At 43.4% G+C, this 124,606-nt stretch overlaps 2 protein-coding genes across 2 annotated transcripts in view; both read left to right on the top strand.

Moving 5' to 3' along the window:
- LOC129835653 (type II inositol 3,4-bisphosphate 4-phosphatase-like) overlaps window positions 1-2,898 on the top strand; it is a 63,244-nt gene extending 60,346 nt beyond the window's left edge. Inside the window, exon 21 of the mRNA XM_055901374.1 lies at window positions 2,280-2,898. Coding sequence (XP_055757349.1) covers window positions 2,280-2,478 — 199 coding nt within the window. The 3' untranslated portion in view covers window positions 2,479-2,898. The remainder of the gene's footprint in view (window positions 1-2,279) is intronic.
- Window positions 2,899-21,232: 18,334 nt separating this feature from the next.
- rnf150b (ring finger protein 150b) lies at window positions 21,233-116,617 on the top strand. Its single transcript, XM_055901244.1, has 6 exons — window positions 21,233-22,061; window positions 96,907-97,157; window positions 103,412-103,566; window positions 104,908-105,004; window positions 106,523-106,745; window positions 112,994-116,617. Exons 1-6 carry the CDS (start codon window positions 21,608-21,610, stop codon window positions 113,116-113,118), a joined length of 1,305 nt encoding a protein of 434 aa, XP_055757219.1. The 5' UTR covers window positions 21,233-21,607; the 3' UTR covers window positions 113,119-116,617.
- Window positions 116,618-124,606: the final 7,989 nt, after the last annotated feature.

Raw genomic sequence — 124,606 nt, 5'->3', positions numbered from 1 at the left:
TCCCCTCCCCCCTCATCTTCTCTCCTCCCCCTTCTCCACCTCAGCCCTCCTCCCCATCCTCCTCTCCTCCCCCTCCTCTCGTCCCGCCTCCTCTTCTCCTCTCCAACCCTCCTCTTTTCCACCTCAACCCTCCTCTCCTCGTCCCCCTTCCACTTCTCCTCCCCTTCTCCTCGTCTCTTCTCCTCAACCCTCCTCTCCTCCCTTCTCCCCCCCTCCTTTCCTCCCTTCTCCTCCCCCCTCCTCTCTTCTCCTCTCCTCCTCCCCTCCCTCTCCCACTTCTCCTCTCTTCTCCTCAACCCTCCTCTCCTCCCTTCTCCCGCCCCTCCTTTCCTCCCTTCTCCTCCCCCCTCCTCTCCTCTCCTTTCCATTTGTAGTTTCTGTCAGGTTCTTTCAGACCAATCTGCTTTACTGACTGGCTTTCTGTTTTAGTTTCTCTACATTTAACCTCTCTTCTCCTCTCCTTCTCATCTGCTCCCTCTTCTTCTCTCCTTCTTATCTTCTCTCCTTCTTATCTTCTCTCCTTTTATCTGCTCCCTCTTCTTCTCTCTTTCTCATCTGCTCCCTCTTCTTCTCTCCTTCGTATCTGCTCCCTCTTCTTCTCTCCTTCTTATCCGCTCCCTCTTCTTCTCTTCTTCTCATCTGCTCCCTCTTCTTCTCTCCTTCTCATCTGCTCCCTCTTCTTCTCATCTGCTCCCTCTTCTTCTCTCCTTCTCATCTGCTCCCTCTTCTTCTCTCCTTCTTATCTGCTCCCTCTTCTTCTCTCCTTCTTATCTGCTCCCTCTTCTTCTCTCCTTCTCATCTGCTCTCTCTTCTTCTCATCTCCTCCCTCTTCTTCTCTTCTTCTCATCTGCTCCCTCTATTTCTCTTCTTCTCATCTGCTCCCTCTTCTTCTCTCCTTCTCATCTGCTCTCTCTTCTTCTCATCTGCTCCCTCTTCTTCTCTCCTTCTCATCTGCTCCCTCTTCTTCTCTCCTTCTCATCTGCTCCCTCTTCTTCTCATCTGCTCCCTCTTCTTCTCATCTGCTCCCTCTTCTTCTCTCCTTCTTATCTGCTCCCTCTTCTTCTCTCCTTCTCATCTGCTCCCTCTTCTTCTCTCCTTCTCATCTGCTCCCTCTTCTTCTCATCTGCTCCCTCTTCTTCTCATCTGCTCCCTCTTCTTCTCTCCTTCTTATCTGCTCCCTCTTCTTCTCTCCTTCTCATCTGCTCCCTCTTCTTCTCTCCTTCTCATCTGCTCCCTCTTCTTCTCTCCTTCTCATCTGCTCCCTCTTCTTCTCTTCTTCTCATCTGCTCCCTCTTCTTCTCTCCTTCTCATCTGCTCCCTCTTCTTCTCTCCTTCTCATCTGCTCCCTCTTCTTCTCTCCTTCTTATCTGCTCCCTCTTCTTCTCTTCTTCTCATCTGCTCCCTCTTCTCTCTCCTTCTTATCTGCTCCCTCTTCTTCTCTCCTTCTCATCTGCTCCCTCTTCTTCTCATCTGCTCCCTCTTCTTCTCATCTGCTCCCTCTTCTTCTCTCCTTCTCATCTGCTCTCTCTTCTTCTCATCTGCTCCCTCTTCTTCTCTCCTTCTTATCTGCTCCCTCTTCTTCTCTCCTTCTCATCTGCTCTCTCTTCTTCTCATCTGCTCCCTCTTCTTCTCATCTGCTCCCTCTTCTTCTCTCCTTCTCATCTGCTCCCTCTTCTTCTCTCCTTCTCATCTGCTCCCTCTTCTTCTCTCCTTCTCATCTGCTCCCTCTTCTTCTCTCCTTCTCATCTGCTCCCTCTTCTTCTCTCTTTCTCATCTGCTCTCTCTTCTTCTCTCTTTCTCATCTGCTCTCTCTTCTTCTCTCTTTCTCATCTGCTCCCTCTTCTTCTCTCTTTCTCATCTGCTCCCTCTTCTTCTCTCCTTCTCATCTGCTCCCTCTTCTTCTCTTCTTCTCTCCTTCTTATCTGCTCCCTCTTCTTCTCATCTGCTCCCTCTTCTTCTCATCTGCTCCCTCTTCTTCTCATCTGCTCCCTCTTCTTCTCTCCTTCTCATCTGCTCCCTCTTCTTCTCTCCTTATCTGCTCCCTCTTCTTCTCATCTGCTCCCTCTTCTTCTCTCCTTCTCATCTGCTCCCTCTTCTTCTCTCCTTATCTGCTCCCTCTTCTTCGCTGCTTCTTATCTGCTCCTTCTTCTTCTCCCCTTCCTTTTTCTGCTCCCTCTCCATCCTACTTCTCTTATCCTCTCTCTTGTTGCTTTAAAAAAAAATTTGATTTTACTTTTCTTGCTTTCTCTTTCTTCTCCGCCCCACTTCCCCTCCCCCAGCTCTCGTCTCCAGCAGGGCCAGATAGTGGGTTGTTGGGACCCAGAGAGAGGAGCTGGGTCGTGGTCTGGGTTTAGGGGGGAACAGAAGACTCCAGCAGCACCTGGCAGACACTTCTACCCAGTAGCTCTTCTCCTGATCACCTCACATCTGCTAGTGGTCTGGCTCATACTGAGTATGGTAGTTGTAACTGGGAAATAGCAATAAAATACTGACTATGGTAGTTGTAACTGGGAAATAGCAATACAATACTGACTATGGTAGTTGTAACTGGGAAATAGCAATACAATACTGACTATGGTAGTTGTAACTGGGAAATAGCAATACAATACTGACTATGGTAGTTGTAACTGGGAAATAGCAATAAAATACTGACTATGGTAGTTGTAACTGGGAAATAGCAATAAAATACTAACTATGGTAGTTCTTTAAAAAAAAAAGTCAGTTAATTAAGAACAAATTGTTATTTCCAATGACGGCCTACCGGGGAACAGTGGGTTAACTGCCTTGTTCAGGGGAACAGTGGGTTAACTGCCTTGTTCAGGGGCAGAACGACTTGTCAGCTCGATCCAGGAACCTTCCGGTTACTGGCCCAACACTCTAACCACGAGGCTACCAGCCGGTTCTAATGGCGCAATGCCAATGAAATACAACTATTGTAATACCAATAAATACATATACAATGGTACCACTTACAGAGTTCTGCTTTTTCTGCTTTCTACTCTCTCTCTCTCTCTCTTGGTTCTGCTTTCTACTCTCTCTCTCTCTCTCTTGGTTCTCTCTGCTTTCTACTCTCTCTCTCTTGGTTCTGCTTTCTACTCTCTCTCTCTTGGTTCTGTTTTCTACTCTCTCTCTTGGTTCTGCTTTCTACTCTCTCTCTCTTGGTTCTGCTTTCTACTCTCTCTCTCTCTCTCTTGGTTCTCTCTGCTTTCTACTCTCTCTCTCTCTCTTGGTTCTGTTTTCTACTCTCTCTCTCTCTCTCTTGGTTCTGTTTTCTACTCTCTCTCTCTCTCTCTTGGTTCTGCTTTCTACTCTCTCTCTCTCTCTCTTGGTTCTGTTTTCTACTCTCTCTCTCTCTCTCTTGGTTCTGTTTTCTACTCTCTCTCTCTCTCTCTTGGTTCTGTTTTCTACTCTCTCTATCTCTCTTGGTTCTGTTTTCTACTCTCTCTCTCTCTCTCTTGGTTCTGTTTTCTACTCTCTCTCTCTCTCTCTTGGTTCTCTCTGCTTTCTACTCTCTCTCTCTCTCTTGGTTCTGTTTTCTACTCTCTCTCTCTCTCTCTTGGTTCTGTTTTCTACTCTCTCTCTCTTGGTTCTGCTTTCTACTCTCTCTCTCTTGGTTCTGCTTTCTACTCTCTCTCTCTCTTGGTTCTGCTTTCTACTCTCTCTCTCTTGGTTCTGTTTTCTACTCTCTCTCTCTCTCTCTTGGTTCTGTTTTCTACTCTCTCTCTCTCTCTCTTGGTTCTCTCTGCTTTCTACTCTCTCTCTCTCTCTTGGTTCTGTTTTCTACTCTCTCTCTCTCTCTCTTGGTTCTGTTTTCTACTCTCTCTCTCTCTCTCTCTCTCTTGGTTCTGTTTTCTACTCTCTCTCTCTCTCTCTTGGTTCTGTTTTCTACTCTCTCTCTCTCTCTCTCTTGGTTCTCTCTGCTTTCTACTCTCTCTCTCTTGGTTCTGTTTTCTACTCTCTCTCTTGGTTCTGTTTTCTACTCTCTCTCTCTCTCTCTTGGTTCTGTTTTCTACTCTCTCTCTCTCTCTCTTGGTTCTGTTTTCTACTCTCTCTCTCTCTCTCTCTTGGTTCTGTTTTCTACTCTCTCTCTCTCTCTCTTGGTTCTGTTTTCTACTCTCTCTCTCGGTTCTGTTTTCTACTCTCTCTATCTCTCTTGGTTCTGTTTTCTACTCTCTCTCTCTCTCTCTTGGTTCTGTTTTCTACTCTCTCTCTCTCTCTCTTGGTTCTCTCTGCTTTCTACTCTCTCTCTCTCTCTTGGTTCTGTTTTCTACTCTCTCTCTCTCTCTCTTGGTTCTGTTTTCTACTCTCTCTCTCTTGGTTCTGCTTTCTACTCTCTCTCTCTTGGTTCTGCTTTCTACTCTCTCTCTCTTGGTTCTGCTTTCTACTCTCTCTCTCTTGGTTCTGCTTTCTACTCTCTCTCTCTTGGTTCTGTTTTTTACTCTCTCTCTCTCTCTCTTGGTTCTGTTTTCTACTCTCTCTCTCTCTCTCTTGGTTCTCTCTGCTTTCTACTCTCTCTCTCTCTCTTGGTTCTGTTTTCTACTCTCTCTCTCTCTCTCTTGGTTCTGTTTTCTACTCTCTCTCTCTCTCTCTTGGTTCTGCTTTCTACTCTCTCTCTCTCTCTCTTGGTTCTGCTTTCTACTCTCTCTCTCTCTCTCTTGGTTCTGTTTTCTACTCTCTCTCTCTCTCTCTCTTGGTTCTCTCTGCTTTCTACTCTCTCTCTCTTGGTTCTGTTTTCTACTCTCTCTCTTGGTTCTGTTTTCTACTCTCTCTCTCTCTCTCTTGGTTCTGTTTTCTACTCTCTCTCTCTCTCTCTTGGTTCTGCTTTCTACTCTCTCTCTCTCTCTCTCTCTCTTGGTTCTCTCTGCTTTCTACTCTCTCTCTCTTGGTTCTGTTTTCTACTCTCTCTCTCTCTCTCTTGGTTCTCTCTGCTTTCTACTCTCTCTCTCTCTCTTGGTTCTGTTTTCTACTCTCTCTCTCTTGGTTCTGTTTTCTACTCTCTCTATCTCTCTCTCTTGGTTCTCTCTGCTTTCTACCCTCTCTCTCTTGGTTCTGCTTTCTACTCTCTCTCTCTCTCTTGGTTCTGTTTTCTACTCTCTCTCTCTTGGTTCTGTTTTCTACTCTCTCTCTCTCTCTCTTGGTTATCTCTGCTTTCTACTCTCTCTCTCTTGGTTCTGCTTTCTACTCTCTCTCTCTCTCTCTTGGTTCTCTCTGCTTTCTACTCTCTCTCTCTTGGTTCTCTCTGCTTTCTACTCTCTCTCTCTTGGTTCTGCTTTCTACTCTCTCTCTCTCTCTCTCTCTCTCTCTCTCTCTCTGTGGCTGTGTACATGTAAGTGTGATTGTGTACATGTATGTGTGACTGTGTACATGTATGTGTGACTGTGTACATGTATGTGTGATTGCATGGTCTTCTACTTTCATCCCCCCCCCCCCCCCCTCCAGACAGTGATGCACATCAACTATTGAAAGTCTTTGTGTTTCATCCCCTGAAATCCATTGTTCCGGTTCATTCATCCTGTCGTGTGCGTGCGTTGCGTCTCTAGGGAGGGCTGTAGGATGGAGAACGTTGAGAAGAACATCAGAAGCAGGAAGTATGCTTTCAACAGCATCCAGCTGAAGGCCTTCCCCAAACCCTACCGCCCTCCGGAGGGCACCTACGGGAAAGCAGACACTTAGGAGGAGGACGAGAGAGAAGGGTGGAATGAATGAGGGATGAATGAAGAACGGATGGACGGAGAACAATAGAGGGATAGAAGGATGAAGAGACTGGAAAGTAGACACTTAGGATAACATGGAGGGAAGTGTTGTGTTTTTTTCCCAAGAATGTATGTTTAATTCTGTAAATATTGAATTTGACAAAATAATGAAAACATTTTTAAAAGCTCAAGTGTTTTCCACACGTTTTCCCACAACATGAAGTCATTTCGATAGTAGCCTCTACTATCTCTAGTTGGGAGGAAGTCCATATTATGGTGCAACAACACATCAGACCACTAGATGGCGCTGTTCATGTAGCTCAGCGGCTGAAACTGTCTCCTTCCAGCAGGTGGCGTTTTGTCATTGTCACAATGAGAGTGGAATATTGTCAAACAAAACATTGAATGGCTTATTTGTCAAGTGATGTTTAATTTGATCGAATAGAAGTTTCGTAATGCTTAAGTTGTTATGAAATGTACTGATTATAAGTAGGACACGTGACATCCCGGCAACTTTGAGGGGGGAAAAAAACACTTTTATAACAGAGTTGTTTTGAAATATTATTTTTATATATATTATTATTATTATATATAGCCTCATATTCATGGCATGAGGCTGCTAGTACAGCATCTCTCTGGAAAGATGAGATTCTCACGATTATCACTCTCTCCATTTTTGCTTGACCTCACAAATATCACGGGACTCGTCTGAAGGTATATCTGGTACCGGGCCGGAAAAATGAATGGAAGTGAATGGGGCAGAGGATATCTACAGTGCCTTCGGAAAGAATTCAGACCCCTTCACTTTTTCCACATTTTGTTACGTTACAGACTTATTCTAAAATTGATTAAATACAACAAAAAAATCCTCAGTAATCTACACACAATACCCCATAATGACAAAACAAAAACAAAATTTGTAGAAATGTATGCAAATGTATTAAAAATATAAACGGAAATATCACATTTACATAAATATTCCGACCCTTTACTCAGTACTTTGTTGAAGCACCTTTGGCAGCGATTACAGCCTTGAGTCTTCTTGGGTATGACGCTACAAGCTTGGCACACCTGTATTTGGGGAGTTTCTCCCGTTCTTCTCTGCAGATCCTCTCAAGCTCTGTCAGGTTGGATGGGGAGCATCACTGCACAGCTATTTTCAGGTTTCTCCAGAGATGTTCGATTGGGTTCAAGTCCGGGCTCTGTCTGGGCCACTCAAGGACATTCAGAGACTTGTCCCGAAGCCACTCCTGCGTTGTCTTGGCTGTGTGCTTAGGTTCGTTGTCCTGTTGGAAGGTGAACCTTCGCCCCAGTCTGAGGTCCTGAGAGCTCTGGAGCAGGTTATCATCAAGGATCTCTCTCTGTACTTCCCCACAGCATGATGCTGCCACCACCATGCTTCAATGTATAGATGGTGCCAGGTTTCATCCAGACATGACGCTTGGCATTCAGGCCAAAGAGTTCAATCTTGGTTTCATCAGACCAGAGAATCTTGTTTTCATGGTCTGAGTCCTTTAGGTGCCTTTTGGGAAACTCCCAGCGGGCTGTCATGTGCCTTTTACTGAGGAGTGGCTTCCGTCTGGTCACTCTACCATAAAGGCCTGATTGGTGGAGTGCTGCAGAGATGGTTGTCCTTCTGGAAGGTTCTCCCATCTCCACAGAGGAACTCTGGAGCTCTGTCAGTAACCATCAGGTTCCCCCGATTGCTCAGTTTGGCCGGGCGGCCAGCTCTAGGAAGAGTCTTGGTGGTTCCAAACTTCTTCCATTTAAGAATAATGGAGACCACTGTGTTCTTGGGGACCTTCAATGCTGCAGAAATGTTTTGGTACCCTTCCCCAGATCTCGGAGCTCTACGGACAATTCCTTCGACCTCATGGGTTAGATTTTGCTCTGACATGCTCGGTCAACTGTGGGACCTTATATAGACAGGTGTGTGCCTTTCCAAATCATGTCCAATCAATTTAATTTACTCTAATCAAGTTGTTGAAACATCTCAAGTATGATCAATGGAAACAGGATGCACCTGAGCTCAATTTCGAATTTTCATCGCAAAGAGTCTGAATACTTATGTAAATAAGATATTTCTGTTTTTTTTATTTTGAATAAATTTGCACCATTTTTTTTTGAATGTTTTTAATATTTTACAAATGCATTGTATGTGTAGCCCACGTGTAAAAAAAGTCTATAAAATAATGAATGAATGAATAAAAATAATAAATAATAAAATAATATTTAAAAATGTCTAATAAAAGTCTACACCCCCTTGAACTTTTTTCACATTTTGTTGCAAAGTGGGAAATAGATCAGATGTATTTATTTAGAATAGATTTCATTAGTAATGTTTTTGATCTACACCGAAAATACTCTAAAATGTCAAAGTGAACAGAAAATTCTACAAATTGTTACAAATTAATAAAAATGTGACTAAAATATCATTGTTACATAAGTCACCCCCCTTTTTGTTTAAATGAGTCCAGAAGTAAAATAAGTTATGTAATCAGGGGTTGCCATGACAACCTCTTCCTCTGTCGTCGCCCCCCCCCCCCACCCACACACACACACACACACATACATCTGTAAGGTCCCTCAGTCCAAGTATTGAATTTCAAGCACAGATTCAACTACAAAGACCAGGGAGTTCTTTTTTCAAAAGCCTCATAAAAGAAGGGCAGTGATTGGTAGATGGGTAACAATAACAAATCAGTCATTGAATATCTCTTTTAAGCGTGGTGATGTATTAAACCACCCGGACATAGCAAAGATGCAGTCGCCCTGCGGTCATCCTTGAGTTGCAGCACAGGAAGGGAACTGCTTAGGGATGTCTCCATGAGGGCACAGGAAGGGAACTGCTTAGGGATGTCTCCATGAGGGCACAGGAAGGGAACTGCTTAGGGATGTCTCCATGAGGGCATTGGAAGGGAACTGCTTAGGGATGTCTCCATGAGGGCACAGGAAGGGAACTGCTTAGGGATGTCTCCATGAGGGCACAGGAAGGGAACTGCTTAGGGATGTCTCCATGAGGGCATTGGAAGGGAACTGCTTAGGGATGTCTCCATGAGGGCACAGGAAGGGAACTGCTTAGGGATGTCTCCATGAGGGCACAGGAAGGGAACTGCTTAGGGATGTCTCCATGAGGGCACAGGAAGGGAACTGCTTAGGGATGTCTCCATGAGGGCATTGGAAGGGAACTGCTTAGGGATGTCTCCATGAGGGCATTGGAAGGGAACTGCTTAGGGATGTCTCCATGAGGGCACAGGAAGGGAACTGCTTAGGGATGTCTCCATGAGGGCACAGGAAGGGAACTGCTTAGGGATGTCTCCATGAGGGCACTGGAAGGGAACTGCTTAGGGATGTCTCCATGAGGGCACAGGAAGGGAACTGCTTAGGGATGTCTCCATGAGGGCATTGGAAGGGAACTGCTTAGGGATGTCTCCATGAGGGCATTGGAAGGGAACTGCTTAGGGATGTCTCCATGAGGGCACAGGAAGGGAACTGCTTAGGGATGTCTCCATGAGGGCATTGGAAGGGAACTGCTTAGGGATGTCTCCATGAGGGCATTGGAAGGGAACTGCTTAGGGATGTCTCCATGAGGGCACAGGAAGGGAACTGCTTAGGGATGTCTCCATGAGGGCACAGGAAGGGAACTGCTTAGGGATGTCTCCATGAGGGCACAGGAAGGGAACTGCTTAGGGATGTCTCCATGAGGGCATTGGAAGGGAACTGCTTAGGGATGTCTCCATGAGGGCATTGGAAGGGAACTGCTTAGGGATGTCTCCATGAGGGCATTGGAAGGGAACTGCTTAGGGATGTCTCCATGAGGGCATTGGAAGGGAACTGCTTAGGGATGTCTCCATGAGGGCATTGGAAGGGAACTGCTTAGGGATGTCTCCATGAGGGCATTGGAAGGGAACTGCTTAGGGATGTCTCCATGAGGGCATTGGAAGGGAACTGCTTAGGGATGTCTCCATGAGGGCATTGGAAGGGAACTGCTTAGGGATGTCTCCATGAGGGCACTGGTGATTTTAGAACAGCCATTGAGTCAATTAAAACAGTTAGAGTTAAATGGCTGTACTGGGAGAAAACTGAGGATGGATCAACAACATTGTAGTGACTCCACAATACTAACCTAAATGACAGAGTGAAAATAATACAATTATACAGAAGGAACATATTCCAACACATGCGTCTGTATGCAACAAGGCACTAAAGTAATATTGAAAAAATAAAACTGCAAAGAAATTGACTTTTTGGCATAAATACAAAGCTGTCTGTTTGGGACAAATCCAACACATCACTGAGTAGCTGCCTCTTTATTTTCAAGTATGGCGGTGGCTGCATCATGTTATGGGTATGCTGGGGAGTTTTTCAGGATGAAAAGAGATGGGATGGAGCTGAGCACAGGCAAAATCCCCCAAAAAACTGCTTCAGTCTGCTTTGCACCAGACACTGGGAGGGGGAGGGGACGAATACTTCTCTAAGCAAGGTATATTACGGTTTTATTTTTCATTCATCTTTTATTTATTTTTATGTTAGAATTTTTGACAATGACAATTAAATTCTATTTTAATTCCACTTTGTCACACCATAAAATGTTAAGAAATCCAAAGTGTAGACTTTCTATATGGAATGTTACTGTTTCCCTGTCCAGACAGCATCAGATACATGGTCTACACATACTGAGACAGAGAGGAGCTGTTTCACTGTCCAGACAGCATCAGATACATGGTCTACACATACTGAGACAGAGAGGAGCTGTTTCACTGTCCAGACAGCATCAGATACATGGTCTACACATACTGAGACAGAGAGGTGCTGTTTCACTGTCCAGACAGCATCAGATACATGGACTACACATACTGAGACAGAGAGGAGCTGTTTCACTGTCCAGACAGCATCAGATACATGGTCTACACATACTGAGACAGAGAGGAGCTGTTTCACTGTCCAGACAGCATCAGATACATGGACTACACATACTGAGACAGAGAGGTGCTGTTTCACTGTCCAGACAGCATCAGATACATGGTCTACACACACTGAGACAGCATCAGATACATGGTCTACACATACTGAGACAGAGAGGTGCTGTTTCACTGTCCAGACAGCATCAGATACATGGACTACACATACTGAGACAGAGAGGTGCTGTTTCACTGTCCAGACAGCATCAGATACATGGTCTACACATACTGAGACAGCATCAGATACATGGACTACACATACTGAGACAGAGAGGAGCTGTTTCACTGTCCAGACAGCATCAGATACATGGTCTACACATACTGAGACAGAGAGGTGCTGTTCAAATCAAATCAAACGTTTTTGTCACATGCGACGAATACAGCAGGTGTAGGTAGACCTTACAGTGAAATGCTGACTTACAAGCCCCTAACCAACAATGCAGTTTAAAGAAAAACAAGTGTTAAGTATTTAAAAAAAATATATATATATAATTAAAGAGCAGCAGTAAAATAACAAGCGAGGCTATATACAGGGGGTACCGGTACAGAGTCAATGTGGAGGCTATATACAGGGGGTACCGGTACAGAGTCAATGTGGAGGCTATATACAGGGGTACCGGTACAGAGTCAATGTGGAGGCTATATACAGGGGGAACTGGTACAGAGTCAATGTGGAGGCTATATACAGGGGTACCGGTACAGAGTCAATGTGGAGGCTATATACAGGGGGTACCGGTACAGAGTCAATGTGGAGGCTATATACAGGGTGTTACGGTACAGAGTCAATGTGGAGGCTATATACAGGGGGTACCGGTACAGAGTCAATGTGGAGACTATATACAGGGGTACCGGTACAGAGTCAATGTGGAGGCTATATACAGGGTGTTACGGTACAGAGTCAATGTGGAGGCTATATACAGGGTGTTACGGTACAGAGTCAATGTAGAGGCTATATACAGGGGGTACTGGTACAGAGTCAATGTGGAGGCTATATACAGGGTGTTACGGTACAGAGTCAATGTGGAGGCTATATACAGGGGGTACCGGTACAGAGTCAATGTGGAGGCTATATACAGGGGGTACCGGTACAGAGTCAATGTGGAGGCTATATACAGGGGGTACCGGTACAGAGTCAATGTGGAGACTATATACAGGGGGTACCGGTACAGAGTCAATGTGGAGGCTATATACAGGGGGTACCGGTACAGAGTCAATGTGGAGGCTATATACAGGGGGTACCGGTACAGAGTCAATGTGGAGGCTATATACAGGGGGTACCGGTACAGAGTCAATGTGGAGGCTTTATACAGGGTGTTACGGTACAGAGTCAATGTGGAGGCTATATACAGGGGGTACCGGTACAGAGTCAATGTGGAGGCTATATACAGGGGGTACCGGTACAGAGTCAATGTGGAGGCTATATACAGGGGGTACCGGTACAGAGTCAATGTGGAGGCTATATACAGGGGGAACTGGTACAGAGTCAATGTGGAGGCTATATACAGGGGTACCGGTACAGAGTCAATGTGGAGGCTATATACAGGGGGTACCGGTACAGAGTCAATGTGGAGGCTATATACAGGGTGTTACGGTACAGAGTCAATGTGGAGGCTATATACAGGGTATTACGGTACAGAGTCAATGTGGAGGCTATATACAGGGTGTTACGGTACGGAGTCAATGTGGAGGCTATATACAGGGGGAACCGGTACAGAGTCAATGTGGAGGCTTTATACAGGGTGTTACGGTACAGAGTCAATGTGGAGACTATATACAGGGGGTACCGGTACAGAGTCAATGTGGAGGCTATATACAGGGGGTACCGGTACAGAGTCAATGTGGAGGCTATATACAGGGGGTACCGGTACAGAGTCAATGTGGAGGCTATATACAGGGGGTACCGGTACAGAGTCAATGTGGAGGCTTTATACAGGGTGTTACGGTACAGAGTCAATGTGGAGGCTATATACAGGGGGTACCGGTACAGAGTCAATGTGGAGGCTATATACAGGGGGTACCGGTACAGAGTCAATGTGGAGGCTATATACAGGGGGTACCGGTACAGAGTCAATGTGGAGGCTATATACAGGGGGAACTGGTACAGAGTCAATGTGGAGACTATATACAGGTGGTACCGGTACAGAGTCAATGTGGAGGCTATATACAGGGGGTACCGGTACAGAGTCAATGTGGAGGCTATATACAGGGGGTACCGGTACAGAGTCAATGTGGAGGCTATATACAGGGGGTACCGGTACAGAGTCAATGTGGAGGCTTTATACAGGGTGTTACGGTACAGAGTCAATGTGGAGGCTATATACAGGGGGTACCGGTACAGAGTCAATGTGGAGGCTATATACAGGGGGTACCGGTACAGAGTCAATGTGGAGGCTATATACAGGGGGTACCGGTACAGAGTCAATGTGGAGGCTATATACAGGGGGAACTGGTACAGAGTCAATGTGGAGGCTATATACAGGGGTACCGGTACAGAGTCAATGTGGAGGCTATATACAGGGGGTACCGGTACAGAGTCAATGTGGAGGCTATATACAGGGTGTTACGGTACAGAGTCAATGTGGAGGCTATATACAGGGTATTACGGTACAGAGTCAATGTGGAGGCTATATACAGGGTGTTACGGTACGGAGTCAATGTGGAGGCTATATACAGGGGGAACCGGTACAGAGTCAATGTGGAGGCTTTATACAGGGTGTTACGGTACAGAGTCAATGTGGAGACTATATACAGGGGGTACCGGTACAGAGTCAATGTGGAGGCTATATACAGGGGGTACCGGTACAGAGTCAATGTGGAGGCTATATACAGGGGGTACCGGTACAGAGTCAATGTGGAGGCTATATACAGGGGGTACCGGTACAGAGTCAATGTGGAGGCTTTATACAGGGTGTTACGGTACAGAGTCAATGTGGAGGCTATATACAGGGGGTACCGGTACAGAGTCAATGTGGAGGCTATATACAGGGGGTACCGGTACAGAGTCAATGTGGAGGCTATATACAGGGGGTACCGGTACAGAGTCAATGTGGAGGCTATATACAGGGGGAACTGGTACAGAGTCAATGTGGAGGCTATATACAGGGGTACCGGTACAGAGTCAATGTGGAGGCTATATACAGGGGGTACCGGTACAGAGTCAATGTGGAGGCTATATACAGGGTGTTACGGTACAGAGTCAATGTGGAGGCTATATACAGGGTATTACGGTACAGAGTCAATGTGGAGGCTATATACAGGGTGTTACGGTACGGAGTCAATGTGGAGGCTATATACAGGGTGTTACGGTACAGAGTCAATGTGGAGGCTATATACAGGGTGTTACGGTACAGAGTCAATGTGGAGACTATATACAGGGTGTTACGGTACAGAGTCAAGGTGGAGGCTATATACAGGGTGTTACGGTACAGAGTCAATGTGGAGGCTATATACAGGGTGTTACGGTACAGAGTCAATGTGGAGGCTATATACAGGGTGTTACGGTACAGAGTCAATGTGGAGGCTATATACAGGGTGTTACGGTACAGAGTCAATGTGGAGGCTATATACAGGGTGTTACGGTACAGAGTCAATGTGGAGGCTATATACAGGGTGTTACGGTACAGAGTCAATGTGGAGGCTATATACAGGGGGTACCGGTACAGAGTCAGTGTGGAGGCTATATACAGGGTGTTACGGTACAGAGTCAATGTGGAGGCTATATACAGGGGGTACCGGTACAGAGTCAGTGTGGAGGCTATATACAGGGGGTACCGGTACAGAGTCAATGTGGAGGCTATATACAGGGGGTACCGGTACAGAGTCAATGTGGAGGCTATATACAGGGGGTACCGGTACAGAGTCAATGTGGAGGCTATATACAGGGGGTACCGGTACAGAGTCAATGTGGAGGCTATATACAGGGGGTACCGGTACAGAGTCAATGTGGAGGCTATATACAGGGGGAACCGGTACAGAGTCAATGTGGAGGCTATATACAGGGGGTACCGGTACAGAGTCAATGTGGAGGCTATATACAGGGGGTACCGGTACAGAGTCAATGTGGAGGCTATATACAGGGGGTACCGGTACAGAGTCAATGTGGAGGCTATATACAGGGGGTACCGGTATAGAGTCAATGTGGAGGCTATATACAGGGGGTACCGGTACAGAGTCAATGTGGAGGCTATATACAGGGGGTACCGGTACAGAGTCAATGTGGAGGCTATATACAGGGGGTACCGGTACAGAGTCAATGTGGAGGCTATATACAGGGGGTACCGGTACAGAGTCAATGTGGAGGCTATATACAGGGGGTACCGGTACAGAGTCAATGTGGAGGCTATATACAGGGTGTTACGGTACAGAGTCAATGTGGAGGCTATATACAGGGGGTACCGGTACAGAGTCAATGTGGAGGCTATATACAGTGGGTACCGGTACAGAGTCAATGTGGAGGCTATATACAGGGGGTACCGGTACAGAGTCAATGTGGAGGCTATATACAGGGTGTTACGGTACAGAGTCAATGTGGAGGCTAAATACAGGGTGTTACAGTACAGTCAATGTGGAGGATATATACAGGGTGTTACGGTACAGAGTCAATGTGGAGGCTATATACAGGGTGCTACGGTACAGAGTCAATGTGGAGGCTATACAGGGGGTACCGGTACAGAGTCAATGTGGAATCTATATACAGGGGGTACCGGTAAAGAGTCAATGTGGAGGCTATATACAGGGTGTTACGGTACAGAGTCAATGTGGAGGCTATATACAGGGGGTACCGGTACAGAGTCAATGTGGAGGCTATATACAGGGGGAACCGGTACAGAGTCAATGTGGAGGCTATATACAGGGGGTACCGGTACAGAGTCAATGTGGAGGCTATATACAGGGGGTACCGGTACAGAGTCAATGTGGAGGCTATATACAGGGGGTACCGGTACAGAGTCAATGTGGAGGCTATATACAGGGGGTACCGGTACAGAGTCAATGTGGAGACTATATACAGGGGGTACCGGTACAGAGTCAATGTGGAGGCTTTATACAGGGTGTTACGGTACAGAGTCAATGTGGAGGCTATATACAGGGGGTACTGGTACAGAGTCAATGTGGAGGCTATATACAGGGGGTACCGGTACAGAGTCAATGTGGAGGCTATATACAGGGGGTACCGGTACAGAGTCAATGTGGAGGCTATATACAGGGGGTACCGGTACAGAGTCAATGTGGAGGCTATATACAGGGGGTACCGGTACAGAGTCAATGTGGAGGCTATATACAGGGGGAACTGGTACAGAGTCAATGTGGAGGCTATATACAGGGGTACCGGTACAGAGTCAATGTGGAGGCTATATACAGGGGGTACCGGTACAGAGTCAATGTGGAGGCTATATACAGGGTGTTACGGTACAGAGTCAATGTGGAGGCTATATACAGGGGGTACCGGTACAGAGTCAATGTGGAGGCTATATACAGGGGGTACCGGTACAGAGTCAATGTGGAGGCTATATACAGGGGGTACCGGTACAGAGTCAATGTGGAGGCTATATACAGGGTGTTACGGTACAGAGTCAATGTGGAGGCTAAATACAGGGTGTTACAGTACAGTCAATGTGGAGGATATATACAGGGTGTTACGGTACAGAGTCAATGTGGAGGCTATATACAGGGTGTTACGGTACAGAGTCAATGTGGAGGCTATACATGGGGTACCGGTACAGAGTCAATGTGGAGTCTATATACAGGGGGTACCGGTAAAGAGTCAATGTGGAGGCTTTATACAGGGTGTTACGGTACAGAGTCAATGTGGAGGCTATATACAGGGGGTACCGGTACAGAGTCAATGTGGAGGCTATATACAGGGGGAACCGGTACAGAGTCAATGTGGAGGCTATATACAGGGGGTACCGGTACAGAGTCAATGTGGAGGCTATATACAGGGGGTACCGGTACAGAGTCAATGTGGAGGCTATATACAGGGGGTACCGGTACAGAGTCAATGTGGAGGCTATATACAGGGGGTACCGGTACAGAGTCAATGTGGAGACTATATACAGGGGGTACCGGTACAGAGTCAATGTGGAGGCTATATACAGGGGGTACCGGTACAGAGTCAATGTGGAGGCTTTATACAGAGTGTTACGGTACAGAGTCAATGTGGAGGCTATATACAGTGGGTACTGGTACAGAGTCAATGTGGAGGCTATATACAGGGGGTACCGGTACAGAGTCAATGTGGAGGCTATATACAGGGGGTACCGGTACAGAGTCAATGTGGAGGCTATATACAGGGTGTTACGGTACAGAGTCAATGTGGAGGCTATATACAGGGTGTACCGGTACAGAGTCAATGTGGAGGCTATATACAGGGTGTATCGGTACAGAGTCAATGTGGAGGCTATATACAGGGGGTACCGGTACAGAGTCAATGTGGAGGCTATATACAGGGGGTACCGGTACAGAGTCAAGGTGGAGGCTATATACAGGGGGTACCGGTACAGAGTCAATGTGGAGGCTATATACAGGGGGTACCGGTACAGAGTCAATGTGGAGGCTATATACAGGGGGTACTGGTACAGAGTCAATGTGGAGGCTATATACAGGGGGTACCGGTACAGAGTCAAGGTGGAGGCTATATACAGGGGTACCAGTACAGAGTCAATGTGGGGGGGCACCGGTTAGTCAAGGTAATTGAGGTAATATGTACATGTAGGTAGAGTTAAAGTGACTATGTGTAGATTATAAACAGAGAGTAGCAGCAGTTTAAAAGAGTCTGGGCAGCCATTTGATTAGCTGTTTAGGAGTCTTACGGCTTGAGGGGGTAGAAGCTGTTTAGAAGCCTCTTGAACCGAAGACTTGGCGCTCCGGTACCGCTTGCCGTGCGGTAGCAGAGAGAACAGTCTATGACTGGGGTGGACCTCGGATGCTTTCTCCAGTGAGATACAGTCGTTTCAGCCATTTTGTAAATTGAAGGAAAGTTGGCGGGTGCACAGTGCCGGTATTATTCTGGATGAACGTGCGCTAAATGAACCTACATTTTGAATGGACTTTTTGACAATCAGATAAAAACATCATGACTGGTTGTTTGTTTATTTATTTATTTTATTTCACCTTTATTTAATCAGGTAGGCCAGTTGAGAACAAGTTCTCATTTACAACTGCCACCTGGCCAAGATAAAGCAAAGCAGTGCGACACAAACAACAACACAGAGTTACACATGGAATAAAACAAACATACAGTCAATAATACAGTACAAAAGTCTATGTACAGTGTGTGCAAATGAGGTGAGATAAAGACAATAAATAGGCCATGGTGGCGAAGTAATTACAATATAGCAATTAAACACTGGAATGATAGATGTGTAGAAGATGAATGTGCAAGTAGAGATACTGGGGTGCAAAGGAGCAAGATAAATAAATAAATAAATACAGTATGGGGATGAGGTAGATATATGGGCTGTTTACAGATGGGCTATGTACAGGTACAGTGATCTGTGAGCTGCTCTTACAGCTGGTGCTTAAAGCTAGTGAGGGAGATATGAGTCTCCAGCTTCAGTGATTTTTGCAATTCGTTCCAGTCATTGGCAGCAGAGAACTGGAAGGAAAGGCGACTGAAGTAGGAATTGGCTTTGGGGGTGACCAGTGAGATATACCTGTTGGAGCGCGTGCTACGAGTGGGTGCTGCTATGGTGACCAGTGAGCTGAGATAAGGCGGGGCTTTACCTAGCAGAGACTTGTAGATAACCTGGAGCCAGTGGGTTTGGCGAGAGTATGAAGCGAGGGCCAACCAACGAGAGCGTACAGGTCACAATGGTGGGTAGTGTATGGGGCTTTGGTGACAAAACGGATGGCACTGTGATAGACTGCATCCAATTTATTGAGTAGGGTATTGGAGGCTATTTTATAGATGACATCGCCAAAGTCGAGGATCGGTAGGATGGTCAGTTTTACAAGGGTATGTTTGGCAGCATGAGTGAAGGAGGCTTTGTTGCGAAATAGGAAGCCGATTCTAGATTTAATTTTGGATTGGAGATGCTTAATGTGAGTCTGGAAGGAGAGTTTACAGTCTAACCAGACATCTAGGTATTTATAGGGTAGTGAGGTCGGCAGAACGCATCACCCGGGGCAAACTACCTGCCCTCCAGGACACCTACACCACCCGATGTCACAGGAAGGCCATAAAGATCATCAAGGACAACAACCACCCAAGCCACTGCCTGTTCACCCCGCTATCATCCAGAAGGCGAGGTCAGTACAGGTGCATCCAAGCAGGGACCGAGAGACTGAAAAACAGCTTCTATCTCAAGGCCATCAGACTGTTAAACAGCCACCACTAACATTTAGCGGCCGCTGCCAACATACTGACTCAGCTCCAGCCACTTTAAAAATGGGAATTGATGGAAATTATGTAAAAATGTACCACTAGCCACTTTAAACAATGCCACTTAATATAATGTTTACATACCCTACATTACACATCTCTTATGTATATGTATATACTGTACTCTATATCATCTACTGCATCTTGCCATCTTATGTAATACATGGACCACTAGCCACTTTAAACTATGCCACTTTATGTTTACATACCCTACAGTACTCATCTCTTAGGTATATACCGTACTCTATACCATGTACTGCACCATTGCCTATGCCGTTCTGTACCATCACTCATTCATATATCTCTATGTACATATTCTTTATCCCTTTACACTTGCGTGTATAAGGTAGTAGTTGTGGAATTGTTAGGTTAGATTACTCGTTGGTTATTACTGCATTGTCGTAACTAGAAGCACAAGCATTTCGCTACACTCCCTTTAACATCTGCTAACCATGTGTATGTGACTAATAAAATTTGATTTATGATTTGATTTGATTTATAGTTGTCCACATATTCTAAGTCAGAACCGTCCAGAGTAGTGATGCTGGACAGGCAGGCAGGTGCAGGCAGCGATCGGTTGAATAGCATGCATTTAGTTTTACTTGCGTTTAAGAGCAGTTGGAGGCCACGGAAGGAGCATTGTATGGCATTGAAGCTCGTCTGGAGGTCAGTTAACACAGTGTCCAAAGAAGGGCCAGAAGTATACAGAATGGTGTTGTCTGCGTAGAGGTGTATCAGAGACTCACCAGCAGCTATGCCAATTGTGCGTTGCCCCACGGACCTCCCGGTTGCGGCCGGCTGCAACAGAGCCTGGGCGCGAACCCAGCCCAGCCTGGGCGCGAATCCAGAGACTCTGGTGGCGCAGCTAGCACTGCGATGCAGTGCCCTAGACCACTGCGCCACCCGGGAGATCATCAAAAGGTCATACATTTTTTACAGTTATATATTACGTGTCTTTACCAGGGACGTCTCTCTAGACAATCTTTTCTCCAACTAAATATTCACAATGTTTGCGAGTTCTAGTTTGTTAATCCATTGTGACAGAAAAATGACATATTTTACCTGGTTTGTTTGATATTAATAGTTTACCAAATAGGACATTTCTGCTCTGTTTAATTCTGTGTTTCTGTAAAAAGACGGTTTCCACTTTAGTTCCCTGCAGCTGATCTGGGCGTAGGGTCACCGGAGATGGCTTGAGCTGACAAATGCGTTAAAGACTGCATTACATAGACAAGAATGTGTTTTTACTAGAGATAGTTTAGGAGTAGAACAATCCCTCATTGTCTCAAAATCATCCTTTCATCTGGGAAACTAAGCCAGGGTGGGGTTAAGACAACGACCCACGTGCAGATAACGACAGGATGAACCCAGAGTGGCTTATGATGCTCCTTGGTCTGCACGAGGGGGGGTTGAACCAACCATGACTGAGCATTGTTAGTGTCAGCTATATATAGTACTCTGCATTTGTGTAAAGGTTAGGTGACTCAGTCCAACTCTCAAGGGGGGAGTTCTGTCATGTTCTGTCTTCGCTCATGTTCCCAGCATGCCTGTAAAATCAATTTCGCAGGATGAGACACCCCCATGTCCCTGTAGGTTAACCCAATACTTCATCGCCAGCTGCTGTCTCCTAATCTGCAATGGCATTTCCCCCATCTCCACCTGCAGTGCAGCCACCGGGGCCGTCCTGAAACGCCCCACTACATGAGTCCACAGACATGTTGTTTTAGGCAGCACTAAAAAGGCAGGGCAGGGCTCATGATTGGAGTATTCATCGCGGTGTGTAATGCAGTGTAGCCTAGTTTGTTTTACATCATTCCAGTAGGACAAAAGACTCAGGGCTGAGACAAAATCATTCCCAGCATGCCTGTAAAACCCCGAAAGCTCGGGTCTAGTGACGTCAATGGTACTATAAATGCCATTATTTGTTATTGAGGATGGGCCTGTTTTTACACAATGTAAAGATAATGTTGTATTATATTATAGGAGTACACATACCAAAAACATTTTTTACGTTGACCATTTAGGCTTAAATTTTTATTTTATTTTACAAATGACATTTTAGAAATACTTTAAATTATTCATTGTGTGATAACTAGTAAAAATATATCGATAATTGTGCACATTTTCCATAATTTTCGCCCTAATTATTAATTTACGAAGTATACAGGAAGGGACTTTTATTCTGAAAGTTGACAAAATGGACAGAGAAACACTTCCTGGACCCGTTAAACGTTTATAAATCCAAACAAAATTTTAATGTCTTTGCAGAGTGTCATCACGGTCGCTAGTTACCGTTTCGTCGCGGTTGCTGGGAACAATCTATTTTTCTTTTGTTTTGTTGATTTGAAGTTTTAAAAATGGAAATGTGTTTTTTTTCTCTCGGCTATCTGCAACCCTACATTAACTAGCTAGTAGAGGAGGTGTTGGTCCCCCGGTTTGTGTTTACAAAGAGAGAGAGACCGGGGGGAGGAGGATGAAAAACAAGCCGTTCGTTATGGAGTAACGAGCTAACAGTATCTAGTTTTCGGTGTGGACGGTACTACAGACAGAGATCACATTAAACCCAGCTAGTTATGGCCATGTCGTTGATGCAGGCCTGCCGCACTTTAGCTCAATCTACATGGCTCCTGTCGTTTTGTTTCGTTCACCTCCTCTGTTTGGACGTTACCGTCGCCGAGAGAGAGGAATGGTACACCGCCTTCGTTAATATCACCTACATAGACCCGGTCACCTCTGAAGTCCGGACGGAGAAAGCAGAATACGGTCGATACGGGGAACACTCGCTTAAACGCGACGCAAAAGGAGTCGTGGTACTTCCTTCTCTCTCCCAGGATAGACAAGCCTGTGATCCCGGTACCCGGTTCGCTGTTCCGGTCCAGGGCAATGCGTGGATAGCCCTGATTGCCAGGGGAAACTGCACATTTAAAGACAAGATACGACACGCAGCGAGCCAAAACGCCACGGCCATCGTTATATTCAACGTTGGATCCAGCAACTCCAATGATACAATCACAATGCCACATTCAGGTATTGGCTAGCTTGGCAGATCGTCATATGATTTATCGGGTCACAGGGTGGAGTTGTTATACATAGATTAATTACTTGTTTACTGCGGTCATCCAGGCCGTAGGTGTTATGTCTATCTTGTAAGTAATGTAGCTGCTAGATATGTATAATTATGTCGAACCAGGACCCAGACTGGATCCCGAACTTTAATTGTTCTGATTTCCAGAGATAACAGATCCTTGATTCAGGTGTTGGGTCAGTCTGCGCTTAGAAACGTGGGTGTATTTACATACACTAGAGTTGCTTTCAATTGTATTGAGTTGCACACAAAAAAAACAGTCTACGGAAAGCCAGAAGTTAAATACAATTACGTTTCAACTTACTGTGCCGGTGGACACACACACACACACACACACACACACACACACACACGCACACACGCACGCACGCACGCACACGCACACACACACACACACACACCCAGAGCAGCCCTCCTAACACAAGTCATGTCTACAGGTCTACAGACACCCAGCATCCTCTCCTCTCTACAGACACAAAGCACCCTCTCCTCTCTACAGACACAAAGCACCCTCTCCTCTCTACAGACACCCAGCATCCTCTCCTCTCTACAGACACAAAGCACCCTCTCCTCTCTACAGACACAAAGCACCCTCTCCTCTCTACAGACACACAGCACCCTCTCCTCTCTACAGACAGACACACAGCACCCTCTCCTCTCTACAGACACACAGCACCCTCTCCTCTCTACAGACAGACACACAGCATCCTCTCCTCTCTACAGACACACAGCACCCTCTCCTCTCTACAGACACAAAGCACCCTCTCCTCTCTACAGACACAAAGCACCCTCTCCTCTCTACAGACACAAAGCACCCTCTCCTCTCTACAGACACAAAGCACCCTCTCCTCTCTACAGACACACAGCACCCTCTCTACAGACAGACACACAGCACCCTCTCCTCTCTACAGACACAAAGCACCCTCTCCTCTCTACAGACACACAGCATCCTCTCCTCTCTACAGACAGACACACAGCACCCTCTCCTCTCTACAGACACACAGCACCCTCTCCTCTCTACAGACAGACACACAGCATCCTCTCCTCTCTACAGACACACAGCACCCTCTCCTCTCTACAGACACAAAGCACCTTCTCCTCTCTACAGACACACAGCACCCTCTCCTCTCTACAGACACACAGCACCCTCTCCTCTCTACAGACACACAGCACCCTCTCCTCTCTACAGACACACACAGCACCCTCTCCTCTCTACAGACAGACAGCACCCTCTCCTCTCTACAGACACAAAGCACCCTCTCCTCTCTACAGACACACAGCATCCTCTCTACAGACACACAGCATCCTCTCTACAGACACACAGCATCCTCTCTACAGACACACAGCACCCTCTCCTCTCTACAGACAGACACACAGCACCCTCTCCTCTCTACAGACAGACACACAGCACCCTCTCCTCTCTACAGACAGACACACAGCACCCTCTCCTCTCTACAGACACACAGCACCCTCTCCTCTCTACAGACACACAGCACCCTCTCCTCTCTACAGACACACAGCACCCTCTCCTCTCTACAGACACACAGCATCCTCTCCTCTCTACAGACACACAGCACCCTCTCCTCTCTACAGACACACAGCACCCTCTCCTCTCTACAGACACACAGCACCCTCTCCTCTCTACAGACACACAGCACCCTCTCCTCTCTACAGACAGACACACAGCACCCTCTCCTCTCTACAGACACACAGCATCCTCTCCTCTCTACAGACACACAGCATCCTCTCCTCTCTACAGACACACAGCACCCTCTCCTCTCTACAGACACACAGCACCCTCTCCTCTCTACAGACAGACACACAGCACCCTCTCCTCTCTACAGACACACAGCACCCTCTCCTCTCTACAGACACACAGCACCCTCTCCTCTCTACAGACAGACACACAGCACCCTCTCCTCTCTACAGACACACAGCATCCTCTCCTCTCTACAGACACACAGCATCCTCTCCTCTCTACAGACACACAGCACCCTCTCCTCTCTACAGACACAAAGCACCCTCTCCTCTCTACAGACACACAGCATCCTCTCCTCTCTACAGACACACAGCATCCTCTCCTCTCTACAGACACACAGCACCCTCTCTACAGACACACAGCACCCTCTCCTCTCTACAGACACACACAGCACCCTCTCCTCTCTACAGACACACACAGCACCCTCTCCTCTCTACAGACACACACAGCAACCTCTCCTCTCTACAGACAGACACAGCACCCTCTCCTCTCTACAGACACACACAGCACCCTCTCCTCTCTACAGACACACACAGCACCCTCTCCTCTCTACAGACACACACAGCACCCTCTCCTCTCTACAGACACACACAGCACCCTCTCCTCTCTACAGACACACACAGCACCCTCTCCTCTCTACAGACAGACACACAGCAACCTCTCCTCTCTACAGACAGACACACAGCACCCTCTCCTCTCTACAGACAGACACACAGCACCCTCTCCTCTCTACAGACAGACACACAGCACCCTCTCCTCTCTACAGACAGACAGGGGGGAGTATAGCATGCCGTGTGGGTGTCTGTCAGGGGGTAGAGAGACACCAACCATGCAGTTCAATGGAGTACAGGCTTTACTGAATGACAGCAGACTAAATCAAATATGGACGTTTGTTGAATGGTTTTGGGGGTAGGTCTCGTCTCCGAGGAATGCTCCTCAGAGTCCTATGCTGGGGAACGGGGTTCCGATGACGGGCATTCAGGTTATTATTATTATTATGTCGGTGGTGGGGAGGTGAAAGGTCATTGGAAGAAGACTGTTGCAGCCAAACATAAAGTGACAGACAAGGGATGAGTTATGCCCATTGGTTGACAGAAAGGGGAGTGATTATTGCATAATTGAGCCCATAGGTTAATCAGCGAGCGTTCTGGAATGTCCTCCGTGTGCCATGCTCATAGGCTGAACTTACCTGGTGAAGGGCGTTCTGCATGCTTGCTAATGGTAAAGAGGAGGAGAGACTTGACACTATTCTGATGAGGTAACATTCTAACCTCTACCCTATAAATACCAGCTATGTTGATGAGGTGACATTCTGCCCTATAAATACCAGCTATGCTGATGAGGTGACATTCTACCCTATAAATACCAGCTATGCTGATGAGGGAACATTCTAACCTCTACCCTATAAATACCAGCTATGTTGATGTGACATTCTACCCTATAAATACCAGCTATGCTGATGTGACATTCTACCCTATAAATACCAGCTATGTTGAAGTGACATTATACCCTATAATTACCAGCTATGCTGATGTGACATTCTACCCTCTAAATACCAGCTATGTTGATGATGTGACATTCTAACCTCTACCCTATAAATACCAGCTATGCTGATGAGGAGACATTCTACCCTATAAATACCAGCTATGTTGATGAGGTGACATTCTACCCTATAAATACCTGCTATGTTGATGAGGTGACATTCTAACCTATAAATACCAGCTATGCTGATGAGGTGACATTCTACCCTATAAATACCAGCTATGCTGATGAGGTGACATTCTACCCTATAAATACCAGCTATGCTGATGAGGTAACATTCTACCCTATAAATACCAGCTATGCTGATGAGGTGACATTCTACCCTCTACCCTATAAATACCAGCTATGTTGATGAGGTGACATTCTACCCTATAAATACCAGCTATGCTGATGAGGTGACATTCTACCCTATAAATACCAGCTATGCTGATGAGGTGACATTCTACCCTATAAATACCAGCTATGTTGAAGTGACATTCTAACCTATAAATACCAGCTATGCTGATGAGGTGACATTCTACCCTATAAATACCAGCTATGTTGATGTGACATTCTACCCTCTAAATACCAGCTATGTTGATGAGGTAACATTCTACCCTATAAATACCAGCTATGCTGATGAGGTGACATTCTACCCTATAAATACCAGCTATGTTGAAGTGACATTCTAACCTATAAATACCAGCTATGCTGATGAGGTGACATTCTACCCTCTACCCTATAAATACCAGCTATGCTGATGAGGTGACATTCTAACCTATAAATACCAGCTATGCTGATGAGGTGACATTCTACCCTATAAATACCAGCTATGCTGATGAGGTGACATTCTACCCTATAAATACCAGCTATGCTGATGAGGTGACATTCTAACCTATAAATACCAGCTATGCTGATGAGGTGACATTCTAACCTATAAATACCAGCTATGCTGATGTGACATTCTACCCTATAAATACCAGCTATGCTGATGAGGTGACATTCTACCCTCTACCCTATAAATACCAGCTATGCTGATGAGGTGACATTCTACCCTATAAATACCAGCTATGCTGATGAGGTAACATTCTAACCTATAAATACCAGCTATGTTGATGAGACATTCTACCCTCTACCCTATAAATACCAGCTATGTTGATGAGACATTCTACCCTATAAATACCAGCTATGCTGATGAGATGACATTCTACCCTATAAATACCAGCTATGCTGATGAGGTGACATTCTACCCTATCAATACCAGCTATGCTGATGAGGTGACATTCTACCCTATAAATACCAGCTATGCTGATGAGGTGACATTCTACCCTCTACCCTATAAATACCAGCTATGCTGATGAGGTGACATTCTACCCTATAAATACCAGCTATGCTGATGAGGTGACATTCTACCCTATAAATACCAGCTATGCTGATGAGGTGACATTCTACCCTATAAATACCAGCTATGTTGATGATGTGACATTCTACCCTCTACCCTATAAATACCAGCTATGTTGATGAGGAGACATTCTACCCTATAAATACCAGCTATGCTGATGAGATGACATTCTACCCTATAAATACCAGCTATGCTGATGAGGTGACATTCTACCCTATAAATACCAGCTATGCTGATGAGATGACATTCTACCCTATAAATACCAGCTATGTTGATGAGGTGACATTCTACCCTATAAATACCAGCTATGTTGATGATGTGACATTCTACCCTATAAATACCAGCTATGTTGATGAGGTGACATTCTACCCTATAAATACCAGCTATGTTGATGAGGTGACATTCTACCCTCTACCCTATAAATACCAGCTATGTTGATGAGGTGACATTCTACCCTATAAATACCAGCTATGCTGATGAGGTGACATTCTACCCTATAAATACCAGCTATGTTGATGAGGTGACATTCTACCCTATAAATACCAGCTATGTTGATGAGGTGACATTCTACCCTATAAATACCAGCTATGCTGATGAGGTGACATTCTACCCTATAAATACCAGCTATGTTGATGATGTGACATTCTACCCTATAAATACCAGCTATGTTGATGAGGTGACATTCTACCCTATAAATACCAGCTATGCTGATGAGGTAACATTCTAACCTATAAATACCAGCTATGCTGATGAGGTGACATTCTACCCTATAAATACCAGCTATGCTGATGAGGTGACATTCTAACCTATAAATACCAGCTATGCTGATGAGGTGTCATTCTACCCTCTACCCTATAAATACCAGCTATGCTGATGACTTTACATTCTACCCTCTACCCTATAAATACCAGCTATGCTGATGAGGTAACATTCTACCCTATAAATACCAGCTATGCTGATGAGGTAACATTCTACCCTATAAATACCAGCTATGCTGATGAGGTAACATTCTAACCTATAAATACCAGCTATGCTGATGAGGTGACAATCTACCCTCTACCCTATAAATACCAGCTATGTTGATGAGGAGACATTCTACCCTATAAATACCAGCTATGCTGATGAGATGACATTCTACCCTATAAATACCAGCTATGCTGATGAGGTGACATTCTACCCTATAAATACCAGCTATGCTGATGAGGTGACATTCTACCCTATAAATACCAGCTATGCTGATGAGATGTCATTCTACCCTATAAATACCAGCTATGCTGATGAGCCGACATTCTACCCTATAAATACCAGCTATGCTGATGAGGTGACATTCTACCCTATAAATACCAGCTATGCTGATGAGGTGACATTCTAACCTATAAATACCAGCTATGCTGATGAGGTGTCATTCTACCCTCTACCCTATAAATACCAGCTATGCTGATGACTTTACATTCTACCCTCTACCCTATAAATACCAGCTATGCTGATGAGGTGACATTCTACCCTATAAATACCAGCTATGCTGATGAGGTGACATTCTACCCTATAAATACCAGCTATGCTGATGAGGTGACATTCTACCCTATAAATACCAGCTATGTTGATGATGTGACATTCTACCCTCTACCCTATAAATACCAGCTATGTTGATGAGGTGACATTCTAACCTATAAATACCAGCTATGATGATGAGGTGACATTCTACCCTATAAATACCAGCTATGCTGATGAGGTGACATTCTACCCTATAAATACCAGCTATGCTGATGAGGTGACATTCTAACCTATAAATACCAGCTATGCTGATGAGGTGACATTCTACCCTATAAATACCAGCTATGTTGATGTGACATTCTACCCTATAAATACCAGCTATGCTGATGAGGTGACATTCTACCCTATAAATACCAGCTATGTTGATGTGACATTCTACCCTATAAATACCAGCTATGCTGAGGTGACATTCTACCCTATAAATACCAGCTATGTTGAAGTGACATTCTAACCTATAAATACCAGCTATGCTGATGAGGTGACATTCTACCCTCTACCCTATAAATACCAGCTATGCTGATGAGGTGACATTCTAACCTATAAATACCAGCTATGCTGATGAGGTGACATTCTACCCTATAAATACCAGCTATGCTGATGAGGTGACATTCTACCCTATAAATACCAGCTATGCTGATGAGGTGACATTCTAACCTATAAATACCAGCTATGCTGATGAGGTGACATTCTAACCTATAAATACCAGCTATGCTGATGTGACATTCTACCCTATAAATACCAGCTATGCTGATGAGGTGACATTCTACCCTCTACCCTATAAATACCAGCTATGCTGATGAGGTGACATTCTACCCTATAAATACCAGCTATGCTGATGAGGTAACATTCTAACCTATAAATACCAGCTATGTTGATGAGACATTCTACCCTCTACCCTATAAATACCAGCTATGTTGATGAGACATTCTACCCTATAAATACCAGCTATGCTGATGAGATGACATTCTACCCTATAAATACCAGCTATGCTGATGAGGTGACATTCTACCCTATAAATACCAGCTATGTTGATGATGTGACATTCTACCCTATAAATACCAGCTATGCTGATGAGGTGACATTCTACCCTATCAATACCAGCTATGCTGATGAGGTGACATTCTACCCTATAAATACCAGCTATGCTGATGAGGTGACATTCTACCCTCTACCCTATAAATACCAGCTATGCTGATGAGGTGACATTCTACCCTATAAATACCAGCTATGCTGATGAGGTGACATTCTACCCTATAAATACCAGCTATGCTGATGAGGTGACATTCTACCCTATAAATACCAGCTATGTTGATGATGTGACATTCTACCCTCTACCCTATAAATACCAGCTATGTTGATGAGGAGACATTCTACCCTATAAATACCAGCTATGCTGATGAGATGACATTCTACCCTATAAATACCAGCTATGCTGATGAGGTGACATTCTACCCTATAAATACCAGCTATGCTGATGAGATGACATTCTACCCTATAAATACCAGCTATGTTGATGAGGTGACATTCTACCCTATAAATACCAGCTATGTTGATGATGTGACATTCTACCCTATAAATACCAGCTATGTTGATGAGGTGACATTCTACCCTATAAATACCAGCTATGTTGATGAGGTGACATTCTACCCTCTACCCTATAAATACCAGCTATGTTGATGAGGTGACATTCTACCCTATAAATACCAGCTATGCTGATGAGGTGACATTCTACCCTATAAATACCAGCTATGTTGATGAGGTGACATTCTACCCTATAAATACCAGCTATGTTGATGAGGTGACATTCTACCCTATAAATACCAGCTATGCTGATGAGGTGACATTCTACCCTATAAATACCAGCTATGCTGATGAGGTGACATTCTACCCTATAAATACCAGCTATGTTGATGATGTGACATTCTACCCTATAAATACCAGCTATGTTGATGAGGTGACATTCTACCCTATAAATACCAGCTATGCTGATGAGGTAACATTCTAACCTATCAATACCAGCTATGCTGATGAGGTGACATTCTACCCTATAAATACCAGCTATGCTGATGAGGTGACATTCTACCCTCTACCCTATAAATACCAGCTATGCTGATGAGGTGACATTCTACCCTATAAATACCAGCTATGCTGATGAGGTGACATTCTACCCTATAAATACCAGCTATGCTGATGAGGTGACATTCTACCCTATAAATACCAGCTATGTTGATGAGGTGACATTCTACCCTCTACCCTATAAATACCAGCTATGTTGATGAGGAGACATTCTACCCTATAAATACCAGCTATGCTGATGAGATGACATTCTACCCTATAAATACCAGCTATGCTGATGAGGTGACATTCTACCCTATAAATACCAGCTATGCTGATGAGATGACATTCTACCCTATAAATACCAGCTATGTTGATGAGGTGACATTCTACCCTATAAATACCAGCTATGTTGATGATGTGACATTCTACCCTATAAATACCAGCTATGTTGATGAGGTGACATTCTACCCTATAAATACCAGCTATGTTGATGAGGTGACATTCTACCCTCTACCCTATAAATACCAGCTATGTTGATGAGGTGACATTCTACCCTATAAATACCAGCTATGCTGATGAGGTGACATTCTACCCTATAAATACCAGCTATGTTGATGAGGTGACATTCTACCCTATAAATACCAGCTATGTTGATGAGGTGACATTCTACCCTATAAATACCAGCTATGCTGATGAGGTGACATTCTACCCTATAAATACCAGCTATGTTGATGATGTGACATTCTACCCTATAAATACCAGCTATGTTGATGAGGTGACATTCTACCCTATAAATACCAGCTATGCTGATGAGGTAACATTCTAACCTATAAATACCAGCTATGCTGATGAGGTGACATTCTACCCTATAAATACCAGCTATGCTGATGAGGTGACATTCTAACCTATAAATACCAGCTATGCTGATGAGGTGTCATTCTACCCTCTACCCTATAAATACCAGCTATGCTGATGACTTTACATTCTACCCTCTACCCTATAAATACCAGCTATGCTGATGAGGTAACATTCTACCCTATAAATACCAGCTATGCTGATGAGGTAACATTCTACCCTATAAATACCAGCTATGCTGATGAGGTAACATTCTAACCTATAAATACCAGCTATGCTGATGAGGTGACAATCTACCCTCTACCCTATAAATACCAGCTATGTTGATGAGGAGACATTCTACCCTATAAATACCAGCTATGCTGATGAGATGACATTCTACCCTATAAATACCAGCTATGCTGATGAGGTGACATTCTACCCTATAAATACCAGCTATGCTGATGAGGTGACATTCTACCCTATAAATACCAGCTATGCTGATGAGATGTCATTCTACCCTATAAATACCAGCTATGCTGATGAGCCGACATTCTACCCTATAAATACCAGCTATGCTGATGAGGTGACATTCTACCCTATAAATACCAGCTATGCTGATGAGGTGACATTCTAACCTATAAATACCAGCTATGCTGATGAGGTGTCATTCTACCCTCTACCCTATAAATACCAGCTATGCTGATGACTTACATTCTACCCTCTACCCTATAAATACCAGCTATGCTGATGAGGTGACATTCTACCCTATAAATACCAGCTATGCTGATGAGGTGACATTCTACCCTATAAATACCAGCTATGCTGATGAGGTGACATTCTACCCTATAAATACCAGCTATGTTGATGATGTGACATTCTACCCTCTACCCTATAAATACCAGCTATGTTGATGAGGTGACATTCTAACCTATAAATACCAGCTATGATGATGAGGTGACATTCTACCCTATAAATACCAGCTATGCTGATGAGGTGACATTCTACCCTATAAATACCAGCTATGCTGATGAGGTGACATTCTAACCTATAAATACCAGCTATGCTGATGAGGTGACATTCTACCCTATAAATACCAGCTATGTTGATGTGACATTCTACCCTATAAATACCAGCTATGCTGATGAGGTGACATTCTACCCTATAAATACCAGCTATGTTGATGTGACATTCTACCCTATAAATACCAGCTATGCTGAGGTGACATTCTACCCTATAAATACCAGCTATGTTGATGAGGTGACATTCTACCCTATAAATACCAGCTATGCTGATGAGGTGACATTCTACCCTCTACCCTATAAATACCAGCTATGCTGATGAGGTGACATTCTACCCTATAAATACCAGCTATGCTGATGAGGTGACATTCTACCCTATAAATACCAGCTATGCTGATGAGGTGACATTCTACCCTATAAATACCAGCTATGCTGATGAGGTGACATTCTACCCTATAAATACCAGCTATGCTGATGAGGTGACATTCTAACCTATAAATACCAGCTATGCTGATGAGGTGACATTCTACCCTATAAATACCAGCTATGCTGATGAGGTGACATTCTACCCTCTACCCTATAAATACCAGCTATGCTGATGAGGTGACATTCTACCCTATAAATACCAGCTATGCTGATGAGGTAACATTCTAACCTATAAATACCAGCTATGTTGATGAGACATTCTACCCTCTACCCTATAAATACCAGCTATGTTGATGAGACATTCTACCCTATAAATACCAGCTATGCTGATGAGATGACATTCTACCCTATAAATACCAGCTATGTTGATGAGGTGACATTCTACCCTATAAATACCAGCTATGTTGATGAGGTGACATTCTACCCTCTACCCTATAAATACCAGCTATGTTGATGAGGTGACATTCTACCCTATAAATACCAGCTATGCTGATGAGGTGACATTCTACCCTATAAATACCAGCTATGTTGATGAGGTGACATTCTACCCTATAAATACCAGCTATGTTGATGAGGTGACATTCTACCCTATAAATACCAGCTATGCTGATGAGGTGACATTCTACCCTATAAATACCAGCTATGTTGATGATGTGACATTCTACCCTATAAATACCAGCTATGTTGATGAGGTGACATTCTACCCTATAAATACCAGCTATGCTGATGAGGTAACATTCTAACCTATAAATACCAGCTATGCTGATGAGGTGACATTCTACCCTATAAATACCAGCTATGCTGATGAGGTGACATTCTAACCTATAAATACCAGCTATGCTGATGAGGTGTCATTCTACCCTCTACCCTATAAATACCAGCTATGCTGATGACTTTACATTCTACCCTCTACCCTATAAATACCAGCTATGCTGATGAGGTAACATTCTACCCTATAAATACCAGCTATGCTGATGAGGTAACATTCTACCCTATAAATACCAGCTATGCTGATGAGGTAACATTCTAACCTATAAATACCAGCTATGCTGATGAGGTGACAATCTACCCTCTACCCTATAAATACCAGCTATGTTGATGAGGAGACATTCTACCCTATAAATACCAGCTATGCTGATGAGATGACATTCTACCCTATAAATACCAGCTATGCTGATGAGGTGACATTCTACCCTATAAATACCAGCTATGCTGATGAGGTGACATTCTACCCTATAAATACCAGCTATGCTGATGAGATGTCATTCTACCCTATAAATACCAGCTATGCTGATGAGCCGACATTCTACCCTATAAATACCAGCTATGCTGATGAGGTGACATTCTACCCTATAAATACCAGCTATGCTGATGAGGTGACATTCTAACCTATAAATACCAGCTATGCTGATGAGGTGTCATTCTACCCTCTACCCTATAAATACCAGCTATGCTGATGACTTTACATTCTACCCTCTACCCTATAAATACCAGCTATGCTGATGAGGTGACATTCTACCCTATAAATACCAGCTATGCTGATGAGGTGACATTCTACCCTATAAATACCAGCTATGCTGATGAGGTGACATTCTACCCTATAAATACCAGCTATGTTGATGATGTGACATTCTACCCTCTACCCTATAAATACCAGCTATGTTGATGAGGTGACATTCTAACCTATAAATACCAGCTATGATGATGAGGTGACATTCTACCCTATAAATACCAGCTATGCTGATGAGGTGACATTCTACCCTATAAATACCAGCTATGCTGATGAGGTGACATTCTAACCTATAAATACCAGCTATGCTGATGAGGTGACATTCTACCCTATAAATACCAGCTATGTTGATGTGACATTCTACCCTATAAATACCAGCTATGCTGATGAGGTGACATTCTACCCTATAAATACCAGCTATGTTGATGTGACATTCTACCCTATAAATACCAGCTATGCTGAGGTGACATTCTACCCTATAAATACCAGCTATGTTGAAGTGACATTCTAACCTATAAATACCAGCTATGCTGATGAGGTGACATTCTACCCTCTACCCTATAAATACCAGCTATGCTGATGAGGTGACATTCTAACCTATAAATACCAGCTATGCTGATGAGGTGACATTCTACCCTATAAATACCAGCTATGCTGATGAGGTGACATTCTACCCTATAAATACCAGCTATGCTGATGAGGTGACATTCTAACCTATAAATACCAGCTATGCTGATGAGGTGACATTCTAACCTATAAATACCAGCTATGCTGATGTGACATTCTACCCTATAAATACCAGCTATGCTGATGAGGTGACATTCTACCCTCTACCCTATAAATACCAGCTATGCTGATGAGGTGACATTCTACCCTATAAATACCAGCTATGCTGATGAGGTAACATTCTAACCTATAAATACCAGCTATGTTGATGAGACATTCTACCCTCTACCCTATAAATACCAGCTATGTTGATGAGACATTCTACCCTATAAATACCAGCTATGCTGATGAGATGACATTCTACCCTATAAATACCAGCTATGCTGATGAGGTGACATTCTACCCTATAAATACCAGCTATGTTGATGATGTGACATTCTACCCTATAAATACCAGCTATGCTGATGAGGTGACATTCTACCCTATAAATACCAGCTATGCTGATGAGGTGACATTCTACCCTATAAATACCAGCTATGCTGATGAGGTGACATTCTACCCTCTACCCTATAAATACCAGCTATGCTGATGAGGTGACATTCTACCCTATAAATACCAGCTATGCTGATGAGGTGACATTCTACCCTATAAATACCAGCTATGCTGATGAGGTGACATTCTACCCTATAAATACCAGCTATGTTGATGATGTGACATTCTACCCTCTACCCTATAAATACCAGCTATGTTGATGAGGAGACATTCTACCCTATAAATACCAGCTATGCTGATGAGATGACATTCTACCCTATAAATACCAGCTATGCTGATGAGGTGACATTCTACCCTATAAATACCAGCTATGCTGATGAGATGACATTCTACCCTATAAATACCAGCTATGTTGATGAGGTGACATTCTACCCTATAAATACCAGCTATGTTGATGAGGTGACATTCTACCCTATAAATACCAGCTATGTTGATGAGGTGACATTCTACCCTATAAATACCAGCTATGTTGATGAGGTGACATTCTACCCTCTACCCTATAAATACCAGCTATGTTGATGAGGTGACATTCTACCCTATAAATACCAGCTATGCTGATGAGGTGACATTCTACCCTATAAATACCAGCTATGTTGATGAGGTGACATTCTACCCTATAAATACCAGCTATGTTGATGAGGTGACATTCTACCCTATAAATACCAGCTATGCTGATGAGGTGACATTCTACCCTATAAATACCAGCTATGCTGATGAGGTGACATTCTACCCTATAAATACCAGCTATGTTGATGATGTGACATTCTACCCTATAAATACCAGCTATGTTGATGAGGTGACATTCTACCCTATAAATACCAGCTATGCTGATGAGGTAACATTCTAACCTATAAATACCAGCTATGCTGATGAGGTGACATTCTACCCTATAAATACCAGCTATGCTGATGAGGTGACATTCTAACCTATAAATACCAGCTATGCTGATGAGGTGTCATTCTACCCTCTACCCTATAAATACCAGCTATGCTGATGACTTTACATTCTACCCTCTACCCTATAAATACCAGCTATGCTGATGAGGTAACATTCTACCCTATAAATACCAGCTATGCTGATGAGGTAACATTCTACCCTATAAATACCAGCTATGCTGATGAGGTAACATTCTAACCTATAAATACCAGCTATGCTGATGAGGTGACAATCTACCCTCTACCCTATAAATACCAGCTATGTTGATGAGGAGACATTCTACCCTATAAATACCAGCTATGCTGATGAGATGACATTCTACCCTATAAATACCAGCTATGCTGATGAGGTGACATTCTACCCTATAAATACCAGCTATGCTGATGAGGTGACATTCTACCCTATAAATACCAGCTATGCTGATGAGGTGTCATTCTACCCTATAAATACCAGCTATGCTGATGAGCCGACATTCTACCCTATAAATACCAGCTATGCTGATGAGGTGACATTCTACCCTCTACCCTATAAATACCAGCTATGCTGATGAGGTGACATTCTACCCTATAAATACCAGCTATGCTGATGAGGTGACATTCTACCCTATAAATACCAGCTATGCTGATGAGATGACATTCTACCCTATAAATACCAGCTATGTTGATGATGTGACATTCTACCCTCTACCCTATAAATACCAGCTATGTTGATGAGGTGACATTCTAACCTATAAATACCAGCTATGATGATGAGGTGACATTCTACCCTATAAATACCAGCTATGCTGATGAGGTGACATTCTACCCTATAAATACCAGCTATGCTGATGAGGTGACATTCTAACCTATAAATACCAGCTATGCTGATGAGGTGACAATCTACCCTATAAATACCAGCTATGCTGATGTGACATTCTACCCTATAAATACCAGCTATGCTGATGAGTTTACATTCTACCCTATAAATACCAGCTATGCTGATGAGGTGACATTCTACCCTATAAATACCAGCTATGTTGATGAGGTGACATTCTACCCTATAAATACCAGCTATGCTGATGAGATGACATTCTACCCTCTACCCTATAAATACCAGCTATGTTGATGAGGAGACAATCTACCCTATAAATACCAGCTATGCTGATGAGATGACATTCTACCCTATAAATACCAGCTATGCTGATGAGGTGACATTCTACCCTATAAATACCAGCTATGCTGATGAGGTGACATTCTACCCTATAAATACCAGCTATGCTGATGAGGTGACATTCTACCCTATAAATACCAGCTATGTTGATGATGTGACATTCTACCCTCTACCCTATAAATACCAGCTATGTTGATGAGGTGACATTCTAACCTATAAATACCAGCTATGATGATGAGGTGACATTCTACCCTATAAATACCAGCTATGCTGATGAGGTGACATTCTACCCTATAAATACCAGCTATGCTGATGAGGTGACATTCTAACCTATAAATACCAGCTATGCTGATGAGGTGACATTCTACCCTATAAATACCAGCTATGCTGATGTGACATTCTACCCTATAAATACCAGCTATGCTGATGAGTTTACATTCTACCCTATAAATACCAGCTATGCTGATGAGGTGACATTCTACCCTATAAATACCAGCTATGTTGATGAGGTGACATTCTACCCTATAAATACCAGTTATGTTGATGAGGTGACATTCTACCCTATAAATACCAGCTATGTTGATGAGGTGACATTCTACCCTATAAATACCAGCTATGCTGATGAGATGACATTCTACCCTATAAATACCAGCTATGCTGATGAGGTGACATTCTACCCTATAAATACCAGCTATGCTGATGAGATGACATTCTACCCTCTACCCTATAAATACCAGCTATGTTGATGAGGTGACATTCTACCCTATAAATACCAGCTATGCTGATGAGATGACATTCTACCCTATAAATACCAGCTATGTTGATGAGGTGACATTCTACCCTATAAATACCAGCTATGTTGATGAGGTGACATTCTACCCTATAAATACCAGCTATGTTGATGAGGTGACATTCTACCCTATAAATACCAGCTATGTTGATGAGGTGACATTCTACCCTCTACCCTATAAATACCAGCTATGTTGATGAGGTGACATTCTACCCTATAAATACCAGCTATGCTGATGAGGTGACATTCTACCCTATAAATACCAGCTATGCTGATGAGGTGACATTCTACCCTATAAATACCAGCTATGCTGATGAGGTGACATTCTACCCTATAAATACCAGCTATGTTGATGAGGTGACATTCTACCCTATAAATACCAGCTATGCTGATGAGGTGACATTCTACCCTATAAATACCAGCTATGCTGATGAGGTGACATTCTAACCTATAAATACCAGCTATGCTGATGAGGTGACATTCTAACCTATAAATACCAGCTATGCTGATGAGGTGACATTCTAACCTATAAATACCAGCTATGCTGATGAGGTGACATTCTACCCTATAAATACCAGCTATGCTGATGAGGTGACATTCTACCCTATAAATACCAGCTATGCTGATGAGGTGACATTCTACCCTATAAATACCAGCTATGCTGATGAGGTGACATTCTACCCTCTACCCTATAAATACCAGCTATGCTGATGAGGTGACATTCTACCCTATAAATACCAGCTATGTTGATGATGTGACATTCTACCCTATAAATACCAGCTATGTTGATGAGGTGACATTCTACCCTATAAATACCAGCTATGCTGATGAGGTGACATTCTAACCTATAAATACCAGCTATGCTGATGAGGTGACATTCTACCCTATAAATACCAGCTATGCTGATGAGGTGACATTCTACCCTATAAATACCAGCTATGCTGATGAGGTGACATTCTACCCTATAAATACCAGCTATGCTGATGAGGTGACATTCTACCCTATAAATACCAGCTATGTTGATGAGGTGACATTCTACCCTCTACCCTATAAATACCAGCTATGTTGATGAGGTGACATTCTAACCTATAAATACCAGCTATGATGATGAGGTGACATTCTACCCTATAAATACCAGCTATGCTGATGAGGTGACATTCTACCCTATAAATACCAGCTATGCTGATGAGGTGACATTCTAACCTATAAATACCAGCTATGCTGATGAGGTGACATTCTACCCTATAAATACCAGCTATGCTGATGTGACATTCTACCCTATAAATACCAGCTATACTGATGAGTTTACATTCTACCCTATAAATACCAGCTATGCTGATGAGGTGACATTCTACCCTATAAATACCAGCTATGTTGATGAGGTGACATTCTACCCTATAAATACCAGCTATGCTGATGAGGTGACATTCTACCCTCTACCCTATAAATACCAGCTATGTTGATGAGGAGACATTCTACCCTATAAATACCAGCTATGCTGATGAGGTGACATTCTACCCTCTACCCTATAAATACCAGCTATGCTGATGAGGTGACATTCTACCCTATAAATACCAGCTATGCTGATGAGATGACATTCTACCCTATAAATACCAGCTATGTTGATGAGGTGACATTCTACCCTATAAATACCAGCTATGTTGATGAGTTGACATTCTACCCTATAAATACCAGCTATGTTGATGAGGTGACATTCTACCCTATAAATACCAGCTATGTTGATGAGGTGACATTCTACCCTATAAATACCAGCTATGTTGATGAGGTGACATTCTAACCTCTACCCTATAAATACCAGCTATGCTGATGAGGTGACATTCTACCCTATAAATACCAGCTATGCTGATGAGGTGACATTCTACCCTATAAATACCAGCTATGCTGATGAGGTGACATTCTAACCTATAAATACCAGCTATGCTGATGAGGTGACATTCTAACCTATAAATACCAGCTATGCTGATGAGGTGACATTCTAACCTATAAATACCAGCTATACTGATGAGGTGACATTCTACCCTCTACCCTATAAATACCAGCTATGCTGATGAGGTGACATTCTACCCTATAAATACCAGCTATGATGATGAGGTGACATTCTACCCTATAAATACCAGCTATGCTGATGAGGTAACATTCTAACCTATAAATACCAGCTATGCTGATGAGGTGACATTCTACCCTATAAATACCAGCTATGCTGATGAGGTGACATTCTAACCTATAAATACCAGCTATGCTGATGAGGTGTCATTCTACCCTCTACCCTATAAATACCAGCTATGCTGATGACTTTACATTCTACCCTCTACCCTATAAATACCAGCTATGCTGATGAGGTAACATTCTAACCTATAAATACCAGCTATGCTGATGAGGTAACATTCTAACCTATAAATACCAGCTATGCTGATAAGGTGACAATCTACCCTCTACCCTATAAATACCAGCTATGTTGATGAGGAGACATTCTACCCTATAAATACCAGCTATGCTGATGAGATGACATTCTACCCTATAAATACCAGCTATGCTGATGAGGTGACATTCTACCCTATGAATACCAGCTATGTTGATGATGTGACATTCTACCCTATAAATACCAGCTATGTTGATGATGTGACATTCTACCCTATAAATACCAGCTATGCTGATGAGGTGACATTCTACCCTATAAATACCAGCTATGCTGATGAGGTGACATTCTACCCTATAAATACCAGCTATGCTGATGAGGTGACATTCTACCCTATAAATACCAGCTATGCTGATGAGGTGACATTCTACCCTATAAATACCAGCTATGTTGATGAGGTGACATTCTACCCTATAAATACCAGCTATGCTGATGAGGTGACATTCTACTCTCTACCCTATAAATACCAGCTATGCTGATGAGGTGACATTCTACCCTATAAATACCAGCTATGCTGATGAGATGACATTCTACCCTATAAATACCAGCTATGCTGATGAGGTGACATTCTACCCTATAAATACCAGCTATGCTGATGAGGTGACATTCTACCCTCTACCCTATAAATACCAGCTATGCTGATGAGGTGACATTCTACCCTATAAATACCAGCTATGCTGATGAGATGACATTCTACCCTATAAATACCAGCTATGTTGATGAGGTGACATTCTACCCTATAAATACCAGCTATGTTGATGAGGTGACATTCTACCCTATAAATACCAGCTATGCTGATGAGGTGACATTCTACTCTCTACCCTATAAATACCAGCTATGCTGATGAGGAGACATTCTACCCTATAAATACCAGCTATGCTGATGAGATGACATTCTACCCTATAAATACCAGCTATGCTGATGAGGTGACATTCTACCCTATAAATACCAGCTATGCTGATGAGGTGACATTCTACCCTCTACCCTATAAATACCAGCTATGCTGATGAGGTGACATTCTACCCTATAAATACCAGCTATGCTGATGAGATGACATTCTACCCTATAAATACCAGCTATGCTGATGAGGTGACATTCTACCCTATAAATACCAGCTATGTTGATGAGGTGACATTCTACCCTATAAATACCAGCTATGTTGATGAGGTGACATTCTACCCTATAAATACCAGCTATGTTGATGAGGTGACATTCTACCCTATAAATACCAGCTATGTTGATGAGGTGACATTCTACCCTCTACCCTATAAATACCAGCTATGTTTATGAGATGACATTCTACCCTATAAATACCAGCTATGTTGATGAGGTGACATTCTACCCTATAAATACCAGCTATGCTGATGAAGTGACATTCTACCCTATAAATACCAGCTATGCTGATGAGGTGACATTCTACCCTATAAATACCAGCTATGCTGATGAGGTGACATTCTACCCTATAAATACCAGCTATGTTGATGAGGTGACATTCTACCCTATAAATACCAGCTATGTTGATGAGGTGACATTCTAACCTCTACCCTATAAATACCAGCTATGCTGATGAGGTGACATTCTACCCTATAAATACCAGCTATGCTGATGAGGTGACATTCTAACCTATAAATACCAGCTATGCTGATGAGGTGACATTCTAACCTATAAATACCAGCTATGCTGATGAGGTGACATTCTAACCTATAAATACCAGCTATGCTGATGAGGTGACATTCTACCCTATAAATACCAGCTATGCTGATGAGGTGACATTCTACCCTCTACCCTATAAATACCAGCTATGCTGATGAGGTGACATTCTACCCTATAAATACCAGCTATGTTGATGATGTGACATTCTACCCTATAAATACCAGCTATGCTGATGAGGTGACATTCTACCCTATAAATACCAGCTATGCTGATGAGGTGACATTCTAACCTATAAATACCAGCTATGCTGATGAGGTGACATTCTACCCTATAAATACCAGCTATGCTGATGAGGTAACATTCTAACCTATAAATACCAGCTATGCTGATGAGGTGACATTCTACCCTATAAATACCAGCTATGCTGATGAGGTGACATTCTAACCTATAAATACCAGCTATGCTGATGAGGTGTCATTCTACCCTCTACCCTATAAATACCAGCTATGCTGATGACTTTACATTCTACCCTCTACCCTATAAATACCAGCTATGCTGATGAGGTAACATTCTACCCTATAAATACCAGCTATGCTGATGAGGTAACATTCTACCCTATAAATACCAGCTATGTTTATGAGGTGACATTCTAACCTCTACCCTATAAATACCAGCTATGCTGATGAGGTAACATTCTACCCTATAAATACCAGCTATGCTGATGAGGTGACATTCTACCCTATAAATACCAGCTATGCTGATGAGGTGACATTCTACCCTATAAATACCAGCTATGCTGATGTGACATTCTACCCTCTACCCTATAAATACCAGCTATGCTGATGAGGTGACATTCTACCCTATAAATACCAGCTATGCTGATGAGATGACATTCTACCCTATAAATACCAGCTATGCTGATGAGGTGACATTCTACCCTATAAATACCAGCTATGTTGATGAGGTGACATTCTACCCTATAAATACCAGCTATGTTGATGAGGTGACATTCTACCCTATAAATACCAGCTATGTTGATGAGGTGACATTCTACCATATGAATACCAGCTATGCTGATGAGGTGACATTCTACCCTATAAATACCAGCTATGCTGATGAGGTGACATTCTACCCTCTACCCTATAAATACCAGCTATGCTGATGAGGTGACATTCTACCCTCTACCCTATAAATACCAGCTATGTTGATGAGGTGACATTCTACCCTATAAATACCAGCTATGCTGATGAGGTGACATTCTACCCTATAAATACCAGCTATGCTGATGAGGTGACATTCTACCCTATAAATACCAGCTATGCTGATGTGACATTCTACCCTATAAATACCAGCTATGTTGATGAGGTGACATTCTACCCTATAAATACCAGCTATGTTGATGAGGTGACATTCTAACCTCTACCCTATTAATACCAGCTATGCTGATGAGGTGACATTCTACCCTATAAATACCAGCTATGCTGATGAGATGACATTCTACCCTATAAATACCAGCTATGCTGATGAGGTGACATTCTACCCTATAAATACCAGCTATGTTGATGATGTGACATTCTACCCTATAAATACCAGCTATGCTGATGAGGTGACATTCTACCCTATAAATACCAGCTATGCTGATGAGGTGACATTCTACCCTATAAATACCAGCTATGCTGATGAGGTGACATTCTACCCTCTACCCTATAAATACCAGCTATGCTGATGAGGTGACATTCTACCCTATAAATACCAGCTATGCTGATGAGGTGACATTCTACCCTATAAATACCAGCTATGCTGATGAGGTGACATTCTACCCTATAAATACCAGCTATGTTGATGTGACATTCTACCCTCTACCCTATAAATACCAGCTATGTTGATGAGGTGACATTCTAACCTATAAATACCAGCTATGATGATGAGGTGACATTCTACCCTATAAATACCAGCTATGCTGATGAGGTGACATTCTAACCTATAAATACCAGCTATGATGATGAGGTGACATTCTACCCTATAAATACCAGCTATGCTGATGAGGTGACATTCTACCCTATAAATACCAGCTATGCTGATGTGACATTCTACCCTATAAATACCAGCTATGCTGATGAGTTTACATTCTACCCTATAAATACCAGCTATGCTGATGAGGTGACATTCTACCCTATAAATACCAGCTATGTTGATGAGGTGACATTCTACCCTATAAATACCAGCTATGCTGATGAGGTGACATTCTACTCTCTACCCTATAAATACCAGCTATGTTGATGAGGAGACATTCTACCCTATAAATACCAGCTATGCTGATGAGATGACATTCTACCCTATAAATACCAGCTATGCTGATGAGGTGACATTCTACCCTATAAATACCAGCTATGCTGATGAGGTGACATTCTACCCTCTACCCTATAAATACCAGCTATGCTGATGAGGTAACATTCTACCCTATAAATACCAGCTATGCTGATGAGATGACATTCTACCCTATAAATACCAGCTATGTTGATGAGGTGACATTCTACCCTATAAATACCAGCTATGTTGATGAGGTGACATTCTACCCTATAAATACCAGCTATGTTGATGAGGTGACATTCTACCCTCTACCCTATAAATACCAGCTATGTTGATGAGATGACATTCTACCCTATAAATACCAGCTATGTTGATGAGGTGACATTCTACCCTATAAATACCAGCTATGCTGATGAAGTGACATTCTACCCTATAAATACCAGCTATGCTGATGAGGTGACATTCTACCCTATAAATACCAGCTATGTTGATGAGGTGACATTCTACCCTATAAATACCAGCTATGTTGATGAGGTGACATTCTAACCTCTACCCTATAAATACCAGCTATGCTGATGAGGTGACATTCTACCCTATAAATTCCAGCTATGCTGATGAGGTGACATTCTAACCTATAAATACCAGCTATGCTGATGAGGTGACATTCTAACCTATAAATACCAGCTATGCTGATGAGGTGACATTCTAACCTATAAATACCAGCTATGCTGATGAGGTGACATTCTACCCTATAAATACCAGCTATGCTGATGAGGTGACATTCTACCCTATAAATACCAGCTATGCTGATGAGGTGACATTCTAACCTATAAATACCAGCTATACTGATGAGGTGACATTCTACCCTATAAATACCAGCTATGCTGATGAGGTGACATTCTACCCTATAAATACCAGCTATGCTGATGAGGTGACATTCTACCCTATAAATACCAGCTATGTTGATGAGGTGACATTCTACCCTATAAATACCAGCTATGTTGATGAGGTGACATTCTACCCTATAAATACCAGCTATGTTGATGAGGTGACATTCTACCCTATAAATACCAGCTATGTTGATGAGGTGACATTCTACCATATGAATACCAGCTATGCTGATGAGGTGACATTCTACCCTATAAATACCAGCTATGCTGATGAGGTGACATTCTACCCTCTACCCTATAAATACCAGCTATGCTGATGAGGTGACATTCTACCCTCTACCCTATAAATACCAGCTATGTTGATGAGGTGACATTCTACCCTATAAATACCAGCTATGCTGATGAGGTGACATTCTACCCTATAAATACCAGCTATGCTGATGAGGTGACATTCTACCCTATAAATACCAGCTATGCTGATGTGACATTCTACCCTATAAATACCAGCTATGTTGATGAGGTGACATTCTACCCTATAAATACCAGCTATGTTGATGAGGTGACATTCTAACCTCTACCCTATTAATACCAGCTATGCTGATGAGGTGACATTCTACCCTATAAATACCAGCTATGCTGATGAGATGACATTCTACCCTATAAATACCAGCTATGCTGATGAGGTGACATTCTACCCTATAAATACCAGCTATGTTGATGATGTGACATTCTACCCTATAAATACCAGCTATGCTGATGAGGTGACATTGTACCCTATAAATACCAGCTATGCTGATGAGGTGACATTCTACCCTATAAATACCAGCTATGCTGATGAGGTGACATTCTACCCTCTACCCTATAAATACCAGCTATGCTGATGAGGTGACATTCTACCCTATAAATACCAGCTATGCTGATGAGGTGACATTCTACCCTATAAATACCAGCTATGCTGATGAGGTGACATTCTACCCTATAAATACCAGCTATGTTGATGTGACATTCTACCCTCTACCCTATAAATACCAGCTATGTTGATGAGGTGACATTCTAACCTATAAATACCAGCTATGATGATGAGGTGACATTCTACCCTATAAATACCAGCTATGCTGATGAGGTGACATTCTAACCTATAAATACCAGCTATGATGATGAGGTGACATTCTACCCTATAAATACCAGCTATGCTGATGAGGTGACATTCTACCCTATAAATACCAGCTATGCTGATGAGGTGACATTCTACCCTATAAATACCAGCTATGCTGATGTGACATTCTACCCTATAAATACCAGCTATGCTGATGAGTTTACATTCTACCCTATAAATACCAGCTATGCTGATGAGGTGACATTCTACCCTATAAATACCAGCTATGTTGATGAGGTGACATTCTACCCTATAAATACCAGCTATGCTGATGAGGTGACATTCTACTCTCTACCCTATAAATACCAGCTATGTTGATGAGGAGACATTCTACCCTATAAATACCAGCTATGCTGATGAGATGACATTCTACCCTATAAATACCAGCTATGCTGATGTGACATTCTACCCTATAAATACCAGCTATGCTGATGAGGTGACATTCTACCCTCTACCCTATAAATACCAGCTATGCTGATGAGGTAACATTCTACCCTATAAATACCAGCTATGCTGATGAGATGACATTCTACCCTATAAATACCAGCTATGTTGATGAGGTGACATTCTACCCTATAAATACCAGCTATGTTGATGAGGTGACATTCTACCCTATAAATACCAGCTATGTTGATGAGGTGACATTCTACCCTCTACCCTATAAATACCAGCTATGTTGATGAGATGACATTCTACCCTATAAATACCAGCTATGTTGATGAGGTGACATTCTACCCTATAAATACCAGCTATGCTGATGAGGTGACATTCTACTCTCTACCCTATAAATACCAGCTATGTTGATGAGGAGACATTCTACCCTATAAATACCAGCTATGCTGATGAGATGACATTCTACCCTATAAATACCAGCTATGCTGATGAGGTGACATTCTACCCTATAAATACCAGCTATGCTGATGAGGTGACATTCTACCCTCTACCCTATAAATACCAGCTATGCTGATGAGGTAACATTCTACCCTATAAATACCAGCTATGCTGATGAGATGACATTCTACCCTATAAATACCAGCTATGTTGATGAGGTGACATTCTACCCTATAAATACCAGCTATGTTGATGAGGTGACATTCTACCCTATAAATACCAGCTATGTTGATGAGATGACATTCTACCCTATAAATACCAGCTATGTTGATGAGGTGACATTCTACCCTATAAATACCAGCTATGCTGATGAAGTGACATTCTACCCTATAAATACCAGCTATGCTGATGAGGTGACATTCTACCCTATAAATACCAGCTATGTTGATGAGGTGACATTCTACCCTATAAATACCAGCTATGTTGATGAGGTGACATTCTAACCTCTACCCTATAAATACCAGCTATGCTGATGAGGTGACATTCTACCCTATAAATTCCAGCTATGCTGATGAGGTGACATTCTAACCTATAAATACCAGCTATGCTGATGAGGTGACATTCTAACCTATAAATACCAGCTATGCTGATGAGGTGACATTCTAACCTATAAATACCAGCTATGCTGATGAGGTGACATTCTACCCTATAAATACCAGCTATGCTGATGAGGTGACATTCTACCCTATAAATACCAGCTATGCTGATGAGGTGACATTCTAACCTATAAATACCAGCTATACTGATGAGGTGACATTCTACCCTATAAATACCAGCTATGCTGATGAGGTGACATTCTACCCTATAAATACCAGCTATGCTGATGAGGTGACATTCTACCCTATAAATACCAGCTATGTTGATGAGGTGACATTCTACCCTATAAATACCAGCTATGTTGATGAGGTGACATTCTACCCTCTACCCTATAAATACCAGCTATGCTGATGAGGTGACATTCTACCCTATAAATACCAGCTATGTTGATGATGTGACATTCTACCCTATAAATACCAGCTATGTTGATGATGTGACATTCTACCCTATAAATACCAGCTATGTTGATGAGGTGACATTCTACCCTATAAATACCAGCTATGCTGATGAGGTGACATTCTAACCTATAAATACCAGCTATACTGATGAGGTGACATTCTACCCTATAAATACCAGCTATGCTGATGAGGTAACATTCTAACCTATAAATACCAGCTATGCTGATGAGGTGACATTCTACCCTATAAATACCAGCTATGCTGATGAGGTGACATTCTAACCTATAAATACCAGCTATGCTGATGAGGTGTCATTCTACCCTCTACCCTATAAATACCAGCTATGCTGATGACTTTACATTCTACCCTCTACCCTATAAATACCAGCTATGCTGATGAGGTAACATTCTACCCTATAAATACCAGCTATGCTGATGAGGTAACATTCTACCCTATAAATACCAGCTATGCTGATGAGGTGACATTCTACCCTCTACCCTATAAATACCAGCTATGCTGATGAGGTGACATTCTACCCTATAAATACCAGCTATGTTGATGAGGTGACATTCTACCCTCTACCCTATAAATACCAGCTATGTTGATGAGATGACATTCTACCCTATAAATACCAGCTATGTTGATGAGGTGACATTCTACCCTATAAATACCAGCTATGCTGATGAGGTGACATTCTACTCTCTACCCTATAAATACCAGCTATGTTGATGAGGAGACATTCTACCCTATAAATACCAGCTATGCTGATGAGATGACATTCTACCCTATAAATACCAGCTATGCTGATGAGGTGACATTCTACCCTATAAATACCAGCTATGCTGATGAGGTGACATTCTACCCTCTACCCTATAAATACCAGCTATGCTGATGAGGTAACATTCTACCCTATAAATACCAGCTATGCTGATGAGATGACATTCTACCCTATAAATACCAGCTATGTTGATGAGGTGACATTCTACCCTATAAATACCAGCTATGTTGATGAGGTGACATTCTACCCTATAAATACCAGCTATGTTGATGAGGTGACATTCTACCCTCTACCCTATAAATACCAGCTATGTTGATGAGGTGACATTCTACCCTATAAATACCAGCTATGTTGATGAGGTGACATTCTACCCTATAAATACCAGCTATGCTGATGAGGTGACATTCTACCCTATAAATACCAGCTATGCTGATGAGGTGACATTCTACCCTATAAATACCAGCTATGTTGATGAGGTGACATTCTACCCTATAAATACCAGCTATGTTGATGAGGTGACATTCTAACCTCTACCCTATAAATACCAGCTATGCTGATGAGGTGACATTCTACCCTATAAATTCCAGCTATGCTGATGAGGTGACATTCTAACCTATAAATACCAGCTATGCTGATGAGGTGACATTCTAACCTATAAATACCAGCTATGCTGATGAGGTGACATTCTACCCTATAAATACCAGCTATGCTGATGAGGTGACATTCTACCCTATAAATACCAGCTATGCTGATGAGGTGACATTCTACCCTATAAATACCAGCTATGCTGATGAGGTGACATTCTAACCTATAAATACCAGCTATACTGATGAGGTGACATTCTACCCTATAAATACCAGCTATGCTGATGAGGTGACATTCTACCCTATAAATACCAGCTATGCTGATGAGGTGACATTCTACCCTATAAATACCAGCTATGTTGATGAGGTGACATTCTACCCTATAAATACCAGCTATGTTGATGAGGTGACATTCTACCCTATAAATACCAGCTATGTTGATGAGGTGACATTCTACCCTATAAATACCAGCTATGTTGATGAGGTGACATTCTACCATATGAATACCAGCTATGCTGATGAGGTGACATTCTACCCTATAAATACCAGCTATGCTGATGAGGTGACATTCTACCCTCTACCCTATAAATACCAGCTATGCTGATGAGGTGACATTCTACCCTCTACCCTATAAATACCAGCTATGTTGATGAGGTGACATTCTACCCTATAAATACCAGCTATGCTGATGAGGTGACATTCTACCCTATAAATACCAGCTATGCTGATGAGGTGACATTCTACCCTATAAATACCAGCTATGCTGATGTGACATTCTACCCTATAAATACCAGCTATGTTGATGAGGTGACATTCTACCCTATAAATACCAGCTATGTTGATGAGGTGACATTCTAACCTCTACCCTATTAATACCAGCTATGCTGATGAGGTGACATTCTACCCTATAAATACCAGCTATGCTGATGAGATGACATTCTACCCTATAAATACCAGCTATGCTGATGAGGTGACATTCTACCCTATAAATACCAGCTATGTTGATGATGTGACATTCTACCCTATAAATACCAGCTATGCTGATGAGGTGACATTGTACCCTATAAATACCAGCTATGCTGATGAGGTGACATTCTACCCTATAAATACCAGCTATGCTGATGAGGTGACATTCTACCCTCTACCCTATAAATACCAGCTATGCTGATGAGGTGACATTCTACCCTATAAATACCAGCTATGCTGATGAGGTGACATTCTACCCTATAAATACCAGCTATGCTGATGAGGTGACATTCTACCCTATAAATACCAGCTATGTTGATGGTGACATTCTACCCTCTACCCTATAAATACCAGCTATGTTGATGAGGTGACATTCTAACCTATAAATACCAGCTATGATGATGAGGTGACATTCTACCCTATAAATACCAGCTATGCTGATGAGGTGACATTCTAACCTATAAATACCAGCTATGATGATGAGGTGACATTCTACCCTATAAATACCAGCTATGCTGATGAGGTGACATTCTACCCTATAAATACCAGCTATGCTGATGTGACATTCTACCCTATAAATACCAGCTATGCTGATGAGTTTACATTCTACCCTATAAATACCAGCTATGCTGATGAGGTGACATTCTACCCTATAAATACCAGCTATGCTGATGAGGTGACATTCTACTCTCTACCCTATAAATACCAGCTATGTTGATGAGGAGACATTCTACCCTATAAATACCAGCTATGCTGATGAGATGACATTCTACCCTATAAATACCAGCTATGCTGATGAGGTGACATTCTACCCTATAAATACCAGCTATGCTGATGAGGTGACATTCTACCCTCTACCCTATAAATACCAGCTATGCTGATGAGGTAACATTCTACCCTATAAATACCAGCTATGCTGATGAGATGACATTCTACCCTATAAATACCAGCTATGTTGATGAGGTGACATTCTACCCTATAAATACCAGCTATGTTGATGAGGTGACATTCTACCCTATAAATACCAGCTATGTTGATGAGGTGACATTCTACCCTCTACCCTATAAATACCAGCTATGTTGATGAGATGACATTCTACCCTATAAATACCAGCTATGTTGATGAGGTGACATTCTACCCTATAAATACCAGCTATGCTGATGAGGTGACATTCTACTCTCTACCCTATAAATACCAGCTATGTTGATGAGGAGACATTCTACCCTATAAATACCAGCTATGCTGATGAGATGACATTCTACCCTATAAATACCAGCTATGCTGATGAGGTGACATTCTACCCTATAAATACCAGCTATGCTGATGAGGTGACATTCTACCCTCTACCCTATAAATACCAGCTATGCTGATGAGGTAACATTCTACCCTATAAATACCAGCTATGCTGATGAGATGACATTCTACCCTATAAATACCAGCTATGTTGATGAGGTGACATTCTACCCTATAAATACCAGCTATGTTGATGAGGTGACATTCTACCCTATAAATACCAGCTATGTTGATGAGGTGACATTCTACCCTCTACCCTATAAATACCAGCTATGTTGATGAGATGACATTCTACCCTATAAATACCAGCTATGTTGATGAGGTGACATTCTACCCTATAAATACCAGCTATGCTGATGAAGTGACATTCTACCCTATAAATACCAGCTATGCTGATGAGGTGACATTCTACCCTATAAATACCAGCTATGTTGATGAGGTGACATTCTACCCTATAAATACCAGCTATGTTGATGAGGTGACATTCTAACCTCTACCCTATAAATACCAGCTATGCTGATGAGGTGACATTCTACCCTATAAATTCCAGCTATGCTGATGAGGTGACATTCTAACCTATAAATACCAGCTATGCTGATGAGGTGACATTCTAACCTATAAATACCAGCTATGCTGATGAGGTGACATTCTAACCTATAAATACCAGCTATGCTGATGAGGTGACATTCTACCCTATAAATACCAGCTATGCTGATGAGGTGACATTCTACCCTATAAATACCAGCTATGCTGATGAGGTGACATTCTAACCTATAAATACCAGCTATACTGATGAGGTGACATTCTACCCTATAAATACCAGCTATGCTGATGAGGTGACATTCTACCCTATAAATACCAGCTATGCTGATGAGGTGACATTCTACCCTATAAATACCAGCTATGTTGATGAGGTGACATTCTACCCTATAAATACCAGCTATGTTGATGAGGTGACATTCTACCCTCTACCCTATAAATACCAGCTATGCTGATGAGGTGACATTCTACCCTATAAATACCAGCTATGTTGATGATGTGACATTCTACCCTATAAATACCAGCTATGTTGATGATGTGACATTCTACCCTATAAATACCAGCTATGTTGATGAGGTGACATTCTACCCTATAAATACCAGCTATGCTGATGAGGTGACATTCTAACCTATAAATACCAGCTATACTGATGAGGTGACATTCTACCCTATAAATACCAGCTATGCTGATGAGGTAACATTCTAACCTATAAATACCAGCTATGCTGATGAGGTGACATTCTACCCTATAAATACCAGCTATGCTGATGAGGTGACATTCTAACCTATAAATACCAGCTATGCTGATGAGGTGTCATTCTACCCTCTACCCTATAAATACCAGCTATGCTGATGACTTTACATTCTACCCTCTACCCTATAAATACCAGCTATGCTGATGAGGTAACATTCTACCCTATAAATACCAGCTATGCTGATGAGGTAACATTCTACCCTATAAATACCAGCTATGCTGATGAGGTGACATTCTACCCTATAAATACCAGCTATGCTGATGAGGTGACATTCTACCCTATAAATACCAGCTATGCTGATGAGGTGACATTCTACCCTATAAATACCAGCTATGCTGATGAGGTGACATTCTACCCTATAAATACCAGCTATGCTGATGAGGTAACATTCTAACCTATAAATACCAGCTATGTTGATGAGGTGACATTCTACCCTATAAATACCAGCTATGCTGATGAGGTGACATTCTACCCTCTACCCTATAAATACCAGCTATGCTGATGAGGTGACATTCTACCCTATAAATACCAGCTATGCTGATGAGATGACATTCTACCCTATAAATACCAGCTATGCTGATGAGGTGACATTCTACCCTATAAATACCAGTTATGCTGATGAGGTGACATTCTACCCTATAAATACCAGCTATGTTGATGAGGTGACATTCTAACCTATAAATACCAGCTATGCTGATGAGGTGACATTCTACCCTCTACCCTATAAATACCAGCTATGCTGATGAGTTGACATTCTACCCTCTACCCTATAAATACCAGCTATGTTTATGAGGTGACATTCTAACCTCTACCCTATAAATACCAGCTATGCTGATGAGGTAACATTCTACCCTATAAATACCAGCTTTGCTGATGAGGTGACATTCTACCCTATAAATACCAGCTATGCTGATGAGGTGACATTCTACCCTATAAATACCAGCTATGTTGAAGTGACATTCTACCCTATAAATACCAGCTATGCTGATGAGGTGACATTCTACCCTATAAATACCAGCTATGCTGATGAGGTGACATTCTACCCTATAAATACCAGCTATGCTGATGAGGTGACATTCTACCCTATAAATACCAGCTATGTTGATGAGGTGACATTCTACCCTATAAATACCAGCTATGTTGATGAGGTGACATTCTACCCTATAAATACCAGCTATGGTGATGACTTTACATTCTACCCTCTACCCTATAAATACCAGCTATGCTGATGTGGTAACATTCTACCCTCTAAATACCAGCTATGTTAATGAGGTAACTTTCTACCCTATAAATACCAGCTATGTTGATGAGGTGACATTCTAACCTCTACCCTATAAATACCAGCTATGCTGATGAGTTAACATTCTACCCTATAAATACCAGCTATGCTGATGAGGTGACATTCTACCCTATAAATACCAGCTATGCTGATGTGACATTCTACCCTATAAATACCAGCTATGCTGATGAGTTTACATTCTACCCTATAAATACCAGCTATGCTGATGAGGTGACATTCTACCCTCTACCCTATAAATACCAGCTATGTTGATGAGATGACATTCTACCCTATAAATACCAGCTATGTTGATGAGGTGACAATCTACCCTATAAATACCAGCTATGTTGATGAGGTGACATTCTACCCTATAAATACCAGCTATGCTGATGAAGTGACATTCTACCCTATAAATACCAGCTATGCTGATGAGGTGACATTCTACCCTATAAATACCAGCTATGCTGATGAGGTGACATTCTACCCTATAAATACCAGCTATGTTGATGAGGTGACATTCTACCCTATAAATACCAGCTATGTTGATGAGGTGACATTCTAACCTCTACCCTATAAATACCAGCTATGCTGATGAGGTGACATTCTAACCTATAAATACCAGCTATGCTGATGAGGTGACATTCTAACCTATAAATACCAGCTATGTTGATGAGATGACATTCTACCCTATAAATACCAGCTATGTTGATGAGGTGACAATCTACCCTATAAATACCAGCTATGTTGATGAGGTGACATTCTACCCTATAAATACCAGCTATGCTGATGAAGTGACATTCTACCCTATAAATACCAGCTATGCTGATGAGGTGACATTCTACCCTATAAATACCAGCTATGCTGATGAGGTGACATTCTACCCTATAAATACCAGCTATGTTGATGAGGTGACATTCTACCCTATAAATACCAGCTATGTTGATGAGGTGACATTCTAACCTCTACCCTATAAATACCAGCTATGCTGATGAGGTGACATTCTAACCTATAAATACCAGCTATGCTGATGAGGTGACATTCTAACCTATAAATACCAGCTATGCTGATGTGACATTCTACCCTATAAATACCAGCTATGCTGATGAGTTTACATTCTACCCTATAAATACCAGCTATGCTGATGAGGTGACATTCTACCCTCTACCCTATAAATACCAGCTATGTTGATGAGATGACATTCTACCCTATAAATACCAGCTATGTTGATGAGGTGACAATCTACCCTATAAATACCAGCTATGCTGATGAAGTGACATTCTACCCTATAAATACCAGCTATGCTGATGAGGTGACATTCTACCCTATAAATACCAGCTATGCTGATGAGGTGACATTCTACCCTATAAATACCAGCTATGTTGATGAGGTGACATTCTACCCTATAAATACCAGCTATGTTGATGAGGTGACATTCTAACCTCTACCCTATAAATACCAGCTATGCTGATGAGGTGACATTCTAACCTATAAATACCAGCTATGCTGATGAGGTGACATTCTAACCTATAAATACCAGCTATGCTGATGAGGTGACATTCTAACCTATAAATACCAGCTATGCTGATGAGGTGACATTCTACCCTATAAATACCAGCTATGCTGATGAGGTGACATTCTACCCTATAAATACCAGCTATGCTGATGAGGTGACATTCTACCCTATAAATACCAGCTATGTTGATGATGTGACATTCTACCCTATAAATACCAGCTATGCTGATGAGGTGACATTCTACCCTATAAATACCAGCTATGCTGATGAGGTGACATTCTACCCTATAAAACCAGCTATGTTGATGATGTGACATTCTACCCTATAAATACCAGCTATGTTGATGAGGTGACATTCTACCCTATAAATACCAGCTATGCTGATGAGGTGACATTCTAACCTATAAATACCAGCTATGCTGATGAGGTGACATTCTACCCTATAAATACCAGCTATGCTGATGAGCTAACATTCTAACCTATAAATACCAGCTATGTTTATGAGGTGACATTCTAACCTCTACCCTATAAATACCAGCTATGCTGATGAGGTAACATTCTACCCTATAAATACCAGCTATGCCGATGAGGTAACATTCTACCCTATAAATACCAGCTATGTTTATGAGGTGACATTCTAACCTCTACCCTATAAATACCAGCTATGCTGATGAGGTAACATTCTACCCTATAAATACCAGCTATGCTGATGAGGTGACATTCTACCCTATAAATACCAGCTATGCTGATGAGGTGACATTCTACCCTATAAATACCAGCTATGCTGATGAGGTGACATTCTACCCTATAAATACCAGCTATGCTGATGAGGTGACATTCTACCCTATAAATACCAGCTATGCTGATGAGGTGACATTCTAACCTATAAATACCAGCTATGTTGATGAGGTGACATTCTACCCTATAAATACCAGCTATGCTGATGAGGTGACATTCTACCCTCTACCCTATAAATACCAGCTATGCTGATGAGGTGACATTCTACCCTATAAATACCAGCTATGCTGATGAGGTGACATTCTACCCTATAAATACCAGCTATGCTGATGAGGTGACAATCTACCCTATAAATACCAGCTATGCTGATGAGGTGACATTCTACCCTATAAATACCAGCTATGCTGATGAGATGACATTCTACCCTATAAATACCAGCTATGCTGATGAGGTGACATTCTACCCTATAAATACCAGCTATGTTGATGAGGTGACATTCTACCCTATAAATACCAGCTATGTTGATGAGGTGACATTCTACCCTATAAATACCAGCTATGTTGATGAGGTGACATTCTACCATATGAATACCAGCTATGCTGATGAGGTGACATTTTAACCTATAAATACCAGCTATGCTGATGAGGTGACATTCTACCCTCTACCCTATAAATACCAGCTATGCTGATGAGGTGACATTCTAACCTATAAATACCAGCTATGCTGATGAGGTGACATTCTAACCTATAAATACCAGCTATGCTGATGAGGTGACATTCTAACCTATAAATACCAGCTATGCTGATGAGGTGACATTCTACCCTATAAATACCAGCTATGCTGATGAGGTGACATTCTACCCTCTACCCTATAAATACCAGCTATGCTGATGAGGTGACATTCTACCCTATAAATACCAGCTATGTTGATGATGTGACATTCTACCCTATAAATACCAGCTATGCTGATGAGGTAACAATCTACCCTATAAATACCAGCTATGTTGATGAGGTGACATTCTAACCTCTACCCTCTAAATACCAGCTATGTTGATGAGGTGACATTCTACCCTATAAATACCAGCTATGTTGATGAGGTGACATTCTACCCTATAAATACCAGCTATGTTGAAGTGACATTCTACCCTATAAATACCAGCTATGCTGATGAGGTGACATTCTACCCTATAAATACCAGCTATGCTGATGAGGTGACATTCTACCCTATAAATACCAGCTATGCTGATGAGGTGACATTCTACCCTATAAATACCAGCTATGTTGATGATGTGACATCTACCCTATAAATACCAGCTATGTTGATGAGGTGACATTCTACCCTATAAATACCAGCTATGCTGATGAGGTGACATTCTAACCTATAAATACCAGCTATGCTGATGAGGTGACATTCTACCCTATAAATACCAGCTATGCTGATGAGGTAACATTCTAACCTATAAATACCAGCTATGCTGATGAGGTGACATTCTACCCTATAAATACCAGCTATGCTGATGAGGTGACATTCTAACCTATAAATACCAGCTATGCTGATGAGGTGTCATTCTACCCTATACCCTATAAATACCAGCTATGCTGATGACTTTACATTCTACCCTTTACCCTATAAATACCAGCTATGCTGATGAGGTAACATTCTACCCTCTAAATACCAGCTATGTTAATGAGGTAACATTCTACCCTATAAATACCAGCTATGTTGATGAGGTGACATTCTAACCTCTACCCTATAAATACCAGCTATGCTGATGAGGTAACATTCTACCCTATAAATACCAGCTATGCTGATGAGGTGACATTCTACCCTATAAATACCAGCTTTGCTGATGAGGTGACATTCTACCCTATAAATACCAGCTATGCTGATGAGGTGACATTCTACCCTATAAATACCAGCTATGCTGATGAGGTGACATTCTACCCTCTACCCTATAAATACCTGCTATGTTGATGAGGTGATATTCTAACCTATAAAAACCAGCTATGATGATGAGGTGACATTCTACCCTATAAATACCAGCTATGCTGATGAGGTGACATTCTACCCTATAAATACCAGCTATGTTCATGAGGTGACATTCTACCCTATAAATACCAGCTATGCTGATGAGGTGACATTCTACCCTATAAATACCAGCTTTGATGATGAGGTGACATTCTACCCTCTACCCTATAAATACCAGCTATGCTGATGAGGTGACATTCTACCCTATAAATAACAGCTATGCTGATGAGGTAACATTCTACCCTATAAATACCAGCTATGTTGATGAGGTGACATTCTACCCTCTACCCTATAAATACCAGCTATGCTGATGAGGTGACATTCTACCCTATAAATACCAGCTATGTTGATGAGGTAACATTCTACCCTCTACCCTATAAATACCAGCTATGCTGATGAGGTGACATTCTACCCTATAAATACCAGCTATGTTGATGAGGTAACATTCTACCCTCTACCCTATAAATACCAGCTATGCTGATGAGGTGACATTCTACCCTATAAATACCAGCTATGCTGATGAGGTAACATTCTACCCTATAAATACCAGCTATGTTGATGAGGTGACATTCTACCCTCTACCCTATAAATACCAGCTATGCTGATGAGGTGACATTCTACCCTATAAATACCAGCTATGTTGATGAGGTAACATTCTACCCTCTACCCTATAAATACCAGCTATGCTGATGAGGTGACATTCTACCCTATAAGTACCAGCTATGCTGATGAGGTAACATTCTACCCTATAAATACTAGCTATGCTGATGAGGTGACATTCTACCCTATAAATACCAGCTATGTTGATGAGGTGACATTCTACCCTATAAATACCAGCTATGTTGATGAGGTGACATTCTAACCTCTACCCTATAAATACCAGCTATGCTGATGAGGTGACATTCTAACCTATAAATACCAGCTATGCTGATGAGGTGACATTCTAACCTATAAATACCAGCTATGCTGATGAGGTGACATTCTACCCTATAAATACCAGCTATGCTGATGAGGTGACATTCTACCCTATAAATACCAGCTATGCTGATGAGGTGACATTCTACCCTATAAATACCAGCTATGCTGATGAGGTGACATTCTACCCTATAAATACCAGCTATGTTGATGATGTGACATTCTACCCTATAAATACCAGCTATGCTGATGAGGTGACATTCTACCCTATAAATACCAGCTATGCTGATGAGGTGACATTCTACCCTATAAATACCAGCTATGTTGATGATGTGACATTCTACCCTATAAATACCAGCTATGTTGATGAGGTGACATTCTACCCTATAAATACCAGCTATGCTGATGAGGTGACATTCTAACCTATAAATACCAGCTATGCTGATGAGGTGACATTCTACCCTATAAATACCAGCTATGCTGATGAGCTAACATTCTAACCTATAAATACCAGCTATGTTTATGAGGTGACATTCTAACCTCTACCCTATAAATACCAGCTATGCTGATGAGGTAACATTCTACCCTATAAATACCAGCTATGCCGATGAGGTAACATTCTACCCTATAAATACCAGCTATGTTTATGAGGTGACATTCTAACCTCTACCCTATAAATACCAGCTATGCTGATGAGGTAACATTCTACCCTATAAATACCAGCTATGCTGATGAGGTGACATTCTACCCTATAAATACCAGCTATGCTGATGAGGTGACATTCTACCCTATAAATACCAGCTATGCTGATGAGGTGACATTCTACCCTATAAATACCAGCTATGCTGATGAGGTGACATTCTACCCTATAAATACCAGCTATGCTGATGAGGTGACATTCTAACCTATAAATACCAGCTATGTTGATGAGGTGACATTCTACCCTATAAATACCAGCTATGCTGATGAGGTGACATTCTACCCTCTACCCTATAAATACCAGCTATGCTGATGAGGTGACATTCTACCCTATAAATACCAGCTATGCTGATGAGGTGACATTCTACCCTATAAATACCAGCTATGCTGATGAGGTGACATTCTACCCTATAAATACCAGCTATGCTGATGAGGTGACATTCTACCCTATAAATACCAGCTATGCTGATGAGATGACATTCTACCCTATAAATACCAGCTATGCTGATGAGGTGACATTCTACCCTATAAATACCAGCTATGTTGATGAGGTGACATTCTACCCTATAAATACCAGCTATGTTGATGAGGTGACATTCTACCCTATAAATACCAGCTATGTTGATGAGGTGACATTCTACCATATGAATACCAGCTATGCTGATGAGGTGACATTTTAACCTATAAATACCAGCTATGCTGATGAGGTGACATTCTACCCTCTACCCTATAAATACCAGCTATGCTGATGAGGTGACATTCTAACCTATAAATACCAGCTATGCTGATGAGGTGACATTCTAACCTATAAATACCAGCTATGCTGATGAGGTGACATTCTAACCTATAAATACCAGCTATGCTGATGAGGTGACATTCTACCCTATAAATACCAGCTATGCTGATGAGGTGACATTCTACCCTCTACCCTATAAATACCAGCTATGCTGATGAGGTGACATTCTACCCTATAAATACCAGCTATGTTGATGATGTGACATTCTACCCTATAAATACCAGCTATGCTGATGAGGTAACAATCTACCCTATAAATACCAGCTATGTTGATGAGGTGACATTCTAACCTCTACCCTCTAAATACCAGCTATGTTGATGAGGTGACATTCTACCCTATAAATACCAGCTATGTTGATGAGGTGACATTCTACCCTATAAATACCAGCTATGTTGAAGTGACATTCTACCCTATAAATACCAGCTATGCTGATGAGGTGACATTCTACCCTATAAATACCAGCTATGCTGATGAGGTGACATTCTACCCTATAAATACCAGCTATGCTGATGAGGTGACATTCTACCCTATAAATACCAGCTATGTTGATGATGTGACATCTACCCTATAAATACCAGCTATGTTGATGAGGTGACATTCTACCCTATAAATACCAGCTATGCTGATGAGGTGACATTCTAACCTATAAATACCAGCTATGCTGATGAGGTGACATTCTACCCTATAAATACCAGCTATGCTGATGAGGTAACATTCTAACCTATAAATACCAGCTATGCTGATGAGGTGACATTCTACCCTATAAATACCAGCTATGCTGATGAGGTGACATTCTAACCTATAAATACCAGCTATGCTGATGAGGTGTCATTCTACCCTATACCCTATAAATACCAGCTATGCTGATGACTTTACATTCTACCCTTTACCCTATAAATACCAGCTATGCTGATGAGGTAACATTCTACCCTCTAAATACCAGCTATGTTAATGAGGTAACATTCTACCCTATAAATACCAGCTATGTTGATGAGGTGACATTCTAACCTCTACCCTATAAATACCAGCTATGCTGATGAGGTAACATTCTACCCTATAAATACCAGCTATGCTGATGAGGTGACATTCTACCCTATAAATACCAGCTTTGCTGATGAGGTGACATTCTACCCTATAAATACCAGCTATGCTGATGAGGTGACATTCTACCCTATAAATACCAGCTATGCTGATGAGGTGACATTCTACCCTCTACCCTATAAATACCTGCTATGTTGATGAGGTGATATTCTAACCTATAAAAACCAGCTATGATGATGAGGTGACATTCTACCCTATAAATACCAGCTATGCTGATGAGGTGACATTCTACCCTATAAATACCAGCTATGTTCATGAGGTGACATTCTACCCTATAAATACCAGCTATGCTGATGAGGTGACATTCTACCCTATAAATACCAGCTTTGATGATGAGGTGACATTCTACCCTCTACCCTATAAATACCAGCTATGCTGATGAGGTGACATTCTACCCTATAAATAACAGCTATGTTGATGAGGTGACATTCTACCCTCTACCCTATAAATACCAGCTATGCTGATGAGGTGACATTCTACCCTATAAATACCAGCTATGTTGATGAGGTAACATTCTACCCTCTACCCTATAAATACCAGCTATGCTGATGAGGTGACATTCTACCCTATAAATACCAGCTATGCTGATGAGGTAACATTCTACCCTATAAATACCAGCTATGTTGATGAGGTGACATTCTACCCTCTACCCTATAAATACCAGCTATGCTGATGAGGTGACATTCTACCCTATAAATACCAGCTATGTTGATGAGGTAACATTCTACCCTCTACCCTATAAATACCAGCTATGCTGATGAGGTGACATTCTACCCTATAAGTACCAGCTATGCTGATGAGGTAACATTCTACCCTATAAATACTAGCTATGCTGATGAGTTGACATTCTACCCTATAAATACCAGCTATGTTGATGAGGTAACATTCTACCCTATAAATACCAGCTATGCTGATGAGGTGACATTCTACCCTATAAATACCAGCTATGCTGATGAGGTGACATTCTACCCTATAAATACCAGCTATGCTGATGAGGTGACATTCTAACCTATAAATACCAGCTATGTTGATGAGGTGACATTCTACCCTATAAATACCAGCTATGCTGATGAGGTAACATTCTAACCTATAAATACCAGCTATGTTGATGAGGTGACATTCTACCCTATAAATACCAGCTATGCTGATGAGGTGACATTCTACCCTCTACCCTATAAATACCAGCTATGTTGATGAGGTGACAATCTACCCTATAAATACCAGCTATGCTGATGAGGTGACATTCTACCCTATAAATACCAGCTATGCTGATGAGGTGACATTCTACCCTATAAATACCAGCTATGCTGATGAGGTGACATTCTACCCTATAAATACCAGCTATGTTGATGAGGTGACATTCTACCCTATAAATACCAGCTATGTTGATGAGGTGACATTCTAACCTCTACCCTATAAATACCAGCTATGCTGATGAGGTGACATTCTAACCTATAAATACCAGCTATGCTGATGAGGTGACATTCTAACCTATAAATACCAGCTATGCTGATGAGGTGACATTCTAACCTATAAATACCAGCTATGCTGATGAGGTGACATTCTACCCTATAAATACCAGCTATGCTGATGAGGTGACATTCTACCCTCTACCCTATAAATACCAGCTATGCTGATGAGGTGACATTCTACCCTATAAATACCAGCTATGTTGATGATGTGACATTCTACCCTATAAATACCAGCTATGCTGATGAGGTAACAATCTACCCTATAAATACCAGCTATGTTGATGAGGTGACATTCTAACCTCTACCCTATAAATACCAGCTATGTTGATGAGGTAACATTCTACCCTATAAATACCAGCTATGCTGATGAGGTGACATTCTACCCTATAAATACCAGCTATGTTGATGAGGTGACATTCTACCCTATAAATACCAGCTATGTTGATGAGGTGACATTCTACCCTATAAATACCAGCTATGCTGATGAGGTGACATTCTACCCTATAAATACCAGCTATGCTGATGAGGTGACATTCTACCCTATAAATACCAGCTATGCTGATGAGGTGACATTCTACCCTATAAATACCAGCTATGTTGATGATGTGACATCTACCCTATAAATACCAGCTATGTTGATGAGGTGACATTCTACCCTATAAATACCAGCTATGCTGATGAGGTGACATTCTAACCTATAAATACCAGCTATGCTGATGAGGTGACATTCTGCCCTATAAATACCAGCTATGCTGATGAGGTAACATTCTAACCTATAAATACCAGCTATGCTGATGAGGTGACATTCTACCCTATAAATACCAGCTATGCTGATGAGGTGACATTCTAACCTATAAATACCAGCTATGCTGATGAGGTGTCATTCTACCCTATACCCTATAAATACCAGCTATGCTGATGACTTTACATTCTACCCTCTACCATATAAATACCAGCTATGCTGATGAGGTAACATTCTACCCTCTAAATACCAGCTATGTTAATGAGGTAACATTCTACCCTATAAATACCAGCTATGTTGATGAGGTGACATTCTAACCTCTACCCTATAAATACCAGCTATGCTGATGAGGTAACATTCTACCCTATAAATACCAGCTATGCTGATGAGGTAACATTCTACCCTATAAATACCAGCTATGCTGATGAGGTGACATTCTACCCTATAAATACCAGCTATGCTGATGAGGTGACATTCTACCCTATAAATACCAGCTATGCTGATGAGGTGACATTCTACCCTATAAATACCAGCTATGCTGATGAGGTGACATTCTACCCTCTACCATATAAATACCTGCTATGTTGATGAGGTGATATTCTAACCTATAAAAACCAGCTATGATGATGAGGTGACATTCTACCCTATAAATACCAGCTATGCTGATGAGGTGACATTCTACCCTATAAATACCAGCTTTGATGATGAGGTGACATTCTACCCTCTACCCTATAAATACCAGCTATGCTGATGAGGTGACATTCTACCCTATAAATAACAGCTATGTTGATGAGGTGACATTCTACCCTCTACCCTATAAATACCAGCTATGCTGATGAGGTGACATTCTACCCTATAAATACCAGCTATGTTGATGAGGTAACATTCTACCCTCTACCCTATAAATACCAGCTATGCTGATGAGGTGACATTCTACCCTATAAATACCAGCTATGTTGATGAGGTAACATTCTACCCTCTACCCTATAAATACCAGCTATGCTGATGAGGTGACATTCTACCCTATAAGTACCAGCTATGCTGATGAGGTAACATTCTACCCTATAAATACTAGCTATGCTGATGAGGTGACATTCTACCCTATAAATACCAGCTATGTTGATGAGGTAACATTCTACCCTATAAATACCAGCTATGCTGATGAGGTGACATTCTACCCTATAAATACCAGCTATGCTGATGAGGTGACATTCTACCCTATAAATACCAGCTATGCTGATGAGGTGACATTCTAACCTATAAATACCAGCTATGCTGATGAGGTGACATTCTACCCTATAAATACCAGCTATGCTGATGAGGTGACATTCTACCCTCTACCCTATAAATACCAGCTATGCTGATGAGGTGACATTCTACCCTATAAATACCAGCTATGTTGATGATGTGACATTCTACCCTATAAATACCAGCTATGCTGATGAGGTAACAATCTACCCTATAAATACCAGCTATGTTGATGAGGTGACATTCTAACCTCTACCCTATAAATACCAGCTATGTTGATGAGGTAACATTCTACCCTATAAATACCAGCTATGCTGATGAGGTGACATTCTACCCTATAAATACCAGCTATGCTGATGAGGTGACATTCTAACCTATAAATACCAGCTATGCTGATGAGGTGACATTCTACCCTATAAATACCAGCTATGCTGATGAGGTGACATTCTACCCTCTACCCTATAAATACCAGCTATGCTGATGAGGTGACATTCTACCCTATAAATACCAGCTATGTTGATGAGGTGACATTCTACCCTATAAATACCAGCTATGTTGAAGTGACATTCTACCCTATAAATACCAGCTATGCTGATGAGGTGACATTCTACCCTATAAATACCAGCTATGCTGATGAGGTGACATTCTACCCTATAAATACCAGCTATGCTGATGAGGTGACATTCTACCCTATAAATACCAGCTATGTTGATGATGTGACATTCTACCCTATAAATACCAGCTATGTTGATGAGGTGACATTCTACCCTATAAATACCAGCTATGCTGATGAGGTGACATTCTAACCTATAAATACCAGCTATGCTGATGAGGTGACATTCTACCCTATAAATACCAGCTATGCTGATGAGGTAACATTCTAACCTATAAATACCAGCTATGCTGATGAGGTGACATTCTACCCTATAAATACCAGCTATGCTGATGAGGTGACATTCTAACCTATAAATACCAGCTATGCTGATGAGGTGTCATTCTACCCTCTACCCTATAAATACCAGCTATGCTGATGACTTTACATTCTACCCTCTACCCTATAAATACCAGCTATGCTGATGAGGTAACATTCTAACCTATAAATACCAGCTATGCTGATGAGGTGACATTCTACCCTATAAATACCAGCTATGCTGATGAGGTGTCATTCTACCCTCTACCCTATAAATACCAGCTATGCTGATGACTTTACATTCTACCCTCTACCCTATAAATACCAGCTATGCTGATGAGGTGACATTCTACCCTCTACCCTATAAATACCAGCTATGTTGATGATGTGACATTCTACCCTATAAATACCAGCTATGTTGATGAGGTGACATTCTACCCTATAAATACCAGCTATGCTGATGAGGTGACATTCTACCCTATAATTACCAGCTATGCTGATGAGGTGACATTCTACCCTATAAATACCAGCTATGCTGATGAGGTGACATTCTACCCTATAAATACCAGCTATGCTGATGAGGTGACATTCTAACCTATAAATACCAGCTATGCTGATGAGGTGACATTCTAACCTATAAATACCAGCTATGCTGATGAGGTGACATTCTAACCTATAAATACCAGCTATGCTGATGAGGTGACATTCTACCCTATAAATACCAGCTATGCTGATGAGGTGACATTCTACCCTCTACCCTATAAATACCAGCTATGCTGATGAGGTGACATTCTACCCTATAAATACCAGCTATGTTGATGATGTGACATTCTACCCTATAAATACCAGCTATGCTGATGAGGTAACAATCTACCCTATAAATACCAGCTATGTTGATGAGGTGACATTCTAACCTCTACCCTATAAATACCAGCTATGTTGATGAGGTAACATTCTACCCTATAAATACCAGCTATGCTGATGAGGTAACATTCTACCCTATAAATACCAGCTATGCTGATGAGGTAACATTCTACCCTCTAAATACCAGCTATGTTAATGAGGTAACATTCTACCCTATAAATACCAGCTATGTTGATGAGGTGACATTCTAACCTCTACCCTATAAATACCAGCTATGCTGATGAGGTAACATTCTACCCTATAAATACCAGCTATGCTGATGAGGTGACATTCTACCCTATAAATACCAGCTATGCTGATGAGGTGACATTCTACCCTATAAATACCAGCTATGCTGATGAGGTGACATTCTACCCTCTACCCTATAAATACCTGCTATGTTGATGAGGTGATATTCTAACCTATAAAAACCAGCTATGATGATGAGGTGACATTCTACCCTATAAATACCAGCTATGCTGATGAGGTGACAATTCTACCCTATAAATACCAGCTATGTTCATGAGGTGACATTCTACCCTATAAATACCAGCTATGCTGATGAGGTGACATTCTACCCTATAAATACCAGCTATGCTGATGAGGTAACAATCTACCCTATAAATACCAGCTATGCTGATGAAGTGACACTCTACCCTCTACCCTATAAATACCAGCTATGCTGAGGTGACATTCTACCCTATAAATACCAGCTTTGATGATGAGGTGACATTCTACCCTCTACCCTATAAATACCAGCTATGCTGATGAGGTGACATTCTACCCTATAAATACCAGCTATGTTGATGAGGTGACATTCTACCCTCTACCCTATAAATACCAGCTATGCTGATGAGGTGACATTCTACCCTATAAATACCAGCTATGTTGATGAGGTAACATTCTACCCTCTACCCTATAAATACCAGCTATGCTGATGAGGTGACATTCTACCCTATAAATACCAGCTATGCTGATGAGGTAACATTCTACCCTATAAATACCAGCTATGTTGATGAGGTGACATTCTACCCTCTACCCTATAAATACCAGCTATGCTGATGAGGTGACATTCTACCCTATAAATACCAGCTATGTTGATGAGGTAACATTCTACCCTCTACCCTATAAATACCAGCTATGCTGATGAGGTGACATTCTACCCTATAAGTACCAGCTATGCTGATGAGGTAACATTCTACCCTATAAATACTATTTATGCTGATGAGGTGACATTCTACCCTATAAATACCAGCTATGTTGATGAGGTAACATTCTACCCTATAAATACCAGCTATGCTGATGAGGTGACATTCTACCCTATAAATACCAGCTATGCTGATGAGGTGACATTCTACCCTATAAATACCAGCTATGCTGATGAGGTGACATTCTAACCTATAAATACCAACTATGCTGATGAGGTGACATTCTAATCTATAAATACCAGCTATGCTGATGAGGTGACATTCTAACCTATAAATACCAGCTATGCTGATGAGGTGACATTCTACCCTATAAATACCATCTATGCTGATGAGGTGACATTCTACCCTCTACCCTATAAATACCAGCTATGCTGATGAGGTGACATTCTACCCTATAAATACCAGCTATGTTGATGATGTGACATTCTACCCTATAAATACCAGCTATGCTGATGAGGTAACAATCTACCCTGTAAATACCAGCTATGTTGATGAGGTGACATTCTAACCTCTACCCTATAAATACCAGCTATGTTGATGAGGTGACATTCTACCCTATAAATACCAGCTATGTTGAAGTGACATTCTACCCTATAAATACCAGCTATGCTGATGAGGTGACATTCTACCCTATAAATACCAGCTATGCTGATGAGGTGACATTCTACCCTATAAATACCAGCTATGCTGATGAGGTGACATTCTACCCTATAAATACCAGCTATGTTGATGATGTGACATTCTACCCTATAAATACCAGCTATGTTGATGAGGTGACATTCTACCCTATAAATACCAGCTATGCTGATGAGGTGACATTCTAACCTATAAATACCAGCTATGCTGATGTGACATTCTACCCTATAAATACCAGCTATGCTGATGAGGTAACATTCTAACCTATAAATACCAGCTATGCTGATGAGGTGACATTCTACCCTATAAATACCAGCTATGCTGATGAGGTGACATTCTAACCTATAAATACCAGCTATGCTGATGAGGTGTCATTCTACCCTCTACCCTATAAATACCAGCTATGCTGATGAGGTAACATTCTAACCTATAAATACCAGCTATGCTGATGAGGTAACATTCTACCCTCTACCCTATAAATACCAGCTATGCTGATGAGGTGACATTCTCCCCTCTACCCTATAAATACCAGCTATGTTGATGAGGTGACATTCTACCCTATAAATACCAGCTATGCTGATGAGGTGACATTCTACCCTATAAATACCAGCTATGCTGATGAGGTGACATTCTACCCTATAAATACCAGCTATGCTGATGAGGTGACATTCTACCCTATAAATACCAGCTATGTTGATGAGGTGACATTCTACCCTATAAATACCAGCTATGTTGATGAGGTGACATTCTAACCTCTACCCTATAAATACCAGCTATGCTGATGAGGTGACATTCTACCCTATAAATACCAGCTATGCTGATGAGGTGACATTCTAACCTATAAATACCAGCTATGCTGATGAGGTGACATTCTAACCTATAAATACCAGCTATGCTGATGAGGTGACATTCTAACCTATAAATACCAGCTATGCTGATGAGGTGACATTCTACCCTATAAATACCAGCTATGCTGATGAGGTGACATTCTACCCTCTACCCTATAAATACCAGCTATGCTGATGAGGTGACATTCTACCCTATAAATACCAGCTATGTTGATGATGTGACATTCTACCCTATAAATACCAGCTATGCTGATGAGGTAACAATCTACCCTATAAATACCAGCTATGTTGATGAGGTGACATTCTAACCTCTACCCTATAAATACCAGCTATGTTGATGAGGTAACATTCTACCCTATAAATACCAGCTATGCTGATGAGGTAACATTCTACCCTATAAATACCAGCTATGTTGATGAGGTGACATTCTACCCTATAAATACCAGCTATGCTGATGAGGTGACATTCTACCCTATAAATACCAGCTATGCTGATGAGGTGACATTCTACCCTCTACCCTATAAATACCAGCTATGCTGATGAGGTGACATTCTACCCTATAAATACCAGCTATGCTGATGAGGTGACATTCTACCCTATAAATACCAGCTATGCTGATGAGGTGACATTCTACCCTATAAATACCAGCTATGCTGATGAGGTGACATTCTACCCTCTACCCTATAAATACCTGCTATGTTGATGAGGTGATATTCTAACCTATAAAAACCAGCTATGATGATGAGGTGACATTCTACCCTATAAATACCAGCTATGCTGATGAGGTGACAATTCTACCCTATAAATACCAGCTATGTTCATGAGGTGACATTCTACCCTATAAATACCAGCTATGCTGATGAGGTGACATTCTACCCTATAAATACCAGCTATGCTGATGAGGTAACAATCTACCCTATAAATACCAGCTATGCTGATGAAGTGACACTCTACCCTCTACCCTATAAATACCAGCTATGCTGAGGTGACATTCTACCCTATAAATACCAGCTTTGATGATGAGGTGACATTCTACCCTCTACCCTATAAATACCAGCTATGCTGATGAGGTGACATTCTACCCTATAAATACCAGCTATGTTGATGAGGTGACATTCTACCCTCTACCCTATAAATACCAGCTATGCTGATGAGGTGACATTCTACCCTATAAATACCAGCTATGTTGATGAGGTAACATTCTACCCTCTACCCTATAAATACCAGCTATGCTGATGAGGTGACATTCTACCCTATAAATACCAGCTATGCTGATGAGGTAACATTCTACCCTATAAATACCAGCTATGTTGATGAGGTGACATTCTACCCTCTACCCTATAAATACCAGCTATGCTGATGAGGTGACATTCTACCCTATAAATACCAGCTATGTTGATGAGGTAACATTCTACCCTCTACCCTATAAATACCAGCTATGCTGATGAGGTGACATTCTACCCTATAAGTACCAGCTATGCTGATGAGGTAACATTCTACCCTATAAATACTATTTATGCTGATGAGGTGACATTCTACCCTATAAATACCAGCTATGTTGATGAGGTAACATTCTACCCTATAAATACCAGCTATGCTGATGAGGTGACATTCTACCCTATAAATACCAGCTATGCTGATGAGGTGACATTCTACCCTATAAATACCAGCTATGCTGATGAGGTGACATTCTAACCTATAAATACCAACTATGCTGATGAGGTGACATTCTAATCTATAAATACCAGCTATGCTGATGAGGTGACATTCTAACCTATAAATACCAGCTATGCTGATGAGGTGACATTCTACCCTATAAATACCAGCTATGCTGATGAGGTGACATTCTACCCTCTACCCTATAAATACCAGCTATGCTGATGAGGTGACATTCTACCCTATAAATACCAGCTATGTTGATGATGTGACATTCTACCCTATAAATACCAGCTATGCTGATGAGGTAACAATCTACCCTGTAAATACCAGCTATGTTGATGAGGTGACATTCTAACCTCTACCCTATAAATACCAGCTATGTTGATGAGGTGACATTCTACCCTATAAATACCAGCTATGTTGAAGTGACATTCTACCCTATAAATACCAGCTATGCTGATGAGGTGACATTCTACCCTATAAATACCAGCTATGCTGATGAGGTGACATTCTACCCTATAAATACCAGCTATGCTGATGAGGTGACATTCTACCCTATAAATACCAGCTATGTTGATGATGTGACATTCTACCCTATAAATACCAGCTATGTTGATGAGGTGACATTCTACCCTATAAATACCAGCTATGCTGATGAGGTGACATTCTAACCTATAAATACCAGCTATGCTGATGTGACATTCTACCCTATAAATACCAGCTATGCTGATGAGGTAACATTCTAACCTATAAATACCAGCTATGCTGATGAGGTGACATTCTACCCTATAAATACCAGCTATGCTGATGAGGTGACATTCTAACCTATAAATACCAGCTATGCTGATGAGGTGTCATTCTACCCTCTACCCTATAAATACCAGCTATGCTGATGAGGTAACATTCTAACCTATAAATACCAGCTATGCTGATGAGGTAACATTCTACCCTCTACCCTATAAATACCAGCTATGCTGATGAGGTGACATTCTCCCCTCTACCCTATAAATACCAGCTATGTTGATGAGGTGACATTCTACCCTATAAATACCAGCTATGCTGATGAGGTGACATTCTACCCTATAAATACCAGCTATGCTGATGAGGTGACATTCTACCCTATAAATACCAGCTATGCTGATGAGGTGACATTCTACCCTATAAATACCAGCTATGTTGATGAGGTGACATTCTACCCTATAAATACCAGCTATGTTGATGAGGTGACATTCTAACCTCTACCCTATAAATACCAGCTATGCTGATGAGGTGACATTCTACCCTATAAATACCAGCTATGCTGATGAGGTGACATTCTAACCTATAAATACCAGCTATGCTGATGAGGTGACATTCTAACCTATAAATACCAGCTATGCTGATGAGGTGACATTCTAACCTATAAATACCAGCTATGCTGATGAGGTGACATTCTACCCTATAAATACCAGCTATGCTGATGAGGTGACATTCTACCCTCTACCCTATAAATACCAGCTATGCTGATGAGGTGACATTCTACCCTATAAATACCAGCTATGTTGATGATGTGACATTCTACCCTATAAATACCAGCTATGCTGATGAGGTAACAATCTACCCTATAAATACCAGCTATGTTGATGAGGTGACATTCTAACCTCTACCCTATAAATACCAGCTATGTTGATGAGGTAACATTCTACCCTATAAATACCAGCTATGCTGATGAGGTAACATTCTACCCTATAAATACCAGCTATGTTGATGAGGTGACATTCTACCCTATAAATACCAGCTATGTTGATGAGGTGACATTCTACCCTATAAATACCAGCTATGTTGAAGTGACATTCTACCCTATAAATACCAGCTATGCTGATGAGGTGACATTCTACCCTATAAATACCAGCTATGCTGATGAGGTGACATTCTACCCTATAAATACCAGCTATGCTGATGAGGTGACATTCTACCCTATAAATACCAGCTATGTTGATGATGTGACATTCTACCCTATAAATACCAGCTATGTTGATGAGGTGACATTCTACCCTATAAATACCAGCTATGCTGATGAGGTGACATTCTAACCTATAAATACCAGCTATGCTGATGAGGTGACATTCTACCCTATAAATACCAGCTATGCTGATGAGGTAACATTCTAACCTATAAATACCAGCTATGCTGATGAGGTGACATTCTACCCTATAAATACCAGCTATGCTGATGAGGTGACATTCTAACCTATAAATACCAGCTATGCTGATGAGGTGTCATTCTACCCTCTACCCTATAAATACCAGCTATGCTGATGAGGTAACATTCTACCCTATAAATACCAGCTATGCTGATGAGGTGACATTCTACCCTATAAATACCAGCTATGTTGATGAGGTGACATTCTACCCTATAAATACCAGCTATGTTGATGAGGTGACATTCTAACCTCTACCCTATAAATACCTGCTATGCTGATGAGGTGACATTCTACCCTATAAATACCAGCTATGCTGATGAGGTGACATTCTAACCTATAAATACCAGCTATGCTGATGAGGTGACATTCTAACCTATAAATACCAGCTATGCTGATGAGGTGACATTCTAACCTATAAATACCAGCTATGCTGATGAGGTGACATTCTACCCTATAAATACCAGCTATGCTGATGAGGTGACATTCTACCCTCTACCCTATAAATACCAGCTATGCTGATGAGGTGACATTCTACCCTATAAATACCAGCTATGTTGATGATGTGACATTCTACCCTATAAATACCAGCTATGCTGATGAGGTAACAATCTACCCTATAAATACCAGCTATGTTGATGAGGTGACATTCTAACCTCTACCCTATAAATACCAGCTATGTTGATGAGGTAACATTCTACCCTATAAATACCAGCTATGCTGATGAGGTAACATTCTACCCTATAAATACCAGCTATGTTGATGAGGTGACATTCTACGCTATAAATACCAGCTATGTTGATGAGGTGACATTCTACCCTATAAATACCAGCTATGTTGAAGTGACATTCTACCCTATAAATACCAGCTATGCTGATGAGGTGACATTCTACCCTATAAATACCAGCTATGCTGATGAGGTGACATTCTACCCTATAAATACCAGCTATGCTGATGAGGTGACATTCTACCCTATAAATACCAGCTATGTTGATGATGTGACATTCTACCCTATAAATACCAGCTATGTTGATGAGGTGACATTCTACCCTATAAATACCAGCTATGCTGATGAGGTGACATTCTAACCTATAAATACCAGCTATGCTGATGAGGTGACATTCTACCCTATAAATACCAGCTATGCTGATGAGGTAACATTCTAACCTATAAATACCAGCTATGCTGATGAGGTGACATTCTACCCTATAAATACCAGCTATGCTGATGAGGTGACATTCTAACCTATAAATACCAGCTATGCTGATGAGGTGTCATTCTACCCTCTACCCTATAAATACCAGCTATGCTGATGAGGTAACATTCTACCCTCTAAATACCAGCTATGTTAATGAGGTAACATTCTACCCTATAAATATCAGCTATGTTGATGAGGTGACATTCTAACCTCTACCCTATAAATACCAGCTATGCTGATGAGGTAACATTCTACCCTATAAATACCAGCTATGCTGATGAGGTGACATTCTACCCTATAAATACCAGCTATGCTGATGAGGTGACATTCTACCCTATAAATACCAGCTATGCTGATGAGGTGACATTCTACCCTATAAATACCAGCTATGCTGATGAGGTGACATTCTACCCTATAAATACCAGCTATGTTGATGAGGTGACATTCTACCCTATAAATACCAGCTATGCTGAGGTGACATTCTACCCTATAAATACCAGCTTTGATGATGAGGTGACATTCTACCCTCTACCCTATAAATACCAGCTATGCTGATGAGGTGACATTCTACCCTGTAAATACCAGCTATGTTGATGAGGTAACATTCTACCCTCTACCCTATAAATACCAGCTATGCTGATGAGGTGACATTCTACCCTATAAATACCAGCTATGCTGATGAGGTAACATTCTACCCTATAAATACCAGCTATGTTGATGAGGTGACATTCTACCCTCTACCCTATAAATACCAGCTATGCTGATGAGGTGACATTCTACCCTATAAATACCAGCTATGCTGATGAGGTGACATTCTACCCTATAAATACCAGCTATGCTGATGAGGTGACATTCTACCCTATAAGTACCAGCTATGCTGATGAGGTAACATTCTACCCTATAAATACTAGCTATGCTGATGAGGTGACATCTACCCTATAAATACCAGCTATGTTGATGAGGTAACATTCTACCCTATAAATACCAGCTATGCTGATGAGGTGACATTCTACCCTATAAATACCAGCTATGCTGATGAGGTGACATTCTACCCTATAAATACCAGCTATGCTGATGAGGTGACATTCTACCCTATAAATACCAACTATGCTGATGAGGTGACATTCTAATCTATAAATACCAGCTATGCTGATGAGGTGAAATTCTAACCTATAAATACCAGCTATGCTGATGAGGTGACATTCTACCCTATAAATACCAGCTATGCTGATGAGGTGACATTCTACCCTCTACCCTATAAATACCAGCTATGCTGATGAGGTGACATTCTACCCTATAAATACCAGCTATGTTGATGATGTGACATTCTACCCTATAAATACCAGCTATGCTGATGAGGTAACAATCTACCCTATAAATACCAGCTATGTTGATGAGGTGACATTCTAACCTCTACCCTATAAATACCAGCTATGTTGATGAGGTAACATTCTACCCTATAAATACCAGCTATGCTGATGAGGTAACATTCTACCCTATAAATACCAGCTATGTTGATGAGGTGACATTCTACCCTATAAATACCAGCTATGTTGAAGTGACATTCTACCCTATAAATACCAGCTATGCTGATGAGGTGACATTCTACCCTATAAATACCAGCTATGCTGATGAGGTGACATTCTACCCTATAAATACCACCTATGCTGATGAGGTGACATTCTACCCTATAAATACCAGCTATGTTGATGATGTGACATTCTACCCTATAAATACCAGCTATGTTGATGAGGTGACATTCTACCCTATAAATACCAGCTATGCTGATGAGGTGACATTCTACCCTGTAAATACCAGCTATGTTGATGAGGTAACATTCTACCCTCTACCCTATAAATACCAGCTATGCTGATGAGGTGACATTCTACCCTATAAATACCAGCTATGCTGATGAGGTAACATTCTACCCTATAAATACCAGCTATGTTGATGAGGTGACATTCTACCCTCTACCCTATAAATACCAGCTATGCTGATGAGGTGACATTCTACCCTATAAATACCAGCTATGCTGATGAGGTGACATTCTACCCTATAAATACCAGCTATGCTGATGAGGTGACATTCTACCCTATAAGTACCAGCTATGCTGATGAGGTAACATTCTACCCTATAAATACTAGCTATGCTGATGAGGTGACATCTACCCTATAAATACCAGCTATGTTGATGAGGTAACATTCTACCCTATAAATACCAGCTATGCTGATGAGGTGACATTCTACCCTATAAATACCAGCTATGCTGATGAGGTGACATTCTACCCTATAAATACCAGCTATGCTGATGAGGTGACATTCTACCCTATAAATACCAACTATGCTGATGAGGTGACATTCTAATCTATAAATACCAGCTATGCTGATGAGGTGAAATTCTAACCTATAAATACCAGCTATGCTGATGAGGTGACATTCTACCCTATAAATACCAGCTATGCTGATGAGGTGACATTCTACCCTCTACCCTATAAATACCAGCTATGCTGATGAGGTGACATTCTACCCTATAAATACCAGCTATGTTGATGATGTGACATTCTACCCTATAAATACCAGCTATGCTGATGAGGTAACAATCTACCCTATAAATACCAGCTATGTTGATGAGGTGACATTCTAACCTCTACCCTATAAATACCAGCTATGTTGATGAGGTAACATTCTACCCTATAAATACCAGCTATGCTGATGAGGTAACATTCTACCCTATAAATACCAGCTATGTTGATGAGGTGACATTCTACCCTATAAATACCAGCTATGTTGAAGTGACATTCTACCCTATAAATACCAGCTATGCTGATGAGGTGACATTCTACCCTATAAATACCAGCTATGCTGATGAGGTGACATTCTACCCTATAAATACCACCTATGCTGATGAGGTGACATTCTACCCTATAAATACCAGCTATGTTGATGATGTGACATTCTACCCTATAAATACCAGCTATGTTGATGAGGTGACATTCTACCCTATAAATACCAGCTATGCTGATGAGGTGACATTCTAACCTATAAATACCAGCTATGCTGATGAGGTGACATTCTACCCTATAAATACCAGCTATGCTGATGAGGTAACATTCTAACCTATAAATACCAGCTATGCTGAGGTGACATTCTACCCTATAAATACCAGCTATGCTGATGAGGTGACATTCTACCCTATAAATACCAGCTATGCTGATGAGGTGACATTCTACCCTATAAATACCAGCTATGTTGATGATGTGACATTCTACCCTATAAATACCAGCTATGTTGATGAGGTGACATTCTACCCTATAAATACCAGCTATGCTGATGAGGTGACATTCTAACCTATAAATACCAGCCATGCTGATGAGGTGACATTCTACCCTATAAATACCAGCTATGCTGATGAGGTGACATTCTACCCTATAAATACCAGCTATGTTGATGAGGTGACATTCTACCCTCTACCCTTTAAATACCAGCTATGCTGATGAGGTAACATTCTACCCTATAAATACCAGCTATGCTGATGAGGTGACATTCTACCCTATAAATACCAGCTATGCTGATGTGGTGATATTCTAACCTATAAATACCAGCAATGCTGATGAGGTGACATTCTACCCTATAAATACCAGCTATGTTGATGATGTGACATTCTAACCTATAAATACCAGCTATGCTGATGAGGTGACATTCTACCCTTTAAATACCAGCTATGTTGATGAGGTGACATTCTACCCTATAAATACCAGCTGTGATGATGTGACATTCTACCCTATAAATACCAGCTATGCTGATGAGGTGACATTCTACCCTCTACCCTATAAATACCAGCTATGCTATGGTGACATTCTAACCTATAAATACCAGCTATGCTGATGAGGTGACATTCTACCCTATAAATACCAGCTATGATGAGGTGACATTCTACCCTATAAATACCAGCTATGCTGATGAGGTGACATTCTACCCTATAAATACCAGCTATGCTGATGAGGTGACATTCTACCCTATAAATACCAGCTATGCTGATGAGGTGACATTCTAACCTCTACCCTATAAATACCAGCTATGCTGATGAGGTAACATTCTACCCTATAAATACCAGCTATGCTGATGGGGTGACATTCTACCCTCTACCCTATAAATACCAGCTATGCTGATGAGGTGACATTCTAACCTATAAATACCAGCTATGTTGATGAGGTAACATTCTACCCTATAAATACCATTTATGCTGATGATGTGACATTATACCCTATAAATACCAGCTATGCTGTTGAGGTAACAATCTACCCTATAAATACCAGCTATGTTGATGAGGTGACATTCTAACCTCTACCCTATAAATACCAGCTATGTTGATGAGGTAACATTCTACCCTATAAATACCAGCTATGCTGATGAGGTAACATTCTACCCTATAAATACCAGCTATGTTGATGAGGTGACATCCTACCCTATAAATACCAGCTATGTTGATGAGGTGACATTCTACCCTATAAATACCAGCTATGCTGATGAGGTGACATTCTACCCTATAAATACCAGCTATGCTGATGAGGTGACATTCTACCCTATAAATACCAGCTATGCTGATGAGGTGACATTCTACCCTATAAATACCAGCTATGTTGATGATGTGACATTCTACCCTATAAATACCAGCTATGCTGATGAGGTGACATTCTAACCTATAAATACCAGCTATGCTGATGAGGTGACATTCTACCCTATAAATACCAGCTATGCTGATGAGGTAACATTCTAACCTATAAATACCAGCTATGCTGATGAGGTGACATTCTACCCTATAAATACCAGCTATGCTGATGAGGTGACATTCTACCCTATAAATACCAGCTATGCTGATGAGGTGACATTCTACCCTCTACCCTATAAATACCTGCTATGTTGATGAGGTGATATTCTAACCTATAAAAACCAGCTATGATGATGAGGTGACATTCTACCCTATAAATACCAGCTATGCTGATGAGGTGACATTCTACCCTATAAATACCAGCTTTGATGATGAGGTGACATTCTACCCTCTACCCTATAAATACCAGCTATGCTGATGAGGTGACATTCTACCCTATAAATAACAGCTATGTTGATGAGGTGACATTCTACCCTCTACCCTATAAATACCAGCTATGCTGATGAGGTGACATTCTACCCTATAAATACCAGCTATGTTGATGAGGTAACATTCTACCCTCTACCCTATAAATACCAGCTATGCTGATGAGGTGACATTCTACCCTATAAGTACCAGCTATGCTGATGAGGTAACATTCTACCCTATAAATACTAGCTATGCTGATGAGGTGACATTCTACCCTATAAATACCAGCTATGTTGATGAGGTAACATTCTACCCTATAAATACCAGCTATGCTGATGAGGTAACATTCTACCCTATAAATACCAGCTATGCTGATGAGGTGACATTCTACCCTATAAATACCAGCTATGCTGATGAGGTGACATTCTACCCTCTACCCTATAAATACCAGCTATGCTGATGAGGTGACATTCTACCCTATAAATACCAGCTATGTTGATGAGGTGACATTCTACCCTATAAATACCAGCTATGTTGAAGTGACATTCTACCCTATAAATACCAGCTATGCTGATGAGGTGACATTCTACCCTATAAATACCAGCTATGCTGATGAGGTGACATTCTACCCTATAAATACCAGCTATGCTGATGAGGTGACATTCTACCCTATAAATACCAGCTATGTTGATGATGTGACATTCTACCCTATAAATACCAGCTATGTTGATGAGGTGACATTCTACCCTATAAATACCAGCTATGCTCATGAGGTGACATTCTAACCTATAAATACCAGCTATGCTGATGAGGTGACATTCTACCCTATAAATACCAGCTATGCTGATGAGGTAACATTCTAACCTATAAATACCAGCTATGCTGATGAGGTGACATTCTACCCTAAAAATACCAGCTATGCTGATGAGGTGACATTCTAACCTATAAATACCAGCTATGCTGATGAGGTAACATTCTACCCTATAAATACTAGCTATGCTGATGAGGTGACATTCTACCCTATAAATACCAGCTATGTTGATGAGGTGACATTCTAACCTATAAATACCAGCTATGCTGATGTGTCATTCTACCCTCTACCCTATAAATACCAGCTATGCTGATGACTTTACATTCTACCCTCTACCCTATAAATACCAGCTATGCTGATGAGGTAACATTCTAACCTATAAATACCAGCTATGCTGATTAGGTGACATTCTACCCTATAAATACCAGCTATGCTGATGAGGTGACATTCTAACCTATAAATACCAGCTATGCTGATGTGTCATTCTACCCTCTACCCTATAAATACCAGCTATGCTGATGACTTTACATTCTACCCTCTACCCTATAAATACCAGCTATGCTGATGAGGTGACATTCTACCCTCTACCCTATAAATACCAGCTATGTTGATGAGGTGACATTCTACCCTATAAATACCAGCTATGCTGATGAGGTGACATTCTACCCTATAAATACCAGCTATGCTGATGAGGTGACATTCTACCCTATAAATACCAGCTATGCTGATGAGGTGACATTCTACCCTATAAATACCAGCTATGTTGATGAGGTGACATTCTACCCTATAAATACCAGCTATGTTGATGAGGTGACATTCTAACCTCTACCCTATAAATACCAGCTATGCTGATGAGGTGACATTCTACCCTATAAATACCAGCTATGCTGATGAGGTGACATTCTAACCTATAAATACCAGCTATGCTGATGAGGTGACATTCTAACCTATAAATACCAGCTATGCTGATGAGGTGACATTCTAACCTATAAATACCAGCTATGCTGATGAGGTGACATTCTACCCTATAAATACCAGCTATGCTGATGAGGTGACATTCTACCCTCTACCCTATAAATACCAGCTATGCTGATGAGGTGACATTCTACCCTATAAATACCAGCTATGTTGATGATGTGACATTCTACCCTATAAATACCAGCTATGCTGATGAGGTAACAATCTACCCTATAAATACCAGCTATGTTGATGAGGTGACATTCTAACCTCTACCCTATAAATACCAGCTATGTTGATGAGGTAACATTCTACCCTATAAATACCAGCTATGCTGATGAGGTAACATTCTACCCTATAAATACCAGCTATGCTGATGAGGTAACATTCTACCCTCTAAATACCAGCTATGTTAATGAGGTAACATTCTACCCTATAAATACCAGCTATGTTGATGAGGTGACATTCTAACCTCTACCCTATAAATACCAGCTATGCTGATGAGGTAACATTCTACCCTATAAATACCAGCTATGCTGATGAGGTGACATTCTACCCTATAAATACCAGCTATGCTGATGAGGTGACATTCTACCCTATAAATACCAGCTATGCTGATGAGGTGACATTCTACCCTCTACCCTATAAATACCTGCTATGTTGATGAGGTGATATTCTAACCTATAAAAACCAGCTATGATGATGAGGTGACATTCTACCCTATAAATACCAGCTATGCTGATGAGGTGACAATTCTACCCTATAAATACCAGCTATGTTCATGAGGTGACATTCTACCCTATAAATACCAGCTATGCTGATGAGGTGACATTCTACCCTATAAATACCAGCTATGCTGATGAGGTAACAATCTACCCTATAAATACCAGCTATGCTGATGAAGTGACATTCTACCCTCTACCCTATAAATACCAGCTATGCTGAGGTGACATTCTACCCTATAAATACCAGCTTTGATGATGAGGTGACATTCTACCCTCTACCCTATAAATACCAGCTATGCTGATGAGGTGACATTCTACCCTATAAATACCAGCTATGTTGATGAGGTGACATTCTACCCTCTACCCTATAAATACCAGCTATGCTGATGAGGTGACATTCTACCCTATAAATACCAGCTATGTTGATGAGGTAACATTCTACCCTCTACCCTATAAATACCAGCTATGCTGATGAGGTGACATTCTACCCTATAAATACCAGCTATGCTGATGAGGTAACATTCTACCCTATAAATACCAGCTATGTTGATGAGGTGACATTCTACCCTCTACCCTATAAATACCAGCTATGCTGATGAGGTGACATTCTACCCTATAAATACCAGCTATGTTGATGAGGTAACATTCTACCCTCTACCCTATAAATACCAGCTATGCTGATGAGGTGACATTCTACCCTATAAGTACCAGCTATGCTGATGAGGTAACATTCTACCCTATAAATACTATTTATGCTGATGAGGTGATATTCTACCCTATAAATACCAGCTATGTTGATGAGGTAACATTCTACCCTATAAATACCAGCTATGCTGATGAGGTGACATTCTACCCTATAAATACCAGCTATGCTGATGAGGTGACATTCTACCCTATAAATACCAGCTATGCTGATGAGGTGACATTCTAACCTATAAATACCAACTATGCTGATGAGGTGACATTCTAATCTATAAATACCAGCTATGCTGATGAGGTGACATTCTAACCTATAAATACCAGCTATGCTGATGAGGTGACATTCTACCCTATAAATACCAGCTATGCTGATGAGGTGACATTCTACCCTCTACCCTATAAATACCAGCTATGCTGATGAGGTGACATTCTACCCTATAAATACCAGCTATGTTGATGATGTGACATTCTACCCTATAAATACCAGCTATGCTGATGAGGTAACAATCTACCCTATAAATACCAGCTATGTTGATGAGGTGACATTCTAACCTCTACCCTATAAATACCAGCTATGTTGATGAGGTAACATTCTACCCTATAAATACCAGCTATGCTGATGAGGTAACATTCTACCCTATAAATACCAGCTATGTTGATGAGGTGACATTCTACCCTATAAATACCAGCTATGTTGAAGTGACATTCTACCCTATAAATACCAGCTATGCTGATGAGGTGACATTCTACCCTATAAATACCAGCTATGCTGATGAGGTGACATTCTACCCTATAAATACCAGCTATGCTGATGAGGTGACATTCTACCCTATAAATACCAGCTATGTTGATGATGTGACATTCTACCCTATAAATACCAGCTATGTTGATGATGTGACATTCTACCCTATAAATACCAGCTATGCTGATGAGGTGACATTCTAACCTATAAATACCAGCTATGCTGATGTGACATTCTACCCTATAAATACCAGCTATGCTGATGAGGTAACATTCTAACCTATAAATACCAGCTATGCTGATGAGGTGACATTCTACCCTATAAATACCAGCTATGCTGATGAGGTGACATTCTAACCTATAAATACCAGCTATGCTGATGAGGTGTCATTCTACCCTCTACCCTATAAATACCAGCTATGCTGATGACTTTACATTCTACCCTCTACCCTATAAATACCAGCTATGCTGATGAGGTAACATTCTAACCTATAAATACCAGCTATGCTGATGAGGTAACATTCTACCCTCTACCCTATAAATACCAGCTATGCTGATGAGGTGACATTCTACCCTCTACCCTATAAATACCAGCTATGTTGATGAGGTGACATTCTACCCTATAAATACCAGCTATGCTGATGAGGTGACATTCTACCCTATAAATACCAGCTATGCTGATGAGGTGACATTCTACCCTATAAATACCAGCTATGCTGATGAGGTGACATTCTACCCTATAAATACCAGCTATGTTGATGAGGTGACATTCTACCCTATAAATACCAGCTATGTTGATGAGGTGACATTCTAACCTCTACCCTATAAATACCAGCTATGCTGATGAGGTGACATTCTACCCTATAAATACCAGCTATGCTGATGAGGTGACATTCTAACCTATAAATACCAGCTATGCTGATGAGGTGACATTCTAACCTATAAATACCAGCTATGCTGATGAGGTGACATTCTAACCTATAAATACCAGCTATGCTGATGAGGTGACATTCTACCCTATAAATACCAGCTATGCTGATGAGGTGACATTCTAACCTCTACCCTATAAATACCAGCTATGTTGATGAGGTAACATTCTACCCTATAAATACCAGCTATGCTGATGAGGTAACATTCTACCCTATAAATACCAGCTATGTTGATGAGGTGACATTCTACCCTATAAATACCAGCTATGTTGATGAGGTGACATTCTACCCTATAAATACCAGCTATGTTGAAGTGACATTCTACCCTATAAATACCAGCTATGCTGATGAGGTGACATTCTACCCTATAAATACCAGCTATGCTGATGAGGTGACATTCTACCCTATAAATACCAGCTATGCTGATGAGGTGACATTCTACCCTATAAATACCAGCTATGTTGATGATGTGACATTCTACCCTATAAATACCAGCTATGTTGATGAGGTGACATTCTACCCTATAAATACCAGCTATGCTGATGAGGTGACATTCTAACCTATAAATACCAGCTATGCTGATGAGGTGACATTCTACCCTATAAATACCAGCTATGCTGATGAGGTAACATTCTAACCTATAAATACCAGCTATGCTGATGAGGTGACATTCTACCCTATAAATACCAGCTATGCTGATGAGGTGACATTCTAACCTATAAATACCAGCTATGCTGATGAGGTGTCATTCTACCTTCTACCCTATAAATACCAGCTATGCTGATGAGGTAACATTCTACCCTCTAAATACCAGCTATGTTAATGAGGTAACATTCTACCCTATAAATACCAGCTATGTTGATGAGGTGACATTCTAACCTCTACCCTATAAATACCAGCTATGCTGATGAGGTAACATTCTACCCTATAAATACCAGCTATGCTGATGAGGTGACATTCTACCCTATAAATACCAGCTATGTTGATGAGGTGACATTCTACCCTATAAATACCAGCTATGCTGATGAGGTGACATTCTACCCTATAAATACCAGCTATGCTGATGAGGTGACATTCTACCCTTTAAATACCAGCTATGTTGATGAGGTGACATTCTACCCTATAAATACCAGCTATGCTGAGGTGACATTCTACCCTATAAATACCAGCTTTGATGATGAGGTGACATTCTACCCTCTAGCCTATAAGTACCAGCTATGCTGATGAGGTGACATTCTACCCTATAAATACCAGCTATGTTGATGAGGTGACATTCTACCCTCTACCCTATAAATACCAGCTATGCTGATGAGGTGACATTCTACCCTGTAAATACCAGCTATGTTGATGAGGTAACATTCTACCCTCTACCCTATAAATACCAGCTATGCTGATGAGGTGACATTCTACCCTATAAATACCAGCTATGCTGATGAGGTAACATTCTACCCTATAAATACCAGCTATGTTGATGAGGTGACATTCTACCCTCTACCCTATAAATACCAGCTATGCTGATGAGGTGACATTCTACCCTATAAATACCAGCTATGCTGATGAGGTGACATTCTACCCTATAAATACCAGCTATGCTGATGAGGTGACATTCTACCCTATAAGTACCAGCTATGCTGATGAGGTGACATTCTACCCTATAAATACCAGCTATGCTGATGAGGTGACATCTACCCTATAAATACCAGCTATGCTGATGAGGTGACATTCTACCCTATAAATACCAACTATGCTGATGAGGTGACATTCTAATCTATAAATACCAGCTATGCTAATGAGGTGAAATTCTAACCTATAAATACCAGCTATGCTGATGAGGTGACATTCTACCCTATAAATACCAGCTATGCTGATGAGGTGACATTCTACCCTCTACCCTATAAATACCAGCTATGCTGATGAGGTGACATTCTACCCTATAAATACCAGCTATGTTGATGATGTGACATTCTACCCTATAAATACCAGCTATGCTTATGAGGTAACAATCTACCCTATAAATACCAGCTATGTTGATGAGGTGACATTCTAACCTCTACCCTATAAATACCAGCTATGTTGATGAGGTAACATTCTACCCTATAAATACCAGCTATGCTGATGAGGTAACATTCTACCCTATAAATACCAGCTATGTTGATGAGGTGACATTCTACCCTATAAATACCAGCTATGTTGAAGTGACATTCTACCCTATAAATACCAGCTATGCTGATGAGGTGACATTCTACCCTATAAATACCAGCTATGCTGATGAGGTGACATTCTACCCTATAAATACCACCTATGCTGATGAGGTGACATTCTACCCTATAAATACCAGCTATGTTGATGATGTGACATTCTACCCTATAAATACCAGCTATGTTGATGAGGTGACATTCTACCCTATAAATACCAGCTATGCTGATGAGGTGACATTCTAACCTATAAATACCAGCTATGCTGATGAGGTGACATTCTACCCTATAAATACCAACTATGCTGATGAGGTAACATTCTAACCTATAAATACCAGCTATGCTGAGGTGACATTCTACCCTATAAATACCAGCTATGCTGATGAGGTGACATTCTACCCTATAAATACCAGCTATGCTGATGAGGTGACATTCTACCCTATAAATACCAGCTATGTTGATGATGTGACATTCTACCCTATAAATACCAGCTATGTTGATGAGGTGACATTCTACCCTATAAATACCAGCTATGTTGATGAGGTGACATTCTACCCTATAAATACCAGCTATGCTGATGAGGTGACATTCTACCCTATAAATACCAGCTATGTTGATGAGGTGACATTCTACCCTCTACCCTTTAAATACCAGCTATGCTGATGAGGTAACATTCTACCCTATAAATACCAGCTATGCTGATGAGGTGACATTCTACCCTATAAATACCAGCTATGCTGATGTGGTGATATTCTAACCTATAAATACCAGCAATGCTGATGAGGTGACATTCTACCCTATAAATACCAGCTATGTTGATGATGTGACATTCTAACCTATAAATACCAGCTATGCTGATGAGGTGACATTCTACCCTTTAAATACCAGCTATGTTGATGAGGTGACATTCTACCCTATAAATACCAGCTGTGATGATGTGACATTCTACCCTATAAATACCAGCTATGCTGATGAGGTGACATTCTACCCTCTACCCTATAAATACCAGCTATGCTATGGTGACATTCTAACCTATAAATACCAGCTATGCTGATGAGGTGACATTCTACCCTATAAATACCAGCTATGATGAGGTGACATTCTACCCTATAAATACCAGCTATGCTGATGAGGTGACATTCTACCCTATAAATACCAGCTATGCTGATGAGGTGAAATTCTACCCTATAAATACCAGCTATGCTGATGAGGTGACATTCTAACCTCTACCCTATAAATACCAGCTATGCTGATGAGGTAACATTCTACCCTATAAATACCAGCTATGCTGAGGTGACATTCTACCCTATAAATACCAGCTATGCTGATGAGGTGACATTCTACCCTATAAATACCAGCTATGCTGATGAGGTAACATTCTACCCTATAAATACCAGCTATGTTGATGAGGTGACATTCTAACCTATAAATACCAGCTATGTTGATGAGGTAACATTCTACCCTATACATACTAGCTATGCTGATGAGGTGACATTCTACCCTATAAATACCAGCTATGCTGATGAGGTGACATTCTACCCTCTACCCTATAAATACCAGCTATGCTGATGAGGTGACATTCTAACCTATAAATACCAGCTATGTTGATGAGGTAACATTCTACCCTATAAATACCATTTATGCTGATGATGTGACATTCTACCCTATAAATACCAGCTATGCTGATGAGGTAACAATCTACCCTATAAATACCAGCTATGTTGATGAGGTGACATTCTAACCTCTACCCTATAAATACCAGCTATGTTGATGAGGTAACATTCTACCCTATAAATACCAGCTATGCTGATGAGGTAACATTCTACCCTATAAATACCAGCTATGTTGATGAGGTGACATCCTACCCTATAAATACCAGCTATGCTGATGTGGTGATATTCTAACCTATAAATACCAGCAATGCTGATGAGGTGACATTCTACCCTATAAATACCAGCTATGTTGATGATGTGACATTCTAACCTATAAATACCAGCTATGCTGATGAGGTGACATTCTACCCTTTAAATACCAGCTATGTTGATGAGGTGACATTCTACCCTATAAATACCAGCTGTGATGATGTGACATTCTACCCTATAAATACCAGCTATGCTGATGAGGTGACATTCTACCCTCTACCCTATAAATACCAGCTATGCTATGGTGACATTCTAACCTATAAATACCAGCTATGCTGATGAGGTGACATTCTACCCTATAAATACCAGCTATGATGAGGTGACATTCTACCCTATAAATACCAGCTATGCTGATGAGGTGACATTCTACCCTATAAATACCAGCTATGCTGATGAGGTGACATTCTACCCTATAAATACCAGCTATGCTGATGAGGTGACATTCTAACCTCTACCCTATAAATACCAGCTATGCTGATGAGGTAACATTCTACCCTATAAATACCAGCTATGCTGAGGTGACATTCTACCCTATAAATACCAGCTATGCTGATGAGGTGACATTCTACCCTATAAATACCAGCTATGCTGATGAGGTAACATTCTACCCTATAAATACCAGCTATGTTGATGAGGTGACATTCTAACCTATAAATACCAGCTATGTTGATGAGGTAACATTCTACCCTATACATACTAGCTATGCTGATGAGGTGACATTCTACCCTATAAATACCAGCTATGCTGATGAGGTGACATTCTACCCTCTACCCTATAAATACCAGCTATGCTGATGAGGTGACATTCTAACCTATAAATACCAGCTATGTTGATGAGGTAACATTCTACCCTATAAATACCATTTATGCTGATGATGTGACATTCTACCCTATAAATACCAGCTATGCTGATGAGGTAACAATCTACCCTATAAATACCAGCTATGTTGATGAGGTGACATTCTAACCTCTACCCTATAAATACCAGCTATGTTGATGAGGTAACATTCTACCCTATAAATACCAGCTATGCTGATGAGGTAACATTCTACCCTATAAATACCAGCTATGTTGATGAGGTGACATCCTACCCTATAAATACCAGCTATGTTGATGAGGTGACATTCTACCCTATAAATACCAGCTATGCTGATGAGGTGACATTCTACCCTATAAATACCAGCTATGCTGATGAGGTGACATTCTACCCTATAAATACCAGCTATGCTGATGAGGTGACATTCTACCCTATAAATACCAGCTATGTTGATGATGTGACATTCTACCCTATAAATACCAGCTATGCTGATGAGGTGACATTCTAACCTATAAATACCAGCTATGCTGATGAGGTGACATTCTACCCTATAAATACCAGCTATGCTGATGAGGTAACATTCTAACCTATAAATACCAGCTATGCTGATGAGGTGACATTCTACCCTATAAATACCAGCTATGCTGATGAGGTGACATTCTACCCTATAAATACCAGCTATGCTGATGAGGTGACATTCTACCCTATAAATACCAGCTATGTTGATGAGGTGACATTCTACCCTATAAATACCAGCTATGTTGATGAGGTGACATTCTACCCTATAAATACCAGCTATGCTGATGAGGTGACATTCTAACCTATAAATACCAGCTATGCTGATGAGGTGACATTCTACCCTATAAATACCAGCTATGCTGATGAGGTGACATTCTACCCTATAAATACCAGCTATGTTGATGAGGTGACATTCTACCCTCTACCCTATAAATACCAGCTATGCTGATGAGGTAACATTCTACCCTATAAATACCAGCTATGTTGATGAGGTGACATTCTACCCTCTACCCTATAAATACCAGCTATGCTGATGAGGTGACATTCTACCCTATAAATACCAGCTATGCTGATGAGGTGACATTCTACCCTATAAATACCAGCTATGCTGATGAGGTGACATTCTACCCTATAAGTACCAGCTATGCTGATGAGGTGACATTCTACCCTATAAATACCAGCTATGCTGATGAGGTGACATCTACCCTATAAATACCAGCTATGCTGATGAGGTGACATTCTACCCTATAAATACCAACTATGCTGATGAGGTGACATTCTAATCTATAAATACCAGCTATGCTAATGAGGTGAAATTCTAACCTATAAATACCAGCTATGCTGATGAGGTGACATTCTACCCTATAAATACCAGCTATGCTGATGAGGTGACATTCTACCCTCTACCCTATAAATACCAGCTATGCTGATGAGGTGACATTCTACCCTATAAATACCAGCTATGTTGATGATGTGACATTCTACCCTATAAATACCAGCTATGCTGATGAGGTAACAATCTACCCTATAAATACCAGCTATGTTGATGAGGTGACATTCTAACCTCTACCCTATAAATACCAGCTATGTTGATGAGGTAACATTCTACCCTATAAATACCAGCTATGCTGATGAGGTAACATTCTACCCTATAAATACCAGCTATGTTGATGAGGTGACATTCTACCCTATAAATACCAGCTATGTTGAAGTGACATTCTACCCTATAAATACCAGCTATGCTGATGAGGTGACATTCTACCCTATAAATACCAGCTATGCTGATGAGGTGACATTCTACCCTATAAATACCACCTATGCTGATGAGGTGACATTCTACCCTATAAATACCAGCTATGTTGATGATGTGACATTCTACCCTATAAATACCAGCTATGTTGATGAGGTGACATTCTACCCTATAAATACCAGCTATGCTGATGAGGTGACATTCTAACCTATAAATACCAGCTATGCTGATGAGGTGACATTCTACCCTATAAATACCAACTATGCTGATGAGGTAACATTCTAACCTATAAATACCAGCTATGCTGAGGTGACATTCTACCCTATAAATACCAGCTATGCTGATGAGGTGACATTCTACCCTATAAATACCAGCTATGCTGATGAGGTGACATTCTACCCTCTACCCTATAAATACCAGCTATGCTGATGAGGTGACATTCTAACCTATAAATACCAGCTATGTTGATGAGGTAACATTCTACCCTATAAATACCATTTATGCTGATGATGTGACATTCTACCCTATAAATACCAGCTATGCTGATGAGGTGACATTCTACCCTATAAATACCAGCTATGCTGATGAGGTGACATTCTAACCTCTACCCTATAAATACCAGCTATGCTGATGAGGTAACATTCTACCCTATAAATACCAGCTATGCTGATGAGGTGACATTCTACCCTATAAATACCAGCTATGCTGATGTGGTGATATTCTAACCTATAAATACCAGCAATGCTGATGAGGTGACATTCTACCCTATAAATACCAGCTATGTTGATGATGTGACATTCTAACCTATAAATACCAGCTATGCTGATGAGGTGACATTCTACCCTTTAAATACCAGCTATGTTGATGAGGTGACATTCTACCCTATAAATACCAGCTGTGATGATGTGACAATCTACCCTATAAATACCAGCTATGCTGATGAGGTGACATTCTACCCTCTACCCTATAAATACCAGCTATGCTATGGTGACATTCTAACCTATAAATACCAGCTATGCTGATGAGGTGACATTCTACCCTATAAATACCAGCTATGCTGATGAGGTGATATTCTAACCTCTACCCTATAAATACCAGCTATGCTGATGAGGTGACATTCTACCCTATAAATACCAGCTATGCTGATGAGGTAACATTCTACCCTATAAATACCAGCTATGTTGATGAGGTGACATTCTAACCTATAAATACCAGCTATGTTGATGATGTGACATTCTACCCTATAAATACCAGCTATGCTGATGAGGTGACATTCTAACCTATAAATACCAGCTATGCTGATGAGGTGACATTCTACCCTATAAATACCAGCTATGCTGATGAGGTAACATTCTAACCTATAAATACCAGCTATGCTGATGAGGTGACATTCTACCCTATAAATACCAGCTATGCTGATGAGGTGACATTCTACCCTATAAATACCAGCTATGCTGATGAGGTGACATTCTACCCTATAAATACCAGCTATGCTGATGAGGTGACATTCTACCCTATAAATACCAGCTATGCTGATGAGGTAACATTCTACCCTATACATACTAGCTATGCTGATGAGGTGACATTCTACCCTATAAATACCAGCTATGCTGATGAGGTGACATTCTACCCTCTACCCTATAAATACCAGCTATGCTGATGAGGTGACATTCTAACCTATAAATACCAGCTATGTTGATGAGGTAACATTCTACCCTATAAATACCATTTATGCTGATGAGGTGACATTCTACCCTATAAATACCAGCTATGCTGATGACGCAACACACATGTCCCTGTTAGTGACCATTTCTCCTTTGTCAAGATAATCCAACCACCTGACAGGTGTGTCATATCAAGAAGCTGATTAAACAGCATGCTCATTACACAGGTGCACCTTGTGTTGGAGACAATAAATGGCCACTAAAAATGTGCAGTTTTGTCACACAACAAAATGCCACAGATTTCTCAAGTTTTGAGTGAGAGTGGATTTGGCATGCTGACTGCAGGAATGTCCACCAGAGCTGTTGCCAGAGAATTTAATTTAATTCCTCTACCTTAAGTCGTTTTTAGAGAATTTGGCAGTAGGTCCAAACGGCCTCACAACCGTGGACCACGTGTAACCACGACAACCCAGGACCTCCACGTCCGGCTTCTTCAACTGCGGTATCTTCTGAGACCAGCCATCCGGACAGCTGATGAAACTGTGGGTTTGCTTATCGTCCTCACCAGGGTCTTGACCTGACTGCAGTTCGGCATCATAACCAACATCAGTGGACAAATGTACACCTCCGATGGCCACTGGCACACTGGAGAAGCGTCCTCTTCACGGATGAACCCCGGTTTCAACTGTACCGGTACCGTGTACCGGGCCCGACAGCGTGTACGGCGTCGTGTGGGCGAGCGGTTTGCTGACGTCAACGTGTGGTTATGTTATGGGCAGGCATAAACTACAGACAACAAACCCAAAAGCATTTTATCGATGGCAATTTGAATGCACAAAAAGACAGTGACGAGGTCCTGAGGCCCATTGTGATGCCAAATTTATTTTTTAAATATATCTTTTTAAAGGTTATCTGTGACCAACAGATTCATATCTGTATTCCCAGTCATGTGAAATCCATAGATGAGGACATAATGAATTTATTTTAAATTGACTGATTTTCCTTAAATGAACTTATATGAACTGTAACTCAGTAAAATCTTTGAAATTGTTGCATGTTGTGTTTTTTTAAATGTTGTTCAGTTTGATCAGGCCACTATCAGTTTATCAGACTGCAGAATCTTCGTTAACGTAAATAAAGAGGAACTGATGGGAGAGAAAGAGCTGTGGAAACTACACTATTCTTCTGTGAGGAGACAATGAATGAAATATGAGTCTGGAGAACTGAAATGCAATACTACAGTTGAGTGAACTCTTGGTAGATGAAGGTTACAGACAAAACATCACATTAAGAACACCTTCCTAATATTGAGTGGCCCGGCCAGAGCCCGGACTTGAACCCTGATCTAACATCTCTGGAGAGACCTGAGAATAGCTGTGCAGCGACACGTCCCCATCCAACCTGACAGAGCTTGAGAGGATCTGCAGAGAAGAATGGGAGAAACTCCCCAAATACAGGTGTGCCAAGCTTGTAGCTTCATACCCAGGAAGACTTGAGGCTGTAATCGCTGCCAAAGGTGCTTCAACAAAGTACTGAGTAAAGGGTCTGAATACTTATGTAAATGTGATATTTCCGTTTATTTTTTAAATAATTTTGCTTTGTCCTTATTATGGCGTATTGTGTGTAGATTGATGAGGGAAAAATGTTTTAATCCATTTTAGAATAAGTCTGTAACGTAACAAAAAGTGGAAAAAGTGAAGGGGTCTGAATACTTTCAGAATGCACTGTGTATTGCATGTCCTCTCTCTCACACACACACACACACACACACACACACACACACACACACACACACACACACACACACACACAGGAACCTAACGTGCGCCAGGAAAACAATCCCCACAACATTACACCTCCACTACCAGCCTGTACCGTTGACACCAGGCAGGATGGGCCCATGGACTCATTCTGCTTACGCCAAATCCTGACTCTGCCATCAGCATGACGCAACATGAACCAGGATTTGTCGGACCAGGCAATGTTTTTCCACTCCTCAAATGTCCAGTGTTGGTGATCGCGTGCCCACTGGAGCAGCTTCTTCTTGTTTTAAGCTGATTGGAGTGGAACCCGGGGTGGTCGTCTGCTGCAATAGCCAATCCGTGACAAGGATAGATGAGACGTGCGTTTCTGAGATGCCGTTCTGCCCACCGCTGTTGTAGGGCGCCGCTGTCTGTTTGTGGCCCGCCACCGTTCTCCTTCGACCTCGTTCATCAACCAGCTGTTTTCACAGGACTGCCGTTGACTATGTTGTTTTGTTTCGCTCGGTAAACCCTAGACACTGTCGTGTGTGAAAACTCCAAGTGGCCGGGACGTTTTTTTGAGATACTGGATTCGGCGTGCCATGACACCGACGATCATACCTCGCTCAAAGTCTCTTAGGTCACTAGTTTTCTAATGTTCAACTGAACAGTAACTGAATGCCTCGATGCCTGTCTGCCTGCTTTATATGGCAAGCCACGGTCACGTGACTCACTGTCTGTAGGAGCGAACCATTTTTGTGAAACGGGGTGGTGTACCTAATAAACTGGCAACGGTGTGTGTGTGTAGGCCTTGCTGTTTGCGTCTATTATCAGACTGTGTGCTCTATCTGGTCTGGGGATCAATAAGTGTGTGATCAGTGATGATAAGTGTTGGGTAGTCCAGGCCCCATGAATACACCTGGAACATTCCTCTCTGCATTCTTGACGTTTCGTGGTGGAGTCAGAAATTTCACAAATGGCCCTGTCGCACTCCTTATTCATGCCACTAGAGAGACTAATGAGGTTTACGTTAGGATGGAACACTCAGGAGTTCTGTTTACAGTCCCAGTGTTCTTAGAGTCTATGTGGAGGTTCTAAATTCTGCCACAGGGGATGAGTCCGGTCCCAGACAGTCACAAGGCTTCTTCTGCTGAGCAGTGAAGACACACACACACACACACACACACACAAAGAGTCTGTTTTATTTGTATTCCTGTCCTAAAATCTCCCCTCCCTCCTTCTCAGGTATGGGTGATGTGGTCGCCATCATGATCCCCGAGCCTAAAGGTCGTGAGGTCGCTGCTCTGCTAGAGCGGAACGTCACGGTAACCATGCACATCACCATAGGAACGCGTAACCTCCAGAAGTACGTGAGCAGGACGTCGGTGGTGTTCGTCTCCATCTCCTTCATCATCCTGATGATTATCTCTCTGGCCTGGCTCGTCTTCTACTACATACAGAGGTTCAGATACGTCAACGCACGAGACCGCTACCAGGTACGCACAGGGCCGGCACAATGAGCCTAGAACCGACCAGGTACGCACAGGGCCGGCACAATGAGCCTAGAACCGACCAGGTACGCACAGGGCCGGCACAATGAGCCTAGAACCGACCAGGTACGCACAGGGCCGGCACAATGAGCCTAGAACCGACCAGGTACGCACAGGGCCGGCACAATGAGCCTAGAACCGACCAGGTACGCACAGGTCCGGCACAATGAGCCTAGAACCGACCAGGTACGCACAGGGCCGGCACAATGAGCCTAGAACCGACCAGGTACGCACAGGGCCGGCACAATGAGCCTAGAACCGACCAGGTACGCACAGGGCCGGCACAATGACCCTAGAACCGACCAGGTACGCACAGGGCCGGCACAATGAGCCTAGAACCGACCAGGTACGCACAGGTCCGGCACAATGAGCCTAGAACCGACCAGGTACGCACAGGGCCGGCACAATGAGCCTAGAACCGACCAGGTACGCACAGGGCCGGCACAATGAGCCTAGAACCGACCAGGTACGCACAGGGCCGGCACAATGACCCTAGAACCGACCAGCAAGTTCTCATTTACAACTGTGACCTGGCCAAGATAAAGCAAAGCAGTGCGACACAAACAACAGAGTTACACATGGAATAAACAAACATACAGTCAATAACACAATAGAAAACGTCTATATACAGTGTGTGCAAATGTAGTAAGACTTCTCTCTCGTTTCCCCTCCCCTCCCCTCTCTCTCGTTTCCCCTCCCCTCCCCTCTCTCTCGTTTCCCCTCCCCTCTCTCTCGTTTCCCCTCCCCTCTCTCTCTCCCCCCCACCCTTCTCTCTCGTTTCCCCTCCTCTCTCTCTCGTTTCCCCTCCTCTCTCTCTCGTTTCCCCTCTCTCCCCCCCCCCACCCTTCTCTCTCGTTTCCCCTCCCCTCTCTCTCGTTTCCCCTCCCCTCTCTCTCGTTTCCCCTCCCCTCTTTCTCTCGTTTTCCCTCCCCTCTCTCTCTCGTTTCCCCTCCCCTCTCTCTCTCGTTTCCCCTCTCCCCTCTCTCTCTCGTTTCCCCTCTCCCCTCTCTCTCTCGTTTCCCCTCTCCCCTCTCTCTCTCGTTTCCCCTCCCCCCTCTCTCTCGTTTCCCCTCCCCTCTCTCTCTCGTTTCCCCTCCCCTCTCTCTCTCGTTTCCCCTCCCCTCTCTCTCTCGTTTCCCCTCTCCCCTCTCTCTCTCGTTTCCCCTCTCCTCTCTCTCTCGTTTCCCCTCTCCTCTCTCTCTCGTTTCCCCTCCCCTCTCTCTCTCGTTTCCCCTCCCCTCTCTCTCTCGTTTCCCCTCCCCTCTCTCTCTCGTTTCCCCTCCCCTCTCTCTCTCGTTTCCCCTCACCTCTCTCACTCGTTTCCCCTCACTTCTCTCTCTTTTCCCCTCACTTCTCTCTCTTTTCCCCTCACCTCTCTCTCTTTTCCCCTCCCCTCTCTCTCTCGTTTCCCCTCCCCTCTCTCTCTCGTTTCCCCTCCCCTCTCTCTCTCGTTTCCCCTCCCCTCTCTCTCTCGTTTCCCCTCACCTCTCTCTCTCTTTTCCCCTCACCCCTCTCTCGTTTCCCCTCTCCCCTCTCTCTCTCGTTTCCCCTCTCCCCCCTCTCTCTCGTTTCCCCTCTCCCCTCTCTCTCTCTCGTTTCCCCTCTCCCCTCTCTCTCGTTTCCCCTCCCCTCTCTCTCTCGTTTCCCCTCACCCCTCTCTCGTTTCCCCTCCCCTCTCTCTCGTTTCCCCTCCCCTCTCTCTCTCGTTTCCCCTCCCCTCTCTCTCTCGTTTCCCCTCTCCCCTCTCTCTCGTTTCCCCTCTCCTCTCTCTCTCTCTCGTTTCCCCTCTCCTCTCTCTCTCTCTCGTTTCCCCTCTCCCCTCTCTCTCGTTTCCCCTCTCCCCTCTCTCTCTCGTTTCCCCCCTCCCCTCTCCCCTCTCTCTCGTTTCCCCTCTCCCCTCTCTCTCGTTTCCCCTCTCCCCTCTCTCTCTTTTCCCCTCTCCCCTCTCTCTCTCGTTTCCCCTCCCCTCTCTCTCTCGTTTCCCCTCCCCTCTCTCTCTCGTTTCCCCTCCCCTCTCTCTCTCGTTTCCCCTCCCCTCTCTCTCTCGTTTCCCCTCCCCTCTCTCTCTCGTTTCCCCTCCCCCTCTCTCTCTCGTTTCCCCTCTCCCCTCTCTCTCTCGTTTCCCCTCCCCCCTCTCTCTCTCGTTTCCCCTCCCCCCTCTCTCTCTCGTTTCCCCTCCCCCCTCTCTCTCTCGTTTCCCCTCCCCTCTCTCTCTCGTTTCCCCTCCCCCTCTCTCTCTCGTTTCCCCTCCCCCCTCTCTCTCTCGTTTCCCCTCCCCCCTCTCTCTCTCGTTTCCCCTCCCCTCTCTCTCTCGTTTCCCCTCCCCTCTCTCTCTCGTTTCCCCTCACCTCTCTCGTTTCCCCTCACCCCTCTCTCGTTTCCCCACCCCTCTCTCGTTTCCCCTCCCCTCTCTCTCTCGTTTCCCCTCCCCTCTCTCTCTCGTTTCCCCTCTCCCCTCTCTCTCGTTTCCCCTCTCCTCTCTCTCTCTCGTTTCCCCTCTCCTCTCTCTCTCTCGTTTCCCCTCTCCCCTCTCTCTCTCGTTTCCCCTCTCCCCTCTCTCTCTCGTTTCCTCTCCCCTCTCTCTCTCGTTTCCCCTCTCCCCTCTCTCTCTCGTTTCCTCTCCCCTCTCTCTCTCGTTTCCCCTCTACCCTCTCTCTCTCGTTTCCTCTCCCCTCTCTCTCTCGTTTCCTCTCCCCTCTCTCTCTCGTTTCCCCTCTCCCCTCTCTCTCTCGTTTCCCCTCCCCTCTCTCTCTCGTTTCCCCTCCCCTCTCTCTCTCGTTTCCCCTCCCCTCTCTCTCTCGTTTCCCCTCCCCTCTCTCTCTCGTTTCCCCTCCCCTCTCTCTCTCGTTTCCCCTCCCCTCTCTCTCTCGTTTCCCCTCCCCTCTCTCTCTCGTTTCCCCTCCCCTCTCTCTCTCGTTTCCCCTCCCCTCTCTCTCTCGTTTCCCCTCTCCCTCTCTCTCTCGTTTCCCCTCTCCCCTCTCTCTCGTTTCCCCTCTCCCCTCTCTCTCGTTTCCCCTCTCCCCTCTCTCTCTCGTTTCCCCTCCCCTCTCTCTCTCGTTTCCCCTCTCCCCTCTCTCTCTTTTCCCCTCTCCCCTCTCTCTCTCGTTTCCCCTCCCCTCTCTCTCTCGTTTCCCCTCCCCTCTCTCTCTCGTTTCCCCTCCCCTCTCTCTCTCGTTTCCCCTCCCCTCTCTCTCTCGTTTCCCCTCCCCTCTCTCTCTCGTTTCCCCTCCCCCCTCTCTCTCTCGTTTCCCCTCTCCCCTCTCTCTCTCGTTTCCCCTCCCCCCTCTCTCTCTCGTTTCCCCTCCCCCCTCTCTCTCTCGTTTCTCCTCCCCCTCTCTCTCGTTTCCCCTCCCCCTCTCTCTCGTTTCTCCTCCCCTCTCTCTCTCGTTTCCCCTCTCCCCTCTCTCTCGTTTCCCCTCCCCCTCTCTCTCGTTTCCCCTCCCCCCTCTCTCTCGTTTCCCCTCTCCCCTCTCTCTCTCGTTTCCCCTCTCCCCTCTCTCTCTCGTTTCCTCTCTCCCCTCTCTCTCTCGTTTCCCCTCTCCCCTCTCTCTCTCGTTTCCCCTCCCCCTCTCTCTCGTTTCTCCTCCCCTCTCTCTCTCGTTTTCCCTCTCCCCTCTCTCTCTCGTTTCCCCTCCCCCTCTCTCTCGTTTCCCCTCCCCCCTCTCTCTCGTTTCCCCTCTCCCCTCTCTCTCTTTTCCCCTCCCCTCTCTCTCTCGTTTCCCCTCCCCTCTCTCTCTCGTTTCCCCTCCCCTCTCTCTCTCGTTTCCCCTCCCCTCTCTCTCTCGTTTCCCCTCCCCTCTCTCTCTCGTTTCCCCTCCCCTCTCTCTCTCGTTTCCCCTCCCCTCTCTCTCTCGTTTCCCCTCCCCTCTCTCTCTCGTTTCCCCTCCCCTCTCTCTCTCGTTTCCCCTCCCCTCTCTCTCTCGTTTCCCCTCCCCTCTCTCTCTCGTTTCCCCTCCCCTCTCTCTCTCGTTTCCCCTCTCCCCTCTCTCTCGTTTCCCCTCCCCCCTCTCTCTCTCGTTTCCCCTCTCCCCTCTCTCTCTCGTTTCCCCTCCCCCCTCTCTCTCTCGTTTCCCCTCCCCCCTCTCTCTCTCGTTTCTCCTCCCCTCTCTCTCTCGTTTCTCCTCCCCCTCTCTCTCGTTTCCCCTCCCCCTCTCTCTCGTTTCCCCTCCCCCTCTCTCTCGTTTCCCCTCTCCCCCCTCTCTCTCGTTTCCCCTCTCCCCCCTCTCTCTCGTTTCCCCTCTCCCCCCTCTCTCTCGTTTCCCCTCTCCCCCCTCTCTCTCGTTTCCCCTCTCCCCTCTCTCTCTCGTTTCCCCTCCCCCTCTCTCTCGTTTCTCCTCCCCTCTCTCTCTCGTTTTCCCTCTCCCCTCTCTCTCTCGTTTCCCCTCCCCCTCTCTCTCGTTTCCCCTCCCCCCTCTCTCTCGTTTCCCCTCTCCCCTCTCTCTCTCGTTTCCCCTCCCCTCTCTCTCTCGTTTCCCCTCCCCTCTCTCTCTCGTTTCCCCTCCCCTCTCTCTCTCGTTTCCCCTCCCCTCTCTCTCTCGTTTCCCCTCTCCCCTCTCTCTCTCGTTTCCCCTCCCCTCTCTCTCTCGTTTCCCCTCCCCTCTCTCTCTCGTTTCCCCTCACCCCTCTCTCTCTTTTCCCCTCACCCCTCTCTCGTTTCCCCTCACCCCTCTCTCGTTTCCCCTCACCCCTCTCTCTTTTCCCCTCACCCCTCTCTCTTTTCCCCTCACCCCTCTCTCGTTTCCCCTCTCCCCTCTCTCTCGTTTCCCCTCTCCCCTCTCTCTCGTTTCCCCTCTCCCCTCTCTCTCGTTTCCCCTCTCCCCTCTCTCTCGTTTCCCCTCTCCCCTTTCTCTCGTTTCCCCTCTCCCCACTCTCTCTCGTTTCCCCACTCCCCTCTCTCTCTCGTTTCCCCTCTCCCCTCTCTCTCTCGTTTCCCCTCTCCCCTCTCTCTCTCGTTTCCCCTCCCCCCTCTCTCTCTCGTTTCCCCTCCCCCCTCTCTCTCTCGTTTCCCCTCTCCCCTCTCTCTCTCGTTTCCCCTCTCCCCTCTCTCTCTCGTTTCCCCTCCCCTCTCTCTCTCGTTTCCCCTCCCCTCTCTCTCTCGTTTCCCCTCCCCTCTCTCTCTCGTTTCCCCTCACCTCTCTCTCTTTTCCCCTCACCCCTCTCTCGTTTCCCCTCCCCCCTCTCTCTCGTTTCCCCTCCCCTCTCTCTCTCGTTTCCCCTCTCTCTCGTTTCCTCTCTCTCGTTTCCCCTCTCCCCTCTCTCTCTCTCGTTTCCCCTCTCCCCTCTCTCTCTCTCGTTTCCCCTCCCCTCTCTCTCTCTCGTTTCCCCTCCCCTCTCTCTCTCTCGTTTCCCCTCCCCTCTCTCTCTCTCGTTTCCCCTCCCCCTCTCTCTCTCGTTTCCCCTCCCCCTCTCTCTCTCGTTTCCCCTCCCCCTCTCTCTCTCGTTTCCCCTCTCCCCTCTCTCTCTCGTTTCCCCTCCCCTCTCTCTCTCGTTTCCCCTCCCCTCTCTCTCTCGTTTCCCCTCCCCTCTCTCTCTCGTTTCCCCTCACCTCTCTCTCTTTTCCCCTCACCCCTCTCTCGTTTCCCCTCCCCCCTCTCTCTCGTTTCCCCTCCCCTCTCTCTCTCGTTTCCCCTCTCTCTCTCGTTTCCCCTCTCTCTCTCGTTTCCCCTCTCTCTCTCGTTTCCCCTCCCCCCTCTCTCTCTCGTTTCCCCTCCCCCCTCTCTCTCGTTTCTCCTCCCCTCTCTCTCTCGTTTCCCCTCTCCCCTCTCTCTCGTTTCCCCTCCCCCTCTCTCTCGTTTCCCCTCCCCCCTCTCTCTCGTTTCCCCTCTCCCCCCTCTCTCTCGTTTCCCCTCTCCCCCCTCTCTCTCGTTTCCCCTCTCCCCCCTCTCTCTCGTTTCCCCTCTCCCCCCTCTCTCTCGTTTCCCCTCTCCCCCCTCTCTCTCGTTTCCCCTCTCCCCTCTCTCTCTCGTTTCCCCTCTCCCCTCTCTCTCTCGTTTCCCCTCTCCCCTCTCTCTCTCGTTTCCCCTCTCCCCTCTCTCTCTCGTTTCCCCTCTCCCCTCTCTCTCTCGTTTCCCCTCTCCCCTCTCTCTCTCGTTTCCCCTCCCCCTCGCTCTCGTTTTCCCTCCCCCTCTCTCTCGTTTCCCCTCTCCCCTCTCTCTCTCGTTTCCCCTCCCCTCTCTCTCTCGTTTCCCCTCTCTCTCCAGAGGCGCCTGGGAGATGCAGCTAAGAAGGCCATCAGTAAACTGCAGGTCAGGACCATCAGGAAAGGAGACGAGGAAACGGAGTCAGACTTTGATAACTGTGCCGTGTGTATCGAGGGCTACAAGCCCAACGATGTGGTCAGGATACTACCCTGCAGGTAAGTGAGACCGTTAGAAACACGTAAAGGGTAACGAGGCCTTTTATTCTACTTCACCGGAGTCAGATGAACTGTTGGATAACACTTCTAGGTCTGTGTCCAGTATGAAGGAAGTTGAGGTAGTTTTGAGATCCAAGATTTTTTATTTCTTATTGTTATTTATTGAACCTTTATGTAACTAGGCAAGTCAGTTGAGAACAAATTCTTATTTACGATGACTGCGTGCCCCGGCCAAACCCAGACGACGCTGGGCCAATTGTACACCGCCCTATGGGATTCCTAATCACGGCCGGTTGTGATACAGCCTGGAATCGAACCAGTGTCTGTAGTGATGCCTCTAGCACTGAAATGCAGTGCCTTAGACCGCTGTGATACAGCCTGGAATCGAACCTAGTTAGTTAGCGACTTCCTCCAAACTGCACAACGCTAGTTAGCGACTTCCTCCAAACTGCACAACGCTAGTTAGCGACTTCCTCCAAACTGCACAACGCTAGTTAGCGACTTCCTCCAAACTGCACAACGCTAGTTAGCGACTTCCTCCAAACTGCACAACGCTAGTTAGCGACTTCCTCCAAACTGCACAACGCTAGTTAGCGACTTCCTCCAAACTGCACAACGCTAGTTAGCGACTTCCTCCAAACTGCACAACGCTAGTTAGCGACTTCCTCCAAACTGCACAACGCTAGTTAGCGACTTCCTCCAAACTGCACAACGCTAGTTAGCGACTTCCTCCAAACTGCACAACGCTAGTTAGCGACTTCCTCCAAACTGCATTCAGAGACATAAGACTGTAAAAAACCCAGGAAAAAATCAGCTCCAAGTGATTTTTGATTGAAGAAATGTGTTCCAACGCACAAACGAAAGGCATGATCGTATACAAAAGTAAGCAAGGTTTGAAATAATTTATGTTTAAGTAAAACATATCTGTTTTGGGGGATTCAAATTTTTTCTTCATAAGCGGATGGTTGGGGTCCAGAACATAATTTGTAGACTGCAAATTGACCGCAAGAATCATAAAGCCATGGTTGCGTTTCTCCTCTCAGACATTTGTTCCATAAGAACTGTGTGGACCCATGGCTGCTGGATCACAGGACGTGTCCCATGTTATAGACCTGCTATAACCTGTCATAGACCTGCTATAACCTGTCATAGACCTGCTATAACCTGTCATAGACCTTTTTATAAACATGTTATAACCTCTATCTCCTCTCAGACATCTGTTCCATAAGAACTGTGTGGACCCCTGGCTGCTGGATCACAGGACCTGTCCCATGTTATAGACCTGCTATAACCTGTCATAGACCTTTTTATAAACATGTTATAACCTCTATCTCCTCTCAGACATTTGTTCCATAAGAACTGTGTGGACCCATGGCTGCTGGATCACAGGACGTGTCCCATGTGTAAGATAGACATCCTCAAAGCCCTGGGCATCGCTGTGAGTCATTTCATTTTTTATTTCTGTTGAATTGAAATTACTCAAATGAATCTAAAGTTGACTCCTTCGCACCAACACCATTGAATATGTTTGAACTGAACGCACATAACATTTTCTCTCTCTGCTCTTCCTCTCCTCACTATCTCTCCTCTCCTCACTATCTCTCTCCTCACTATCTCTCTCCTCACTATCTCTCTCCTCACTATCTCTCTCCTCACTATCTCTCTCCTCACTATCTCTCTCATCACTATCTCTCTCCTCACTATCTCTCTCCTCACTATCTCTCTCCTCACTATCTCTCTCCTCACTATCTCTCTCCTCACTATCTCTCTCCTCACTATCTCTCTCCTCACTATCTCTCTCCTCACTATCTCTCTCCTCACTATCTCTCTCCTCACCATCTCTCTTCCTCTCCTCACTATCTCTCTTCCTCTCCTCACTATCTCTCTTCCTCTCCTCACTATCTCTCTCCTCTCCTCACTATCTCTCTCCTCTCCTCACCATCTCTATCCTCTCCTCACCATCTCTCTCCTCACTATCTCTCTTCCTCTCCTCACTATCTCTCTTCCTCTCCTCACTATCTCTCTTCCTCTCCTCACTATCTCTCTTCCTCTCCTCACTATCTCTCTTCCTCTCCTCACTATCTCTCTCCTCTCCTCACTATCTCTCTCCTCTCCTCACCATCTCTATCCTCTCCTCACCATCTCTCTCCTCACTATCTCTCTCCTCTCCTCACTATCTCTCTCCTCTCCTCACCATCTCTCTCCTCTCCTCACCATCTCTCTTCCTCTCCTCACTATCTCTCTTCCTCTCCTCACTATCTCTCTTCCTCTCCTCACTATCTCTCTTCCTCTCCTCACTATCTCTCTTCCTCTCCTCACTATCTCTCTTCCTCTCCTCACTATCTCTTCTCCTCTCCTCACTATCTCTTCTCCTCTCCTCACTATCTCTTCTCCTCTCCTCACTATCTCTCTCCTCACTATCTCTCTCCTCACTATCTCTCTCCTCGCTATCTCTCTCCTCGCTATCTCTCTCCTCGCTATCTCTCTCCTCACTATCTCTCTCCTCACTATCTCTCTCCTCACTATCTCTCTCCTCACTATCTCTCTTCCTCTCCTCACTATCTCTCTCCTCCCCTCCCCGTCTGTCATGTCTCTTTCTGTCTCTCTCTCTCTTCCTGTCTCTCTTCCTGTCTCTCTCTTCCTGTCTCTCTCTCTCTGTCTCTTCCTGTCTCTCTCTCTCTCTGTCTCTCTTCCTGTCTCTCTCTCTCTCTCTATTCCTGTCTCTCTCTCTCTTCCTGTCTCTATTCCTGTCTCTCTCTCTCTTCCTGTCTCTTCCTGTCTCTCTTCCTGTCTCTCTCTCTCTTCCTGTCTCTCTTCCTGTCTCTCTCTCTCTCTGTCTCTCTCTCTCTTCCTGTCTCTCTCTCTCTTCCTGTCTCTATTCCTGTCTCTCTCTCTCTTCCTGTCTCTATTCCTGTCTCTCTCTCTCTTCCTGTCTCTATTCCTGTCTCATCTCAAGTTAAATGCAGACTGTCTGGATGACCTGCCCTTGGACTATGAGATGGTGGGGGGTGTGGTCCTGGAGGCTGTGGTATCGGCGGGGTCCAGTGAGGGGACCCTCAGTGAGGGGGGGCCGGTGGTTCTAGACCCGGGGGTGCGGAGGGTGGGGCTCCCCCAAGACTACCACGACCCAGACCCTCTGAGGGATAGTCCCATTACTGTTACTACTGACACCCACACAGGTGAGACTACCGATACACACACAGGTGAGACTACCGATACACACACAGGTGAGACTACCGATACACACACAGGTGAGACTACCGATACACACACAGGTGAGACTACCGATACACACACAGGTGAGACTACCGATACACACACAGGTGAGACTACCGATACACACACAGGTGAGACTACCGATACACACACAGGTGAGACTACCGATACACACACACACAGGTGAGACTACTGACACACACAGGTGAGACTACTGACACACACAGGTGAGACTACTGACACCCACACACACACAGGTGAGACTACTGACACCCACACACACACAGGTGAGACTACTGACACCCACACACACACAGGTGAGACTACTGACACCCACACACACAGGTGAGACTACTGACACCCACACACACAGGTGAGATTACTGACACCCACACACACAGGTGAGACCACTGACACCCACACACACAGGTGAGACTACTGACACCCACACACACAGGTGAGACTACTGACACCCACACACACAGGTGAGACTACTGACACCCACACACACAGGTGAGACTACTGACACCCACACACACAGGTGAGACTACTGACACCCACACACACAGGTGAGACTACTGACACCCACACACACAGGTGAGACTACTGACACCCACACACACAGGTGAGACTACTGACACCCATACACACACAGGTGAGACTACTGACACACACACACACACAGGTGAGACTACTGACACCCACACACACACAGGTGAGACTACTGACACCCACACACACACAGGTGAGACTACTGACACCCACACACACACAGGTGAGACTACTGACACCCACACACACACAGGTGAGACTACTGACACCCACACACACACAGGTGAGACTACTGACACCCACACACACACAGGTGAGACTACTGACACCCACACACACACAGGTGAGACTACTGACACCCACACACACACAGGTGAGACTACTGACACCCACACACACACAGGTGAGACTACTGACACCCACACACACACAGGTGAGACTACTGACACCCACACACACACAGGTGAGACTACTGACACCCACACACACACAGGTGAGACTACTGACACCCACACACACACAGGTGAGACTACTGACACCCACACACACACAGGTGAGACTACTGACACCCACACACACACAGGTGAGACTACTGACACCCACACACACACAGGTGAGACTACTGACACCCACACACACACAGGTGAGACTACTGACACCCACACACACACAGGTGAGACTACTGACACCCACACACACACAGGTGAGACTACTGACACCCACACACACAGGTGAGACTACTGACACCCACACACACACAGGTGAGACTACTGACACCCACACACACAGGTGAGACTACTGACACCCACACACACAGGTGAGACTACTGACACCCACACACACAGGTGAGACTACTGACACCCACACACACAGGTGAGACTACTGACACCCACACACACAGGTGAGACTACTGACACCCACACACACACACAGGTGAGACTACTGACACCCACACACACACACAGGTGAGACTACTGACACCCCCACACACACACAGGTGAGACTACTGACACCCACACACACACACAGGTGAGACTACTGACACCCACACACACACACAGGTGAGACTACTGACACCCACACACACACACAGGTGAGACTACTGACACCCACACACACACAGGTGAGACTACTGACACCCACACACACACAGGCGAGACTACTGACACCCACACACACAGGCGAGACTACTGACACCCACACACACAGGCGAGACTACTGACACCCACACACACAGGCGAGACTACTGACACCCACACACACAGGCGAGACTACTGACACCCACACACACAGGTGAGACTACTGACACCCACACACACACACAGGTGAGACTACTGACACCCACACACACACACAGGTGAGACTACTGACACCCACACACACACACAGGTGAGACTACTGACACCCACACACACACACAGGTGAGACTACTGACACCCACACACACACACAGGTGAGACTACTGACACCCACACACACACACAGGTGAGACTACTGACACCCACACACACACACAGGTGAGACTACTGACACCCACACACACACACAGGTGAGACTACTGACACCCACCCACACACACAGGTGAGACTACTGACACCCACCCACACACACACACAGGTGAGACTACTGACACCCACACACACAGGTGAGACTGACACCCATACACACACAGGTGAGACTGACACACACACACACAGGTGAGACTACTGACACCCACACACACAGGTGAGACTACTGACACCCACACACACAGGTGAGACTACTGACACCCACACACACAGGTGAGACTACTGACACCCACACACACACAGGTGAGACTACTGACACCCACACACACACAGGTGAGACTACTGACACCCACACACACACAGGTGAGACTACTGACACCCACACACACACAGGTGAGACTACTGACACCCACACACACACAGGTGAGACTACTGACACCCACACACACACAGGTGAGACTACTGACACCCACACACACACAGGTGAGACTACTGACACCCACACACACACAGGTGAGACTACTGACACCCACACACACACAGGTGAGACTACTGACACCCACACACACACAGGTGAGACTACTGACACCCACACACACACAGGTGAGACTACTGACACCCACACACACACAGGTGAGACTACTGACACCCACACACACACAGGTGAGACTACTGACACCCACACACACACAGGTGAGACTACTGACACCCACACACACAGGTGAGACTACTGACACCCACACACACAGGTGAGACTACTGACACCCACACACACACAGGTGAGACTACTGACACCCACACACACAGGTGAGACTACTGACACCCACACACACAGGTGAGACTACTGACACCCACACACACAGGTGAGACTACTGACACCCACACACACAGGTGAGACTACTGACACCCACACACACAGGTGAGACTACTGACACCCACACACACAGGTGAGACTACTGACACCCACACACACAGGTGAGACTACTGACACCCACACACACAGGTGAGACTACTGACACCCACACACACAGGTGAGACTACTGACACCCACACACACAGGTGAGACTACTGACACCCACACACACAGGTGAGACTACTGACACCCACACACACAGGTGAGACTACTGACACCCACACACACAGGTGAGACTACTGACACCCACACACACAGGTGAGACTACTGACACCCACACACACATTTGAGACTACTGACACCCACACACACAGGTGAGACTACTGACACCCATACACACACAGGTGAGACTACTGACACCCATACACACACAGGTGAGACTACTGACACACATACACACACAGGTGAGACTACTGACACACACACACACACAGGTGAGACTGACACACACACACACACAGGTGAGACTACTGACACCCACACACACACAGGTGAGACTACTGACACCCACACACACACGGGTGAGACTACTGACACCCACACACACACGGGTGAGACTACTGACACCCACACACACACGGGTGAGACTACTGACACCCACACACACACGGGTGAGACTACTGACACCCACACACACACGGGTGAGACTACTGACACCCACACACACACGGGTGAGACTACTGACACCCACACACACACGGGTGAGACTACTGACACCCACACACACACGGGTGAGACTACTGACACCCACACACACACGGGTGAGACTACTGACACCCACACACACACGGGTGAGACTACTGACACCCACACACACACAGGTGAGACTACTGACACCCACACACACAGGTGAGACTACTGACACCCACACACACAGGTGAGACTACTGACACCCACACACACAGGTGAGACTACTGACACCCACACACACAGGTGAGACTACTGACACCCACACACACAGGTGAGACTACTGACACCCACACACACAGGTGAGACTACTGACACCCACACACACAGGTGAGACTACTGACACCCACACACACACAGGTGAGACTACTGACACCCATACACACACAGGTGAGACTACTGACACCCATACACACACAGGTGAGACTACTGACACCCATACACACACAGGTGAGACTACTGACACCCATACACACACAGGTGAGACTACTGACACCCATACACACACAGGTGAGACTACTGACACACACACACACACAGGTGAGACTGACACACACACACACACACAGGTGAGACTACTGACACCCACACACACACAGGTGAGACTACTGACACCCACACACACACGGGTGAGACTACTGACACCCACACACACACGGGTGAGACTACTGACACCCACACACACACGGGTGAGACTACTGACACCCACACACACACGGGTGAGACTACTGGCACCCACACACACACGGGTGAGACTACTGGCACCCACACACACACGGGTGAGACTACTGACACCCACACACACACGGGTGAGACTACTGACACCCACACACACACGGGTGAGACTACTGACACCCACACACACACGGGTGAGACTACTGACACCCACACACACACGGGTGAGACTACTGACACCCACACACACACGGGTGAGACTACTGACACCCACACACACACGGGTGAGACTACTGACACCCACACACACACGGGTGAGACTACTGACACCCACACACACACGGGTGAGACTGCTGACACCCACACACACACGGGTGAGACTACTGACACCCACACACACACGGGTGAGACTACTGACACCCACACACACACGGGTGAGACTACTGACACCCACACACACACACACGGGTGAGACTACTGACACCCACACACACACACACGGGTGAGACTACTGACACCCACACACACACACAGGTGAGACTACTGACACCCACACACACACACACAGGTGAGACTACTGACACCCACACACACACACAGGTGAGACTACTGACACCCACACACACACACAGGTGAGACTACTGACACCCACACACACACACAGGTGAGACTACTGACACCCACACACACACACACAGGTGAGACTACTGACACCCACACACACACACAGGTGAGACTACTGACACCCACACACACACACAGGTGAGACTACTGACACACACACACACACACACAGGTGAGACTACTGACACACACACACACACACACAGGTGAGACTACTGACACACACACACACTGGTGAGACTACTGACACACACACACACACACACTGGTGAGACTACTGACACACACACACACACACACTGGTGAGACTACTGACACACACACACACACACAGGTGAGACTACTGACACACACACACACACACACTGGTGAGACTACTGACACACACACACACACACTGGTGAGACTACTGACACCCACACACACACACAGGTGAGACTACTGACACACACACACACACACTGGTGAGACTACTGACACACACACATACACAGGTGAGACTACTGACACACACACACACACACACACAAGTGAGACTACTGACACCCACACACACAGGTGAGACTACTGACACCCACACACACAGGTGAGACTACTGATACACACACACACAGGTGAGACTACTGATACACACACACACAGGTGAGACTACTGACACACACACAGGTGAGACTACTGACACACACACAGGTGAGACTACTGACACACACACAGGTGAGACTACCGACACACACACACACACAGGTGAGACTACCGATACACACACACACAGGTGAGACTACCGATACACACACACACAGTTGAGACTACCGACACACACACACACACACAGGTGAGACTACCGACACACACACACACACACAGGTGAGACTACCGACACACACACACACACACAGGTGAGACTGCCGACACACACACACACACACAGGTGAGACTGCCGACGCACACACACACAGGTGAGACTGCTGACGCACACACACACAGTTGAGACTGCTGACACACACACAGGTGAGAGAGAAAGGGTGGGGGTGCAGCACTCATAGTGCCACCTGGTGGCAACTTTATGAATTGCACCCTCATCTCCCTCATCTCTCTCTCATCTCCCCCCTCTTCTCCCCCCTCTCTCATCTCACCCTCCCTCATCTCCCCTCTCTCTCATCTCCCCCCTCTCCTCTCTCATCCTTCTCTCTCATCTCCCTCCTCTCTCTCATCCTTCTCTCTCTTCTCCCTCCTCTCTCATCCGTCTCTCTAGGTGAACTCCTGCCCGTGACGAGCAGTGCGTCCGTGGCGTCCCTGGTGATCGCTGTAGAAACCGGGCTGTCGGACGAAGACCTTTCACTGGAACAACCAGCCCTTACTGGGGACGACAAGTCCTGAGACCCGGGCCACACCAGGACCAGAACAAGGTCTAACCTGGGTAAGTCTGGGTTACCTTGCTTCTGTATTGTCGTGACTATACCTGGGACAAATCTAACTTGGGACAGAGACATACCTGTAGGCTGGATAAACCAGCCTGGGATGGGCCTACCTGGATAAACCTACCTGGAATGGATATAGCTGGATAAACCTACCTGGAATGGATATAGCTGGATAAACCTACCTGGAATGGATATACCTGGATAAACCTGCCTGGAATGGGTCTACCTGGATAAACCTGCCTGGAATGGGTCTACCTGGGATGGGCCTACCTGGATAAACCAGCCTGGAATGGGCCTACCTGGATAAACCAGCTTGGAATGGGTCTACCTGGGATGGGCCTACCTGGATAAACCAGCCTGGGATGGGCCTACCTGGATAAACCTGCCTGGAATGGGTCTACCTGGGATGGGCCTACCTGGATAAACCAGCCTGGGATGGGCCTACCTGGATAAACCTACCTGGAATGGATATAGCTGGAATGAGTCTACCTGAATAAACCAGCCTGGAATGGATATACCTGGATAAACCTGCCTGGAATGGGCCTACCTGGATAAACCTGCCTGGATAAACCTGCCTGGAATGGGCCTACCTGGATAAACCAGCCTGGATAAACCTACCTGGAATGGATATAGCTGGATAAACCTACCTGGAATGGATATACCTGGATAAACCTGCCTGGATAAACCTACCTGGAATGGGCCTACCTGGATAAACCTGCCTGGAATGGGCCTACCTGGATAAACCTGCCTGGAATGGGCCTACCTGGATAAACCTACCTGGAATGGATATAGCTGGATAAACCTACCTGGAATGGATATACCTGGATAAACCTGCCTGGATAAACCTACCTGGAATGGGCCTACCTGGATAAACCTGCCTGGATAAACCTGCCTGGATAAACCTACCTGGAATGGATATACCTGGATAAACCTGCCTGGAATGGGCCTACTTGGATAAACCTGCCTGGAATGGGCCTACCTGGATAAACCTACCTGGAATGGGCCTACCTGGATAAACCAGCCTGGATAAACCTACCTGGAATGGGCTTAACTGGATAAACCTACCCTGAATGGGCCTACCTGGAATGGGCCTACCTGGATAAACCTACCCTGAATGGGCCTACCTGGAATGGGCCTACCTGGAATGGGCCTACCTGGATAAACCTGCCTGTAACTGATTCCAGATTAAACCAGGACAAAAAAGATCCACAATTTGTGGGATTTTCTGGAAATTGTACCCATAGAATGGTTTGGAGGAAGGATTATTGTCATATTTTACATTTTGTATCTTAAAGCATAATAAAAAGATAAAGTATTATTCAAATGTCGCATATTTCTGACATTTTGACCTTTGACCTTACCCAGTCCTCCTGGACGAGAGTTTAATCTGTAGGTGCTGCAAAGCAACAATTGGTGTGTGTTTTGTAACATGAGTTGGATAACCCCCATATGGGATGGGACACCGTGTACACTAGAGATTTAACTCTGTGGCCCTGCCTACGTGGAGGATCGACTCACCTGGTTATGGAGCGATCTGACTGGTAACTTCCTGTTACCTGGTGGGGTGTTCTGTGTGTCAATGGAGGTAGCTGTCACCTGGAGCCCAGGACATATTTCACAGTAAGAGTTCTGATCTCACACACATCAACAGAACCTTTTGTGAATCTAGAAACCAGATTTTATAAAACTACTATTTTGAAACAGAACTTCAAGAACTGGAGCATATATGACAGGGACATTTTTATTTTCATAAAAGCCTCAAAGACCTCTGGGAGATGTAGTCAGTGAACTGCGCAGCATCTTCTGTTGTTCTGTCTGGAATGACACGGTCTCTACTACTGTAACCAGGCATAAGGTCACACCACTACATAGTGTAGTAATGCTATTTTTAAAGTACAACTTCAGTATTCTCTCCTTCTACCTGTGTATATTCTATGGTCATATCTGTAAGAAGTACTTTCTTTTAGCCTCCGTCCGTCTGTCTGTCTGTCTGTCTGTCTGTCTGTCTGTCTGCCTATATCTGTACGATGAGCTCACAGTGAAGTGTTGTTTTATTTTCTGTTTGTTTTTTTTACTACCTTTTTCTGTCTTAACTGGCCAATCAGAGTTGGTTGTGTTATTTATGGTGTTGCCTATAACTCCCCTTTTTGACAATCAGATGTTACAGCAATGCTCTGGAACGTTCTAGAATCCTTCTCAGAACCTCCTCTGGAACGTTCTAGAATCCTTCTCAGAACCTCCTCTGGAACGTTCTAGAATCCTTCTCAGAACCTCCTCTGGAACGTTCTAGAATCCTTCTCAGAACCTCCTCTGGAACGTTCTAGAATCCTTCTCGGAGACTCCTCTGGAACGTTCTAGAATCCTTCTCAGAACCTCCTCTGGAACGTTCTAGAATCCTTCTCAGAACCTCCTCTGGAACGTTCTAGAATCCTTCTCAGAACCTCCTTTGGAACGTTCTAGAATCCTTCTAGAATGAATCAATAAAATATATTCTATATCGAGGTGACAAACGATCGAAAACTATTTGTGTGTAGATAAATAGCCACGCGTGAGTTGAACTAGACACTTGTTCAACTCCCTTCAGGATTCTGAAAGTATTGGAGGGTCTGAACATGGGTTGGAAGTAGTTTCCAATGAGAGGGGATCTGAGGAATGAGATGATATATTTATTATGCCTATAGTGAACCGAGTCGCTGGGACCCTCTCGCTGCAATACAGGGGCTGTGTGTATAATGACAACCGGTTCTGTTAAGAGCACACATACAGCTTTAGGGCGGGTGTGGGGGAGAAAACACAAATGAGAGAGCGATCCCCCACCTCCCCTGAGGAACAACCATATTGAGGTTATGTACAGAGAGAGATCCCCCACCTCCCCTGAGGAACAACCATATTGAGGTTATGTACAGAGAGAGATCCCCCACCTCCCCCTGAGGAACAACCATATTGAGGTTATATACAGAGAGAGATCCTCCACCTCCCCCTGAGGAACAACCATATTGAGGTTATGTACAGAGAGAGATCCCCCACCTCCCCCTGAGGAACAACCATATTGAGGTTATGTACAGAGAGAGATCCCCCACCTCCCCTGAGGAACAACCATATTGAGGTTATGTACAGAGAGAGATCCCCCACCTCCCCTGAGGAACAACCATATTGAGGTTATGTACAGAGAGAGATCCCCCACCTCCCCTGAGGAACAACCATATTGAGGTTATGTACAGAGAGAGATCCCCCACCTCCCCCTGAGGAACAACCATATTGAGGTTATGTACAGAGAGAGATCCTCCACCTCCCCCTGAGGAACAACCATATTGAGGTTATGTACAGAGAGAGATCCCCCACCTCCCCCTGAGGAACAACCATATTGAGGTTATGTACAGAGAGAGATCCCCCACCTCCCCCTGAGGAACAACCATATTGAGGTTATATACAGAGAGAGATCCCCCCCCCCCCCCCCCCCCCCCCCCCATCTCTCTGAGGGCTCCTGTACCTCCTCTCTGCTCCGGCAGTAGCCCATGTGCGGGCTGTACCTTGTACCTCCTCTCTGCTCCGGCAGTAGCCCATGTGGGGGCTGTGTCGTCACACACTAGGGACTGGGGGATTTATATCAAGTTCATTTCAATTGTATGTTTCTTTTTGTGTGTGATATTCCAAATGCCTGTATTGCCAGAATCAAATATTGCTGTTTTTTTTTTCTTGTTATTTTTTTGCCTGAGCGTTTTGTCAGCTTGTTCCTCATGTTGTCTTATTTAGTCTCGTCTTCTTCGCTCCTTCTGCTGTGTGCCTCTTCGCTCATTTTAGCCAAGTACTGTTCTACTTGCTGTTGTTTATTCTTTTTTATTTTTAATGTTTAAAATGTGCAATAAGCATAAATCAGTATTCTATAAGGAGTTGGCAACTCGTTCTCACTCTGAGAAATAAGATAAGCCACTTTGATTTTCAACGTGTCCGTGCTGTTTCAAACCAGTCCAGCGTGTTTCAGAACAATTCAGTTTTACCTAGCAACTTGTTTTTAAGTTGGATAAACTTGGACGATTTTTTTAAAGATTAGCTGGCACGTAAAGGATTGTGTTTTGAGAGGTTTGTTTACGAGACCTGTGTGTTTAACTTTCTATAATGCCTGCTACCAGAAGTTGGGACATTTATTCGTGAATGTGTGTTTATGCATGGTACTGGTTACGTTTCTAATAATAAAAAGGACATTTTCATAGACTTACAAGCTTGATTTTTGCAACAACAAACAAACAAAAAAGCAGGTTTAAACTATTTTGATAAAATAATAGTTATTAGTGGGTTTTATGGTTGTGGAAAGCTTATATTTAACCTCGGTATAATTTCACAAGCCCAGAATTTATTAGACTATTGCTGACTGTTTGTACACTGCTCAAAAAAATAAAGGGAACACTTAAACAACACAATGTAACTCCAAGTCAATCACACTTCTGTGAAATCAAACTGTCCACTTAGGAAGCAACACTGATTGACAAAAAATGTCACATGCTGTTGTGCAAATGGAATAGACAAAAGGTGGAAATTATAGGCAATTAGCAAGACACCCCCCAAAAGAGGAGTGATTCTGCAGGTGGTGACCACAGACCACTTCTCAGTTCCTATGCTTCCTGGCTGATGTTTTGGTCACTTTTGAATGTTGGCGGTGCTTTCACTCTAGTGGTAGCATGAGTTGGAGTCTACAACCCACACAAGTGGCTCAGGTAGTGCAGCTCATCCATGATGGCACGTCAATGCGAGCTGTGGCAAAAAGGTTTGCTGTGTCTGTCAGCGTAGTGTCCAGAGCATGGAGGCGCTACCAGGAGACAGGCCAGTACATCAGGAGACGTGGAGGAGGCCGTAGGAGGGCAACAACCCAGCAGCAGGACCGCTACCTCCGCCTTTGTGCAAGGAGGTGCACTACCAGAGCCCTGCAAAATGACCTCCAGCAGGCCACAAATGTGCATGTGTCTGCTCAAACGGTCAGAAACAGACTCCATGAGGGTGGTATGAGGGCCCGACGTCCACAGGTGGGGGTTGTGCTTACAGCCCAACACCGTGCAGGACGTTTGGCATTTTTTTTATTGTTAACCTTAATTTAACTAGGCAAGTCAGTTCAGAACAAATTCTTATTTACCATGACGGCCTACACCGGCCAAACCCGGACTACGCTGGACCAATTGTGTGCCCAGCGTCTCTCAACCACGGCCGGTTGTGATTCAGCCTGGATTCAAACCAGGATCTGTAGTGAAACCTCTAGCACTGAGAGGCAGTGACTTAGACCGCTGTGCCACCCGGGAGACCCGAGGGGGAGACCTGACGAGAGAGATTATAGGAGCCCCGAGGGGGAACTTGATGAGATTATAGGAGCCCCGAGGGGGGGGGACCTGATGAGAGAGATTATAGTAGCCCTGATGAGAGAGATTATAGGAGCCCTGATGAGAGAGATTATAGGAGCCCCGAGGGGGGGACCTGATGAGATTATTGGAGCCCCGAGGGGGGGACCTGATGAGAGAGATTATAGGAGCCCTGATGAGAGAGATTATAGGAGCCCCGGGGGGGGGACCTGATGAGATTATAGGAGGGGGACTTGATGAGAGAGATTATAGGAGCCCTGATGAGAGAGATTATAGGAGCCCCGAGGGGGAACCTGATGAGAGAGATTATAGGAGCCCTGACGAGAGAGAGATTATAGGAGCCCTGACGAGAGAGATTATAGTTCCCTCCTCCCTCAAATTCTCCCTTTATGATTCTGAAAGTATTGGATTGGGAGTAATTTTCAACGAGAGGAGTGGGTACGTTTCCACTGTATTTCTTGCCCTGAATCCATTACTTTCAAATCGATGAGGGAGAGTGAACAAGTGCACACTTCCAAGGGGGGTAGAAATTTAGAGAATTGGGTAACCATCCTTAGAGTCATTCATATTTTTGATTGTCTGTAAAATGTTGCACGTGTTCCAATAAATTGTATGGCATGTTTTTTTTTTCAGGTCTCTATTTAATGAATAAAACCAGATTAACATGAATAAACCCTTAGAGAGACGTTACAGATTAACATGAATAATCCCATAGAGACGTTACAGATTAACATGAATAAACCCTTAGAGAGACGTTACAGATTAACATGAATAAAACCTTAGAGAGACGTTACAGATTAACATGAATAAACCCTTAGAGAGACGTTACAGATTAACATGAATAAACCCTTAGAGAGACGTTACAGATTAACATGAATAAACCCTTAGAGAAACATTACAGATTAACATGAATAAACCCTTAGAGAAACGTTACAGATTAACATGAATAAACCCTTAGAGAGACGTTACAGATTAACATGAATAAAACCTTAGAGAGACGTTACAGATTAACAGATTAACATGAATAATCCCTTAGAGAGACGTTACAGATTAACATGAATAAACCCATAGAGACATTACAGATTAACATGAATAAACCCTTAGAGAGACGTTACAGATTAACATGAATAAACCCTCAGAGAGACGTTACAGATTAACATGAATAAACCCATAGAGAGACGTTACAGATTAACATGAATAAACCCTTAGAGAGACGTTACAGATTAACATGAATAAATCCTTAGAGAGACGTTACAGATTAACATGAATAAACCCTTAGAGAGACGTTACAGATTAACAGATTAACATGAATAAACCCATAGAGAGACGTTACAGATTAACATGAATAAACCCATAGAGAGACGTTACAGATTAACATGAATAAACCCTTAGAGAGACGTTACAGATTAACATGAATAAACCCTTAGAGAGACGTTACATATTAACATGAATAATCCCCTAGAGAGACGTTACAGATTAACATGAATAATCCCCTAGAGAGACGTTACAGATTAACATGAATAAAACCGTTAGAGAGACATTACAGATGAACAGATTAACATGAATAACCCCTTAGAGACGTTGCAGATTAACATGAATAAACCCTTAGAGAGACGTTACAGATTAACATGAATAAACCCTTAGAGAGACATTACAGATTAACATGAATAAACCCTTAGAGAAACATTACAGATTAACATGAATAAACCCTTAGAGAGACGTTACAGATTAACATGAATAAACCCATAGAGAGACGTTACAGATTAACATGAATAAACCCTTAGAGAGACGTTACAGATTAACATGAATAAACCCATAGAGAGACGTTACAGATTAACATGAATAATCCCCTAGAGAGACATTACAGATTAACATGAATAAACCCATAGAGAGACGTTACAGATTAACATGAATAAACCCATAGAGAGACGTTACAGATTAACATGAATAAAACCTTAGAGAGACATTACATTACAGATTAACATGGAAGGACAGTACAAGCTATATGAGCCTGGTTTCTATTTACAAAAGCACACCGGTTTCCAAAACAGATCCAGTCCACATTCCAGGACTAGGTTTATCAGAAACCAGTCTGTATTCCAGGACTAGGTTTATCAGAAACCAGTCTGTGTTCCAGGACTAGGTTTATCAGAAACCAGTCTGTATTCCAGGACTAGGTTTATCAGAAACCAGTCTGTATTCCAGGACTAGGTTTATCAGAAACCAGTCTGTATTCCAGGACTAGGTTTATCAGAAACCAGTCTGTATTCCAGGACTAGGTTTATCAGAAACCAGTCTGTGTTCCAGGACTAGGTTTATCAGAAACCAGTCTGTATTCCAGGACTAGGTTTATCAGAAACCAGTCTGTATTCCAGGACTATGTTTATCAGAAACCAGTCTGTATTCCAGGACTAGGTTTATCAGAAACCAGTCTGTATTCCAGGACTAGGTTTATCAGAAACCAGTCTGTATTCCAGGACTAGATTTATCAGAAACCAGTCTGTATTCCAGGACTAGGTTTATCAGAAACCAGTCTGTATTCCAGGACTAGGTTTATCAGAAACCAGTCTGTATTCCAGGACTAGGTTTATCAGAAACCAGTCTGTATTCCAGGACTAGGTTTATCAGAAACCAGTCTGTATTCCAGGACTAGGTTTATCAGAAACCAGTCTGTATTCCAGGACTAGGTTTATCAGAAACCAGTCTGTATTCCAGGACTAGGTTTATCAGAAACCAGTCTGTATTCCAGGACTAGGTTTATCAGAAACCGGTCTGTATTCCAGGACTAGGTTTATCAGAAACCAGTCTGTATTCCAGGACTAGGTTTATCAGAAACCAGTCTGTATTCCAGGACTAGGTTTATCAGAAACCAGTCTGTATTCCAGGACTAGGTTTATCAGAAACCAGTCTGTATTCCAGGACTAGGTTTATCAGAAACCAGTCTGTATTCCAGGACTAGGTTTATCAGAAACCAGTCTGTATTCCAGGACTATGTTTATCAGAAACCAGTCCACAGTCCAGGACTATGTTTATCAGAAACCAGTCCACAGTCCAGGACTAGGTTTATCAGAAACCAGTCCACAGTCCAGGACTAGGTTTATCAGAAACCAGTCCGTATTCCAGGACTAGGTTTATCAGAAACCAGTCTGTATTCCAGGACTAGGTTTATCAGAAACCAGTCTGTATTCCAGGACTAGGTTTATCAGAAACCAGTCCACAGTCCAGGACTAGGTTTATCAGAAACCAGTCTGTATTCCAGGACTAGGTTTATCAGAAACCAGTCCACAGTCCAGGACTATGTTTATCAGAAACCAGTCTGTATTCCAGGACTAGGTTTATCAGAAACCAGTCCACAGTCCAGGACTATGTTTATCAGAAACCAGTCCACAGTCCAGGACTAGGTTTATCAGAAACCAGTCTGTATTCCAGGACTAGGTTTATCAGAAACCAGTCCACATTCCAGGACTAGGTTTATCAGAAACCAGTCTGTATTCCAGGACTAGGTTTATCAGAAACCAGTCCGTATTCCAGGACTAGGTTTATCAGAAACCAGTCTGTATTCCAGGACTAGGTTTATCAGAAACCAGTCTGTATTCCAGGACTAGGTTTATCAGAAACCAGTCCGTATTCCAGGACTAGGTTTATCAGAAACCAGTCTGTATTCCAGGACTATGTTTATCAGAAACCAGTCTGTATTCCAGGACTAGGTTTATCAGAAACCAGTCTGTATTCCAGGACTAGGTTTATCAGAAACCAGTCTGTATTCCAGGACTATGTTTATCAGAAACCAGTCTGTATTCCAGGACTATGTTTATCAGAAACCAGTCCACAGTCCAGGACTAGGTTTATCAGAAACCAGTCTGTATTCCAGGACTAGGTTTATCAGAAACCAGTCTGTATTCCAGGACTAGGTTTATCAGAAACCAGTCTGTAGTCCAGGACTAGGTTTATCAGAAACCAGTCTGTATTCCAGGACTATGTTTATCAGAAACCAGTCCGTATTCCAGGACTAGGTTTATCAGAAACCAGTCTGTATTCCAGGACTAGGTTTATCAGAAACCAGTCTGTATTCCAGGACTAGGTTTATCAGAAACCAGTCTGTATTCCAGGACTAGGTTTATCAGAAACCGGTCTGTATTCCAGGACTAGGTTTATCAGAAACCAGTCTGTATTCCAGGACTAGGTTTATCAGAAACCAGTCTGTATTCCAGGACTAGGTTTATCAGAAACCAGTCTGTATTCCAGGACTAGGTTTATCAGAAACCATTCTGTAGTCCAGGACTATGTTTATCAGAAACCAGTCTGTATTCCAGGACTATGTTTATCAGAAACCAGTCCGTATTCCAGGACTAGGTTTATCAGAAACCAGTCTGTATTCCAGGACTAGGTTTATCAGAAACCAGTCTGTATTCCAGGACTAGGTTTATCAGAAACCAGTCTGTATTCCAGGACTAGGTTTATCAGAAACCAGTCTGTATTCCAGGACTAGGTTTATCAGAAACCAGTCTGTATTCCAGGACTAGGTTTATCAGAAACCGGTCTGTATTCCAGGACTAGGTTTATCAGAAACCGGTCTGTATTCCAGGACTAGGTTTATCAGAAACCGGTCTGTATTCCAGGACTAGGTTTATCAGAAACCAGTCTGTATTCCAGGACTAGGTTTATCAGAAACCAGTCTGTATTCCAGGACTAGGTTTATCAGAAACTAGTCTGTATTCCAGGACTAGGTTTATCAGAAACCAGTCCACAGTCCAGGACTAGGTTTATCAGAAACCGGTCTGTAGTCCAGGACTAGGTTTATCAGAAACCGGTCTGTATTCCAGGACTAGGTTTATCAGAAACCAGTCTGTATTCCAGGACTAGGTTTATCAGAAACCAGTCTGTATTCCAGGACTAGGTTTATCAGAAACCAGTCTGTATTCCAGGACTAGGTTTATCAGAAACCAGTCTGTATTCCAGGACTAGGTTTATCAGAAACCAGTCTGTATTCCAGGACTAGGTTTATCAGAAACCAGTCTGTATTCCAGGACTAGGTTTATCAGAAACCAGTCCACATTCCAGGACTAGGTTTATCAGAAACCAGTCCACATTCCAGGACTAGGTTTATCAGAAACCAGTCCACAGTCCAGGACTAGGTTTATCAGAAACCAGTCCACAGTCCAGGACTAGGTTTATCAGAAACCAGTCTGTATTCCAGGACTAGGTTTATCAGAAACCAGTCTGTATTCCAGGACTAGGTTTATCAGAAACCAGTCTGTATTCCAGGACTAGGTTTATCAGAAACCAGCCCACAGTCCAGGACTAGGTTTATCAGAAACCAGTCCACAGTCCAGGACTAGGTTTATCAGAAACCAGTCTGTATTCCAGGACTAGGTTTATCAGAAACCAGTCTGTATTCCAGGACTAGGTTCATCAGAAACCAGTCTGTATTCCAGGACTATGTTTATCAGAAACCAGTCCACAGTCCAGGACTATGTTTATCAGAAACCAGTCTGTATTCCAGGACTATGTTTATCAGAAACCAGTCCACAGTCCAGTACTATGTTTATCAGAAACCAGTCTGTATTCCAGGACTATGTTTATCAGAAACCAGTCCACAGTCCAGGACTATGTTTATCAGAAACCAGTCTGTATTCCAGGACTAGGTTTATCAGAAACCAGTCCACAGTCCAGGACTAGGTTTATCAGAAACCAGTCCACAGTCCAGGACTATGTTTATCAGAAACCAGTCCACAGTCCAGGACTATGTTTATCAGAAACCAGTCTGTATTCCAGGACTAGGTTTATCAGAAACCAGTCCACAGTCCAGGACTAGGTTTATCAGAAACCAGTCTGTATTCCAGGACTAGGTTTATCAGAAACCAGTCTGTATTCCAGGACTAGGTTTATCAGAAACCAGTCTGTATTCCAGGACTAGGTTTATCAGAAACCAGTCCACAGTCCAGGACTAGGTTTATCAGAAACCAGTCTGTATTCCAGGACTAGGTTTATCAGAAACCAGTCCACCTAGCTCCCACGCTACTACATGTTATTGTTGTCTTTCTGGCATCCTTTACAACATGGCTTCCTTCACACAACAGGAAATGTAGCCTTTATGGAAAT

This window comes from Salvelinus fontinalis, chromosome 36 (genome assembly GCF_029448725.1).
Source record: "Salvelinus fontinalis isolate EN_2023a chromosome 36, ASM2944872v1, whole genome shotgun sequence".
Classification (NCBI taxonomy): Eukaryota; Metazoa; Chordata; class Actinopteri; order Salmoniformes; family Salmonidae; genus Salvelinus; species Salvelinus fontinalis.
This window is presented reverse-complemented; position numbering and strand designations above follow the sequence as displayed.

Excerpts from the sequence above, each read along its gene's own strand:
- rnf150b (XM_055901244.1), top strand. The coding sequence starts at position 21,608 with ATGGCCATGTCGTTGATGCAGGCCTGCCGCACTTTAGCTCAATCTACA. Across the intron at positions 103,567-104,907 it reads GTCAGGATACTACCCTGCAG|ACATTTGTTCCATAAGAACT; the intron begins GTAAGTGAGACC and ends ATCTCCTCTCAG. Across the intron at positions 106,746-112,993 it reads TACTACTGACACCCACACAG|GTGAACTCCTGCCCGTGACG; the intron begins GTGAGACTACCG and ends CCGTCTCTCTAG.